This window comes from Euleptes europaea, chromosome 2 (genome assembly GCF_029931775.1).
Source record: "Euleptes europaea isolate rEulEur1 chromosome 2, rEulEur1.hap1, whole genome shotgun sequence".
Classification (NCBI taxonomy): Eukaryota; Metazoa; Chordata; class Lepidosauria; order Squamata; family Sphaerodactylidae; genus Euleptes; species Euleptes europaea.
This window is the reverse complement of record NC_079313.1, coordinates 115,751,244-115,895,422: the sequence shown is the minus strand read 5'-3', so window position 1 is coordinate 115,895,422 and position 144,179 is coordinate 115,751,244. Positions and strand designations below refer to the sequence as shown.

Here is a 144,179-nt window from a genome sequence, read left to right as displayed (position 1 = left end):
CTTTTTAACTACAGAGGCTTTTCTTTTAAACTGCTTCAAAGGCTAAAAATTACAGAAATGCCAGCTAAGATATGCAAGCTTTCCCCTGCTGGGCCTTTACAAAATCTTTTTACAGTCCGATCTTAATATAGTATTTCTTTTTTGCATTTAGCAAACCCTGTTGTCTCATACTTCTCTTTTGTTACGAGCTGAATTGATATTTGCATTATTAAACCAGCTTTTACCCTCTTGTTTCTACTTATTATTCCACTCACAGCGAACGCTGAATAATCTTTCCTTCTGCACAGCTATCTATGCTGTTGTAAATTATTCTTGCGCACAGGTTAGACAGACAATTAGCAAAAATATTTATTCAGGAAGAATGAAAGAGCTTTGCAGATAACTGGAAAGGCTCATTAGTTTCCATCTTCAAACTCTATTAGGCACATATGGTGTGGTGGTGAATGCTGTGGCTGATCTAATTAGATCCCCCTGCAGTCCACCTTTATGGTTGCTAATGGCTTATGAGCTTTGATTAAAATGCAGCTTGCTACTCAGACAGTGTACTAAGAGAAAGCGGGAGGAAAAGATTATTTCCTCAGCTGTTAAAGCACTGCTTCCATGGACCACAGGACAGCCCCATCCTATGCCACCAAATGGGCATCATTACCTGTCACAGTTTTATCCTGCCTTTTCCTCCACAGATCACAGGGCAATAAAAAGGTTTGCTTCTCCCCCATTTTGTCCCCATAATAAACCCTGTAATGAAAGTCAGGCTATGATAGAGTGACTGATCCAAAAATCACACACCAAGAAGAGGCCTGAATGCAGTTCTTTCCAGTCCCAGTTGAACAACTGACCTAGTTGGTTGGGGTGGTGGAAGTAGAAAGTACCATCAAGTCCCGGCTGAATTATGGCAACCCTGAGGGTTTTCAAGGCTAGAGACATTCAGAGGTGGTTTGCCATTTCATGCTTCTGCGTAGCAATCCTTAACTTCCTTAGTGGTCTCCCATCCAAGGATATAATCAGGGCTGACCCCATTTAGCTTCTGAGATCTGATGAGATCGCGCTAGCCTGGGCCATTCAGGTCAGGGCACCTAGTTGGTTAGAGAACCAGTAAACCTTACTGGCTCATCAAATGCCCAGGACTGCCAATTGCCACATTTATGCCAATGAGGATAATACAGCATATTTAACATCTCAGTCCAAGGAAGAGTCAATAAATAAAAAGCAATTATATATCATTCTCAAATGAATTTAAGGATCAAATTAAATGTTATATGGAAGATCCATGGCTACCCCCACCTCCCGCATATTTTTTTTAAAAAAAGTACAAAGCAACAGTGGGGAAGCAGGTATAGGGAAGAAGGCTTTAACTGTGCACCGACACCCTATTCCATTCTCCCAAACTAGAGTTTCCCACCTCCATGTGGTAGCTCAAGGTCTCCTAGGATTACAACTGATCTCCAGATGACCGAGATCAGTTCACCTGGAGAAAAGGGCCGCTTTGGAAAGTGGACTCTATGGCCTTATACCCCATTGAAGTCCCTCCCCTCCTCAAACCCTCCCCTCCTTAGGCTCTACCCAAAAATCTCCAGGTATTTCCCAACCTGGAACTTGCAACCCTATCCAAAACTGAACTGCCTCCCAGTCTGCCATACAGGCAGAATGTTTGGAGTAAAATAGCACCTCCTCTGAGAACAGTGAGGGTCCAAATCAGGAAAATGGCATGGAAGAGGGGCAAAACCTGATAGCTGCTTCGACTTTTTTTTAAAAAAACAAACACTTATACAATACACCTCACAGAAGGTCGCCCTTGTGCCTGACATGTGAAGGAATTTTATTATGACTGGAGAACTCAACTACGTGATCCCGCATTTGCAGCATGAAGCAGCCCAATCCAGACGCAGGTTTATCACTTCAGGATGGAGCTTGCAAGACCCAAGGAGGTCTGTGAATAGGGTTGCTGCAAGCTCCTGGTTGGAAAATTCCTGGAGTTTGAGTGCAGAACCAGAGGAGGGTGGAATTTTGGGAGGGGAGGGCCTTCAATAGGGTATAATGCCATGTAGTCCACCTTCCAAAGTGGCCATTTTCTCCAGGTGAACTGATCTAATAGCAGGAGATCTCCAGCCACCATCTGTGGAGTCATCAGCAGCACCTCCCACTCAGTGAATGCTTTCCTCCTCGGCTGTCTTTTTCGCCACTCGCAGGAACATTGGAGGAGTGTTGTCGACAGCTGGACAGTATGGGTCTTTGACCTTGATTTTGTTTTTAATTCAATTGGACTCCGTGAACCTTGAGAGGTGCTCTTTCGCATTGTTTGTATGCTGGTGGATTTTGTGGTTACAAAAAGTGTAGTTATTTGAGCAAATAGTGCTAACTCTTGTTTTGAATTAATATAATTTATTTGAGTAAATAATAGAAGATATTATAACAACAAATGCTTGAAACCATATGATTTATGGTGTTTCCTAATTAAGTTAATAATATATTATGTGGCAAACCACCTCTGTTAGTGTCTTGCCATGAAAACCCCCCCACCCAAAAGGGGTTGCCATAAGTCGGCTGCGACTTGACGGCACTTTACACACACAATATATTATGTAATTGAGAGACTCAGTGTTGTACGTTTACCCTATCTAGGTTGGCAATCCTATCTATGAATGGATATCCAGCATAAATGCATGTATATGTGTATCAAACAACAGTCAGGGATTAAGACAGGCTGTAGGAAAACACAAGATTCAACAACCCCCACACACCATTCCCCCTGCCTCAAATGTTCCTTTCCATGAACTGCTCTTCGAGAGACACTGTCCTTCAGTGTTACTCCTCTGAAGATGCCTGCCACAGCTGCTGGCGAAACGTCAGGAAAGAAAATACCAACACCATGGTCACACAGCCCGGATAACCTACAAGAACCGATGCTCTTCCAGGCATTGGGGGGGGGGGTGTGTGCTCAAGAAAACTGTGTGGGAGAAGAGATTATTCACCTCTCCCCTCAGAGCCCCAACCTGAATGGGTCTTACCCCATGGTTGCTGTTTAGTAATAAATAGTATATTTGTATTAGCAGCTAGTTTGACCCTCAGTAAGCATGAGGCCTAGAAAGTACAGCACAACCCCACATGCTTACATTCATTCCTTGTTAAACTTATATTTCAATAGCAGAGAGGGAATAGAAAGTCATCAGTATATACTAGCAAAAATTGAAATCTGTGACCACAAAAACGTAGCCTGAACGTTTGCATTGCTGCCGTAGGCATTGATTTGAGTGGAAAAGCAGGGCATCATTATGTCTATTTCCAAACCGTGCCACAGAAGATATGATAGTGCCACAAACGCTGCTAGGTACAGAGTGGGTGGATTTCTCTACAAACCTGGGGGAAATCGTAGGGTTGCAGAAAAATCTTAAAAAAAAAAAAAACCTGGGAAATTAAAAAAAACCAAAATAGCTGAAACAATGCCTGCAGCTTTAAGGAAAGAATACCCACTAAACTCTCAGGAAGCTGTTGGAAGTTGCTGGGCAATCACAACAATATTGCCAACACTTCTAAGCCTTGGTCTCTGCTAAGCAAAGCTGTGGAGGGAGGGGAAGTAGCAGGGTGCTGGGAGAAGGTCCCACCTCTTCCCACAACTGTCATGTTTCCTGATGGAGGAGGACTTGCTGGGAAAGGCCCAGCAATGACTACTGGAAACACTACTCACACAACTCGCCCACCACACAACACAGACAAGCCTGGCCAGGCCCAGCGCCAGCTATTGCATGATTGGGCCTGTCAACCATGCAGCCCAACCAAACTGCCATGGGTAGGGAAGGATGGAAAGCTGAAGGCATGGGGACAGATACAGGTAGGCTGGCTGGTGAGTGGGAAGGAAAGAAGAAAGCAGGAAAAAGGAGAGGCTGTGGGACTGCTGGAGAAAGGTAAGAGGAAATAGTGGGGGAGGGGATACAGGGGGAAATGAGATGCCTCCCACAAGTCCTTGTGGGTCCCACCACTTACACATTTTCTAAAAAAAGTTATACAACCGTTATGTACTCGTACGATTTTGAGAAAGTCTGTGCCTGCCCTCAGTTACCCTCTAGCGTCAGTCACTTTCTACACAATAAGTTTTTAGCTGTGCCTTCTGCCAAGGCATAGGCGGAAGGTAATTCTATCCCAGATTTCAAGTTAAAGCAAGGATTAAAGCAATCTGTAATTGTTAATGGCCCTGACCTGGATGGCCCAGGCTAGCCTGATCTCGTCAGATCTCAGAAGCTAAGCAGGGTCGGCCCTGGTTAGTATTTGGATGGGAGAGCACCAAGGAAGTCCAGGGTTGCTGTGCAGAGGAAGGCACTGGCAAACCACCTCTGTTAGTCTCTTGTCATGAAAACCCCAAAAGGGGTCGCCATAAGTCGGCTGCGACTTGATGGCACTTCACACACACACAATTGTTAATGGAATCTAGTTTAAGAGTTTGGGGTTAAGAGTTTAGAGGGCCTGTAGTTGTTGGTTTGGGGGGGAGGGTTGCCATCAAGTTGCGGCTGACTATGGTAACTCCATAGGGTTTTTGAGGCAAGAGATGTTGGAAGGTGGTTTGCCATTGCCTGCCTTTGCATCACCCAGGTCTCCTATCAAATACTAGCGAGGGTCAGGGCTGAGAGTGTGTGATCAGCAAAAGGTCACCCAGCAAGCTTCCATGGCGCGAATGGGGATTCGAACCTGGGTTTCCCAGGGTCTAGTCCAACACCTTAACCACCACACCACCCATATGTTACAGCATATTATTTTGACCTAACAATAAATCCCAACATATTCGACTACAGATGAAGCAGATGTGCCATCTGGTAAAATTTAGCCTCCATTATAATTCATAGTTTCCCAAAGAGAAAGCAGGAAGAAATATAAAGGGGATGTCTGAGATTTTTTACATTCTTGGGCCTTCTTGGTATCTAACAAGCCTTTCTGAACCTTTATGAATGGGACAGGCAGGGACAATGAACAGACAGACAAGACTGTTATGCAACTCTAGAAATAAGAATGGTGGAAGGCAAGATGCTCTGCTAGATAAGGTGGTGACCTCGCATTTCATAATTTGCAGTGACTGCGTATGGATAGTTTACAACAGGCTTGAATTTCTGCAGAAAGCTATTGCAGTGTGGCACTTGATTGAGTGTGTGTGTGTCTGGGGGAGATAGCTGGACTCAGATCCCTACTTTGACATGAAGTTAATGGGTGGAGGGGCCAGTCTCTCCGCCGGGGCCTCATCTACTTCATGGGGTTGTTGTGGAGATTAAATGGGAAGGGAGACTCATAAACACTAAGCTGATAAAAAGGCACTAGATAACACAAACTGTACCAGGCTGGTCTTTATTTACCTCCAGCCTCATCCTAGAAGATGATGAAGAAGAAGAGTTGGTTTTTATATGCTGATTTTCTCTACCACTTAAGGAAGAATCAAACTGGCTTACAATTACCTTCCTCTCCCTGCAACAGCCACCCTGTGGTAGGTGGGGCAGAGAGAGATCTAAAAGAGCTGTGACTAGCCCAAGGTCACCCAGGGGGCTTCATATGGAGGAGCAGGGAATCAAACCCAGTTCTCCAGATTAGAGTCTGCCGCTCATGTGGAGGAGCAGGGAATCAAACGCGGTTCTCCAGATCAGAGTCCACCGCTCCAAACCACCACATACGCTGGCTCTCCTAATCCTAAAGGCAAAAGGGGAGGAACACACCCAGCAGACCAGTAGATTCAGTTTACTGAAATTTGTCAGTAAACTGTCAGCTCCAAGGACCAAACAGACCTTACAAAAAGGTGCTCCTACTCAGCATGATATATGTGATTGCCCACCTCCCATTTTAAAAAAGGAGACAGTGGTCCAGCTGAGAGGTGGTTTTCTGTTCTTAACAGGCACTCTGACCCAGAATGAATGCCCTGAACACACATGAAGCTGCCTACTGAATCGAACCAGTGGTCTGGCAAGATCAGGATTGTCCAGTGTGGTGTAGTGGTTAAGAGCGGTGGTGGACTCTGTTCTGGAGAACCGGGTTTGATTCCCCACTCCTCCACATGAGCAGCAGATTCTAATCTGGTGAACTGGATTTGTTTCCCCACTCTTCCACATGAAGCCAGCTGGGTGACCTTGGGCTAGTCACAGCTCTCTTAGAGCTCTCTCAGCGCCACCAACTTCACAGGGTGTCTGTCCGTTGTGGGGAAGGGAAGGTGATTGTAAGCCGATGTCAGGCTGTTATCTCGGTTTAGATGTTTCCTTTCGTTTCTCTGCTGAACCGTCCAGACTTCAAGGACGGCTACACATACCAAAGCCTGGGAACGCCACTCCTGGGAAATAATGCTCTGTTTATGCTTTGTAATCTCCCGCCGTTCCTCTGCCTTATATTTCCAAATAACGGGCAAGACAACCCATAGCTGTCATCTTATTCTCAATGCACTGTATTGCCTATTTGACCAGTAAAGCCATCTGCTTGGAATCTGATTGTCTCTGTGGTGATTTCTGGTTCGATGGGTCAAGAGCTCACAGCCGGTTTGATTCTTCCTTAAGTGGTAGAGAAAGTCGGCATACAAAAACCAACTCTTCTTCTTCTGATTTGCAGGGCTCTCCAGGGTCTCTGGCACAGGCCTTTCACATCACCTGCGACCTGATCCTTTTAAACCGGGGATCCTTTGAAACCAAGACCTCCTTCATGCAAAGCGCATGCTCTGCCACTGAGCCACAGCAGCTCCCATTGCCTCATCCTTTGCGTTTTCCGTTCCTCCCCCGCCTTTACAAAACGGGGGGGGGGGGTGTCCGTCGGGATCGAAGTGGGATTCGAACATGAACTTGTGTGTCAAATGTCATCCTGGCAGTCCAGTGTTTTGCAAGGTTCTACATTCCAAAGAAACCCAATCGAAGGCCTCACTTTGCTTGGCCAAGAGTGAACTCCTCTCCTTCTGCACTGAAGCCAACCCTATACCCCCACTCCCCCCATATTTTCTAGTCCTGTTTACTCGGAATAAAAGCCCTCTGTCTGAAATGGTGGAGGGAGTTACTTTCGAGCAACTATATTTAGGATTTCAGCCTTACAGTCCAAACCTATGCTTGTTTACTCAGAAATTACTCAGCGGGGCTTCTTCTAAGTACGCACAGGATTGCAAACGGTGGCGCGGAGCGGTTGCACAGGCTGCCTGACGTTCAGCGGAACAAACCCCGGCGTTTGCTTCGCCCATTTGACTCCTAACTCTGCCATTTACGCACGGGAGGTTTTGCCTCGGATCTGCCGCTCTCTAGTTGCACATTTCCCCCACCCGAATTCCTAGAACGGAAAAATAAGCCCCCATGCAGGGTTTTGAGAATTCGGATGGGGGGGAAACGTGTGCACCCCGAGAGTGGCATGTCCAAGGCAAAACCTCCCGTGCATAACCAGAAAGATAATTCTATCTTTCATACCCTGCCAGAAAATATTTTTGTTAGTCTTTAAGGTGCTACTGGACTCTTGCTCTTTTCTATAACTAGAAAGGAACGTCACAAACTCTTTTTGAGGAACCCGTTTCAAAGCATCGCTCTTCCACACCAGCTCTTGCAAAGCAAGACGCGCCCTACACTGCATAGAAAGGAAACACAAATCCGCTCCGAAAGGAGGAGGATGAGCAAGCTAGGAAAGTTTTGGGGGAGTTTTTTGTTTTGTTTGTTTGTTTTAAGACGCAGAGGGAAAAGTTAACTGTGCCTTTTTTTGAGGAACCCGTTTTAAAGCATCGCTCTTCCACACCAGCTCTTGCCAAGCAAGACGCGCCCTACACTGCATAGAAAGGAAACACAAATCCGCTCCGAAAGGAGGAGGATGAGCAAGCTAGGAAAGATCTACAAAGTTTTGGGGAGTTTTTTTTTTTTTTTTTTAAGACGCAGAGGGAAAAGTGACCTGCGCCTTCCCCTCCTCCATCCGGCAACTAGCCAGACGCTCCCCTCTAACCCCCTCCCTCCGCCCCGCGCTTACCCATGGCGACGGAAGAGGCACCGGGAGTTCAACTCCCCCAAAGTGGGCTTCCCATTCCAGCAGCGCAGGCAGAAGGGAAATCCCGGAGGGCTTCTGGCGGCGCCGCCCCAAGCAAGCGGGCCGGCGCGCTCCGCATTCCGACGCCGGGCGCTTGGATCGCACACCCGGGGAGAGGCGGCTCAGCTCTCCGGCGCCGGATCGGCAACGAGCCTCCCGGATTCCTTCGTAGCCCCCCGAGAGGCAGCCGCCAATATTACATCCTTGCGAAGCGGGGGAGGGGGAGACACAAGACCCGGATCCCTGCGGAGAGCAAGGGCGAAGAGCCGGGAGTTTTCCCCCTCCGGAGCTCCGGCGCTCCAAAAAGTTCCCCCTCTTCTTTGGCAATCGGGGCTGAGCAGCGCCACGTTGCTCCGGCCCTGCCTACTGCCGGGGAGGGGAGAGAAGACCTTTCACACAAACGGGGGTTTGTCCAGCGAGCGGCGGAGATCGCGGCGCACCGGCCTTCTTTTGCTTCTGCCCGGGAGACACGAATGCTCATCCCTCCTTCAGGTCCTCTCGCTGGCCATTTATGCCTGGGAGGTTTTGCCTTGGGGTTGCCGCTTTCTAGACGCACCTTTTCCTCATCCGAATTCTCAAAACTCTGCACGGGGGCTTATTTTTCAGTTTTAAGAATTAGAATGGGGGAACTGTGCTTCTCAAGTGGCAAATCCAAGGCAAAACCTCCCGTGCATAAATGGCCACTCAGATATTGGTAATCTCATCCATTTAGGACGCTTCACCCATTAGATTTTTCTTTTAAGTCGTGCACCGAGATGTGAATTTGGGACGTGTGTTTACAAACATATCCTACATGTGCAGCCATCGGAAAATGTGGTACGCCCAGGTTTGATGTCATGTACAAAGGTAAAAGTTGCCAGTTTACAAGGAATACACCGACCTAATAGGCCCTTTTGCCTTGATCTCGCCCACCAAAATGGTTTTAATGGCTTACTGTTTTATTTTTTATTGATTTTAGTGTATAGTGCTGTTGAATTTTGTGTTTTAGATTGTTTTAACTACTTAGTTGCTTAGAGCCTGGCCTTGGCTGTGTCCAGCCCACATTTTACTAGCTTTGTTTCAAGAAACAAGAAGATAATGGGGGACTTTATCAAGGCTTTACTGAAATCAAGGTACACTACATCTACAGCATTCCCTTCATCTACCATACTTGTCACTCTTTCAAAAAAAAAAAGATATAAGATTAGTTTGGCATGACCTGTTTTTGAGAGACCCATGTTAACTGTCAGCGATCATGGCATTTCTTTCTAAGTGCTTACAGACCGTTTAATTATTTGCTCTAGTATTTTACCTGGTATTGATGTCAGGCTGACTGGGCGATAATTGTTTGGGATTTCTTTCCCGCCCTTTTTAAAGATGGGGACCACATTAGCCCTCCTCCAGTCTGCTGGAACTTCTCCTGTTCTCCATGAATTGTCAAAGATTATTGCCAGTGGTTCTGAAATCACTTCAGCCAGTTCTTTTAACACCCTTGGATGCAGTTCGTCCGCCCCCGGAGATTTGAATTCATTAAGAGTAGCCAGGTATAAGTTTAATACAATAAATAAATGTTGGGGAAATTGTTTGATGCATACAGGTAAGCACAATCAGGTGCAAACTGCAACCAGTTCAACCACTGTTAAAGGCACAGTCCCTGAATATATCTGCAAAATGAAGGAGGGAACCCCATAGTACAATACAATTGATTTGTGTAGTCCCCCCCCAAAATTCCCCAGTTTGAACTAGAGCATGTCTGCTGGATGTTTGCTGCATTGATCCTAAATGACATCAGTTATTCGGAGAGGAACACAATATGAGGGATGCTTTGCATGTTGGTGGTGGTGGAAAGTGCTGCTGAGTTGCACCCAACGTATGGTGACCCTTCATGGGGTTTTCAAGGCAAAGGATGTCTGCATAGAATCCCTGGACTTGTTTGGTGATCTCCCATCCATGAGCTGACAAAATCAGGATAGTCTGGGCCATGTTACAGAATTCCTATGCAGAACATACCCCTACAGAGAAATTAACACGGAACACCCATTATAATTAGCATGAATTATCATATGAATGATCATGGAATCATGAATTTGGTTGCACATCCCCCCTGTGCAGAAAGCATGGGACCAGTCACAAAAGCTAGAAGCAAAATCCACAAGGCTTAATTTGTGTTAGGGCTGTCCAAGACTAATCCTCAGAACCTGTTTCTGTAGAGGTGACCCCATCCATGAAATACATAACATAATGAATATTAAGAGAGTGCTTCTATAAGCATAGACAGAATGCCTAGTTCTCATTTACAACTTCAGACTAACAAATAGATCCAGAATTAGGAGCCTGGACTTTCAAACAGCTCTGAGTCCCAACACCAAGAATTAACCACTGATAGGATCATAGCATCATAGAGTTGGAAGGGACCACCAGGGTCACCTAGTCCAACCGCCTGCACAATGCAGGAAATTCACAACTACCTCCCCCACACACACCCAGTGACCCCTATTCCATGCCCAGAAGATGGCCAAGATGCCCTCCCTCTCATTATCTGCCTAATGTCATAGAAACAGATGGCCATCTAGCTTCTGCTGACTCATGTTCAGTGTTTGGTCTACTTAAGACCCCAAGATCCTTTTCGCACACACTACTGCTGAGACAAGTCTCCCCCATCCTATAATTATGCATTTGATTTTTTCTACCAAAATGCAGAACTTTACATTTGTCTTTGTTGAAGTGCATTTTATTAGTTCTAGCCCACTTCTCCAGCATGTCAAAATCATCCTGCATCTAGGCTCTGTCTTCTACTGTATTTGCTACCCCTCCCGATTTAGTATCATCTGCAAATTCAATAAGCATCCCCTCTATTCCTTCATCCAAATCATTTATAAAGATGTTGAACAATACAGGGCCCAGGACAGATCCCTGAGGAACTCCACTAGTCACCTCTCTCCAAGTGGATGAGGAACCATTAACCAGCACTCTTTAGCTTCAGTCCTTTGCAGAAGGAGAGGAGTTCCATATCAAATCCCAAGTAACCTGGTTCTGGAAAATGCTCTCTGGTTCTTGCTGAAACTCCTTAAGGTAAAAGTTCTGTAATTCTAGGGAGAATGACTTGTAAAGTGTTTTCAGTTGCAAACATGCCATGGCATATAGATGAAATGGATAGATTCAAATGGGGACCTAAGGCAGCTTACAACATTGTGTTCCTCTGTTCCCTTTTATCCACACAACAACCCTGTAAAGTAGGTTAGGCTGAGAGTGGCTGGTCCAGAGTCACCCGGCAAGCTTCCTTGACTGACCAAGGATTTGAATTTCCCAGAGCCTGGTCTGACACTCTGACCACTACACCACACTGGCTTTGATCTGTCTTGAGGTCAGTCTATATGCTATTTTTTCTATCTACACATTAACATCCCTGCATATCACTGGGGTATAGTCACATAGAGAAACATTTATTAATCAATAGGTTTCCAATTGAGTCAGTGCTTAGAAAATATGCAATTGTGGAAATTGCTTTTTGCTATCTATGGCAGTGCCCTAACCTGGATGTACCAGGCTGACTGGATCTCACCAGATCTCAGAAGCTAAGCAGCTTGGACCCTGGGTAGTATTTGGATGGGAGACCACCAAAGAAGTCCAGGGTCTCTGTCCAGAGGTCAGCAATGGCAGACCACCTCAGATAATCTCTTGCTTTGAAAACCCTACTGGGTCACCATAATTCAGCTGCAACTTGACAGCAAAACAAACAAAAACTATGACAGTGGTCTTCAGCCTTTCCAGACCCAAGACACACTTTTAACTCCCAGGTGGCAGTATGGGACTCAGTGAGCTGCAAGCTTGGGTTAGAAAACCATGGGACATCAGAGTCATGTGACAGGAAGAAGTGGCACCAGAGTTATGACCTCACCAGTGTCAAGGTAAGGAGCATGAGCACTGGACAGAAATCACAAGCCAAGCACCATGAGGAGGTGTGGTGTAGTGTAGTGTAGTAAGGAACAAGTCAAAGATCAGACATGTGAAGAAATCCTCTCCATCACTGAAAGACCTCACCCTACCATCCTGCTGTTTCTTTTAGTTCAGAGTGGCAGGCTGCATGGTGCCCTTGCTGTCTGTGTATCCACACTAGGATTTGGTCCTTCTGAAAGGCACCTCCAAAGGTGGTTATATAGGGGCTATCAATCTAGCATTTGAAGTTCTGTTACCCACCTGAGGGTTGAACACCCTTGAGCTATGACATGCTGGTTCATATGGTCTGTTTGTCCATACACATGCAAGACAGAATGCTCCCCTATGTGAGAAACATACTGTTTGACTAGCCCTATCAGAAACAAATTCCACTGGATTCTATGGCACCTACTCCCAAGAAAGTATGCATGAGATTACCATTACCTGGGAGTACATTCCATGTTAGGCTGCAATCCTAGACACATTTAGTAGTCCCTAAATCCACTGAACTCTAGGGCACTTACTGCTAAGTATATATGTGTAGGATCATGGTATTCACCAGTTTTTACTGGGCCCACTGTAGCTGCTGCTTACTGAAATTTATGTGGTGTTTTTTTTTAGGAATCTGGAACAGCCTTTTAAAATCTAAGGAACTTAAAAAGTTATTTATGTGTTTGTGCAATATAACAAAAATCCAACAGCATATATTAAAAAATGGGGCTTCCAATTTCTTTTTCCAGGCTCCTGTCTCTGTGCCTTTAACAACAGCTTGTTCTGCTGACCTTAACTGACCCGCTTATCTCCCAGCTGCGGAAAAGTCTCATCTCCTAACATCAAGCCTGTTGTAAAAGGCACAGGAGTGGGCCAGGCTGGTTTCTCTGGTCAGTTGACAATCCTGTTCAGAACTGATGACGATGGAGAATGAGGAACAAAATCATTTCCATTCTCCTCTGTGCGTTCTTGACCTGCTTTTCAAGCATGTCTACAGAGAGTCTACTGACAATTTAGGCGTCTGTTCTTGTATTTAAATGCTTAGGTCTTTTCTCTGTGTAAAGAAGGGTTTTCTTCTTAAATAAAGACTTTTTTTTTTAAAAATGGCAACTTAAAAAAACTAATTGTAAAAACTGTTTCATTAGGGGTTTAACTCAGAGCTTTTAAACACCTGGAGTTGTGACAGTAAAAGGAGTCATATATCCTTGGAGTATGTTGGGAAAGATGACTGAAGCTTGAAGACCATCTGTTCTGATCTGAAATTTGTACTACAGAGGCTGCTTTTGTTTTCTTTCAGAATCGTATCATCCAGACTGTATTTAAATGTGTTAAAAGCTGGCCAGATGTTTTGCAGAGTAAAAAAAAGGGGGGCTTCATCTCTCATTTCAATTTCAAACGGAGCATTGAAGCACATTTTGCATTCTGAATACATTTACAGAGATGTACAGATTTAGGGAGCAACAGCAAGCAGATCTCCACTTTATTCAGTGGGGTTTATTCCCAGAAAAGTGTTTTTAGGATTGCGGTCGTTTTTACATCATGATTCAGACAGAGAAGATGACCCGTAAGTAACTACCAAGAGAGTAGCTTTTCAAAAGATTTCTGGGAGGAGATCTGAAGGGGTTGGTAACCATAGCAACTGCTTTTGTGATGCTATTGCCTATTCTAATTGCTATTTATTTATTTACAACACTTGCATCCCACCTTTCCATCCTCACAAGGGCCACCAAGGTGGCTAACAATTTAAAAAGTACCTGATGAAAATAACATTTTAAAACCATGACAATCCCACCACCACATATCACTAAAACAATTAAAAACAGTTAAAATATGTATGAGACATAAAAAATAGCAATTTGCTGTTTGCGTCTCCTCCCAATGTGGTGTCATCTGCAAATTTAATGAGTAATCTCTCCACACCCTCATCCAGAAAATTTATAAAAATACTGAAAAGTACCGGGCCCAGAACCAAGCCCTATGGTTCCCCACTGGACTCCTCTCTCCATTCAGATGAAATACCATTGACAACTACTATTTGAGTGTGGTTCTGCAACCAGTTCCCTATCCACCTAACTATCTTAGAGCCCAGTCTACAGTCCTCTAGTTTACCCATCATCATGGGGAACCTTGTAAAAAGCTTTACTAAAATCCAGGTAAACAGCATTGACAGCATTCCTTCGATCCAGTAAGCTCGTCACTCGATCAAAGAATGAAACAAGGTTTATCTGACAGGACCTGTTGTGGACAAATCCATGCCAACTTCCCTTGATCACCAAGTTGTCCTTCAGATGCTCACAGATGATCCCTTTAGAATCTGCTCCAGTATCTTCCCTGGGACAGACATCAGACTGATTGGCCTGTAGTTTCCTGGGTCATCCCTCCTCCCTCTTTTGAAAACTGGGATAACATTTGCCCTCCTCCAGTCTTGTGGCACATTTCCCATCCTCCAAGAAGTCTGGAAGATGATGGACAAAGGCTCTGCAAGCTCTCTAGAAAGTTATTTGAGCGCTCTTGGGTGCATACCATCTTGCCTGGGGGATTTGTACTCATCCAGTGTAGCCAGGTGCTTCTCATCTACCTCTCTTTCCATGTCAACTAGCAGCCTGCACACCATGCTTTGCCTACTACCATCTTTAGATAAGCCTGTTCTTTTCTTCAGGGGAAAAAACCTGAGGCAAAATAGGTATTGAGTCTTTCTGCTTTCTCTCTGTCCTCTGTCAGAGTTTCTCCATTTTCACCCAACAGTGGGCTTATCGCCTCTTTTACCTTGTGTTTGCTCCTCACATATCTGAAGAAGCTTTTCTTGTTGTAGCGAGCCTCCCTGACCAGCCACAGCTCACTGTGAGCTTTGGCCTCTCTGATGCCTGACCTACAGTGCCTAGCAACCCGCAGATACTCTAGAGATATATCCTTGCCTCCATTACTTGAACATTTCCTTTTTCTCTCTTAGGTCATCATGGAGTTCTCTGTTCATCCACACTGGCTTTTTGGATCCCCTACCATGTTTCCTTCTTGTTGGAATAGTGATGGCTTGAGCTTGCAAGAGCTCATGTTTTAGAAGAGCTCACCCTTCACTTGCTTCTTTCCCTTTCAGCAGTTTGGCCCATGCAATGACTCTAACCTGCCTCTGAATTTATTAAAGTCTGCCCTACTAAAATCTAACACGTGTGGCTACAAACTTCCTTGGTCTCCAACAGCAAAAGGAATTCTAGGAGGACATGGTCACTTCCCCCTAAAGTCCCCACCACCTTCACCCCATCTACCATCTCTTTCCTGTTGGACAATATTATGCCGAGAATGGCTGAGCCCCTCATAGCTTCCTCCACCAAAGTGTTCCTAGGACTACCTCAGAGTAGCTTAACACAGCTAATATTCCATCTACCAGGCTGGATATAGACCCAGACTGTTTGATTAGTCTATATAGGAGCAGATGTCGGGATTAATGTGCTTAGTTATGCATTCACAATGACTTGATTATTTGATTTTTCACATTAAGAAATCAAAATTGCCTTGCCTGCAAAGCCCATTTTCTCTCCAGTCAAGCATCCTATGCAATCACATAGATGACTTATTTAATATAAACAGTACTTTATGTGGTTATGATCAGCTCAGTTGGTAGCATTCAACATGGTGGTTGGTCTGCGTACACACTGCTGGCGCAGGCTCATTATTTACTGGCTTGCTTAGATTAGGTATGCCTTACAAGTTGTCATGAGCGGGCAGGGCATGCATCATTTTGGTGTATGTGCTGCACACTAGATGGCATTCATCAGCTGGTGGCACTTTCCACGCTAGTGCATGTTCTCAACTTCCTGGATTCAGCTACAGTTCCCAAGGAGCAATGCAAGAGCGTTCCAAGCAGTTTGACCCAATTTAGAATACTTGATTAACATAGTTTGAGTCCAGTAGCACCTTAAAGATCAACACATTTTTCCAGAGTGTGAACTTTCCAGAATCAAAGCTCGCTCAGTCATATGTCTGACGCAGTAAGCTTTAACCCACAAAAGCCTATATCCTGGGGAAAATGTGTTGGTCTTTATGATACTACTGGACTTGAATTATTTTCTACTACTACAGACTAACTGGCTACCCACCTGAAACCTGATGAACATAAACCAGCTTTGGCTTTCAGAATGAGGAGGCCAAAAAGGTGAAAATTGGATTACCAGAGAGGGAAGCCTCACAGCTTTGGTCCCACACTCCAGCACGATAAAAACAGCCAAAGAAATTACTTCTTTTGCAAGTTCTTCCCCCATCTAGTGGGCTGCATGAATTGCAGACGAGGAAGGACACAGGAAAAGCTTGGGGGAAAGCAGCGTGAGTATAAAACACTTGCAATAAATTTAGAACAATGTTGAGTGTGCAATAAAAAGCCAAGGTGTTTTTTTTTTAACTGTACAAGAGCGCTGTGTGCAGTTTTCAGACACAGGAGTGTTCACCCATCATTGGGCTCAATGCAGAGGCTTGGTATCTCATGCAACAAAGGTGAAAAGGGTGACTGCAAAAGTCTCCTGTCGTGTGTTGTTGTGGCAAAGAAGTCTAGTCACATATGCATGAAAAGCAACCCTTTCCAAAGTTCTTTCTTCAGACAACTAACACAGGTAGAAAAGCTGGTTCCTCTTTCAAATCTGGTCACCCTAGATCAAAGTTTCTTAAATTGTGGGAGTCGCATAACTGAATGTGGGGGTCACGAAAAATTTGGCAAGGTCCTTATGAGGGGGGTCACGAAAAATTTGGCAGCAGTATAAATTTCTTTATGATTTATTATCAGTAAATGTTTGATTTGTATACCTATTTTATATACCTATGTATGTCACGTAAAGATTTCTTGGGCGAAAAGGACTCACGAGTAGAAAAAGTTTAAGAAGCCTTGCCCTAGATGACCATGAGTGCTCATATAGCTTTAAGTTTGAGATGAATGAGACCTTTTGAAGGGAGCATCCTGCAAACAGGTAAAACCAACAGCTGCCCACACCTGAGCACTCTTTGTTGTGGCCCCCACTTGACAGAATGGCCTTCCCAAAGAGAGGTCACCATGCTGCTATCATTCTGTAGTACAGAAATGGAACTGTTTAGGAGGACATTTTTTATTAGGAATTTAAGAAGTTTTAATGCTTGGGAAGCTTTTCTACACAGTTTTTATTGTATGCATTTTCATTGCAGTGTTCCTTTTTAATTTTTGTAATAAGCTTTGAGTATCCGCAAGAAAGGTAGATTATACAAGAAGTAAATAACTTAATTAAGTTGCCTTCACTGTAAAGATGAACAGTGGTAGTTGTGTGTCTTGTTGCACAGCAAGCGGAAATTCAGCAGGTTAACCCCCCCCCCACACACACACACACACTTCCCAAGAGATGCAGCAATGGGCTGAATGGCACCCAATGAGTTTTTGCCCGTCACACTGAAGGAATATTAGGTTAGCAGAGTCTATCTGGTTGGTGTGTGCTGATGAGAAACAAGTTACACAAGGAGCCTCTTTATCTTTGCAAAACTAATCCGAGTCCTTTATTGTAAGGAACTCCATTCTAGACATGATAGAGTAGAGACGGGATTCTAATGTAGTCTAACTAGCTGGGATGGAGAGAGACACAGGAGGCAGGATGTGCCCTCATGGTGCCAAGATGGAGAAGAGAGGGGAGAAAAGGTGTCAGCCAGAAGGAAGGAAGATTCCCTGAGAGTAGCAATCTACACATCAAGAAGAAGAAGAAGAGTTGGTTTTTATATGCCGACTTTCTCTACCACTTAAGGCAGAATCAAACCGGCTTACAATCACTTTCCCTTCCCCTCCCCACAATAGACACCCTGTGAGCTGGGTGGGGCTGAGAGAGCGTGACTTGCCCAAGGTCACCCAGCTGGCTTCGTGTGTAGGAGCGGGGAAACAAATCCGGTTCACCAGATTATCCTCCGCAGCTCATGTGGAGGAGTGGAGAATCAAACTCGGTTCTCCAGATCAGACTCCACTGCTCCAAACCACTGCTCTTAACCACTATACCACGCTGGCTCTCAAAGGGATAGCATCAGAGCAGTAGGAAGGAAGGATGTTCAGGGTCATAAGAGCATAAGAAAAGCCATACTGGATCAGACCAAGGTCCATCAACTCCAGCAGTCTGTTCACACAGTGGCCAACCAGATGCCTCTAAGAAGCCCACAAACAAGATGACTGCAACAGCCTAATCCTGCCTGTGTTCCACAGCACCTAATATAATAGGCATGCTCCTCTGATCCTGGAGAGATTAGGTATGCATCATGACTAGCATCCATTTTTACTAGTAACCATGGATAGCCCTATCCTTCATTAACGTGTCCACTTCCCTCTTCAAGTGTTCCAAATTGACAGCCATCATCACATCCTGGGGCAGGGAGTTCCACAATTTAACTATGTGTGTGTGAAGAAATACTTCCTTTTATGTTTTGAATAGGTCCTGACCTATCTATCTCTCTGACTCTCTACAGTCCCCCTCTGAAGTCTGAGGCTAAGAGACAGTGCAAAGGCCTTCACTTCCAAACACACACAGCCATAGAAAATAACAGGACAGAACCCGGCTTGAACAAAAGGTGGAAGGCCTATTGGTCTGAGCTCCTGGGATTCTTATTACTGGCCAGGATCCAAAAAACCATGCCACTTGATCAGTGAACACAAGGGAGGGTGGATTTTTCTCTATGACCAGCCCCCGCCCCCAGCTTCACAGCAAACAGTGCTTTCAGGACTAAAGAGTTTAAAGGGGAAAGGAAAGTCAACATTCTTTGAAGACCACATCAATTGAGCACACCTTGTACATTTTGCATTGTTGAGAAATACGATCTAGCATCACAGAATCATCTCAACATGCATTTCGGAAAGGTCCTGGTAATTAGAAAGGCAATTAACTAGCAAAGGCAACAAGGAGATGTGATTTGGAAGGAAAGGGGGGAAAGTATGATTTAATTTATCAGATATTGTAAGGAAATGCTTGGATGGGTACATCAAGATTAGTTTTAGCTGTGGGTTGGGATGACATTCCATGATAATCACTGAAAATAATAAATGGTGTTTCAGCATTTTAAAAATGTATTTTCCAAGAGATAGGAAATGTCCCTCAGCTCAGCAATAAAACAATTTTTTTTTTTTTTTTACCACAGTGTGTAATCAATTTGGGACTTATCCAGAAAGAAACAGAAACTTCAACTCTGGAAAGATTCCCATTGTTGTGAACACTAGTGGCAGGATCTCTAGTGAGAAAATACTCAGCAGAGTGTATATAGTTTTCTTTCTGGTACAACGTTGTTCTGAGACCAAATATTCTACATACAACAAAACCTCAATTAGTGGTTTCAGATGGAAATGTGCAAAAGAGCACACTTGCAGGCATATTTATTATAGTAGAAAAGAGTGTTTGGAACACTGAGAGCAGTTGAGTGTCAACTAAAGGGGAAAATGGGGAAATGAGGGGTGGAGAAATTGTCATAATCATGCCTGTAAAAACCTGATAGCTTCCTAACCCCCCTTCAAGCCAGGAACAACCCCTTTCCCCTTACCTGCAGTTACGCCACCTTTTTAGGTAGCGGAGGCCAGTGAAAAGCAATGGAGCATTCAACGGGGCTTGCAGGTAAGGGCAAGGCTTTGGCTTCGGTGAGGGGGGCCAGCCGCGCCGCCTCCAGTCAATGGCTCAGACCTCTCCCTCAGCCCATCTTTTCTCATTACTTTTTACAACCTTTTACACAAAATTAGCTAAGCCCATCATTACCTCCTCGCCAAATCTAGAAAAACACGGTGCTTGACATGTGTTCTCAATCAGTCCTATTACTTCATGATAAGAATGCAGTTGTTGGAAGACTAGAAAGCAAGCAATTTTGGTGATGTACTTATTTTTTAGTATGAATCACAGGATCCTACATGCAGATGACTTTTTAGTAGACCTCATTAGATTTTTTCGTAGCTTTATTATTAGCCCAATATCTGTAAGCAATTAAGACGAGCTTCCTCCAAAGGTCAGAGCAGAAATGTTCAGTTCACTCAAAATCTTGTGCTAGTTCTAAAACTGGTCAGCAGAGGGCTCCATACCCTTGCAACTACACAGAACAGTGGTATTTATTTGCAAACTGGGGCAAGACAATTGTCCTGAAGGAAAACATTTAATAGGGGCATAGGTATATTTACTCAGACTTCCCAAATCCATTACTTTGAGGGGCATAGGCATATTTACTCAGACTTCCCAGCTCCATTAATTTGCATTTTCATGGTGAATTTTCTCTTTCCTTTCTCTGTACAGTGTCTTTGCACAAAACTCACAAACACAGATAAACAACTATATTTGTCACAATCAAGCACAGAGAAAGGCTTGTTTATGTCACTGGAGAACCAAGTGTCAGGTATAAGTGCTATTAAAAACTTGGCATTGGGTTCTGAATTGCTGTTACAATGGAGCCAGTTACCTGGTTTCCTGTGGTAACAAGATTCTTCAATCAACCAGCTTTTTACTGTTGGCTACAAATGATTAACAAAGGCACATGATGGAATAGCAAAACATTTTAAGAGCTAGTAATTTTTGTGAGGGTAGACTTGACTGAGCCCTAACCTGGTTAGCCCGATCTCGTCAGATCTTGGAAGCTAAGCAGGGTCGGCCCTGGTTAGTACTTTAATGGGAGACCACCAAGGAAATCCAGGGTTGCTACGCAGAGGCAGGCAATGGCAAACTACCACAGTTTGTCTCTTGCCTTGAAAATCTTACAGGGTTGCCACAAGTTGGTTGCGACTTGATAGCACTTTTCACCACCAGCCTTGACTGAAATGCGACACTGATAAGGCAAACATATTTCTGCAGAATGTTGCAGCCTTGTTTAAACTGGGCCGCTAGCTGCTGAACAGCTATGCCTTAAATCAAACTTTATTTGCAAGCTAACAAGTTGGAGTAGCTGTACATTTAACAGAGAGCTGTGGGGTCAAACGTACTGCATCTCTCCCAACTCCCAGCTGTAGGTACAGAATTCTGGGTAGGGCTTGGTATGTGCACCCACACCCCCCCCCCCCCAATCAAAATAACTGATGTAGTAAAAAATTGCTACAAACCATCTTGACTATTTTTGTGGTAGTGGGGTTTCTAAAAATAACATAAATAAGAGCCCAGAGTGTGATGATTTCGGGTCTAGAGAAGTGCATTTATAACTGCAGCACAGTAGTCCACTGATATCTCATTTCTATCCACCATACCCTGCCCTTCCTTCAATGAGATATCCCTTCCCCCTTTTAAGCTCACAACAATCCCTTGAAGTAGGCTAAGCTGCGAATATGACAGTCCAAGATCTCCCTTAGCCAGTCTTATCCTCTATTGCAGAATACAATTATTGTGTGGAGACTGTTTGGGCTGTACAGCGCCTAGCACCTAACACATTCCACCCTGCTCCTAAGAATGCATAGGACTAACAGTGCAATCGTAACCCAGCTGATCCAAAAAGCATACCCCGCTGAGTCTGGTGATAGCGTAACTCAAGAATATATATTTACTCGGATGTAAATCCCACGAATGCAATCTAATGCACGCTTATTTCAAAGTAAACTTCACAGCAAACTGAAAATAAATAGCCTTCTCTTTTTTTTATAAATTTTTATTGGTTTTTATAATAAAAAAACATAAATTATAATCACATATAAAAAAACACAAAAAGAGCACTTATGCTATAGTTTTACATCATCTATTATAATATTTTAGAATAAACAGTGCCCAATTACCCACCACCCACCTTAAACTGTGTATCCCACCACCAATGAACTTCTCTGATTGTAGTTTTTTTTTTCCTCCCCTGGAAGCCCGCTCCGACGATTGCCGAACGCGGAAGTTTGTGCCATACGGTTTCCCGTACGGAACTTTCGCACAGTAGTTATGAACTTCGCGCACGCGCAGTAAAAAAAACTGGGCCGTTTTTATCTTCATCATGGCGGGACCGGGCGGTGAAGGCAGCGCGGCCGAAGCTGAGCCGGAGGCGGCTCCGGCGCCTATGGAGGGGCTACAGCTGGTTCAGCAGGGGGCCGAGGCGAGGCTTTATCGCGGCCTGTTCCTGGGCCGGCCGACAGTGATGAAGCTCCGCTTCCCCAAGCGCTACCGGCACCCAGTCCTGGAAGAACGGTTGAGCCGCAAACGGACAGCCCAGGAGGCCCGCGCGCTGTTGCGTTGCCGACGGGCAGGTGGGGGCGGGGCTTGTGCTGGGATTGGACAAGAGGGGAACCCGCTGTGTGTGTGTGTCACGTGCTCTGTCTCTCCCCTCCCCGCCCCCCCGGTCCCCTAAGCTAATGAAAGAGCTGCACGCGCATCCCTTTCTGGAGAGATGCAGGATGGAAATTAACAGGGGTCCTCGGGTGGGGGAAGAGGGTGCATTTCCACCCACTTCTGTTCGGGATTTGCAAGAATAATATTGCCTTAGGCATATGAACATTGTAACAGCGGCCCAAAAGATCTCCCGGTAGTAATTGGCATCCAGACTGCTAGGGAAGCTGGGGGAAGGAATGTCTACCTAGATACGGGCTTGCTCTCTGTGTGCTTTAAGTAAGTGGGTTAAGAGTCATGGAGTGCCAGAGTGAACTATAAACAATGATAGGAGAAACTGGATGAAACTGCAACTGTACTGAGTCGCCTTTCTGTAATACAATCAGATATGTACAGAATGTTGATGTACCGTCATAACTTGAATTTGGATAAATATCCTTTCCTCAGTACAATGGGGACTCAGAGATTTCTGCCCATTAGGGCCTCTGGGTCGCAGCTGCCAGAATAAACTGTTTTCTTGAAATAACGGTTCGGGTCTCTATTTCCCCCACGAACATCACCACTCTCAATCTGATCTTTGCACTGTGGGACCCGTATTTAGTGCGCCTGTGGTGCACTTTGCGTACCCTCAGTGTAATGCTGGTTAGACTTCAGTGGATTTAGAAGGGTGGAATTCTGCTGAGGGCTGCACTGTGCCATTTCCAACTGTACAACTCTTAAAATTGCAAAGCGCTGCCTTGTTTGCAGTGATTTGCAGTGACTTCAAGATAGCCAGGCTCTTGGTTCCATTAACAAATATTAGGGCCTCGAGAGTGCTCCAAATGTATTTCTTCCAATTGCACATTGCATTCCACAGCTTTAAAGCCTCTTGCTAAACTTTCCCCGGAGTAAAAAAAGCTCTGAGTCTGAAGATGGCTGAGCAGCTCTCTGCTAATACTAGTGTCGACCTTGGAAAATAATGCCATAGGCCTTGTATACCTATTGCCTCCCACCTGGATGTCAGCAGTACAGTGCCTCACCTGACTCCTTCCCCCACTGCTCCCCTTTCTCTATCCATACCCCCATTTCCAGAAGCCAGGATGGGTGATTGCGATTTCCATTGCACAGATGGCTGCCTTAGAGCTCTGAGACTGAATTGTGGAAGAAAGGAAGAGCTCATGCAAGGCATCCATAATGCACTCCTGTTTAACATAGGCCTGCATTCTGATGCTTTGTTCCTTTGGTCTAGAGTAGACCCTGCTTTTCAGCCATGAAAGGGCCCAAAGCAGCTCATATTAAAATCCAATGTACAGATACAACATCTGGTTAAGTCTGTAGTAATATTTTCTGGCCCATGACAATAAATAGTGGTTCCAAGTTCCAGACTCTTACCTACAGAGGAAGGGGGCAGAAGAAGTGGCAGGCTGACTTGGGGGGCTGGCTGATGGTTACAATGGTTTATGTTGATCTTCAGTTTGAGCAGCCTTTGTCTTGCACCTGGCATTAAAAGAACCAGTGACAATTTAAGTTATAAGAAGGGAAAATAGGGACTTGCATTTGTCCCCTGGAGGCAGGTTTTACTAGGTATAGGTGGTAAAATGGGTATTTTGAACTGCTATTTGTACTGACTGCACAAAAAAGCCTTATGTGATCAGCAGTCTTTCTGATAAACTGCAATTATATTTTAAACGATCAAATTACCACATGTACACAGTACAAAGCTAAGGACTAATAATAAAAAAGGACTAATAAAAAAGTGGATAGCTGCAAAACCCTAAAGCAAATGTCATGTAATACTTTTTATTATGACCAAAGTAACACAACACTTTTTTTTTTTTAGGGATTTCTGCACCTGTGGTGTACTTTGTGGATTATGTTTCCAACTGTATATATCTTGAAGATATTGTGGGATCAGTTACTGTCCGGGACCATATAATCTCTGTACAGAAATATGGAAAGGATGTTAGCAGCCTTATAATGGTAGCAGAGAAGATAGGTGAGGTTTTGGCACGAATGCACGATGAAGATCTTATACATGGAGACCTTACAACTTCCAATATGCTTTTACGACCACCACCAGAAAAACTGGAGCTGGTACTGATAGATTTTGGACTGAGTTTTATTTCTGCCCTTCCTGAGGATAAGGGAGTTGATTTGTATGTCTTGGAGAAAGCTTTTCTGAGTACCCACCCAAATACAGAGGCTCTGTTTGAAGCACTCTTGAAGAAGTACTCAGCTGTGTCTAAAAAATCAGCCCCTGTGATTAAAAAGCTGGATGAAGTACGTCTAAGAGGAAGAAAGAGATCCATGGTTGGATAAAAGAACATAGACAGCGATGACGGGGTTTCTTACTTGTACACACTTCAAAGTCTGAAAGATTTTCTATTATATCGGATAATAAACTTGTCAGGGTTGTTTTCATTGTTTGTCCAATAAAACTGCTTGTGATTCTGTGGCTAGGGAATAATCATATCCTAAACACAGCTGAAGCATTTGAAGACAGAAGCACAAATAACTCCAGCTGTGGTTTTGAGTTCTTCATCTTCTTCCTCAGCTAAATCAAACAGGGAATTCGAAACAAGCATTTCATAAGAATATAAACAGATGTCTGGCATGATTTCTTATGCAGCACAATCCAGTGGTACCAGTAGGATGGCTAAACTGGTTCATTTTCCATCTGTCAGCAATGCTGATTCAATGACCTTAAGCAGATGATGAGAGGGAGGGCATCTTGGCCATCTTTTGGGCATGGAGTAGGGGTCACTGGGGGTGTGGGGGGGAGGTAGTTGTGAATTTCCTGCATTGTGCAGGGGGTTGGACTAGATGACCCTGGTGGTCCCAATTCTATGATTCTTGTGCTGCAGAGTAGATTGTGGCCTTTAAAGAAATGTCCTTAAGAGCCCAAGTGTCCCTACATGCACTGCAATAATTGGGTTTGGGCAGGCCTGACTCTAGTAGATTAGGTTGGTAAGACACAAACCTGTGCTTTCTTTCATGGAAATAAGCCCCACTCAAGAGTCAAACATAACAGGCACAGGCTGTATGGCTGCCATGCTAAGTAAATTGCTGTAACTTTAATGTGACTTATTTCTGAGAAAATACGCCTAGGACTGTGCTGTATGTCTTAGAAGATTACTCATAAAGCTTGATTTTTTTCCTAGCAATTTCACTTCCATGCATTCTATAATGTAATGCCTTCCTTAGCTGGAAATACCTGATCATGTGGCCTCATATTTTCTGTCTAACTGTTGCATAGCACAAATCTAGTCTTTGTCCTTTCTCTTAAAACTGATAATTAAGTTTTACTCATGTTACGAGCAGATAAAGCTGCCTTATACTGAGTCAGACCCTTGGTCTATCTAGTCAGTATTTTCAAATCTGACTGGCAATTGCTCTCCAGAGTTGCAGGGAGAGGTCTTTCACATCCCCTGCTACCTAAACATATCTGGAGATGCCAAGGATTGAACCTGGGACCTTATGCAGACATTCTACCACTGAGCCTCGGCTTCCTCGCTAATGCTGTAGTAGCTGAGTTTGGATGGAAACCTAGGCAATATGTAACTGATCACTCTGGCCTACTCAGTAAATACCCATAGCTTTGAAAGAAGAAATCAGTTGTCAAATGTGCAAGGTAGAACTGATCAAGTAGCGTACTGCACTTTCAGCTGCTGGTGCTCAAGAAGATGCTTTAACCCTGCACAGTGTTTCAGAAATGTGGAACAAAATGAATATGGGTTGTTGGGTAGTTCAATTGATAAAAGTACTTTTAGTTCAAGACCCATGTTTTGCCACTGGTGTTAGCAGGGGCTGAAGCACCTCTGTGGTAATAGGTACTAGTTTCAACAGGTAAAAACCTGATCTCATTAAAGCCAGAAACAAAATCTATTCATGTTTAATGGATTAAAGCTGAAATCACATGCACATTTTCTTGGGAGTAAGTCCTCATTGATGTGAACTGTCTTTCACCTGCATGGTAAATGTGCTACAAAAATTGTCAGCAATTTTAATGTTTCCATAGTGGTGGACTGACAGATTTCCTCTGCTTTTAACAGTTCCTTGACAGGCAGAGGTTCAGCAGGTTTATCCCAATATGGGAAAATCTTCACCTACTCAGTGGTGGCAAATAAAACTGCTGGTTTAGGAGTCACACCAGGTGGTTTTGAATACAACATATGAATCTGCCATATAAATCGGACCATCAGTCCATCAAGCTCAGTACAAACTACTCAGACTGGCAGTAGCTCTCCAGGGTTTTAGGAAGAGGTCTTTCACATTATCTGTTACCTGGTCCTTTCAACTGGACATGCTGGGAATTGAATCTGGGACCTTCTGCATGCAAAGCAGATACTTTACCACTGAGCCCCTCTGTACAGACACTTTCAAAAGATTTAATTTTATTAAAACAAATTTGAAACGCTTCCATTCTAATCCAGGTTTACTCAAATCCCACTGTACTCAACAGTTTACTCCTGAGAATATATGAACTGGAGCATTTAAATACCTGTTTCCCCCAAGGATTCTTTGCTCATACATTTTAGCCTTACAACATCCTTATAAGGTAGGTTAGGATGAAAGCAAGATTGGCTACAGTGGCCCACATACTTGGAGAAAAATGTTCTGTCCTCTTAGAAGAGGCTTAATGTATGAAAATGGGCGACTTAAGTTTTTCATGGCATGGAGATTAGTAATATTCTATTAAACCTCAAGGGATAGAACATTCCCCCAGCTGATTTGCAACCCGATGATTGGTAAAGGGTCAACGAACTTTGTGGCAAAGAGCGATTTTGAACCAATCTAGATTCCCTAGTCCTACTCCCACACACTAATTGCTCTGCCACACTAGCTCATTAACATGATTTTCTCCTCTTAAATATTTTCACCTTTAAATTCAATAGGGAAATTGAACACTGGATTGTGCACAAGGATTTATGCAAAACCTACTGGCACGAGGTTAATAGTATTCAATCAACACATTTATTCCTTCTGGCCCGTTTATGCACCGGAGGTTTTGCCTTGGATTTGCTGCTCTCTAGATGCATATTTTCCCCATCTGAATTCTCAAAACTCAGCATGGGGGCTTATTTTTGAGCTTTGAGAATTGGGATGGGGGAAATGTGCATCTAGAGGGCAGCAAATCCAAGGCAAAACCTCCCATGCATAAACCGGGATCATGTTTATCCGGAAGTGAGTCCCGATTAATTCAGCGGGGTTTACTCCACCGTATATATGAGCAGGATTGCGTTTTAGGTTTGATATACTGGAAGCAAGCCCCTTGGGAGTGCACAGGGTCAGTTCCTGAGTTTATTCGCACAGGGTTACACCTACGCACCCTTACTTGAGATTAATTCGCAGTGGGTCGCCGTGTTAGTCTGTCTGCAGTAGTAGAAAAGGGCAAGAGTCCAGGAGCACCTTAAAGACTAACAAAAATATTTTCTGGTAGGGTATGAGCTCCCTACCAGAAAATATTTTTGTTAGTCTTTAAGGTGCTCCTGGATTCTTGCCCTTTTCTATTACTTGAGATTAAGCTCTATGAGCACACAATGAGATCTACTTCCAAGTAAAAGTGCCTACTTTCTTCTTGGGGTTGCTTGCATCCGAAAATCATCCGAACTGTTTGCGCTGGCGCCGTCTGTAAGCGATCGCGCATGCATGCAAAAAGCGGTCGACACGAAGAAAACGACCGTGCGCTCGCTGCCTTGCGCCCCTTGCGGGGGAAAACACTTTTATTCACGCTCTCTTGAAGCCTGCTCGTAGTTACTTCTACGATAGTCTAGCGGCAGCGCGCGGCGCTACGATGGATCAGAGTACAACGTGGCGGTGAGTTCGAGGCCGAAGCTCGGCATTAATTCCCATGCAAGCGTCCTAGCGCCCGTGGCTGCCTGTGTCGGAGGCGTATTCACTTACTTGCTAGAGAAAAGCGTTCCAGGCTTAGTGCTCGTTTCCCACGTGGGTCCCGGGTTCCACCGGCCAGGGCATAATTTTAGCTTGTGTGTGTGTTAAGTGCCGTCAAGTCGCCTCCGACTCATGGCGACCCTATGAATGAAAGTCCTCCAAAATGTCCTATCTTTGACAGCCTTGTTCAGATCTTGCAAACTGAGGGCTGTGGCTTCCTTTATTGAGTCAATCCATCTCTTGTTGGGTCTCCCTTTTTTCCTGCTGCCCTCAACTTTTCCTAGCATGACTGTCTTTTCCAGTGACATTTGTCTTCTCATAATATGGCTAAAATACAACAGCCTCAGTTTAGTCATTTTAGCTTCTAGGGTCAGTTCAGGCTTGATTTGATCTATAACCCACTGATTTGTTTTTTTGGCAGTCCACAGAATCCGTAACACTCTCCTCCAACACCACATTTCAAAGGAATCTACTTTCTTCATATCCGCTTTCTTCAATGTCCAGCTTTCACACCCATACATAGTAATAGGGAATACGATGGCATGAATTTTAGCTTACAGCGTCGCCATCGCAAGGTTGCCGACCTCCAGGTGGCGCCTGGAGATCGTCTGGTATTGCAAATGATCTCCAGTCTACATACTTCACTTGCTTATTTAATTCACAGTGGGTCGCCGTGTTAGTCTGTCTGCAGTAGTAGAAAAGGGCAAGAGTCCAGTAGCACCTTCAAGACTCACAAAAATATTTTCTGGCAGGGTATGAGCTTTCGTGAGCCACAGCTCACTTCTTCAGATGCTTATTTAAAACATTTATGCCACCTCTCTTGGAGAAAACAGCTGCTTTGGAAGGAGGATTGCATTGTACCCTACCGAGGCCCCTCCCCTCCCTAAACCCCCACTCTCTTAGGCTCCACCCTCAAGTCTCCAGGAGCAACCTTCCTGGAATGACCTCTCATCTCCAGATTACAGAGATCAGTTCTTCTGGAGAAAATGGGTGCTTTGGAGGGAGGACTCTACAGCATTTTAACTCACTGAGGTCCTTGCCCTCCCCAGGCTCCACCTCCAAATCTCCAGGTATTTCCCAACCTGGAGCTGGTTACCCTATCACCCTGCACCCCGCTGGTGACCCAGGGAGACCTGGCAACCCTACCTGGCGATCTCCTGGAAAGGAATTACCTGATCTCCAAGTGACAGAGATCAGTTTCCCTGGTGAAAAATGGCTGGTTTAGAGGGTGGATTCTATGTAGGGTTGCCAGGTCCCTCTTCGCCACCAGCGGGAGGTTTCTGGGGCGGAGCCTAAGCAGGGCAGGGTTTGGAGAGGGGAGGGCCTTCAATGCCATAGAGTCCAATTGCCAAAGGGCCATTTTCTCCAGGTGAACTGATCTCTATCGGCTGGAGATCAGTTGTCATAGCAGGAAATCTTCAGCTAGTACCTGGTGGTTGGCATCCCTAACTCTAAGGCATTTATACTCTGTTGACCTCCCTCTCCAAGCTCCACCTCAAAATATTCAGGAATTTCCCCACCAAGAATTGGCAACCCTAAACGCTCATTTTCCCCAGTCTTTATAGATTTCCCTTTTCAGTCTTTGCCTCCTGCCCCAAAGGCAGCAAGCCTGCCTCCTTTCACAATGTCACAAAGGACCTATTCTATGCTAATGTTCATACCTATCTACTAGGTTACCCAAGTTCATTTTTAAAAGCCTTGTGGCATTGTGAGAACTAACAGATAAACCAAAGCAGTGTAATTCTGCTCCATTTACTTTAGACAATGGAGTTTGTTTATTTAACTACAGGGGGACCCAAATGGGCATGCATTGTTCTTGCCTCCATTTTATCCTTATTACAATCCTGTCAGGTAGGTTAGGCTGAGAGTGTGACTAGCCCAAGGTCGCCCAACAAGCTTTCATGACAGAATGGGGGATTTGCACCTGGGTCTTCCATATCCTAGTCCGACATTCTTGCCACAATACCATTCTGGTTTACACCTAAGACCCAGGTAAGTATGCATAGGATTGCAACCTTATACACTGAACACAGTGGGGGTTACTTTTGAGTAGACATGCCTAGATTGTGCAGCAAGTCTTTAAGGTAGCACCACAAGATTTAGTGCTAGTTTTGCTGTGGCAGAGTAACACAGCTAGCACCCTGGACTGAGTTCACTAGGATTTATCCCCACCCCTCAAAGAAACAAGCATCATCATCTTATATTCTAATAGTGAAGTTGGCTAAATCTTTGGATAATGAAATCCAGTGACTGGATCTGTGAAGGCAGATCTTTCTACAAACCTGAAAAGGGCCCCAGGTTTGCAGAAAAATGTGAAACCTTAACAAAATACATTGGGGAGTTTATAAAACCGAAAATGATAAATGGAGCTCCTGTAGCTTTAAGCAACTGATTCCTTCAGTGGCGGTTGCTACGCAACCACAACATTCCAGGCTTCGGTATCTGTCAGTAAAAAGCAGGGGGAGGGCGCAAGGTACTTTCCAGGTCTCTTTTGGCCTTTGAGGGAGGACTCATTAGGCCAGGCCTGGTTAGGGTTGCCAGCTCCAGGTTGAGAAATATCTGGTGATCATGTGGTGAAGTCTGAGATGGGCAGGGTTTGGGGAAAGAAGAGGCCTCAGCGGGGTATAATGCCATAGAGTCCACCCTCTGTATTACCCATGGTTAGGTAAAGAAATTATTCCAACAGGCAAGTGTTGGGGGAAAACAAAGTACACAGTTTTATTAAACAAAACATACCCTTTTACACAGGCTAAGTAATCTTTTAACAAAAAATACCCTTTATCCAGGCTGAATCCAAAATAAGGATGGGAAGTTGTCTCCTGGGAGGCAAGCAAGCCGCTTCTTCTCTGGCAGCCGTCCAGACGCCCTCCTCCTGGCTGGCTGGCTCCTTATCTGAAGCCCTCCCCTTCTTTTAACAGAGTGAAAACTAACCTTTTTCCCCATCACCAGGTGCTCATCATTTACAGTGCTGTGTGAAAGTTAATGACCTGAGATTGCTCTCACATGGGGAAGGGCTGCATTGACCACCATCTACCTCCTCGTACAATGGTCTTCCGCAGTTTCCACTACATTCCACCCCTTGGTGATCAATAGACACTTCATTCATGTGTTCCTTTTGGCAACTCAGGGTTCAACTATTCACATTTCCAGTTACCTCTATGAATCAAGTATACCACCCCTCCCAAAATCTGAAGTTGTTCACCACAGGCACCAGTTCAGCACAGTGGCTGCTGGATTGTCCTTTCCCAGCCCAAGTCAATGTGATTAGCCATTTAAAATTAGTTGCAACTGCACACCACACTCGTTCTCCCCCCTCATACTTGGCTGAACCATCTGTGCACCAAATAGTTTCATGAGCCACTTCTGAATAAGGGGGAGCCTTTTTGACAGGCAACTCTTCCTGCAAAGCACTCACTCCTTGGGGGCCAGGGCGAACATGCTCAGATGGGGGTTGAGCTCTGCCTACCAGAGGACTGACTGAGTCACCTTCCACCCAGTTCAGGCTCATTATCACTAGCTCCTGGCCAGTCCATCTTTTGGTCTCGACCAGAGCCCAGTAGCATGCTAGCAGTGGGTCTTTAAAGGGAGAATGGTTTGACATGGCGTCTGGCAGCCTCCGCGACCAGAAGCCCAATGGCACACATTTCCCTTCCTGCCCTTTCTGCCAAAGACTCCATACAGTCACCTCTATGGTAGCAGACAGCAGCTCACATGGAAGTCCTTTTACAAAGGGACCCAGGGGCATAGCAGATACTAAAGCCGCCTTGGCCTCTGCCAGGGCTGTCTGCTGATGCTCCCCCCTGTTCCCATAGGCATCAATACACACTGTGGGGTTCCCATGGATTGAAGCCACAGCTCCTGTGAGGGGTATATGTGGGCGTGGGTCTCCAGGAATGGCTGTCTTCATTAGCCTACTCACTGGAGCCTTGCCATGCCCCTAATCTAAAGGTATAGGTACCTCCCACCCCTTTGACATATTGGGTGCAGGTGAATACCAGAAGTCCTCCTCCTCAGGTGGAGCAGTTGGTGTTACTCCTCTCACCTCGACTCCTTTGGTCTGCGGTACCTTCCCTTTCTGCTCCTGAGGAGCACATTTGTGTCGCCACAGCTGGAACAGGTCAGGTGTTGGAAGGCCATCAATCTTCTCCTTTTCCACTCCTTGCCTAAGGAGCTCAAGAAACATCTGTTTTCGGGTTATTTTTGGCCCTTTTGTTTTATCCTTGGACCTCTCTACTGCAGTTCGTGCTCTGGGCTTATTTTCCCTGGGAACATCCCCCAGCTGTCCCAGAAGGATTACCACATCCCCCACTGCTCGCCCTTGAGCAGGTCCCAGCAGGACTAATAGAGCACCATGCAAACCGGGCGGGGCTCCCCTAATTAGCCGTGCTCTCATACCTGCCGTTAGGGGCATAGGGTCAGGACCTGGGAATCCCTGGATATATATCCCAGTCTGCATTGCCATCCCCCTAAGCTGTGCTGTTGCCTCAGCAATGGTGTTCCAGGGTGGCAGATGTTCTTCCCAGTCCATGGGGGCAGGGTACCGTTGTCTGATGACCAGGCAAACCCAATCAAAGAGGGTCTGTGTTTGACTAGTAGCCCCCCTCAAATACCCATTAATGAGCACATCATTAGATAAAGCACCTAATTTCAATAGCTCCTGGGGCTCATATGCACACCTGTATAGCCTTGGTCCCAAAGCCATACCAACCAGTGGCTTAAATACTCCCCCGGCTGCTGTTTAGTATTTTTGGTGATTTCAGTCAGCTCCTGCTGGCTGAAATCCCTTACAGTGCGAGTGACCTGTGCTTGCCCTCCAAGTGGCCCTTTGGCCATGTTGGTAACCAGAGGTCTTACGTGCACTTTCTCCTCGCTACTACCTTCCCCCTCAGTCCACTCTGCCTCACTGGAATCCCCTGAACCTGAGGAACTCCAGTCTTTAGGGATGTTGAGTGCTCTGATTTTGTAGGGGTCTTTCTTCTGCTGCCGGTTCCGTTTAATCTTCGTGACACGAACAGCTATAGCCCCTGCCTGTTCCTCAGCAGCATTCCTGCCTTCTCTTGCCTTCTTCAAGGCTTCCTGCAGAATTAGTTGCTGTTCTTTTAAGGCACTTATTTCTGCAGCCTGCTCTTCCACCTGCTTCCAAGAAGCTTCCAACAACTCCCAGACCATTCTTAGTGCAGTGAGAAGTAGCCAACCCACTTTGCCACATTCCTCTACACCTGCACCTTCCCTTATTCCTATTTTTTTTAAGCATTTACTTATTGCCCTGGGTGTGGGACCTCCTGCTTTTTCCAGCTCTGTATCCCATTTGGTAGGTGGGGTTATTGAATTTAACATGTGTGCAGCTGGGGCCATGCACTGGTACAAGACCATCCTGGGACGCAGCTTTGCACATTCCATGCATTCCTTTGTCCCCATATTGCCTCTGGAATCCTGCTCACAGCGCCAATTGTATTACCCATGGTTAGGTAAAGAAATTATTCCAACAGGCAAGTGTTGGGGGAAAACAAAGTACACAGTTTTATTAAACAAAAAATATACCCTTTTACCCAGGCTAAGTAATCTTTTAACAAAAAAATACCCTTTATCCAGGCTGAATCCAAAATAAGGATGGGAAGTTGTCTCCTGGGAGGCAAGCAAGCCACTTCTTCTCTGGCAGCCGTCCAGATGCCCTCCTCCTGGCTGGCTGGCTCCTTATCTGAAGCCCTCCCCTTCTTTTAACAGAGTGAAAACTAACCTTTTTCCCCATCACCAGGTGCTCATCATTTACAGTGCTGTGTGAAAGTTAATGACCTGAGATTGCTCTCACATGGGGAAGGGCTGCATTGACCACCATCTACCTCCTCGTAGTACAATGGTCTTCCGCAGTTTCCACTACACCCTCCAAAGCAGCCATTTTCACCAGATCTCTGCTGTCTGGAGTTCAGTTGTAATTCTGGAGCAACTCCAGGACCCACCTGGAGGTTGGCAGCCCTAAGTCTGGCAGCAACCTTTGGGTGACTTGATACCACTTGACCTGGCTACTTGCTACTGTTCAACAGCAGCCACTCTATGAAAGCCCGTGTCGTGTAGCTGTTAGAGCTTCCGAGTAGGGTCGGGGAGACACAGGTTTGAATCCCCATCTTGCTGTGGAAGCTGACTGGTGATTTTGGGCTTGATACATACTTTCAGTCTAGCCTACCTCACAGAATTGTTGTGAGGAGAAAAAAGGAGGAGAATAATATAAGCTGCTTTGGTCCCCACTGTGGAGAAAAGTGGGGTATAAATTAAGTAAACAAATAATAAAGAGAGAGCAAAGGCCAAGAGGGAAGCCTTTCCCCTCCCTCCAGATACACAAGGACTGGGTGAGGGACAACCCTACATGCACAGAGGTACTCTGCTAATTAGAAAAGGTCATAGTTATATAATGTAACTATTGATATTAAATATATATCATTGTACGTGTGCATTTGGGATGGCACACAGGGCATACAGTTGCTCTTTTGGTTGATGGTAATTGCAAATGTGCCACGGAGCAAGTAGTACTGGTATATGCGATAAAGTTCCTAGACCATTAAAAATTAAATTCTTTTTCAAACTGTGAAAACCCTATTAGCAAAACGGTCTGGGAGCAAAAGCCAACAAATTCCACTGAATTATGTCTGGATGGTTGAATCTGTTGTTCTATGTCTCAGTGGAAGGGCAGGATTTTTGTTTACTTGGCGAGGCCAATGCCACTGTGTTTTATTAGACAGAATGAGTAATACAATCCTTGTGTTTCATTCGCTACATGAAATTAAACTGCTGTCCTATGAAATGGAAATGCTTCTGCTGCAACGGAAATACTTGCAAAATCCTACAGGAGTCCTGTGGCACCTTAAAAATAAACATTTCTTTTAAATTTATTTGAAACATTTGTTAGCTGCCTTTCTCCCCTGTGGAACTCAAGGCTGCATACACTATAAATAAAACTTTCTAAAAACACAATAAAAACCACAATTGTAAAATCTATAAAAGTCACAGATGAAAAACTCCAATTAGAACTGCCAGCGTGACGTCGTGGTTAAGAGCGGCGGACTCTAATCTGGAGAACCGGGTTTGATGTCCTCCATGTGAAGCCTGCTGGGTGACCTTGGGCTAGTCACAGTTCTGTCAGAACTCTCTCAGCCCCACCTACCTCACAAGGTGCCTGTTGTGGGGAGGGAAAGGAAGGTGATTGTAAGCGACTCTGAGACTCCTTAAAGGTAGAGAAAATGGGGTAAAAAACCCAACTCTTCTTCATCTTCTACTAAAAGCTAAATTGATCAAAACGCAGTCCTAAATTAAAATGTCTTCAACTGCCTCTTAAAGATCAACAATTAGAGAGCTGGGTGCACCTCCCTGGGCAAGTTGTTCTGTTTTTTTCTAGCATAATTGCAGAGCTCAGTTCCTTAAGTTCACGAGGTAGATCCTCTATTGGAAGATGCCAACAGAACATCCATCTTGGACATCTGAGGAAGTGGGCAGGGGTCCATGTAAGTTCAAGCTAGAATAAACATTTATGGTGCCGCAAAACTGCTGCAGCAGACCTGGGAGGGTTTTTGCAGAATCCTATATCAGATCTGTGAAACCAAGGTTGTCTAAATTACCATGACCAGCACACATTTCTGGAGTTGAGAGCCAAGGGGCTGTTTATTGATTCACATATCAAGATCAAACCTCATAGGACAACCAAATTGATTTCCTTTTGGTCCAGCAAATGTTTCTGCTGTTTGGTTGGTAAATAATAACAGGATAGGCTAAACAAGATGAATTCCTTTCTGATCAGGACATTCTCAGCAAGCAATAGCCCTTGGAGGTTGAAGCCAAACAGGTGATAGAGTGGATGTCAAAGAAGAAGAAGAAGAAGAGTTGGTTTGTATATGCCAACTTTCTTTACTACTTAAGGATCAAACCAGCTTACAATCACCTTCCTTTCCCTTCACCACAACAGAAACCCTGTGAGGTAGGTGGGGCAGAGAGAGTGTGACTACCCCAAGGTCACCCAACTGGCTTCATGTGGAGGAGCAGGGAAAATCCAGTTCACCAGATTAGCCTCTGCCGCTCATGTAGAGGAGTGGGGAATCAAACCCGGTTCTCCAGATCAGAGTCCACCTCTCTTAACCACTACACCACGCTGGGTCTCCAATACTCTCCATTAGTTTTAATACATACATTTTTTCCTAACAGGTAAACAGCCTTCAGTTTGCAAGATCTGAGCAAGGCTGACAAAGATAGGACATTTTGGAGGACTTTCATTCATAGGGTCGCCATGAGTCGGAAGCGACTTGACGGCACTTAACACACTCACAAACACTACCATCAGGACACAGGCTTCATCACTTGGGTGGCTGTCACTTGTTTCATGGTGACAGGCTTAAGCAGCATATCTTTTAGCATATTTTATCAAAAGTGGCTTGCAAAAGGTAAAAATTTAACAACCTTAAAATGCTTTAGCGGGGAGGCCACTCATTTTAGACAAGATTGTTTTCAAGAAATAGGGGTCAGGGATGACAGTGTGCAAGAAGTTAGCCAAGAGCTAGCCTTTCCTTTCTTGGAGAGGTATTTGGGATGAAATTCAGTGTGCTTCAACACAAGAGACTTTTGAAAGAAGGTGTTCTGCCAAAGGGCAATAGTTCTTTTCCTGTAAGGGATATGGAGCTTAAGTAGTTTACAGAAGAAAATCACACCTACAGAAGAATCGGTGCAAGATTCTTGGGGAGACCCTGGAGAATAGCAGGAGACGGACCCCCCTGGGAGTGGCTAACTGCACAGCACTGTTCCACAATTTCAGTCTGCACTGAGGTTCCAGTCTAGGGGCTACTCCTGAGACTTTATATACTATCTTAACACCCATTGATTTCATTTGGGCTTGTAATAATACATAACTGACCTTGACAGGAGTAATTTCAATCTGTCCCAAGGCAGTGTTATGTAGCAAACGTCCAATATTGATAACTGAACCCGCTTTACAGGTGTTTGGGGCAAAAATTACAGCCCAACTTATATACAGGGTCCTGTAGAAACAGAACTTGTGGAAAAGCTGACCCCGAACAGGTGAATCTTAGCCTCCAATCACAGGGGTGTCTGACTGAAACCTTCTAGGTGCCTTGGGTCAGTTCCCAAGGAAGATGAGCAACATCACGCCTCCCATCTCCTTTATACAGATGTTTCTCATGAGCTAATCAACACTGGTCTGGGAAGGAACCTTGAGAAAGCCTCTCCGGATAACACACCTGCTGTTTGTGAGAGGCACTGGCCTGAGAATGGAAAGTTACAGGCTGTGCAGCTTGAGAGAACAAAATGGATGTTAAAGAGACAAGATGGCTTTCTGTCTCGATGGGGTCCTTCATGGCTTCTGGTTCCATCATGAAAGCCAGCCCGTCGTCTTTCTTCCATGCATTGTTTGGCAGTCCCAAAAGTGTGGTGTCACCAGTCCTGCGCCTTGAGGCTGACACAAAAACAGCTTGCCGCCTCTGCTTGGTTTGCTGCCTTTAGGTTTAGACGATTCTTACACCTTTCTCAGTCCCTCCCTCTCCTTTTGCTTTGGTCACATTCTGGAGTAGGAGGCGGTACAGAAGAGACCAGGAGGCACCATATTTGGCAGCACCCATTTGAGAACAGCTCTGTCCATCACAGGAGGGTGCTTGGCCATGTAACCTTTTGTGGACCTCACGATATTTTGTGATTGGACCATGTCAGACATTTTGTGATTGGTCCTCCTACCCATGGCAGCCAATCTGCTGAGGCACCCATTGCCTGTTCTCAAAATTCCAAAGTTGCTCACCAGATCAACACTCCAAAAGATGCCCCTCCGTCCACATTGCCTGGAAGAAGATGAATCTTGTACAATGGACAATGGAATTCTTGACAATGGACAATTGTTTTCTCTTTGATCACCCTATCAAATCTCCATGCTTTAGGATAGGCTATCTATAGCAAAGCTTCTTAAACTGTGGGTCGCGACCCCATATGAGGTCGCGTAACTGAATGTGGGGGTTGCGAAAAATTTGACAACAGTAAATGATAAAATTATGTGTATACCAAATAATTGTTTAAAATAAATTTCTTTATGATTTATTATCAGTAAATGTTTGATTTGAATGTGTGTGTGTGTGTTAAGTGCCGTCAAGTCGCTTCTGACTCATGGCAACCCTATGAATGAAAGTCCTCCAAAATGTCCTATCTTTGACAGCCATGCTCAGATCTTGCAAATTGAAGGCTGTGGCTTCCTTTATTGAGTCAATCCATCTCTTGTTGGGTCTTCCTCTTTTCCTGCTGCCCTCCACTTTGATTTGAATACCTATTTTATATACCTATATACCCGGAGTTGCTAAAAAATTTCTCTGGCAAAAAGGGGTCGCGAGTGGAAAAAGTTTAAGAAGTCCTGATCTATACTGACTTGTAGGATACCTTTGATTCAGTAATTCACAGTGGGTAGCTGTGTTAGTCTGTCCGCAGTAGTAGAAAAGGGCAAAAGTCCAGTAGCACCTTAAAGATTAACAAAAATATTTTCTGGTAGGGTATGAGCTTTCGTGAGCCACAGCTCACTTCTTCAGATTCTTGATTCAGTAAATAGCAGAAACAGATTGTGGGTCAATTTTTTTTAAAGGCTGCTATATTCATTTAAAGTTTAGTATAAAGATGTCTGGGCTTGGGATAAATCAGTACCCACTGGACAAACAAATAAAATTTTAGCTCCCCTTATCTTTAATTGCTGTGTAAATTGCTGTATACATTCTCTGTAAATTTTTAGCTTAAGGATTTTTCCTTCTTGCTGTTGGCCCAAATAAATCAGTGCTGCTTTTTGCGGACATTCATGAGACAGTTCTGTCTTCACATGCTCAGGTGTACTTGAGATATCTGCCAGTGACCTTTGTTGAATGATTGCAAAATTATCAGTTGTCCATAAAGTATGACAAGTTGTTGTTTTTGGCAGAAAAACAAGCATGGAGACTTTGACATCCACAAATTGAGAAGGTCAGATTCTATATTAGATTCATTTTTTTCTGAAGCTATGAGGTTTAAAAACAGATCAGTCGGTCAATGATATTTAAACGGAAAAATAATGGGAGCAAAGAGATATTTCTTATCTTTAAGGTAATTGAGACTAGACATTAATAACAGTGGCACGTAATGTGGGAGATTGCCAGTTGTGTGTTTGGAGAATGTGATATTCATGGCCCTGTAACGTGATAAGGACAATGCATGGATTTTCCATGTGGGTACAGCTTCCATTCACACAGAATAGAATCCTACATTTTCATATGTTACATGACCATGTATATTGGGTGCATTGCTGGGAATCACTTCCTGTATGTGCTCCTGGCTGGCTCCCACATTACATGAGTGAAATGCCAGCATAACATCTGCAGAGGGCTATCATGGCTCAGGAAACACCTCAATATGATATCTTAAAGTCATTTAAAAGACCCCCCCAGGGTAATTTCTCAGTGCTTCTCAGCTATTGAACAGGGTAATTACTGGATGAGGCAAAGGCATATTTAAGCATAACCAATTACTTTTTACTTTTCAGTGGAACCTCAGGTCTCTTCAATCATCAAGCCTGACCTGATTGCAATTAATGAAAAATGCAGATTGATATGCAACATAAATGGATTCCGACCCAACACTATTAAGGTGAAATGGTACCTAAGCAACCCGCCGGTGATGGCATCATCAGGAGATTCTACAAGGGACGATGTGGCCCTTATCAAGTCTAGAGAAGATGTCACCAAGCTGACAACACAGTCCTTAGAAGCCAATGGCGGATTTTATAGTTTTTCCTCCTGCCTGACCTACACACCCACTATAAAGAATGATGGGGCAGAATTTGAATGCAGTATCCAGCACAGTACAATGAAGACCCCTAAAAGGAAGACCACAACTATTCATGTTAGTGGTAAGGGTTATACTGTATGTCAGAGTTAGCCATTTTCAGATCATGTTGCCTTTATCAAACTTGGCAATGATGTGGGTCAATTCAAACCAGGTTATGAATGGGAGTGGTGTGCTTGGGGAACCCTGGGCTTATTCTCCTCAGTGCTCTATATTATGTTGCACTCCAACTATTTGTCTCTGAAAAGGATTTCTGCTACAATTTCCTTTTCTCTTGTCAGCAAAAAGACATTCCCATGAACACATTTTTGAAACCCCAGTTCTGGTTCTCCCAGTGATCACAGAAGAGAGGATAGAAGGGCCAAAATATGTATAAATGTTGTTCTCAGCTTTCTCTCCTTATGAGGAGAAATAGCCTAACACAATTTGTCACAGTTCTACCCTCAAAAGAAGGCCTGAACTGGATACTAGCTGGCTGAAGAGATTATTTACTTCATTGCTATTCCACCCTTTCTCCAAGAGTTCAGCATAACATTATCAGCCTGTTTGTCAGGTAAGGCTGAGAGATACTGACTGACCGTCAGACAATACTGACTTTGATGGACCTAGGGTCTGATTCAGTATAAGGCAGCTTCATGTGACCGGCTCATCGTCACACAGCAAGCTTCATGGATGAGAAGGAATTAGAACCCAAGTCCAACAATGAACCACCTGGGTCCCTTTCCTAGATGAATGAAAGGATAACATCAGCAGGCAATGGAGAATAGTGGGTACGTATTGTAGGTACAGTCAGAAAATTACTTTCAAGGTCTGACTCAACATTGGTGGTGGAAAGTGCTGTCAAGTTGCAGCCAACTTATGGACAACAGACAAACAGGTGGTTTGCCATTGCCTGCCTCTGCATAGCAACCCTGGAGTTCCTTGGTGGTCTCTCAAGGAGAGCTGATCATGGTCCCTCTGCCCTTGCCTTGCCGCATTTCAATGTTTGAAGCATGTTTTGTCCCAGTCAGGATCTGATATGGGAAGTCAGCTAGTCTTAGGCCTTTTATGCAGGGACGTTTCCCCGCGGTCACCCCCTCCGACTGCTTTGGGGCTTCCTTTTGATTATGCACCCCTTTTCCTCCTGTCAGAGGTCACCTCGCTCTCCTCGCACGTTTTGTCCACATTTTCCAGATTCTGGCTAAAACAGCATCTGGAAAACATGGGCAAAACGTGCGGGGAGAGCGAGGCGACTTCTGACGGGTGAAAAAGACGTGTAATCAAAAGGAAGCCCCGGAGCAGTCGGCGGGGGTGACCACGGGGAAGTGTCCCTGCATAGAAGGCCATAGAGGGGGGGAAACCCACCACCACCCTCCTTAAGTCTCCCAGGAAGCACTTCATGCTTCTGTGTTGTCTGCAAGTGAGAACTTGAATTGCCTCTAAAACAGGGATGGTTCCTCTTATCTGCCTGCCTGAAATGTGGTAAGCAGAATCTCTTAGGGGAGGGGATGCAGTCCCTGAGAATTTCATCCCAATTTCACAGGTAAGAGAAGTGACATCCGGAGAGTCATTTCCTCTGTTTATTTTTTTTTTGGGGGGGGTGAACCATATGTCAAGTATCAATTCTGTATTCTGACTTCTTTTTGTTCCCTGCGCACCCCTACTGAATAAAGGGATTACTTTGCTTCTGCTGTAAGAATTCGTGTAATGTCTGAGAGACCTGTCTAAAATTTCACTTCTGCTCTCTGTTTGGCCGCTTGCCCAGCGAGTCATTACATCTTCATCTGGCCTCAGGCTCCTGTGCCAGGAGAGAAGCTCATTCTGATCTGTGTGGTGGAGAAATTTTACCCAAAGGACACTGCTTTAGATTGGTTTCAATTTGAAATGGGCAGCCCATTCAAGGTGTGGTACAATTTGGACCTTTCCCATGCAAAAGTGATTTTTACAGTGTGTGGCGCCAACTTGAGTTAATCATGACCACTGATGAGGAAGGAACCATTTATACCTGTCAGCTCAAACACAGCAGTTTTGGAAATGTTGAAGAGCTTTCCTATGAAATAAATCTGCAAGGTAGGACATTAGTACTGTGAAGCTACGGAGTTCATCTTTTTTCTGAGAGCCAGCGTGGTTCAGTGGTTAAGAGCGGCGAATGTTAATCTGGAGAACCAGTTTTGATTCTCCATCCCCACTCCTCCATATGAGCAGCGGACTCTAATCTGGTGAACTGGATCTGTTTCCCCACTCCTACACATGAAGCCAGCTGGGTGACCTTGGGCTAGTCACAGCTCTTAGAGCTCTCTCAGCCCCACCTACCTCACAGAGTGTCTGTTGTGGGGAGGGGAAGGGAAGGTGATTGTAAGCCGGTTTGATTCTTCCTTAAGTGGTAGAGAAGGTCGGCATATAAAAGCCAACTCTTCTTTTTCTTCTTCCCTTTCCAAGTGACCTTTGTATAGCAGGATGCATTGTACGCAGCAAGCCTCTTTAATGAGCAGTTTATACAACCAATCATACTCCTTTTTTCATCCAACCAGGGACCCCTCCAGACGCCCTCTGGATCACGACAGACCCCTCAATTCCTGTGGCAGGGAAGAGCTGAGACTGAACTGCAGAATCAATAGGTGAAAATGCATGGTCGCTTTAGCCTCCTTTATTCCCTGTTTCAGCCAGGATTCAGCCAGGATCGAACGTGTGCGTTTCACGGAACATGCATTCGATCCTGGCTGAATGCTGGCTGAAACAGGGAATAAAAGAGGCTAAAGCGACGGTGCGTTTTTGCCCAATAACCTCTCCCCTAATGTGATTAGAGTGGACTGGTTCCAAGATGGGGATCCTCTACACATTGGAATCTGTCACTCAACCTATGTCATTGGCACCAATGGCTTGTATTCCGTGTGGAATATTTTCCACCTGCACGGGGTGGAAAAGACTATTTACATGCAGGGTGGAGCACGGTGCCCTGAGACAACACACAGAAAGATCGTACACTCTGCAGATACCTGGTGAGCCCTTTATACATTCTGTCGGTAAGTTGATAAGCTCCTTGGACAAACAATGTGGCTGGAAGAAAGGCCAGAAGCAGGCCCGAAGGGAGCCTTGAAGAGAGATTTGATGAAACGATTTGAATTTGGTGGAGCGCTGGAAAAAAGTTATAAGTATTTTCTCTTTTAAAATGAGTAGAAAAAAGAAGTGTAAATTAACAAAGATAATTTGAGGAAAGGATGGCTAAATGCACCAAGACAAACAAGAAGAATTTCTCTAGATATATTATGAGCAAGAAACTGGCCAGGGAAGCAGTTGGGCTGTTAGAGGGCAAATGAATAAAAGTCTGGCTAAAGAAAGATGGGGAGATGGCAGAGAAGCTGAACGACTTCTTTGCATCTGAGTTCACTGTGGGAAATGTGGGACGTGTACCCATGCCAGAACCCCCAATTTCAGGAGTTTGATGTAGATACTTGCAGTTGATGCTTTTTGTGACATGGACATGGCTCCCCCACCCCTCAGCCTAACCTATCTCACAGGGTGGTTGTCAGGAGAAAATGGAGGCTGCTGTAAGCCTCTTTGGGTCACCATTGGGGAGAAAATTGGGGTATAAATATCTCAATTAATAAGCAGCCGACTATTATGCTTCAAGTAGCTAGCTGTAAATGGTAATGCCAGAATGGTAATTCTGTACCTTTTCTTTATAGCTTGGCTGGGAAGAGGCCGAACTGAATTCAATGAAGACAAATGAAAGTTGCAAAGAAGCCAACAGAGGTGAATTGCAGAGAAGCATCAAATGTGCTGAAGTTCAACAGCTGAGCCAGATGAAAGTCGCCAAAGTGATATGTAATATCTGCACTAACCCCTAGATGTCACTGTACACCTCCAACTGAGGAAGTGGTGGTTAAGAAGGCTCTTTCATGGTTTAGCCAGAGAATTATTTTCCTCCATCCCAGGAGTGGTTTGTATTTAGGGTTGCCAGCTCCAGGATTGGGAAATACCTGGAGATTTTGGGGGCGGAGCCTGGGGAGGGTGGGGTTTGGAGAGGGAAGGGACTTCAATGCCATAGAGTCCAATTGCCAAAGTGGCCATTTTCTCCAGGTGAACTGATCACTGTTGCCTGGAGATCAGCTATAATAGCGGGAGATCTCCAGCCACCACCTGGAGGGTGGCAACCCTATTTGTACTTCACTTGTAAGACTTGGTCTGAATTGGTATTTTGCCTTTCAAATGGCAAAATGCATGCTCTGTGCCCATTGTGAATGGCATTTGTGCATTAACTGGCTACATTTCCCTGCATGTGGGATCTAGCAACTGGGAAAACTGGACCCCTGATGGCGTCACACACACATTTGGCTATTTAAATTTGGGTACTGATGTGCAAAAGGAATTTAAAGGGTTTGGGGAGATCTTTTTATTCTTTTGTTAAATATTTATGTCTTTCATCTGAACTGAGGAAACCCTCCCTGTACAAGAACTTGGGGCGGGCCAACTTCTAAATATTAGGGTGCCTCTACAGGATGGGAGGGAACTAGGAGTAGAAAATTTTGGAGGCCTTGAGAGACACCAGGCAAGATACCACTGGAGGGGAGCCAGTGTAATACACTAGTTAGAGTTTAGTCTGGGACCTGGGGATCTGTTTAAAATCCCCATTCAAGCTCACTGGTTGGCCTTTGACCAATCACACACTCTCTGAGACTAACCCACCTCACAGGGTTGTTGTGAAGGAAAAATAGAGGACATGAGAATGATGTAAACCACCCTGAGCTCCTTGGAGGAAGGGCAGGATGAGATTGTGTGTGTGTGTGTGTGTTAAGTGCCATCAAGTCGCTTCCAAATCATGGTGACCCTATGAATCAATGTCCTCCAAAACGTCCTATCTTTAACAGTGGTTACATGTGTAGAAAGAATGCTTGATGTGTGTGTGTGTGGAGTGGCTCATAGTGCTGAGAATGAACCCTGAAACTTGAGACTAATGATCAAAAGTCTAAAACTTGAGTCTCAGGGCCACCCCCTGCAGTTACCAGAACTGGGTTTCCTTCAAGCTAAAACACCCAAATCTCCTCACTTCAAGCAAGGATGCCTTACTTGTATATATACAGCACATGATGCTACTTGCATACGTAAGAAAACATCAAAACACTTGCAGCCCTGTGACCTGACAAAGTGTGCGTGCTGGAATTTTCTCTTCTGTGCAGTTATTAGAAGTAGAGTCCTACTACAGAAAGGGTTCTGATTTATCTGAGAACAGTTCTCAGCTGTACTGAGAAATTCAAGAGTCGTTTATAATGGATCAACTTTAGGTAACAGTGACTTCAGCTGCAAATCAGCTGATTGTAAGATCATTCCAGGAATAAATGTATGAGCAGGAACAAAATGTTGAAAGCAATGGGGACGGAGGTATACTATGGAGAGAGCTGGTTTGAACTGTGTATGTTTTGGAGACGGAGCTGACCTGTTTTATAATAATAATAATAATATCTGTTATTTTCAATGGCTTGTTTACACAACTGGTGTTCCAAATGGAAAATTCCATGCAAAAATGTTTGTTTTGTGAGGATTTATTTGCTTGCACTGAAAGAGAAAAGCTTAATAATTGGCTTTAAGTTATAAAAATTCAGATTGATATTAATATCATTTCACACACACTCCTGCTTAAAATAAAATTCAGAATTCCTGATTGTGTTTTAGTTGAACTGACTTATTTCCCACAAATATGATTTATAGCTTGGATCAGCTGGTAGTCAAAACAGAGACCAAGTACTGGGATGTTAGGAAGGTTCAACAACGACACATCCTTACACTTAAGAATCTTTTCCAGCTCCTTCATGGCTGCCCTTCCCAGTCTCAATCTCCTTCTGATTTCTTGGTTGCAGTCTTCCTTTTGGTTAATGATTTAGCCAAGGAACAGAAAATCATTAACAATTTCAATTTCTTCACCGTCATCCTTGGTAATTCCTCGGTAGTCATCCTTGGTAATTCCTCAGTAGTCATTACTTATGTCTTCTTGATGTTCAGCTGTAATCCTGCTTTAACCTTCATCAAGAGTAATTGCACTTCTTTGCTATTTTTTGCCAGTAATGTGGTTCCATCTGCATATCTCAAATTGTTAATGTTCCTTCCACCAATTTTCCCTCCATCGTCATCTGATTCCAATCCAGTTTTACTTTCTCTGCTCTTAGGGGATAGTCCTGGGTTGGCTTTGTTGAATCACCCATTCAGGTTTGGGTGATATGAACTTCCCAGCTGTGGGGAGGGAGCAGAATCATGACTTCAAAGGAACAGGTTTGGAAGAGACAGAGAACTGGGAGACCAAGGTTTTGAATGCCCACTGCCATTAGGGTTGCCAGGTTCCTCTTCACCTTCAGTGGGAGGTTTTGGGGGCGGAGCCTGAGGAGGGTGGGGTTTGGGGAAGGGTGGGACTTCAATGCCATAGAGTCCAATTACCAAAGCGGTCATTTTCTCTAGGTGAACTGAACTCTATCTGCTGGAGATCAGTTATAATAGCACATCTCCTGCTACTACCTGCAGGTTGACAATCCTAATTGCCGTAGAAGCTTACTGGGTAGGATTGCTAGCCCCCAGTGGGGGCAAAGGATGCCCCACCCCCAACTTGCATTTCCCACTGCTGCTCTAAGCTCAGAAGCGACGTTACATCTTTCTTAGGAAATGGTTGACACTCTATGGTAAAACCTCTATGGGTTTCCCTGGAAGTGATGTCAGCCCTCTCTGTCACCAGTTCCTAGAGAGGCATGTCATCATTTCTGGATGGCCACTCCATGTCTCCCCACACCCAATCTCCTGCTAGTTGCCAGGCCAGGGATAAAATGGATGAGGGGAGAATGATTTTGTAAGCTGCTTTGGGTCCTCCTTGGGGAGAAAACAAGTTATAAATTCCTAAGCATATAAATAGATCTCTTTTTCTGCTAACTGTTGTGAGCCAGTGGATCTGATGCCCTTCAGCAGTGCCTCTTTGCATGTGCTTCCCTTGTCTGTCCATAACTAAAGCAAATATTTCTCTTTTCTGGTGGGAACCAATACTGCTAATGCTACCCCTTGGGTTAATAAGAAGCCTGGGAAAAAGCATTCATGCTATGAAAACCTTCAATTGCCCATTTCCTAACATTAAGCCCCTATTTCTCCAGGCTTGTTGGCAACCCTACTTCTTGTAGAGAACCAACTTGGTGTAGTGGTTAGCAGTAGTGGACTCTAATCTGGAGAACCAGGTTTGATTCTCCACTCCAGACAAAGCCTGCTGGGTGACCTTGGGCTAGTCACAGTTCTCTCTGACGTCTCTCAGCCCCACCTACCTATCAAGGTGTCTGTTGTGGGGAGTAGAAAGGAAGGCGATTGTAACCAACTCTTCTTCTTCTTCGATGTCTTGCCTGGGGGTGATTGCACTATTTTGGGACCCTGAAAGTCTGTTTCTGTTAAAACGTATGCAGTGTAGATACAATTGGATGAAATAAGTTTCCCAAGTTACTAGTTAATATCCCCATCTATGTTAGACATTTGTCCTCTGGAAGCATTTTTTTGTAAGGTGTCCTTGCCTGATTGCCTGGAAGGTGATTCTTATGTGTCACAGCTGGCCAGACAAGAGGGTTTTTACAAATCTCACTGATTTGCATGAGCAGTATTACATACCTGAATATTAACACCGTAAATTATAAGGATTACTGATACTTCTTATGGAACAATTCTGTATTTTTGTTTCAGAATGGTTACTAGTTGTTCTGAACTGCTTTGAAATCCCTGGCCGTATGAATAGTGTCGAAGGTTAAGAAGATAAACCTCTGATGTAATTACCTTTGAAAACATCAAATACACAATGCAGGCCAAAGTCCTGATCCTAAATGTATTGGCCACAGTTCAGCACAATGGGAAGCATGCTTAAGGCCACTGATATGAATGGGCTTAAGCGCTGTTTAAAATACCCATTTAGTGCCATGTGGCCAGAAAGTATCTGGATGGAGGGAATAGCTGATCCAGTCAAGTTCCTGAAGGGAGAAGGGGAGGCAGTCAGCCAGCAGGATGAAGAGAAATCCTAGCAGGGTCATAATACGGCTGGCTTTGGAGAGAGTAAACAAAGCAATTCGCAGATCAGACTCAGCCGGACACATAGCCACAGAGAGACAAGGCTAAGAATTCCAGGTTGGGTGGGGTGTAATTGAACAGAAGTATATGGAGGTCAAATCACATAACCAACAGGGCCCACCAAGAAAGGTAGGGGGTTGGGAACGCCTTGCCCCTTGTAATTTGAGCTTTGCTTCAGTGTCATCATCTAACCATATCTGATTGGTACTGATTTTATTTTCTGTCATCCTGTGATGTCAGCATGGCAGACATCATGTCAATGTCATTCTGTTGACCACAGAATTATCCTTGATTGGGTGAGATTACATAGGCAATTAACTCAGGAAGCAGTAGCAACAGAATCCAGGCGAGCAAAGGTTCCCCAAGAAGCAGCAGGTGTGGGAATCAGTGGTGGAGAACCAGGTTGAAGAAAGGGGAAATATTTGCATGGACTTTTGAAAGGGCAAAATCCACAACCTGAAAATCAACAGCTGTGAACATTTAGCATAATAGTACTTATTACTAACTTTCCCCATTGATTTCATAAGGACAAAAGTTGGTCTATCTGGAGGCTACTGAATTTGAGGGGGGGCTGTCAAGAAGCAACTTTGTAGTGGTGCCAAGTCGTGCTGTTAATTTTGGGAGAGACTGGTGCTGCTTTGTGACTAGCATTGTTTGCCCACGTGCCTACAGTACTTGCTTTCCATCTGCTCTCCCTGTATAATTGTAAAATAAAGTGAATTCACAAAAATATCTTAAGTCTGCAGGGCTCACAAGGGAGTGGACTCAATGAAGCTGCTATTGGACATTGCTCTGCTTATGGAATAGGAGCATGAGATCTTTATGATGGTAACATGAGGAGGCATTATCTCTCTTTAGGTTGAATGCATTGTTACAATCTCATTGTACCCTGATATAAGCTGATCTTCTCCTGCCGGAAAGGGTAGCAAGCGGTTGGCTGCATTCCTCCAAGACCATCTTCCACATCAGCAGATAATCTGCTGGAAGCAGAGAAGAAGACCATCTACCTTGCGAATCAGATCACTCACCATCCCTGCAGCGTTGGTACTTACTGTGTTTTTTCATGCCAACCTATATGTGCAAGTGATGCGCACCCATTTCTGACTGGTTTTTGTTCCTCTCTAGAGCAGGCATTTGGATGTGCAGAAATGTTCTATCTCTCAACTTTTGCAGAGAGCTATCAGAGCCATACATCAAGGCTCTTACTGAGTCTGGGAGACAAAAGCAAGACAGGCAGTGCAATAAAAGCATAAAACCTCATTTATGTGCCAAGGTCGACTCAGGAAGGTCACTATTTACAAACAAAGCCCCAGCCAATGAACAAATTGAAGCGCTTTCTTACCTGTCACCTCTCTTCCTGAGCCAACTGTTCTGTCATGGTGTGAGGTTGCACAAAGGACCTGGGGGGGTGGTACTTTGCACTGCTATGTAAAGCAGGGCAGGAGCAGGAGCCCCTCTTTTGAAACCACAAGACATCGGGATCACAAAACGCAGCATACAAACAAGGATAAAAGAACATGAAAGATACTGCAGACTTGGCCAACCTGAGAAATCAGCAGTAGCTGAACATGGACTGACACAAACAGGACACAGGGTCTTATTCCAAGACACTGAAAGACTGGACAATTCTACCAACTATTTTGTCAGATTGCACAGAGAAGCCATTGAAATTCATAAACATCAGCACAACTTTAACAGAAAAGAGGAGAGTTTAAGAATGAATAAGGCTTGGCTTCCTGCCCTGAAAAACCTCCAGACAAAGACAACATTCAACAATAGCCATACAGATTAGTTCTGGATTACACACATTAACAGATCACTTCAGGATACAATGGTTCCATATTAACATACCATACCCTCATTAGCACGTTATCTTGATACTTACAGGACAATACTTTTGCAGGACAATACTCAGCTCAAACCCAACCCCTTTCTGACTATATATTACTCTTCCTACACCCTTGACACTGAGAGACACTGTCCTTCAGTGTTACTACTCTGAAGATGCCTGCCACAGTTGCTGGCGAAACGTCAGGAAAGAAAATTCCAAGACCACGGTTACACAGCCCGGATAACCTACAAGAACCAATTTCCTTGGGAGAGTTTGCAATTCCAGGGACCAACCCCTTCCCAGACAAACAGTGCTAGCTGGAAGGACCTTTTGCTTGGCTTTGACGCCATCTCCTTGCCCTATACCGCTGTTTAAGAAACATTTCTTAAGTCTTGGGTTGGTTGGATGAATAGGGACCGAAACATAGTCTGTTTTGTTAGCCTGATAGGATTTCCTTCTGTTGCCCTTGGAGCGCTTTACTTTGTCAAATATCCATTAGGATTAGGATCCCCCAGCAGTAAACACGGTACTCCAGGTGTAACCTCATATCTGAAATATGAATTGGCGCCTAACTTCTCTGCTAGGTTCCATAATTCTCTGAGGTTCATTGGGGGTTGCTGGCGCTGCTTGCGATCCCCATCTCTTTCTACGTACCGGATGTGATCAGCAATGAGTCTTAGGAAGTTTTTTTGTGTGTTCCATCTTTGTAAACTCACTTTTCGATTTTATCATTGTATATTTGACTTTGATTAGCTGTTTCACTTCTCCAGTACCTGCTATTCTCTTGACGGGTAATTATCTATGAAAGAGTAAGTCTGTTTTTCTACTTAATCACCCCCCCCAATCTTTCAGACACATTGTAGGATTTAATTGGTGTCTGGAACAGGTGTTAAGATACATCGAGAATGCTGCGAAACCAAAATATAAGACCCTTTTCTTTTGCTTTCCGATATCGCCCTTGTTCTCTTTAACACAAACAAGGGGGAAGACATTCAGAGGATGATTTTCTCCACATCTTTTATGACTTTGATCTGTTCTTCAATTTGATTATAAAGCATGAGATGGGAGCTGTATCTTCTACTCTTTGCCCTATGGCCCCACGGCTGGGATTTTCTTGCTTTTTAGACGGCTAAAAGGAATAATCTCTTCTCTCTTCGTACCATCTACTTTCTCCTGGTATGGTAACTAAAAGAACAGACACTGCCTGACACTGAGATGGCTTCATGTTGCAAGATCTTTGGCATATTTTAATTGCTTTTGGAAGGCGGCAGCTGGCATAATTTCTGAATGCCTTCCATGGCCAAGGGTGCTTCCATGGGGGAAAATTTGCCATTGTGCTCTTATTGCTAATGCAGATGCAGGGACATTCACACTGGCAAAGGAGCAACCATATGTAGGAATAATCCATATTTTTCTGAGTATCCCCTTGCCACTACCACCTTATAGGCACCGGCGGATGACTCTTTGCCAGCTTTTTATGATAAAGTTTATTGTTTGTGGCCGAAGGCCATCACACTCTATCATAAAAAACATTAAAATAACATTAAAATAACATAAAATAACACTGAAATAACTTTAAAACAGTCTGACCCCCAAGAAGCTAGTAATTAAATATGTTAAATTCCCTGATTAAAAACAGCTTTAGCTCGGATTTCCTTGGCTGCTAAGGCAAAGAGTGACACTTTGTAGGAAACATCCGGATTGGCATCTGATAGGAGAAAGAGCAGCTTCTCTGAATCTGAAAAAAGATTTAGGCCCTTTAGAAATGCTCCGAGAAACTTAAATCTGGGCTCTGTGTAAAGAGGACAGAATAAGATGTAATGAATTAGGTCCTCTGGAGCGACTCCACAAATACATGGGTGAAAGGCCCATGGTGTTTGGGAGTAACATCCAGCTATCCAAGCCGTTGGCATGGTTTGAAACCAGAGGGATATAAAAGCTATTCTGAGGTTATGACTCACCAGGTATGAACAATCAGTAGTAGCTATATCCCTATAGTATTATATTTTTATTTACTTCATTTATACACTGCCTTTCTGCCCAATGGGGACCCAAAACAGCTCGCATTAGTCTCCTCTAATGTTTGCTGATCTCCAGGTACTAGCTGGAGATCTCCTGCTCTTACAACTGATCTCCAGCCGATAGAGATCAGTTCACTAGGAGAAAATGGCCACTTTGGCAAATTGGACTCTATGGCATTGAAGTCCCTCCCCTCCCCAAACCCTGCCCTCCTCAAGCTCTTCCCTAAAAACCTCCCGCCGACGGCTAAGAGGGACCTGGCAACCCTAGTCTCCTCTCCTCCATGTTATCATCACAACAGCCCTGTGAGTGAGGTACGCTAGGCTGAAAGCGTGTGACTGGACCAAGGGCACCCTACGAGCTTCCATGGAAGAATTGGGATTTGAACCTGGGTCTCCCTACACCACTTTAGCTTATAGCGATATAGTAACTAGTGGTTTAAAAAAGCTAGCAAAACCTAGGGGTGGTGGGGCGTCTGTCTATGAAGGGGTACATAGATAGAATAAAGCTGCTGATTCACACATTATGGATTACACAGGTTGGGTCCTCGCGCTGTGTCCTGTGTAACAGTCACACATGAGTGGCAGGGTATCCTCAATTCCTGCATGTGGAGTACCTGATTTGGATTGCAGCTGCTGCACATATGGAGAAAGGACTTCAGCTTCTCCCTCTGCACTATTTTCCTAATAAGAATTTGTCTAGCAGCCCCTATTTGGCTTGTAGGGTAAACCCAAAAAGTATAAACATGGATTTCTCTAGAAGGCAAAATATCACACCCCTGGGATTGCTGCAGTTTGGGAAAACAGCAAAGGGGGAAAAGGCTATGCCCCTTCTCCATGTGCCTTGCAGTTGTGACCCAAATCGGGAACTGTGCATGCGAGAATTGAGAACCTGAACTTACGTGTGGTTGTTATACAGGACGTGGGGCGGTGAACCTGGACCCAATCTGGGTGTAATGTCTGAATCGTGTACAGTGGTACTACTAAAGGCACAGCTGATCCCTTTTGGTTGATGGTGGAGCCAAGGAATAGAAAGTCTTGAACAATTTCAATTTCCTCATTGTCAACCTTAAAGTTGTGTAATTCTCCTGTAGTCATTACTTTGTTTTCTTGATGTTCAGCTGCAGTCCTGCTTTGGCACTTTCTCTTTTAACTTTCTGGTCACTAGGGGTGAGGTAGTTGTGAATTTCCTGCATTGTGCAGCGGGTTGGACTTGATGGCCCTGGTGGTCCCTTCCAACTCTATGATTCTATGATCATGGGGTTGGAACAACAGGCATCCCCTGAGCTAGCACCAAAAACATTCCAATGTATTCTGCTTGTGCTTCGCGGGGTGCTTCTACCATAATCAGTCTCCATCTATATATAATCAAATGCTGATGATAAACCAACGAAGGCTGCAAATGATTATTGCTTCTTTCCCCTGGTAAACCTATGGATCTGATGTATAGCTGGGGTTGGTTGTGGATCTGTGCTCTCAAAACCCTGGTTAATAAACAGACCAATCCAAAATATTCATTTACTAGAGCACCTCTAGCCTACATAGCATGTACAATGTCCACCCAGTGCTTTGCTGTGGAACAGTTTGTTTGCAGGTTATGTGAAGCCTTTTCTCCAAAGTGACACCCCCCCCCCCTTAAGCTTCACAAGGTTTAAGTGGCCTTCTGGTGTGGAAGATTTATCCTAAGCATCACCTTTACCCTCCTGCTGTTAAGTGTCCCGTGCAACTCCGCTATGCTCAAGTTAAAATTCTTCTTGTTAATAACGACCAGGGTCCTTTTTAATGGTTAACGTCTTAAATGAGGTCCTCACATTTGGAGCAATAATACAAACAGCCGTTTTTGAAGCAGCAGGATGATTACGGACGAGAAGATGCTCTTTGAACGGACTTCTGCACTTGGAAACCCTCATTATGGAATTTTTTTAAGACTCCAATACAAGCATGCAAGATTCTCATCTCCTTATCATCTTCTGTTTGTTCATATCATTGACAGGAGCTGTTCCGTGGTTAGCACAGAGAAGGCAGTCTTGCTCCATGGGAGTGCCTGAATCCGGCCCCTTCACTTGGCACCCCAATATGCGGCATCCTAGAAGGGGGCAGAGCCTGCAGTCAGTAAGAGCCCGTGTACTTTGCCATTCACACTTGCCTCGTTAGTGCCAGCCTATGCGTAAACTGCAGGCGCTGGTCACATTGAGTCAACATGCTAGTTATGCTCAAAACCCTTTGCAAGGTTGAGAGAAAACAGCCATCATTCAAATTGTGGGGGGGGGAGGCAAGGGGGGTTATAATGAAAGCCTCAAGCCCCACCCTCTGACTCTGCTTAGTGTAGGGATGCCAGCCTCCAGGTGGGGCCTGCGGATCCCCCGCAATTACAGCTCATCTCCAGACTACAGAGATCAGTTCCCCTGGAGAAAATGGCTGTTTCGGAGGGTGGACTCTATGGCACTGTACCCCACTGAAGTCCCTGTCCACTCCAGGCTCCATCCCCAACTCCAGCAGTTTCCCAACCTGGATCTGGTAACTCTACCCCCCATCCCCCACCGGTGACCAGGGGGGACCTGGCAACTCTAGTTTAGGGAGGGCTTGTGGCTCAATGGTAGAACATCCATTTTACATACAACCTGCCCTGGTGTTCTTTTTCAGGTGAAATTCCATTAGTGTCTTTTGAATGGTAGTTACCCAACATGAGCACCAACATTTCCATCCTCCAAGGGCTAGAGATCTTTTAATGTCCCAGAAACTTAAAAAAGAAGCCAGGTGCTCTTCTGCTGATTCAGGCCTAATATCTGTGTCACCCTCCGTAAGTCTTCCTGAACATTAATACTGCCATCCTAAGCAGAATTGCACCCTTCTAAATCCATTTAACTCAATGGGCTTAGAAGAGTTTGACTCTGTTTAGGGCAGCACTATTATTCTCCTGTCTCCCTTCTTTTGTACCTTGTCAGTAAGAATGGCATTTCCTGCTTTACGGACAATGTGGTGTAGTGGTTAGAGTGTCAGACTAGGATCTGGGAGACTCAGGCTTGAATCCTCACTGTTGCCATTGAAAGCTTGCTGGGTGACCCTGGGCCAGTCATACACTTTTGGCTTGAACTGCCTCACAGGGTTGTTGTGAGGATAAACATAGAGGAGAATGATGCAAGCCTCTTTGTGTCCCCACTGCAGAGAAGGGCAAGGTTCAAATTAAGAAAATAAATAAATTATATTGGCATCAAATTATGTAAAGCCTCATAATTGAACATGGTAAAAGCAGAAAGGGGAAAAGAAAGGTTCTCTTGGTTTATTCTTTTGTTTTTATTTTTTCCATTAAAAAAATCAGTCTGGTTGAGGCAGCTTTGAAAGGTATTTCTAGAGCTGAGCTTTAGAATGATGTGTTGTTAAGTATGGTCAGGTCCGTAAATGGTGATTATTATAAAAGCTAAGCCAGCCCCCCCTTGGCCAGTGTTTGATGAGAAAGACAACCTGGGAATTCTTTCAAGGCATTCTCAGTTTCCAAAAAGAAGAGAGGGGCCAGTGTTTTCCAGGGGCCAGAATATCAAACCGTGGGCTGGCTTCAAACTGCATCTCAGGCGCAGAACACTTGTGTGTGTTCTGCTGTTTTACAATTGCAACATCCAAGAATGGAATTTAGATTAGGGTCTAGTATCCAGGGAATCTCACATTTCATTTCCAAACAAAAAAAGTAGATTTTCTTTTGCTCCAAATGCCCCTCTTTACCAGGGGGCACATGAAAACATGAAACTGCCTTCTACTGAATCAGACCTTCGGTCCATCAAAGTCAGTATTGTGCAATATATACCTACCTGCCTAGTCCCTTTAACTCACTGGTTCCCAACCGGGGGTCCGTGGACCCCCAGGGGTCCGCGAGAACTAAATTAAGGTCCGCGAAACAAAGTTATAAACCCATAATAGATTAATATTTTCAATTAAAAGTTCTCTATTATAAAATATATTCAAATATTATTCTAAGTTTAATGTTTAACTAACAGTTATGATTAAAGTTTATTTTCAAATTCTCGGAATTTTAATTTTGAACCTTGGGGTCCCTGCACCGAACAAAAAAGTCCTAGTGGTCCCTGGTCAGAAAAAGGTTGGGAACCACTGCTTTAACTGGAGATGCCGGGGATTGAACCTGGGACCTTCTGCATGCCAAGCAGATGCTCTACCAGTGAGCCACGCCCCCTCCAATTCCTATTTTCTGATGCTCATTCCTGGTAAAGCAGGAGCCCAACTTTTCATTTTTTGGAAAACACCTTTTAAAAAATCCTATTAGTATGAGTTACTGGAGTTGTATATACCTTACTATGCCACAATATGCTGAAGTCAGCTTATGGTAAAATCAAAGAGAAAAACATCAATTCAGCCTAACAACGACAGCATAAAAAAATACAATCCTAAGTAGTTTTCCAATATGGTACCCACAAAGGGAAATCAAAATACGCAGCTGTATACTTGCCCAAATAGGTGCAACTTTAATTAAATTAGGACACCAGCATGGCGTGGTGGTTAAGAGCGGTGGTTTGGAGTGGTGGACCCTGATTCCTCCAAATGAGCGGCGGAGGCTAATCAGGTGAATTGGATTTGTTTCCCCACTCCTACACATGAAGCCAGCTGGGTGACCTTGGGCTAATCACACACTCTCAGCCCCACCTACCTCACAGGGTGTCTGTTGTGGGGAGGGGAAGGGAAGGTGATTGTAAGCCACTTTGATTCTTCCTTAAGTGGTAGAGAAAGTCGGCATATAAAAACCAACTCCTTCTCCTCCTTCTTCTTTATAATGTGTGACAGTATGTAGTGAAAAAAGTTATGTAACTTTTAGGATTTATATCTGCCACTCACACAATATTTCTTACGACTTGACCCCAGGGATCACCAATGTTTTCTTTAATGAGAGCTTCTTTTGAATGATGGAAAAAATATCCTGAGCAACTCCAGCATGTGATCAATTTTTGTTCTGGCAGAGAAACAGAATGTGGAGTAGGAACAGCATCTGAAATTAAACTAGGCAGCACACATTCCACGATCTTCTAGGGCATGCACAAACTACTCTACACTACCCCTGCAGAAAAATATACTTTGCACCAACCTCAGAAATCTTGGCTATGCCACGGCAGATCATTGTTTACAGAATAAAGCTTTTCTTAGCATGGGGGGGCAGGTAGCAAGTGTGCAGAGTCATGTCAACAGATATCTGAATCAGCAAGAAGATGAACCAAACTGGCTATATTACACAACTGTTTCCCTTGGGCAGCCTTAAGATGAGAAGCGGCCCTTGGTCTGTTTCTACAGAAACCACATATCAATTTACAGATGTAACACAATGTATTTTCTCCAGCCAGATGGTTTGATTTTTGTGTTCTTGAGGACTGGCTGCTATGCCAGGGGTACCAACGTACAGATCCGGACCCCTGAGAACTGTCATCCGGCCCGCGAGCCAGCCGACACAGCCACCTCTCCCAGTCTCAATCTGGGCTGGCGAGGCATGGCCCAACCAAGTGGCATTTATGTCATATCCGGCCCACGTAACAAATGAGTTCAACACCCCTGGGCTACATTGCGTGAACTCGAGATTTCACTGGAAAACCGTCTGTGCCAGCTGTAACATCTCCCTGTCAATTCACAACAGGCAAGCCACTGTTGAAACCCTTTTGAAATGTTCTAAGAATGAGAGCCTGTGTGATGGGTTAAAAGCGATGGACTCTCATCTGAAGAACCGGGTTCAATTCCCTTCTCCTACATATGAAGCTTGTTGGGCGACCTTGGCTAGTCACAGTTCTCTCTGAACTCTCAACTCCACCTACCACACAGGGTGTCTGTTGTGGGGAGGGGAAGGCAAGGCAATTGGAAGCCGGTTTGAGCCTCCTTAAATGTAGAGAAGATCGGGGTATAAAAACCAACTCTTCTTCTAAAGCAGGGGTCGGCAAACCGCGGCTCGCGAGCCACATGCGGCTCTTTGGCCCGTTGAGTGCGGCTCTCCGAACTTGGTTCAGAGCCCCTGCTCTCGCGCCCACTCGCGCCGGCAGCCGGGCTGCGGAGCCAGAGCGCCTGAGAGAGTGAGCTCACGAGAGAGAGCAGGCGAGCGGGCGTGCTGTCTCCCCCCCCCCCGCTGTGGAGAATGGCCCGGTCCCCCTTTCCCTTGCCCTCAATGGTTGGGAGGCTAAAGCCTCCCCTCTAGCCGCGCGATTGCTGGGCGGGCGGCTCAGCGGTTCCTGGCCCGCCCAGCCCGCCTATCAGCTGTTGGGCGGGGTGGGCTTCCTTTGGCAGCATGTCCCCAGCAGCGGCGCTGGGCCGCGGCGCCCCGTCTTCTGCGGCGCCGACTCCGTTCCCCTGTCGTCTTCTGAGCCTGCGGGACCCTGTAGGGAAGAGGCACACTTTGGAGCCAGCAGGGGCTTGTCTGGTAAGTGGAGAGTGGCGGGAAAGCCCCGGGGCGCGGAGTGGGGCCCCCGACCCGAGACACAAGTAATGGTACAACTCGGGGTCATCTGCTGAAGCTGGAGGGTGGGAGATTCAAAACTGATAAAAGGAAGTATTTCTTCACACAACGCGTGGTTAAATGGTGGGACTCCCTGCCCCAGGAGGTGGTGATGGCTGCCAACTTGGAGGGCTTTAAGAGGGGAGTGGACCTGTTCATGAAGGAGAGGGATATCTATGGCTACTAATCAAAATGGATACTAGTCATGATGCATGCCTATTCTCTCCAGGATCAAAGGAGCAGGCCTATTATATCAGGTGCTATGAAACGCAGGCAGGACAATGATGCTGCAGTGGTCTTATTTGTGGGCTTCCTGGAGGCACCTGGTTGGCCACTGTGGGAACAGACTGCTGGACTTGAAGGGCCTTGGTCTGATCCAGCACAGCCTTTTTTATGTTCTCATATGTTTACTGCGTCTGTGAATCTAGAGAAAAGTTTGCTCACATTGTTCACATTAAGTAGTAGAAAAGAGCAAGAGTCCAGGAGCACCTTAAAGACTAACAAAAATATTTTCTGGCAGGGTATGAGCTTTCGTGAGCCACAGCTCACTTCTTTTATGGTGGTAGACCAGGCCTCCAGACGAGGACTCCGGACAGGGAGGGGGAAATGGCAGGGACTTACAATTTAATTTTTATCAATAAATAAGATCACTATTAAGTATGATGTCAAGTTTTATTCAGTTTACCTATAGTTTAATTAAGACTTAAAACTTTAATTAAAGTTTATTAAGTTAATAAACAGTGTACCTACCTATATAGTTTAAGAAATTTGGCTCTCAAAAGTAATCTCAATTGTTGTACTGCTGATATTTGGCTCTTTTGACTAATGAGTTTGCCGACCCCTGTTCTAAAGCAAAGTGTGGGGTGGTAGCGTGATTACAGTGGTAAACTCTTGCCTCTCACCCCTGCATGACCACAAATGGCTTTAAAAGGAGATTAGATGGATTTATGGAGTAGAGGTCAGTTCCTGGCTACTAGCTACGGGGACTAAAGGGAACCTCCATGTTCAGAGGCAACAAACCTCACCGGAGGCAGCATCAGGGGAAGGCGTTGGCTCCCTGCTCTGTTTGGTGGCTAAAATGGAGGAAAAGAGAATGATGTAAGCAGCTTTGGGAGAAGAGGGGTATAAACAAAGTAAAGAAAAGTAAACAAAGAAAAGAAAAGCCATTGCATAATGGCTATGCAAACAAGAACAAAGGAGCAGGCGAGTGGGGGATGGAATTTCTCCTTTTGCGTTGGGACCGTGAATCAAAAGAAAGCCTGCATTTTGTTTATTGGGAATTCCACAAAAAAAGATGACTAATAATGAGGGTTATTTGTCAATATAGTTTTGCTGCAAGAATTGTAATAGCTAAAGTTTGGAAGCAAGTGAATAAACCTTCAATTCGTGACAGGAGAGAGAAATTATGGATGTATATGAGGATGGCCAAATTAGTGGATTTCCTACATGGAAACGATATGGAAGAATTTTAAAAAACTTGGGCAAAGGCCGTCACATATTGGGATAAACTGGCAAAAATGGATTTTACTACTTTAATTAGTGAGTTATAGAAACTAGTTTTAATATTGTTAAATTTTACTGTTTATAGATATCGTTAAAACTGTTTAGACACTTCTTCGGAAGTCGGGTGACGGGTCCCTTTTAGGTGGGTGGAGAGGGTTGAAGGGGCATCTTCTTGAATTTTATAATTTTGTAACCGCGACTGTACCAGTAAGTATATATAGATACTCTTTTGTTGGTTCTTATAGGTTATCCGGGCTGTGTGACCGTGATCTTGGTATTTTCTTTCCTGACGTTTCGCCAGCAGCTGTGGCCGGCATCTTCAGAGGAGTAACACTGAAGGACAGTGTCTCTCAGGGTCAAGGGTGTAGGAAGAGTAATATATAGTCAGAAAGGGGCTGGGTTTGAGCTGAATCATTGTCCTGCAAAAAGTAACAAAGGTATTTGCAGGACAATGATTCAGCCCAAACCCAACCCCTTTCTGACTATATATTACTCTTCCTTACCATATATTACTCTTCCTACACACTTGACACGGAGAGACACTGTCCTTCAGTGTTACTCCTCTGAAGATGCCTGCCACAGCTGCTGGCGAAACGTCAGGAAAGAAAATACCAAGACCACGGTCACACAGCCCGGATAACCCACAAGAACCAATGAACTTTGACCGTGAAAGCCTTCGACAATAGACTCTTTTGTATTTTCGTTTTTCAATTTTTTTTAATATTGGTATTATTGCATTTGTTTATTTAGTTTTATGTTGTAAAAATAATAAAAATTTATATTAAAAAAATAAGTCATTTTTAAAGTCGCATGTTAAAAAAGCGAGCTGCGAGCGAGCATCCGAACCGACCACGCATAAATGGCCGTGGGGAAGCCCTGCTTAGACGCACGGAAGCCGGGCGCGACCCGACGGCCCGTCTCCCCCCCCCCCCCGCGGCAAAGGCATCGCGGCGCTTTCGGTTCGCACCGCGCGCGGCTTTCCCAGTCGCCGCTTGCGTCCGCAGCCCGGTCCTTCCTCGCGCGAGACTGGCGCCTCCTCCCTTGCAAACACGACGCCCCTCGCGCGCGGCCGCTGCCTGCTGCTCCCGGTCGCGCCCCTCCGCCGGGCACGTGGCCGGACACCCCCTCCTTGACCCCCCCCCGCCGCAGGGGGGGAGGAAGGACGCGGCTCCTCCGAATGGGAGGCTGGAGGAGCAGGTGGGGAGCGGGCGGAGCCCCCCCCCGGGCCTCCTTCCCCCCCTGCCCTCCCCTCCGTCCCTCCCTCCCTCCCTCCGGATAAAGCCGCAGCCCCGGCGCTGCGGCCGATCTCTCAAGCCGGTTCCTCCTCCGGGTGATGGCAGCGCTGGGAGCCTTAGTGAAGAAAGTGTGGAGTATCCGCAGCTTCCTGGTGCTGCTCTGTGCCCCGCTGGTGCTGCTGCCCATCCTCTTCAGCCTGCCCCCCAAGGTAACCTTTCCCTCCCCCGGCAAGCAATGCCCTCGATGACCGGCTTCATCCCCCTGCTCCCTCTCCCAACCTCCCCCCCAATCTGAGAGACCCAGCCCACCAGGAACTTTTAAAAGTTCGCCTTGTTATCTTTTCCCTTTACAATGGTTCATTTTTTTCCCCCTTAGCAGCGAGCCTCCATGGTCAGAGGCAGTATATCTCTGGATGCTAGCTGCAGGGGGTGGGGTCGCAGCAGCTTTGGCCTTCCTGTCCGGCTTGTAGGTGTTCAAGGGGACGTGTGGCTGGCCACCATGGGAATCAGAATGCCGGACTGGATGAGTCTGACCCACCAGAGCTTTTCCGTTCTTATCAACCTCTGCTTTGCAGAATCTGAGGGTCAACAGGGGAAGCGTTCCTCGCCTCTGTGTTTCTGGGCTTTGAAGCGCTTCCCCGGGTGGTTTTCTGTCTGGGATCACTGTTGGGTAGTTGCCATGGAGGAGCCCTCCCAGAAAACAGTAACCCCTTTCCCATTACTCAAGAAAAACTCATCTGCCTTTCCTCAGGAGAAATGCCCACATCTCATCCCCAGCCCTCCGTTATGGACCTGTTTTTCTGCCCTTGTTCTGCTTACCCTGAGTTTCAGCTTCCCTGGTCGGGGCCTGTGGCTCCTGGCAGGGCCCACTGCTGCGGACTCCTTACCCACGCATGTTTACACACATCACTGTTCATGGTGGCCACGGCAGTGGCACTCCTAGGTGCGCCCACCACCCAGCATGGGCGGGGGGGAAGTGTGTGCAGGCAGTGTGGACAGATGTTACTTCCTTCCCCGGAGGTTTGTAAGCAGAGGCTGGATGGCCATCTGTCAGCAATGCTGATTCTATGACCGTAGGCAGATCACAAGAGGGAGGGCACCTTAGCCATCTTGTGGGCATGGAGTAGGGGGTCACTGGGGTTGTGGGGGTGGAGGCAGTTCGGAATTTCCTGCATTGTGCAGGGGGTTGGACTAGATGACCCTGGTGGTCCCTTCCAACTCTATGATTTATGATTCTAAGTTGCTTGCACATCATTCTCCTGCCTACTTGCATCTCTCCGACCACCTGAAGTAAAAGCTGTCCACACTGCCTGCACACCTTTTCACCCCTGATTTATTTTATTTTATTACATTTCTACCCCGCTCTCCCCAACCCGAAGGTTGGGCTCAGATGCTGGGTGGTGAGTGTACCTAGGAGTGCACATGGGTGTGCGGACTGAAAGAAGGGCCTGGTAGGTGGCATGGGGGCCCCTGGGTGCTCTTTGCTTGTGTGTGTGTGTTAAATGCCGTCAAGTCACTTCCGACTCATGGTGACCTGCTCTTTGCTCAGGGGCCCCCCAATACCTGGAACTGGCCATGCCTTTCTTTCTACCTTTACTATTCCTTGCTTCAGCAATTACTTGCCTGTCTGGAATCCCTACCTAGGGATTTAGAGTAGCTCTCCCCCACCCCAAGACTCCCTATGACACATTCCATGTGTGTGCCCTTGACTACTTGTTGTGCACCACACAGAATGATCCTTTGAAGATAGCCACAATATCCCCTTTAAAGCCTCTGATGGTAATTCTTGCCTCATGCTCCCACCAAGAGCGTTTGCATCCATTGCCTAGGAGGGAAGAACCAACAGCAAACCCTGCCGGGCAATGTAGTTCCTCTGCCCCTTACTTCTGAAGGGAATTTCCCCAAGAAAACTCCCTGTCAACGGCCCATGCAAGGAAATCTGTCCTTCCTCAGACTTTTCTTTCCCTCTCCCTTGCCCTCCGTTCCTTCCTTCTAGTTTTTTGTCTGATCTACATGGCATCCCCTTGAATTCTGACTCAAAAACACTTTCTTGCTTGGCCCCCTCCAAGGGTGTGTGTGTGTTAAGTGCCATAAGAACATAAGAAAGGCCCTGCTGGATCAGACCAAGGCCCATCAAGTCCAGCAGTCTGTTCACACAGTGGCCAACCAGGTGCCTCTAGGAAGCCACAAAGAAGACGAGTGCAGCACCACCATCCTGCCTGTGTTCCACCGCACCCAAAATAATAGGCATGCTCCTCTGATACTACAGAGAATAGATATGCAGCATGACTAGTATCCATTCTAAGTAATAGCCATGAATACCCCTTTCCTCCATGAATGTGCTGTCAAGGCTCTTCCGACTCATGGTGACCCTATGAATCAATGTCTTCCAAAATGTCCTATCTTTGACAGCCTTGCTCAGAGCTTGCAAATTGAGGGCTGTGGCTTCCTTTATAGAGTCAATCCATCTCTTGTTGGGTCTTCCTCTTTTCCTGCTGCCCTCAAGTTTTCCTAGCATGACAGCCTTTTCCAGTGACACTTGTCTTCTCATAATATGACAAAAATACAATAGCCTCAGTTTAGTCATTTTAGCTTCTAGGGTCAGTTCAGGCTTGATTTGATCTATAGCCCACTGATTTGTTTTTTTGGCAGTCCACAGTATCCGTAACACTCTCCTCCAACACCACATTTCAAAGGAATCTGCTTTGTTTTTATCCGCTTTCTTCAATGTCCAGCTTTCACACCCATACATAGTAATAGGGAATTCAATGGCATTAATTAACTTAATCTTGGTGGCCAGTGACACATCCTTTTCTAACTCCTTCGTGGCTGCCCTTCCCAGTCTCAATCTCCTTCTGATTTCTTGGCTGCAGTCTCCCTTTTGGTTGATGATGGCGCCAAGGAATAGAAAGTCTTGAACAATTTCAGTTTCCTTATTGTCAACCTTAAAGTTGTGTAATTCTCCTGTAGTCATTACGTTTGTCTTCTTGATGTTCAGCTGTAGTCCTGCTTTGGCACTTTCTCTTTTAACTTTCCAAGGGTACTCCTTCTGAAAATGAAGTCTCCGTAGCAGACTTTGACCCAAAACTACACATTTGGGTTTTTACCAAGCTGGGCCCAGGTTCTCCAGACCCAACTAGGTTCCCATCATCTACACAGCAGCTGTGAGGATTGGCTTTTTAAAAATGAACGAGAGCCTGAATGACCTTGGAACGCTGCTGCGGGGGGTAAGAAGGGCCCTTGCCTTGCCCCCAAGACAGCATGGGGGGTTATTTCCCTGTTTTTGCTGTTCCATGTGTAATATTCTGTGCTTCTCTATTGGAGAGCCAGATGTCCTTGTTTCATGAATATGACCCCCTCAATCCAGAGCATTATAGTTCCTTCCAAGGCTGTCCTCGATTTCTAGAGAACACTCCCTCCCTCCTGGTAGCATAGAAATCCCAGTTCTGGATTGCACCCTCTTCATCCAGCCACTCTGTTTCGAGAATTGCTCTTTCTCCCTCTCGTTCTGGTCACAAGAAATAAGTTTTCGTCTTGTTCTTGTCCACGGCTCCCCCCAGGAATGCCTTTTCTTTCTTGTCTAGGCATTGTTCTCCAAACTGGTCAGGTCGAACTAGTCAGGCCAAGCCAGTTCTCCAAACGAGTCAGGCCAATAAAAATTTCACTAGTTCTTTGTGTCTGTTCCACTGTCAGTCTGCTTCTCAGTCAGTCCTCTTTCCCTTGATGTGGCCTGCTGACAGTAGGGTGCAGAGGTTGCCTGCCTTTGAACGTGGAGGATTCCATGTTCAGGCCAGGCAGGAAAAAAAGTCAGGCAGACATTTCCTTGATGTATTTGGGGGGCGGGGGGTGATGGGGGTGAAAAAAATGTGGGACAAAATCAAAAGGTTTCGTAATTGACGTATAGTCTGAAGTAGCAGAAGCCATTCTCACCTCAGCATTCCACCCTTTTGCTCTGCTCCATGGGTTGGATCTAGGAGGAAATGTCCACTGATGAAAGGGAGGAAAGGTCACCATTTTTGCTGATTCCTCCCTCCTGCAGCAGGCCCCTGACCCCACCCCTTGGCCAGGTGACTCCAGGGGCAACATTTCATGAGGAATTTGGGGCTGTGGTGGGAGGTAGCAGGTGGAGAAATCCTGTGCCAACGGATGAGAATTCTTTTGGTCAGTGCAGACTTTGCACAGGATCCAGCCCCATGTATAGACCTAGCCTATGACCACATCCTGAGCAATTAGGCTGCAGAACAGTTGTAGACTTGGGATTTCCATCAGACACAATGGCCATTTATTCATGGAAGATTTTGCATTGGATTTGCCACTCTTTAGATGCACTTTTTTCCCTTCCATATTCTCAAAACTCAACAATAAGCCGCCATGCAGAGTTTTGAGAATTCAGATGGAGAAAATGTGCATCTATAGAGTGACACATCCAATGCAAAACCTTCCATGAATAAATGGCCAATGTCCCTCCCTCCTTTTGTTTGTTTGTTGATGAAGTGCCTGATAAAGCTTGATGAAGAGCACTCGTAAGGTTAAAAGCTGGCGCTCGGTTGGTCTGAGTAAAGATACTGTGCAACAGTTGCATTCGGACATTTCCTACTGACCTGCAATTTTCTATCACAATTCTTTGTAATTGTTCCCATATCTTGCCACTTTAGGTTGTGTTGCCTTGACAGCACTGGGATATAGTACAGGTTTTAAATCCAGATCTCTCTCTCCCCCCCCCCTCAATTTAAAGAATACATAGTGGTAAATTTATGCATATCAGTATAAGAACTGAAAATATATCAGAATTGGCATGGAGAAAAGCAACTAAAAGTGTTCTCCAAACCAGAACTGTCTGCCTTCTCTTTCTCTTTTTGCCAAGTTCCGATGGAGACTTTCAGATGAGCATTCATTAGCCCCAAAGAAGCCAGTACCTGGGCACACATAGTTTGCAGTCTCTGGCAAAATATGCCTTTTCTTGTTTTGCCTGTTGCTCCCTGATGCCATCTAAGCAGACACCCTACTAAGTGTGCCATCCTGAAAGGGGGGGGCAAAGCTCCTTAGGAGCTGGCGTGACCCCGCGCCGGTGTAAGTACCCATTTAACACGGGTTAAGGGGCCCGTACGCCAACCCGGGTGGCATCCACGCTAACCCCAGAATGCTGTGGCACGGGGCGCAGGCGAGCGTTTCAGTAGCACAAGTCCCCGCACCAGCATCCCGGGAGGCGTTCCTGGAGCAGAGCGACCTTTAGGCAGCTTCCAACCTTTTTGCCCTGGGAACATCCCCTCAAGCTGCGACGTTGCTATGCCAGGTATTTTGGTGGCGTAGCCTCGCTTTACTCAATGGGGACATTTTCGCATTTTTATTTTAAAAGTGCCCTTTATTTTCTTTGTGGCGGCCGGGAAGCTTCTGTAGAGGCGGTGTGGCTGCTCCACTCTTAGCTACTGCCTAACTGCCCCCCCTTCAGGAATGGGCTGCCTGTTCATTGAAGTCAATGGTTTTAGGGGTTTGTAACTCTGCTTAAAATGGCCCTGTTAAATCTCTTAGGACACACGGTATCTTGGAGAATCTATAATGCTGTGGACAGGCCTCACAACTGTCACACGAACTATTTATTTATTTTAAGCATTTGTGTTTTCCCACTTAGCCAGAAAGCTGCTTCCTGGGGCAGGTTACAGTAAACCATGTGCAAACATCCCATTTTGTATATTGTGATTGTTCTTGTAGATCTGCCCTGCAGGGTCTGTTCGATAATATTTTCATGCTAATCTCAATCCCATCCCAGCCTCTCAGAAGGCATGCAGTGACAACATCCCTCTTCTGTTGGTAGAATAATCGAATTGGTTCCATCTACTCAGTGTACCTCTCAAATCCTGAGTCTGATTTATTTTCCCCCCATCCATTGTTCTTATTGCTTGGTAGGGGAAAAATGCAGCGTAAATTATTATCATGTATCATTCCAATCAATTGAGCTGTTAAGATGACATTATTATTTTTATTTCCAAGATTACCGGGTATTGAAACTGTAACAAGCTTACTTGCTTACTACTTTGTCAAATCAGATTTACATCAATATTGGCGTATACATATTTAAGAAGGATATTGATGCTGATATTCAGGCAAAAGGATATTTATCTGTTTCATAATGTATGCTTTATTTTGTTTCCCCCCACATTATTCCAAGGGCTAGGAACGGTTATGATATGTATTACTCTCCTTTCATTTAATCCTCAAAATAACTCCCCTATCATTTAATCCTGAAAGGAATCTGGCCCTTCTAGATCTAAGTTGTTTCTCCCTTCATTAATTTATACACCAGCTCCGTTCATCCCATCAGTTCTTCCTTGTTGTCCCCTCCCATAGGGAGTACAGGATGGTGGAGGCCCCATTCTGAAGCTTTTTCAGTAGTAGCTTTGGAATTCTGAAACAGGCAGCTGGTCAGGGTTTTGGTTGAGTTTATTATAAAATTGTATTAGGTAATTATTGTTGGATATATGGTTCCATTGAGCTACATTATAGTTTGTGCTTTTGTGCTGACTGTGCCTTTAAAATGCTTTGAACCTACCTTGAGCCTACTTTTCCTGGGGAAGGGTGGTCTAGAAGTATTTCAAAAAAAAATAAAGAAAAAATGTTGGCTTCTGCAAATGACCCTCCCTCTGTGATACCTCTTTCCTTTTGCTTTTTGCCAGTCAAGTCACAGCTGATTTAGGGCAACCTTGTAGGGTTTTCAAGAGATGTTGGGAGGTGGTTTGCCATTGTTTGCCTTTGCGTCACGACCCTGGTATTTCTTGGAGGTCTCCCATCCAAATACTTGCCAGGGTCAAGGCTAAGAGTGTGTGACTGGCCCAAGGTCACCCAGGAATTTTCCATGGCTGAACGGGGATTCGAACCTGGGTTTCCCAGATCCTTGTCCAACACGTTAACCACGACACCACGCTGGCTCTCTTCTGTTGAAAAGAGATGGCGATTTAAAGCATATGCCTTTCTCGCAGGGCGATGATAAGCATGTTTGCTTATACGTCAGTGCCACTGATTTCATTTGCAGTGCAATCCTAAAAGGAGTTACTCCAGTCTAAGACCATTCCTATCAATAGGATTAGACTGGAGTAACTTTCCTTAGGATTGCCCTGTTAGACATAAGTGTTCACAGGCTTGGACATTTGGTTTAACTAAGAAGGGGCTGCTGGAAGGAAAATTCCCAGGAGTGCATTTTTATCTGGACTTTGTTCATCCTGTTTGGTTGTGGATTCACTTCCTCGCTGTGTTGTAAAAAAAAGAAGTTTTTTTTCTTATTTTTGTGTGTGTGTGTGTTTTTTTGACCATTTAGGCATCTGCGCTCTAGTCCACAAATGCTTATGCTTGAATAAAAACTTGTTAAAGGTGCCACAAGATTCCTGTTTATTTTATTAGTATTTAAAACACTTAATAGCTGTTTTTCTTTGTCACAGAGCTCAAGGCAGCTTAAAATAAAAATAAAATAGATTACATAAAAATACATAAAACCAAAATTTTAAATCAGAGTTTAGGACTGCTAGTAAATTAATCATATGCAGTTCTAAATAAAACCATCTTCAGCTGCCTCCTAAAAATAAAATGTGAGGAGGCCAGGCACACCTGCCTGGGGAGGTTGTTCCATCGTCATGGGGCTGCTAATGAAAAGGCCCTCTGACATGTACCCACCAAATGAACTTCTTTGATTGATGGGACAGTAAGGAGGAACTTTCCCTGTGATCTTAATTCCTGGGCAGGTAAATATGGAAGAAGACAGGTCTTCAGAGACCCCAGTCACAAGCCATGTAGGGCTTTAAAGGTCAAAACCAACACCTTGAATTGGACTCAGGAGTGGATTGGTAACCAGTGTAATTGCTGAAATGTCAAATACACGTGCTCCTGATAGCTGGTTCTGACCAACCGTCTAACCGCAGCACTCTCCACTAGCTGCAGCTTCCAAACACTCTTCAAGAGTAGCCCCAAGTAGATCACATTGCAGTAGTCCAGCCTAGATGTCACTAAAGCATAGATCACTGTGGCTAGATCTGACTGACCCAGGAACAGATGCAGTTGACACACCAGCTGAAGCTGAACAAAAACACTCCAGACCACCACAGCCACCTGGTTTTTTAAGGTGACTGCTGTGTCAGGTAGCAATCTCAAGCTGCAAACCTGGCTTTTAAGGGAGTATAACCCAATACAAGACAAGAGAGATTTGAAGTATCTGGTCTTCCTTTCTACTAACCCAGATAATCTTCGTCTTGTCAGGATTAAGTTTCAGCTTGTTCACCCTCATGCAGCCCATTGCGGACTCCAAGCACCGGTTCAGAACATCAACAGCATCCTCCAACAGACTATGGTTGTTTACGCATGGCTGTTTTGTCTTGCGATTCTCCCACCAATGTAGCAAATCTCCGTTGTCATAACACATGGTCGTCTCCCGCCTGCGGGTCCAACCTACTTCCATTACGAAACTTCTCCAGGTTTTCTCATCTCAGTTTTGTCACGAAAATAAAGAATTACAGCAATTGTGAGTGCTTGTTGGTGCGTGCTTCAGCATGCGGATCAATTCCCCTTCATACCGACATTCCCCCATTCCACTTTTCCCCTCCCGCTCCTCCTCCCATTTCCCTCCTGAGGGACCTCAGGAACATGTCCGCCATTGGCCAGAATGCCCGTACATCTCCCGAGTGCTCCTTCGTTCTAATTTTTATCTGCCCACAGGACCGCCACCAGCACAGGGGAAAAAATCGGGTCGCCTGTTAAAAATCCGATGGAAATGAGGGGGGAAGGGAGGCCAGCTGTGATGGAAACCCCTGTTGCCCTCAACCACAGGCCTGGCAGAACAGTTCAGTCTTACAGGTCCTGCAGAACTGAGTTAGATTCTGCAGGGCCCTGGTCTCGTTGAAGAGAGAATTCTACCAGGCCAGGGCCAGAACAAGAAAGCCCTGGCCCTGTTTGAGGACAGCCTGGTTGAGGATATCTACTTTGGGGCTTTACTTATGTAGATAAGACACAGGATTGTGCTGTTATTTCCCTAGTTTACAGCATCCTCAGAATAAAGGGGAGGATTGTGTTGCTTCGTTTGCTCATAGGATGGAAGAGCTTTAAAGGTTTGCTGTTCATAATTTCCTTTTTGAATATTTGTTCAGTGCTTTGTGAGCGCATATGTAATGTTTCATTTGGTTCAAAGAGTAGAACCAGAATTACATAACGTATTTAATTCCTTTTAGTGGCTTGTATCTCATTATATTAGCCTGTTACTGCACATTAGCTTGACAAACAGCTTTAATAGTTTGTAATGTCTTTTGAAGATGCTGCAGATACAAGCCTACATATCGAGCATGAGGAACAAACTGTGTGTTGTCTTCTGAAGGCAGAATATTCTCCCAGGTGCCCAGACTTTGGATTTTGCATAAATAATAGTCAAGATATCCTACATGGCAGGGATTTATGCTGAATTATTGAGCCAATTTTTTGCACAGTAGCAGGCCTGCACAATTTGTTATCTGCTGCAACACAGGGGGCAAGTATGGTGCCTCCAGAGGCTCAATAAACATCTGTTTCTTCCTTGGAAGTTCCACAAGAGATCAGGTATTGTCAAACACCTGGCAGGCCACCGTACATGTACAGACAGCTGTGACTGGCCTGATGGGTTACGTTGTACTGTAATGGGAGCCAACTGCTTAAGCCAACTTTACTTATGTATGCTGACTCAATTTGTTACATAGGTAAGCAGCAGCCCACATTTTTTGCTCTTGACAAAATATGGCAGAAAGAATGGACAGTTAACAATGTAGTCCTAAGAGTAGGATTCTGAGCAAACCTGCTGTGCAGTGGTATTCTGATCAGGGCTGTTTAGCTTGGAAAGAAGGCAGTCAAGGGGAGACATGATGGAGGTCTATAAAAATTATGCATGGTATGGAGAGTGGACAGGGAGAAGCTTTTCTCATAATACTAAAATGGGTCATCTGCTGAAGCTGGAGGGTGAGAGATTCAAAACAGATAAAAGGAAGTATTTCTTCACACAACACATAGTTAAATTGTGGAACTCTCTACCCCAGGATGTGGTGATGGCTGCCAACTTGGAAGGCTTTAAGAGGAGAGTTGACATGTTTGTGGAGGAATGGGATATTCATGACTACTAGTAAAAATGGATACTAGTCATCATGCATACCTATTCTCTCCAGGATCAGAGAAGCATGCCGAATATAGTAGGTGCTGTAGAACACAGGCAAGTGGTGCTGCTACAGTCGTCTTGTTTGTGAGCTTCCTAGAGGCACCTGGTTTGCCACTGTGTGAACAGACTGTTGGACTTGATGGACCTTGGTCTGATCCAGCAGGGCCTTTCTTAATGTTCTTATGTTTATCAAATGAGCCAGTGTAACTCCAATCTTCTGACCCATTGTCCATCATCATTCGAGGCTTCTGGTGGATGCAAGCATCCCATGCAGCGGGAAAGCACTGGTTTCACATTTATGCTTAGGGTAAAGAGCTTCTGCTGCAGTTGACCAACCTGTTTTTTCTCTCCCGGCCTTTGTGGCCGACATGGTTTTCCCCTTTCTATTTTATCTTCATATCAACTCTGTGAGGTAGCTTAGGCCGAGAGAGGGTGTCTGTCCCAAAGTCACCCAAAAAGGTTTGTGACTGGGTAGGGATTTGAACCACTGTAACCACTACCCCTCAGTGGCTTATATGGGCATTGCCCCTGTTTGTTCACTCGTGGTGGCCATTTATTGGTGCAGCAACATAGAGGACTATGGTGGAGGAATTGACGGCCACCTCTAGTTTGCACAAGATCACGCAAACAACAAGAGGAGAAAGTTAGGGAGGTTGAGTGGATCAGTTGGAGAGACTTGGCAGACTTGCTGTGCCATTCTAAGATCGCTTTCCTGGGAGAAGGCCCTATTTAATGGACTTGGGGTTGAATCCAGTGGAAGGGGTTTCTACCAGCAGAATGGGACTTTCTCACCTCTGCCATCTCAGTACAGCCCAAAGGGTTTTCTGAAGTGCTGCTCCTGGGAGACATTGGACCTCCAGGAACTGCATGAGGACTGAATCTGCACTGGAAGGAAGGATTCAGCAACAAACAAACCAAACCCTGCCTCCTATTAATGGAAATCTGCTGGCTCCAACCCCTGAGTAGACCCGCTTAGGTTTGCTGTGTTGATATTGCTGGTAGGCCAGCTGTTGAGGGGCAGGGAGCTAGAAGATCAAACACAGGTTAGGAATGATATGAATTCAGGCACTAAGTGTTTTGGCCAAATAGTGAAGATGGCAATAAAGAAACAAGAGAAGCAGGGAGTTTGTTAGGAGGAGAGTGAAAGGGAGAATGTGAAGAACGAGCTTAAAGTTGAAGAACAGAAATCATAAAGGACTGAGAATGGCAGGTTGGCATGGAGTGTTTTTCGTCGTATATGCCAGGGGATTCTCTGATTTTGCTTTAGCACAGACTGGTTGACGTCAGTTGATTTCTTGCCTTTTTATATTTGTAGCTGAATCAGCAGACTAGCTCCACTAAAAATCACTGACACCAAAGCTCTTCCTGTGGCTCATTCACACATGCAAGCTGTCAGTTAATGTGGCAGTCATCAAGGGATGCCCATGAGCCCGTGAATAACTTTCCTATGAACACATGTAGTTGGACGTCGCCAAATCAAAACCTGGTACACTTTGCACGGACCTGGGCTACCCCTTTTAAGGGGGGGAAAGCCACAGTTTGGAATGGGATCTGACTTTCCCAGGATCAGGATTGCTCCAAGAAATAAGGTTTGAATTTGATTAGGCAGTTTGAAGGTAACTGCCCCCAAAATTCAGAGGGAAGAGTGGAAATGACACCTGACATTCCAAGGTAGTCATTGATGGATTGGGTATTTTCAATCTTGAACCCATGCTGGGTGGATCATGCTGGGTGAATCAGCTTGAACCATAGCTGGAGCGGAGGTCATACTTTCCTTAACAACTGGAAGGAAATGGTTCATTGTGATGAAAACAGGGTATATGATTGTATTATGCATGCTGTGGAGCTGGGGGGGGGTATGTCAATGCCTCTGGCCTTTGTGCTGGAATGTGCTCTGGACATGGCAGCCAGATGCACTGCCTGAAACTTATGCCAAGAGATCCTCATTAACCTTTTAGGTTTTCATTGGAGGTGCCCTTAGAAACAACTAAGAGGAGATTAGGAATAAAAATTGGGGTCTAAACCGTGGAGAGGAAAGGAGCCTTACATATGAACCTGCCTGACCACTATGGCCATCTTCAGAGACCATGCTTCAGTTTCCCCCTCCTTCTGAGATTAGGTGGGTGGCAGCCCGGGAGAGGGCCTTCTCGATCATGGCACCAAAGCTTTGGAACACTCTTTCTTGGGTAATTCCTCTGTTCCCATCTGTTGCCATCTTCCACCAGTGGGTGAAGACGTCTTTGTTTTGTTTGGCATTCTCTCAATGAGCCCACCTTCCTAACCATTTTTAATTGCTTTTTTATGTTTTGTATGTATTTTCACAGTTTGTAATTGTTTTAATGACGGGTGCTTTTTGGGTGGGGTTGATTTTATCATTGTATGTTTTGGTGGCCCTTGTTAGGGCAGAAAGGCAGGATACAAATTTTGTAAATAAATAAATAATGCCTCCCCTTCAATCCCCTGCTCTCAATCCAAACTAGTGAGCTTCCCAAGGGCTTCTGTATGGCCAGTGTGAAAAATAGGATGCTGGACTAGAAGGATGTTTGGTCCAGTCCAGCATGGTTGGCTCTTATGTTCTGACTGAGTGGGGACAATCAAAGTGTGCTTCCCTGCTCTGTCACTACTACAGGCCTCTTCGATGTTAAAGTTACTATGATTTTACCACACTAAATCAGAGAGAGCTGCAGTTTCTCTCTTTGTACCTCTTGGTTGCCTGTCATAGAATTTGCACTTCCCCAAGGTAATTTTTTTGTGTGCTCTGGGTAAACAGATTTCTCGGGGTGAAAAATAAACAGCTTGGTTTTATTTTGGCTGCCGGAGTTGCTTTTTTGTTCCCAAGTGGGATTAAACTTCTGACACCGAGGGTTGTGCTCAAAGTTTGTTCTACAAAGCCACAGCCAGCAAGTAACTGCTGGGGGCGGGGGAGGTACAGGTTACATTTTTTTTTACAGCCTCTTGAAAAATGCCGAGGGGAGCAAGAAAGGCACAGTCACAGCAGGCAAAGGAACTTCATGTGGCTGGATTCCGGACGGCACGCAGAGATGAAGGGAAGCTTGTGCTCCTTGCACTTCTAAGGTTATACGAGTCTTGAGTTAGACATGGGATGCTAGAGTTTTTGTCTGCTGGTGGAGTTTTGTTCCCCAGGTCTTTTATGCATGGCTGTTTCACTCACTGTCACCCCTCCCACGTCTTTGGGTCTTTGTGTTGATTACGCATGCCATTTCTGACTGTCAGAGGTTGCCTCATTCTCCCCATGCATTTCCCCACGTTTTGCTACATTTTCAGGGACCTGTTTTATCTTCAATATGAAAACGCGGGCAAAACGTAGGGAAACGCAGGGGGAGAGTGAGGCGACCTCTGACGGTCGGAAGTGGCATGCATAATCGACACAAAGACCCCAAGATAGGTATGTCTCAGTAGGCACCAGCTGTACATTTTTAAAGTCTAATTAATTGGACTGTTACGTTTTGGGTCCTTGCAACCTAGAATTGCACTGTTGAGTCTGAGTAAATACAGTGGAATATAAATGTTTAAAACAAACAAACCCATCTCAGTAGATGCCCTCCTCTCTGTGAATGAAGGAGAATGCCCCCTTTAAGAAGGCACCTGCCAACATGGATTTGCAAGGGTGGTAGCATCAAGTTGCAACTGACTTATGGCGATCCTGTAGGGATTTTAAGGCAATAGATGAACAGAGGTGGTTTGCCATAGCGTATCTCTGTGTACTGCCTTAGTGGTCTCCCATCTTAAGTACTGACCAGGGCCAACCCTGCTAAGCTTCTGGGGACTGACAAGATTCTGCCAGCCTGGGCCATCTAGGTCAAGGCACATTTGCAAGTACTTGCATTTTAAAAGTCTTTAAAAAAACCTTTCTCCTGATTAATCAGGGACATTCTCATTAGTCAAAAGATTTTTAACCAGTGAATTAATTACTTGGCTATCATTGCAAGCATGCTGTGTTCACACAGGTGCATTTGTGAATTAAAGGAGAGGGAAACTCTTCTGTAAAAGCTTTCCTACCAAGCTGGCCAGAGGCTGTTTTTCAGATGTCCCAGCAGTTAGGCAAGAAGTTTTTTTACAATCCTGCACTAACAGCCACCAGCATTATCATAAAAGGAAAGGTACTTTTGTCTGGATTTGCTGTGCAGTTGAATATACTGATCACTCCTTAAAAGCAGCAATTCAAAGTTTCCTTACGAGGTGCGCTTTTTAAAACCTTACGCACCAGAAACACTTAGCCATGCCTCGTCTCATGTGTTTTACTGCTGCTGAAATTGCAGAAGGCTTAACTCAGGAGCCTGTGGAGCCAGCAAGACATTCTCGAGAACAGTGAATGATTGCAAGGGGAACAGGCGGTGCAGGAGGTACCCATGTTCTTGGCAGGGTGCAAGGGACACAGCTAATGAGGTGTGCAAAAGCCTTGTCACAACAGCTTCTAATGAACGTGGTGTCAGCAGTACCCAGGCTTGAAACTGGCAGTAGTTGCTGAAGGCGGGGCTTCACAGTAGGGGACTCTTAGTCATCATCCATGGCCAGGTGACCAAGGTTCTCTGTTGCAGTAATGGAGCTCCTCTAGGACACTGCACTAACTGAGATGGGGGAGATCTTGGAGACTAGGGGAGACTGGAGGCAATACGAACTACTGCTGCTGTAACATAGCTTGGCTGTTTCCTTTGCATAAGGGTTGATATCCAAGCTACATTTCTTGGCTTTTGACTGAGGTCAGGTTGCGGGCGGAGGAAGGGTGTGTAATTGAACAGAAGAAGAAGAGTTGGGTTTTATATGCCGACTTTCTCTACCACTTAAGGGAGACTCAAAACTGCTTACAAGCGCCTTCCCTTCCCCACAATAGACACCCTGGGAGATAGGTGAGGCTGAGAGAGCTCTAACAGAGCCGTAACTTGCCCAAGGTCACCCCGCTGGCTTTGTGTGTAGGAGTGGGGAATCATTTCATTTCATTAACCTTTATTGGAGGAGTGGGGAATCAAATCCAGCTCACCAGATTAGCCTTTGCTGCTCATGTGGAGGAGAGGGGAATCAAACCCGGTTCTCCAGATCAGACTCCACCACTCCAAACCACTGCTCTTAACCACTACACCATGCTGAATAGTTCTTGGCAATATTGGCCAGGGCAGATAATTCAGGCTTTCCCAGAATCACTGCAAACTCCCATACTTCCTCTTTACAGGCTCATAAATTAAGTGAGAATTTTTATTCCACTATGGATCTGTGTTAATTGCTCTGCAGAACAGACTAACCCAATTTTTTCTCTGAGTGGACCTACATCAGAAGGAATGGAAGCACTGATGTGTTCAGGAGTTTTCCTTGATTCCTTTTAGCACGTTGGGTCAGAATGCAGAGTGACTACCAGTACTCATTCCCATCTAAGCAGTGAAGTTTAGGAAGCCAGCTGAATTAGCCAATATGTCATGAACCAAAATGTATTTAAGCTCTTCCTCTGGTCATCTAAAACAGAAGCAAGAGAGGACCTTGTAAAATAAACCATATATCTTTTGGCTGTATTATACATGCAAGATCATAGACAGGCACTCCAGAGTGACTCAAAATAATTACCACTCTCTGGTTTTATGTTCATGATCACTAGTATAGATTACAATTCCACTACCCATAAACATCACAGACATGAAAAAATTGATACATTTAGCATATTTTTGTTAGACTTGTCACTTGATTAAAGAAATAAATTAGTTGAATGATGTTTAATTTATTTAACGTGGAAACATTTACATTTGAATCAACAATACTTATACAAAGCCTGCTTTTCTTTGTTTTAGGATTATGACCCCATAACAGGGGCCATTTTAGAAGAGGCATTCCCTTTTGGGAGAGAAACAGGAATGCCCCTGCTAAGATGGTACCAGCCACCCATGGATTTTATAAGTAATTATGTTTCGTAATTAGAGAACACGATTGTTACTCAGCACCATATAACGGTTAAGTCAGGATTGAATAACCAAGTAACCAATTTAGTGGGATTTGTATGTTCTTATAAAAATGATTTTATAGTAAATTTTATTGTATGATATCTGCATATCCTTATACCATGATTTTACTGTAAACTTCACTGTACGATTTCCATTTTTAATGCCAGTAAAGGCTTTTGTATTCGTAAGTAACTATATTATAAGCTTAATTTGTTAAAATGGGTGCACATTTTACTTGATTAAAACAATTTTCATCAATTAATCTATCCAATTGGTTGTCTAAATATGGAAACCATCATTTTAATTTTATTTTCAAAGTCTGACATGGTGATTTAAGATGTAGTTTGCGGTAACTCATCCATGTTAAAATTGTTTTGATTCATACACTGTAAATTATTGATTCAAGGAATCTTCTTGGGGTGAATTCTGAAAATAAAATGGAAAGCTGTTAATTTCTGGATTCATAAATACAATATTCATGTCTTATTACTTTAACTTGTAAGCTGATTCGTCCAGAGCTTGTGAGGTGTAATGGTTAGCGTAGGGTTGCCAACCTCCGGGTGGAACCTGGACATCTCCCAAAATTACAACTGCTCTTCAGATGACATAGATCAGTTCCCCTGGAGAAAATGGCTACTTTGAAGGTTGGACTCTATGGCTTTATACACTGCTGAGGAACCTTCCTTCCCCAAATCCCAACCCCCCCAGGCTCCCCCCCCCAAATCTCCCAGAATTTCCCAACCTAGAGTTAGCAACTTTAGGTTAGAGTGTTAGATTAGGAGTCGGAAGACCCTGGTTTATTCTGATTTTGTTTACAAATATTTGGACCATAATACCCCAACAACTGGTATCGCAATTGTAAAAATGTGTGCCAGAGATGAAAAACAACAGTGTGTTAATTTTCCAAAACAGTATAATGGGGCATAAAGAAAATATTTGTTTTCAAGAGGAGACAGAAACAGCCAGTGGGCGTTAGCTGGCAGTGCTGTGCCCAGAGTGGAGAGTTGTGTAAGAGTTCATCCGTGTTCTAGTGAGAAGTCTCCTTGTGCTATGGCTGAATAGCTAAACCCTCTTGACAATGTCCCTTACTTCAGACTATCATTCATACCATGCAAGTGGGGCAGGCTAAGCCTCAGAGATTGCCATGGTTTGGCAGCTAGTAAGAGGTCACTGATACACAACTACCAGTCTTCTTTCTCTTGGGATTAGGCCCCCTGAAGGAATTCGACCACCACCCTCTCCAGCCAAAAGGCCGGGCTCAGGGCAGCTCACAAAACAACCACAAATAATAAAAACAGGATAAAAAGCATTAAAACGACAAAACACCCCAATACAATCTAATAAATAAGGACAAAAATGTCCAATGGCACCAAAAAACGAATATCTGGCTGTAGCCGGGTGAGCAGATGGACAAGCCCCAAAGGAGGTATAACACAAAAAAGGGCACAATCAGCGGGGATAGGGAGGGTAAGGGAAGCCAGTATTTATAGGCAAAACTGTAGCTCACCTCAACCATAAGCCTGGCAGAATAGTTCCGTCTTGCAGGCCCTGTGGAATTATTTGAGCCGCCGCAGGGCCCTGATCTCACTGGGGAGACTCTTCCACCAGGCGGGGGCCAGGGCAGAGAAAGCCCTGGTCGAGGCCAGCCGGATACTCTTTGGGCCAGGGACCACTAGTAAGTTGTTATTACATGACCAAAGATTTCTCTGGGGAATATACCAGGACAGGAGGTTTCTGTTCTTCCAGATATCAGAAGATACGTGGCTGGAAGAGTAAGTACACAAATGGTGCAAGGAACAACCAACTCCCTGTGGACTGCAGAGAAGGAGCTGTCTTCAGGTTAATGTCTGCCTGCTCAAGTGGCAATGGTAGCTACAGTCATCACCCATTCACTGATTTTCTCTTGTGGACAGCAGAATTTCTGCTTGCATGGGCAGTGGGTATGAATGGGATTAGTAATGGCTATGACTGCCAGCCCTTGGCAACCCCCAGGTGATAGGGGGGTCCAGCACCCTGCAAGTCACTTCTGACTGCATAACCAGAAGTTATGTCACTGTGTTGTGGGTGAATCTTAGAGCGCCCACAATACAATGATGTCACTTCCAGTGATTCAGCTGGAAGTGATGTTGCACTATGTTGTGTGGCCTTCCATTTCCCCCCCACCCCCCCGGTCACCCTATTCAATGCTGGTAGGGGATAGGGTGTGCCCCACCAGCAGTGGGCAAATGACAACCCTAGCATCGGTAGATGGGTTTCCCTCTGCCAGCAAGCAGAAAGTATTCTGGCTTGCTTGACTGAGCAGCAATTTCTGTTAAGAGCCAACAGTGCTCCATGGGTGAGGAGGATGTAAGCCATAGGCAGTTGCCATCCCCAGACCCCTGCTGAAGTGACGGACTTGCCTGCTATCTGGAGCGGAGGTAGGAGAAGAACTGCTGCCTCTTGTTTCACTGCCCCGTGAGGCACTGGTTATCCCTAGCACCGACTGCTGCATTCTCAGGCTGGTGAGTAGCAGCATGAGCGCACACAAATGGTGGCAGAGGCACCAGCCACCGCACCCATTTTTTGCTGGCTGAAAGAGAGGGAGGTGGGGGTGGGGAGGTACCACATAGCATCTTGCTGTAGGACCTCCAAACATTGGGACAGGCCCTGAGAGCGGGCCAACGGTTAGGGCAGATGTCCTCAATGTTGTTGAACCTGTGGGCACTTCTGGATTTATGAGAACAGGTGGTCGGTACCACCACAAAAAGGCTGCCACGATGGAGCAAAATGGCTGCCAAGTAAGGCTGCCACCTTTGGGTTGGGAAATAATGGAGTTTTGGGGGGATGGAGCCTGAGGAGGGTAGGGTTTGGGGAGGAGAGGGACTGCAATGGGGTATAATGCCATAGAGTCCCCCTTCCAAAGGGGCCATTTTCTCCAGGTGAACTGATCCCTGTCGCCCAGAGATCAATTGTAATAGTGGGGGATTTCCAGCCACCACCTGGAGGTTAAACCCAAATATGCACTGGTATTAAATAGACAAGCTGTAGAAAGAATAATACCAAGCTCGAAATTATTCAAATTGAAACTTATATTCTAACAGTGTATAAGTGAAAAGGTGCTATACAAACATCATGTGAAACAAAAATCAAAGGAAACTTACTGCTATAAACAACATACAAAGGAACGAGTTTACATAGAGTAGCTGTATACAAACACTACAACATTTTACAAGGCAACAATGTCACAAGGTAACAAGGCAATTATGTTAGTATCAAAATCTTTTTTCTTTTCAGAGTCAATTGAATGTGTAGGATCAAAGCACAAGGTCGAAACGCTGTCCGGATGTCCCGAACGTTTTCACTGCCTACTAGGGCAGCTTCATTGGCGGTTCATTCGTTCAAATGTCAAAGCTCCTAGGATACAATAAAAACCAATCTCCAAAACGTGTATCTCATTCATATTATTTTAAAAAATATTTTAGAATGTTATGCAAAAATTAAGACAACAATACTATACCTAAGAAAGAAGGAAATCTTATATTTCAAATTTCAAATAGGTCATCTTTCTCTGCGCCTGTAAGGCTGTCCTGCCTTCAAATGCTTGGATCTAAGCTACAGGGGTAGGTAATTTATTCACTACTGTTAGAAGGTTAAGCCCAATACTAAACAGCTGTGATACTTTAGAGTAGACAATGATTTATAAAAAAACAAGATAGATCAATTTCATTGTTTAAACCAAATGGAAAATAAGATTTAAAAAGATGAATAAAGCGCATTTCTTGTCCTAGCAAGATTTTTTGTACATTATCAAGATCAAGATCCTACACGTTCAATTGACTCTGAAAAGAAAAAAGATTTTGATACTAACACAATTGCCTTGTTACCTTGTGACATTGTTGCCTTGTAAAACGTTGTAGCGTTTGTATACAGCTACTTTGTGTAAACTCGTTCCTTTGTATGTTGTTTATAGCAGTAAGTTTCCTTTGATTTTTGTTTCACATGATGTTTGTATAGCACCTTTTCACTTATACACTGTTAGAATATAAGTTTCAATTTGAATAATTTCGAGCTTGGTATTATTCTTTCTACAGCAACCACCTGGAGGTTGGCAACCCTGCTGACAATGTTGGAAATGGAGGACTGCAATGTTCCTTTTCACAAAGCGCATTTGATGCTTCAGAGGAGGCCGTGGAGCCAGCAACGTCCCTTCGTTTACCACTCTTACGGATGCCTTCCTTCTTCTGACTCCTTCCCTTTCTCCTTCTCTCCCTAACCACCATGTGGGCAATGCACGCTCTATGCATTTTTTCTCCATTATGGTTTAGATAGCAAGAACCTTTTTTGGTACTTTTCCTATCCAGTATGGAGTTCCTTCAAAACAAAGGGCTTCTATTTGTTTTCTAAAGCAACAAGCCTCATGTGGATTTTCTTCCGTAAGCATTATTCCCCTTACGCAGCACAAACTCAGCTCTAAGGTAACACAGCCATGGGGGCTGGGGCCAGTCACAAAACGTTAGGAACTTCCAAGTAGCTGTTTCAGATTGGGTGCTCCCTGCAGACACAAAGGCGATGTCTCCTGGGCCCTTCTGTGACACCTCTTGCTTCAGTGATGTGGCAGATAGGCAGGATTGGCTCTTGACTTCAGGGAAGAAGGAAATGGGTGACAGAAAATATATTGGCGAGCTACTAGGTAGTTTCACTTTCTACTTTGGAGGTTTATATGTGTGAGAGCCTCTGCTTTGTAAAGCGAAACCACAGTATTCTTATATTCTTCCTTCTCTGTCTCAATAGAAGTGTTTATATAAAGAATCTCTTGTGTAACTGAGGAAAAACCCAAGGCATTGCTATGTTCTTTACTGGCAATCATTTACATGGCTGGAAAATTAACTGAGTCACCAGATGTATATGAAAGTTCATATCTGAGAGCAAAAATGATCTGACTTTTAATCAAGTTGGATTAAAGGTAACTTTTCCAAGGTGAAGGTGCCTACCATGACCAAAATGCACTTTATAGCAAAATGAGGAATCTATGAAGGACCTGCTAAAGTCTTAGGGTTGCCAGCTCTGGGCTGGGAAATTCCCGGAGATTTTGGGGGTGGAGTCTAGAGATGGTGGGGTTTGGGGAGGGGAGGGACCTCATCAGGGTACAATACCATAGAGTCCACCTTGCAAAGCAGCCATTTTCCCTAGGAGAACTGATCTCTGTAGTCTGGAGATCAGTTGTAATACCAGGAGATCCCCAGGCCCCACCTGGAGGTTGGCAACCCTAGAACTGGAGCATGCCATGCTGACTCATTCCTCAGTACTGAGCAGCAGATATACATAAAAATATAGATCCCTTGCTTTTAAGCTTTTTGCTGTAAAAAAAAAGGAGTGGGGGAAGAGTTTCCATTGCTTTGGGGAAGTCAAAGGTGGTCAGAAAGGATGCTTTTCCCATTCCTCTGCCATTTATGTAGAAACTGGTGCACTTTGTCCTCTTCTACCACACACGGACACACAGCATGGACTTTGCTTTCCTAAAGTCTTACCGTAACAAGACAGGATGTTACACAGCTTAAATTTGTGTTTAGCAGGTAGGTCCAGTGGATGCATAGCCCCTTAGTCAAGAATTGGTAGGAGTTTGGGCTTTGATGAGGAAGGGAGACACCTTCAAGAAAGCGTTTTAATAAAAGGGGGGGAAAGAGGAAGGGAGACACCGAGAGCCTGCAGCTTCTCCGAAGTCATCTCAGGCTGAGATGAGGAGGGGTAAAAACTACACATGCTGCTCAGTAATGTGAATATTTTCCATCAGTATTCATTTTTAAAAGCAGCCATCCTCCAGGTAAAAGCTGGAGATCTCCTGCTATTTCAACTGACCTACAGCCAACAGAGATCGGTTCACCTGGAGAGAATGTTCGCTTTGGCAATTGGACTCTGTGGCATTGAAGTCCCTCTCCTCCCCCAAACCCCGCCCTCCTCAGGCTCTGCCCCCAAAACCTCCCACTGGTGGCAAATCCTAGTGGGAGGCCATATAAGGAGGTTTGGGGAGACCAGGAGATAACCCACTAGGAGATGCTGGGGAGCACAGGGGCATTTGCGCTGGAATTACTTTGACACTATGTCAGATTTGTTCATTGGTATTAAAACGAGTAAGGGAAGAATAAGAAGATAAGAATTGTAAAGGGATTTTTGTACATTCCCAAGAGCTAAACAGGGCATAATATTATCTCTTACCCTTTTCTCCTTTGGTTTTCTTTCAGGAAGGAAAATGTCTCTACGTAATTCTACTCATGGCCTTCTACTGGTGCACCGAAGCGTTGCCATTGTCTGTGACAGCTCTTCTTCCCATAATTCTCTTTCCCTTTCTGGGGGTCCTCCCCGCCAACAAAGTTTGCCCCCAATATTTTTTAGACACCAATTTCCTCTTCCTGAGCGGCTTAATCATGGCAGCAGCCATTGAAGAGTGGAATCTGCATCGCAGGATCGCTCTGAGAATCCTCATGTTCGTGGGAGTTCAGCCGGCCAGGTGACTGAGGCAGGATCTGAGTTTGTTGTTAACTGAATTGCAAAGCAGAAAGTAAGGGACTTTGTGTCCCCTGACTTTGGATATAAATATCTGTCTGTCCTGTCTTTCCTCCAAGGAGCTGAAAGCCCCATACAAGGTTTTAAACTCCTCCATTTTATCTTTGAGGGCGCAGAGTGGTAAGCTGCAGTACTGCAGTCCAAGCTCTGCTCACGACCTGAGTTCAATCCCAACGGAAGTTGGTTTCAGGTAGCCGGCTCAAGGTTGACTCAGCCTTCCATCCTTCCGAGGTTGGTAAAATGAGTACCCAGCTTGCGGGGGGTGGGAAGGGAAGATGACTGGGGAAGGCACTGGCAAACCACCCTGTAAACAAAGTCTACCTAGGAAACTTCGGGATGTGACGTCACCCCATGGGTCGGGAATGACCCGATGCTTGCACAGGGGACCTTTATCTTTTTATTTTATCTTTACAACAACTCTGTGAGGTGATTTAGGCTGAGAACATGACTGGCCCAAGTTCTTTTAGTGATGAGCAGGGATTTGAACCCAACTGACTGTGATGTTGGTCAAACACACACACTAACCCCACTGGCTTCCAAGTATTAGGAATAAGTAAATAAATCAACCATATCCCCTTAGAACTACTGTTTCGAAAATACACAATGATCAGTCAACACTGTACCTCGGTAGACTGGCAGCTGCACAGAAACTGGAAACTCTAACCGAGGTTCAGATTCAAGGTCTGCAAGAAGAAAGAAGGAGAATACTCAGAAATCATGGGCATCAAACAGCATTAAGTTGTTAGTGTAGACATGTCCTGTTCAACAGATACTGTTGTGTGTGTGTGTAATGTGTTAAGTGCCGTCAAGTCGCTTGCGACTCATGGCGACCCTATGAATCAATGCCCTCCAAAATGTCCTATCTTTGACAGCCTTGCTCAGATCTTGCTCAGACTGTTGTACACTGTTGTAAATCCCTTTACTTGGGCTTATCCCTCTGGTCTTTAAGAGATATCACATACTGGGAGCAAAAGGGCAGAACAACAGTCAGTCTGTCCCGAGGGCTGGCCTGGTGGTTAGAGAAGGGGCTGGGGAGACCCACTTCAGTTCTGCACCTTGCAATGGAACTTGCTAATTGTGGGCCATCTTTCAACACAACCTACCTATGAGATAAAATGGGAGACGGGAACACCAAACGGGCTGAAGGAAGGGTAGAATTAAAATCTAACATACAAGTAAATAATGTTACCAATGATCTACCTGATAGGGTTGTTGTTCAGTGTTTTGAGCACTCTCTTCCTAAATTACAGGCTGAGACCAGGATCCCCACTCAGAGTCTTGTCTAACAGTCACACATGACTTATAGGTTCTCCTGAATTTCTGCCTGCGTGAACCCCAATTTGGATTGTGACTGTAGCACGCATGATGAACAGGCTTCAGGCTTCCTGTTGCGCCCTTTTCCTGACCTCAAGTGGTCCTGGGGGTGTGCTATTTGGCCCACGCGTGGGTTTCCCCAGCAGGCCATATAGCACCCTATCAGGTCAGGAAAATGGTGTGGGAAGGAATGCTAAACTCCTTCTGAAGCTGGAGGGGGAAAGATTCAAAACAGATAAAAGGAAGTGTTTCTTCACACAATGCATAGTTAAATTGTGAAACTCCCTATCCCAGGATGTGGTGATGGCTGCCAACTTGGAAGTCTTTGAGAGGGGAGTGGACATGTTCATGGAGGAGAGGGGTATCCATGGCTACTAGTAAAAATGGATACTAGTCATGATGCATACCTATTCTCTCCAGAATCAGAGGAGCGTGCCTATTATATCAGGTGCTGTGGAACACAGGCAGGAGAAAGCTGCTGCAGTTGTCTTGTTTGTGGGCTTCCTAGAGGCACCTAGTTGGCCACTTTGTGAACAGACTGCTGGACTTGATGGACCTTGTTCTGATCCAGCATGGCCTTTCTTATGTTCTCCACATACACCATATCCGTGATCCAAATTGGGCACTGTATACACAGGAATTGAATAGAACCTGCAGGTCACTGGTTGAGGATCAAGACCCAATAGGTGTACTCCGTAATGTGTGAAGAGAATTTCCTAATTGAAAGAACTCCGGCTATATTCATGCTAAATCATGTTATAGGACTTGAGATAGTTTATGCCACATGACACAATGGCCTTCCTCCTCTAGCAGTTAATATGGTTTGTGTGTGTGTGTGGGGGGGGTGAGAATTAGATGAAACAAAGGAGAACACCATGAAAAAAATGTTGCGCAAATGATCCACAAAACCACAGTAGGCAATGTGCTGCCTGAGTGACATATTCCCTGTAAATCTAGGAGCCTTTCCAAATAATTGTGTTCTCCTTTTGCGTAATAGACACACAGTTGTTATTAATTATGGAAGATTCCTGATGGCAGTGCTTCTATTGTAGGAATATCACATCCCCTCCTCCTCCATTCTCAGACTGCAGTACGTGGTTATAGGGGACATATGATCTCACTCAGTATGGCCTCCGTTGGGTTTATGAGCAGTATATAGAATTTGGTTGTGTAAGTGGCATTGGATAGAATCATGGCCACGTTCACTCTCTTCCCCCTGCCCAGTTTGGCTCCATTCATATTCCCAGTACCAGCTATCTTCACCCCCTCCCAATTGCAGCACCCTTCGTCCCTCTTACCCACTTACAGCAATTCTGTGTGGAACAGAATGTGACATTTTTCACACTCCCTTTAGCCTGGGCCTTCTGGCAGACCCAAAAACAAGAAAAAAAAGTCACCATAATGTTGTAAGTGACTCTGGATTCCCGTAAAAAGCAGCATAGCTGGGGCTGCCAACTGTGGCTTGGGAAATTCTCAGAGATCGGAGGGTGGTGCCCTGGGGAGGATGGTGTTTCAGGAAGGGAGGGAAGTCAGCAGGGATGTAATTCCATGGAGTTTACCCTATGAAGCTGCCATTTCTTTCAGGGGAACCGATCTCTGTAATCTGGAGGTTGGTTGCAGTTCTGGGAAACCTCCAGGCCCTACCTGGAGGTCGGCAACCCTAAGCAGAGCATGTTTATCTTGTGCTCTGTTTCCTCCATGCACTTCTTCCATTGGCAAATAGGAGAGCCACCCATTGTCTCCAGATGGGGACAGGCCCCTTGCCCGTTGTGAGGCTTGGCAGGTGCTTGAGCACGCTGACTCGTGATGCCAGTTCAAATTCTATTTTATTGTTGTTTTTTTCAAATTATTTCTGAGTATGTGTTAGAGGGGAGGGAAGGTGGCATGATGTAGTCTGATGTTGTCAGCTCTCGGAAACAGCTTGTTAGTATGTGGAGACCACCAAAGGAAGACTGCAGAGGAAGCCAAGGGCAAACCACCTCTGCTTCTCACTAGCCTTGAAAGCCCCTTGCTGGGGTCACCATAAGTCAGTCAAGACTTGGTTGCACTTACATCCATATGTATGTTTTAGAGCTCGTGTGAACATACTACTCAAGTGTAGGAGTGCTCCTATTAAAAAGTTGCCAACATAAACAAGGACACTCCCTTTTTTGTTTTTGTTTTGGCAACAATTGTGTCTACTGTGAATCTTCTGAATGCTTGACTCTGCCTTATGCTGAGACAGACCATTGCTCTATCAAACTTAGTATTGCCCTTTCTGATTGGCAGGAGCATTCCATGGTCCCAGGTGGAAGCCTTTCACATCACTTGTTTCCTACTCCTTTTAACTGGAGGTGCTAGGAATAAACCTACAATCTTCTCCATGCCAAGCAGATGCTCTGCAATGGAGCTGCAGCCCTTCTTGTGTTCAATGAGTCATTGAAGACTCACTTCTTCAGTGGTGAAGTGTACAACTACCCAGAATTGTCTAAAAAAAGAAAAGAAAAAGTTACTGCTAGATATCTCACTACTGTATGAGGACTAGATACAGTGACTGATGGTGGGCTGGGGGGAATGCACATGTGGGACTATGTCTAGTATGGTTCAACATCAGTGTGAACCTCATTCTGAATCATAATACGCCTTCTGTTTTTGCTGCCTGCTTGGAACTGAGTGAATAGGAGGCTGTCAAGCACCGATTAGACCACAATGCATGATTAGATTCATACAAGTGGGGAGCTACAGAAACAAGAAATTGCATTTGTATTAATCTAGTGAAAAATCCCTACTTTCCCCCCTCTGGACTAGTGAAAGAGGAGAAATGTAGATACTTCAACATTGTTGGAATCTGATTAATACTGATCCCAGTTGTATAGGCTTGGACGTCTTAGGGAGTATAGCCAGAGACAGCTTTGTTCTGATTAATCATAAGGCTTTGGTATGTGACTGGGAAAAACTCCCCAAACATGGTCTTGTAAAACTTTCTTTCTTTCTTTCTTTCTTTCTTTCTTTCTTTCTTTCTTTCTTTCTTTCTTTCTTTCTTTCTTTCTTTCTTTCTTTCTTTCTTTCTTTCTTTCTTTCTTTCTTTCTTTCTTTCTCTCTTTCTTTCTCTCTTTCTCTTTCTCTCTTTCTCTTTCTCTTTCTCTTTCTCTTTCTCTTTCTCTTTCTCTTTCTCTTTCTCTTTCTCTTTCTCTTTCTCTTTCTCTTCCTCTTCCTCTTCCTCTTCCTCTTCCTTCTAGGCTCATTTTAGGAATGATGCTGACAACTTCCTTCCTGTCTATGTGGCTAAGTAACACAGCCTCAACAGCCATGATGCTACCAATCGCAACAGCAGTTCTTAAGAGTCTCTTTGGAGAGAGAGAAATATCTAGCAGGGAGAATGAGGAAAACCAAGGTAAGTCAGATAGGATCATTTCAGTGTTCACTACAAATGTTATGACATTTTAATGGCAAAATGGAAACCTACCAGTAGTTGAGATGTCGCATGGAATCCTTGTAACATCCCACTTACTAGCATGTATAGTGCTGGAACATTACTGTTGCCTAGTATTTCAACAGCAGTTTTGAGTACTCACCTTAAAAATGTCCCATTAAAATTGTTTCATTGGAATTAGTACAGAATTGGGGAGGATTTGCCCCTCCACCGCACCACAAGCCTATCGCAAGTTGAGCTTACAATTCCATCAAAGTTCAAACCTAGTGGTAGAGCATCTGCGTTGCATACAGAACATCCCAGGTTTAATCTCCAGCCTCTCCAGTTAAGAGGCTGAGCTAGCAGGTGATATGAAAGTCCTCTTCCTGAGATCGTGGAGAGCTGCTGCCAGTCAGAGTGGACAATACTGACCTTGATATACCAAGGGTCGGACTCAGTATTAGGCAGCTTCATGTGTTCACATGTATTCATGGGCTGGATACTGCCAGCATTCTTGGTTGGTGAAAAAGGGAGGCAGAGGTTCCCTTTGATCACCCAAAAAGGCTATGCTGTGGATCATTGGTCTGCATTGATAAAAGCTATGTAGGGTAGGGGCTGTAGTGAGGAAGGGAATTGGGGTTAGATTGAGCAAAAAATAACAACACTGGGTGGGACAAATATAGCAAACTGGATTGAGCAAAAATGTGTTCACATAAAGTATCTACAAGCAACAAGAATAGATGGGGTAACACATCCAACTGTACTTCGTTATGTGCACCCCATTCAAATATAGTTTCTCTGCATTTTGAATAATTGATTCTTGACTCATGCAAGAGGAATACCATATGCAAGAGGAAGTAAGCTTTGAATCTTGAAAGCTTACACCTTGGAAATTGTTTGCTGGTCTGTAAGGTATTGCTGGACTCAAATTGTGTTTGGATGGTGATATTCTAGCAGTCTAATTCTCAGCAGAGTTACATCCTCCTAAATCCATTGAAGCCAGCGGCTTAGATGGGTTTAATGGCTTAGGACTGCAGTATAAGAGAGGCATGACAATTGCTCACAATAATTTTATGGCACTAAGGAAGCGTGTTTCACCTGGGTAATTTTGGTTACATTTCAGCCTAGAAATTCTTTTTTAATTAAGCGATAAATAAATTGCTTGCCAGGCAGTAGCCTCCTTTCTTCCATCCTGAAATTAGGATGTTTCATAATTTTGTTTTGTTTCCCAATAACTCATAAGTCTGAAATCAATTTTACATTGAAATTTGGTGTCATCTGTTGCAAACTGCAGCCCTGAAGAGCTGCACGTGCAATTTAAAGCAAGATATTCTGCTTTCTTGTGACAAATAGAGGGGATGTGACAAAAGTAACACATTGGGGCAGGCTACCAAAACCAGGAATGGTTTTCTTTTCCCTGCCTTTCCTCTTTCTAAGAATGCTAAATGGGTTGGATTCAAAGTACTGGTACTGTGAATGGAGAGAGGCTTACGGAATGGGACTTCCCATTGTAGTCCCCAAACCTTTTGAGATTTTGTTCCTGGTGGGGGTGAAAAGCTACCTTGAAAGGTCAGAAGATCTTTTGAAGCAGCATTCTATTAAGTGGGCGGGGCTGCTACTGCAAGGTAACATTGATTGCACCCTTGTGAATGAGGAGAAGCGCTTTGCACATCCGTGTGGATTTTTCTGGATACAATGCCTGTACTACAAGCAACGGCTATATACCACCTTTAATGTTTTTGACAGACAGTAGTCTGTGCACAACCAAAGACTTGAATAATTTCAGTAAGTTGGAGAGCAGGGAGACTAACTTGGTTGCCAATGCATTCGTATTCTTCCTTCCAGTGTTTCCCAATTTATTACTGGGTTCATGGAAGTGAACCTCATTTGTATTGCTTCACTGAGCATTGTACTGATGAATAAGTGAAATGTAAAACACGACACTGCAAAAGTCAATGGATCAGTGAGCAGTATACGCTTTCATGCCTTTTACGGTAAGGGGAGCAACTCCATAGACTTTGACCATGATTTACTTTTCTTGTAATTTCTTAATGTGCGGAATTGGGTAAGAATAGTCAACATTCTCACAGGGGAATCTTGGTCCAAATAGCATTCATTCCAAGCAACAGGGCATTCCAATGTTTAGTGATCCCAGACACAGTTTACAGGTGATGAAACTCACCAATATACTGCATTCAAGAGAAAAAGATAATTTCATTTTTTTAAAAATACAAATGAACTCATAATGCTGCCCTATATGGAGTCAAACCGTTGGTCTAACAAGTTCAATATTGTCTACTCTGACAATGGAACTCCAGGGTTTCAAGAAGAGGGCTTTCACATCACCTACTACTTGATTCTTTTAATTGGACATGCCAGGGATTGAACTTCTGCATTCAGATGCTCTATTACCGAGCCGTAGCACTGCCACTTAAAATAATAATTAAAGAAACCCCAGATAATTCCATATGTGATTTAACTGAAGGCTGCTAAGCATATGCTGAAATGCTATAAACAGACAAAAATGGCAACTGTATCTATTCTATTCTCTGCATACTAAAATCTCACAATATTTCTGTCAAGCCTGGAAATGTAGCAGAACACTGTGTGACAAAAGAATCTCCTTTGAGGGCAAAATAAAATGCGGATACAAGTTAAAGGCACAAAAATGCCCTTAAAGTATAAAGTCACCCTTGAATTTGACAGAAAAGGGTAAGGGAGGGAGAATCAAAAGATATTGATTAATGAGGTGACCAGGGTTGAGAGACGAGCCACTAAACCATGAAGTTGGTAATGTGGAACACTGCAGTGCAGTCTCAATGCCCACAGCAGAACAAAAGCAACAAACCAGTGATGGAGCAATCCGACATTAAGAGAATCCCAGAGACAGACGGCTCATAAGTCTGCATATAGAGCCAAACAGGAACACGGGCCAAAACAACCGAATGGTTACGAAAACATCAGGATTGATCTGTGGGTTCTTGCTTTTGACATCGCAACTGTTTTGGCCCATAGGCTTGGAGCCTAAGCCTTATTTGCACTGGTGTCCCTCTTCATCGTGGAGGCAGCCCTTCACTGCATATTGCGTTCCTTGGGCACTAGGTAGTATTCAGTTCATTGAAAGACATTGGTCTTGCATGAGTAGAAGTGCAGGAACAAGCATTGCACCTCAGCAAAAGAAAAGGGCACAGCAGAAGCAGAACCAAGCCATAGTTTTGGGAACAAATATACATGAATCTGCCTATGCTGAATCAGACCATCAAAGCCAGTATTGTCTACTCAGACTGGAAGCATTTCTCCAGGGTCTCAGAAGTCTTTCACATCACCTGCTACCTGAAAACGTTTAATTGGAGATGCCAGGGACTGAACCTGGGACTTTCTGCATGCCCAGAAAATGTTCTACCACTGAGCGATGGACCCTCAAATTCCTTTGTGGTAGAGGGACTCATTCTAGTCTATAAGAAGCTGTGAAAAATTGACCAATTCACAGGCAAATGTCAAGATATCAGTCCTGGATTCATTTTTTGGATATCTAAAAATTCTGAGATACGCTAAGGACAGATGACTAAAAGTGACCCGTCAACATTTCTTGGCACATGTTTGGAAAATGAGAACATGTGTATCTATTATAAGATATTCACAGAATTATATTTCCTCATGTTTGGACCTGTATGAATGGAAACTCACAATGTCTCCTTTCACTAAGGTGTCCCCAAGTATTCAGACATTCAAAGAATTTGTTGGGGATTGTCAGCATTCACAAGGCGAGTTTATGGCTCAGTGATTAAGAATATGTACTTCAAGTGCAAAAGGCTCTACATTTACAGTGCAATCCTCTGCAGAGTTACTCCAGGCTAAGTCCACTGATTTCAGTGGGCTTAGATTGGAGTAACTCTGCAGAGGATTGCGCTTGTATTGTCAGGAAATCATAACCAGCAGGTGTTGGGAAAGACCCTACTCTGCCAGAGACCCTGGAGAACTCCTGCTAGTTTAGATACAGTATTGAGCCAGATTCATCACTAGGCTGATTATACAAGGCAGCTTCATAGCAGCCCATCTCAAAAACACTTGGCTCCCATTACCTCTGTGGTTTCTTGATTACTTGTAGTTGAATGCATGAATTGATTTAATTGTGTTTTAGGTGATACTTTAATTATTCCCAATGGCTGAGATTTAACACCATTTTAAACAAAAAATAGCAATCGCCTAATTTTATAGATATGGTCTAGCCTAGGGAGCATTTTTCTGTATTTCAAAGTTCTTTGAAATGCTTTCTCTTCCAGCTTCCCTGCAAAATAATAAACTTCACACGGTGTCAACCGAGATGCAGCTTCTCACCAATGTTGATGAGTAAGTTATCATTATTGGTTGTGTTGGAGAGTGTATTTATTTACTGTATTTATAGTCTGCCTTTCTCACTGAGACTCAAGGTGGATTATTCAAGGTCGGTGCAATAAATGGGGCAAAACATCTAAAAAGCAATGTAATAGGACTAGGATTACAACAATCTGAATCAAAGCATAAAGTATTAGACATAATACATTAAACAAGGCAGAAAATGGTATTGTGTGTGTATGTAAAGTGCTATCAAGTCGTAGCTGCCTTATAATGACTCCTGGTGGGGTTTTCTAGGCAAATGATTAAGCAGAGGTGGTTTGCCATTGCCTTCCTCTGCAGAATCTAATTTGGAGGTCTCCCTTCCAAGTACCAACCCAGCTTAGCTTCCGAGATCTGACAAGATCGGGCTATACTGTTCCACATCCCAAGAAAATGGTATTACAGAAGTAGAAAACAGAGTGAGAGCAGGATAATGCATACTGCAAACAGATAATACATACCAAACTCAGTAATACAGTTCATAGTCCTGTTCCTTTTATAAAAGTGCCTTCTCAAATCTTTCCATTAGAAAATAGCCCTATTACCTTTATAAAAATGCCCTCCTGAACAATTCTATTTTACACAGTTTATAGAAAGGCAGAAGCATGGAAACGTTCCTGACCACCTCAGGCAGGCCATTCTACAAAGGGGGGAGGCATGTACGGGCAATCAATCTTGCCTATTTGAACAGAAACTATACCACACCAGTATATGGAGGGTGAAACTGAGGCTGTTCTTTTTTAAAAAAAATATTTTAATTAATTCTTATACTGCCTTTCTGTGTCAGGTACCCATCCCATTCATTTTAAATGTATCTGCCCCAGGATGTGGTGATGGCTGCCAACTTGGAAGGCTTTGAGAGGGGAGTGGACATGTTCATGGAGGAGAGGGCTACCCATGGCCACTAGTCATGATGCACATCTATTCTCTCCAGGATCAGTGGAGCATGCCTATTACCTTGGGTGCTGTGGAACACAGGCAGGATGGTGCTGCTGCAGTCATCTTGCTTGTGGGCTTCCTAGAGGCACCTGGTTGGCCACTGTGTGAACAGACTGCTGGATTTGATGGGCCTTGGTCTGATCCAGCATGGCTTTTCATGTATTCTTATGTCTACTAAACAAAGTGGGACTTATAGACATATTTTCCAAGACAATGTTCACGAGCATTTTCACAATTGATTCTAACAATGTTTTTAAAAAACTTTGGGGTGTTTCACTTGTGTTATGCAAGACAGAAAGCAAGAACAGAGCCATTTTAAATTCAGATACATATATCTGAAGGGTGGAATTTAGGGTTGCCAACCTCCAGGTAGCAGCTGGAGATCTCCTGCTATTACAACTGATCTCCAGCAGATAGAGATCAGTTCACCTGGAGAAAATGGCCGCCTTGGCAATTGGACTCGATGACATTGAAGTCCCTCCCCTCCCCAAACCCTGCCCTCCTCAGGCTCCACCCCAAAAACTTCCTGCCAGTGGCAAAGAGGGACCTGGAAACCCTAGTGGAACTTTTCACACGTGGCACTGAAAATGCCATTCAGCCTCTCCTGAATTTGGTATCCTGTTATTAATACTTGGTAAAAAAGGAACAGAAAATGAATAGAGCCATTATATGTTTTACATTCAAACCAAACAAACTGATTTCAGCCTTGCACATGAAACACTATAGTGTCGCCCGTTTAAAATAGACATCTAAACAAAAGTCATTCATTGGGCCTGGTTTTGAATCTACCACTTTCAAACCCTGAGCAGAGTAGATTTATAGAAAATCCCTTGGTGGTATTTTTGGCAAAAACAGCACAGTGGAAGTTTTAGCTGTGAAAGCAACACCAAAGAAAGAAACAGCACCCACACAAGGGAACAACAAGTTTCAAGAATTGTGTTTTGGAATGTTTTAAAGAAATGACTTGACAGAGAAGAAGGTGACCATTGACGTTTCCTCAGACTTAAGGAAGGAAGAAGAATACAAGACTAACGTTTGGAAAGGTTTCCTTATTTCCATTCCTTACTCCGCCAGTATTGGTGGGACAGCAACACTGACTGGAACGGCACCAAACCTCCTTCTTTTGGGGCAGCTAAAGAGGTATGGGGGATGGGATGGATGCCCTGGCACTGCCAAGGCCAGGAGTTGCCAAAGTGTGACTCAGGCTCTTAACTGGTAAAAATGTGGGGCTGGGCAGTGTGGACAAAGAAGACCTTTGTAGTTAATACATTGTTGCGATTCAGTGGGAATTTGCTTTTTGCCTATTTTGCATTCTTTTGAGAGCAGAGGAAGTGACAATGACAGCCTCAGGGTGACTTGTGGATGGGGCGGGAGGGGAGACATCTCCTAGAGGACTATTGGAGGGAAGGTGGAACAGTGCTAGGTAGAGATGGAAGTACTGCTTTAGGGTGGTTTTTGGTGGAGTAGCTCTAGGGTTCTTATATGTTCAAGGCCAGGCCAACAATTCTCTCTGGCAGTTTGTAGGTTCTGCATACGATGGAGCACATGAATGAGTCTTGGGCTCTTGTGCACTCTTTTAATAGCTGTATATATGATCCAGAATACACATGTGTATGAATGTGGATAGCTGTCTATCCTTTTTTTTATGGTGTACACATTGGGTTAGATACTGTGTAAAACCTTTGCTGGCTAAAGGAATATCTGTCACTGAGGTGATTTTGCTATTTCCTCCTGCTCCCTGAAGAGTTGGACGTCTGCTGCAGGAGTGGGGAATTGACAAAAATCACCTCTTCCATCAGTAGAAATTTTTGCTGGATCCAGCTCATTGCGTATACAGGATGCGTGTGTGCATGCTCGCGCATACAAATATAAGTGACTTTCTGAATATGTAGGTCATTCATGCCAGAATATTGTGTCAGTCAACCAATAGACATTTTGGCTAACTTGGATGTTTTTTATTAGGGAGATGGTTAAAAATTCATATCTGGAATTTTTGTATACTACATTGACCTTAGTTGCATATGTAACATTTTCTCTCTCCCCACCCCCATTTATATATTAATTGGTCTTTCTTCTTCTCAAAGCTTTTTTCCAGAATGCGATGTTGTCAACTTTGGCTCTTGGTTTGTGTTTGCATTTCCCTTAATGGTGCTTTTTCTGTTTTTTGGATGGCTTTGGATCTCCTTCCTATATGGATGCATCACCTTAAGGTACCTTTTTTGTCTGACTTATTTGTGTAACTTACTTGTAATTCTAACTGTGGTCAAAGTAATTGCCCAATTCACAAACAGATTTTCTTGACCTGAAATAGTATGGTGTGGAAGGGGAGCTGTTTTGCCCATGGGACTAACCTGTAAGTACCTGGGATACACATTGGTTATTCCAATGGGCCAAGTCATATGATGGCAATTATTTCAGGTTGGGAAAATGCTACGGGAAAGAACAGCTTCCCCATGCATGCTGTGGTCCTGATCCAAATTGGAGGGGAACCTGCAACTCACTTCTCACTGGTGCACAAGCTGGGGACCTGCCTAGAGAGTGAGAGAAATCTTCATACAGTGAATACAAGAGAGATTTACTCTTGTATTTGGAAGTAGCCTATTTTTATGGAGGACATTTTATTTGTTCCCCAAAACAAACTAAGAGGCTTACTGCACCATTAATTTACTCCAAATTATTAGTGTGGTCGAACTATTTGGTTTGGCTGTGCAGTCAGATTTCCCCCACACACCTTGGCTAAATTCATCGCTGTATTTACAACTGCCTGTCTGCACTTTTCCCCGGGGAGCATCGCATAATTTATGATGTCATGGATGTGCAACAAGCTCCCCTTCCCCCCTTTTTAATTTTTTGCAAACTTCACCCTGGCAGCCTGCAGCCTGGGGACTGCATCTCCGCTCAGACTCCCTGCTGTCCCTACAAAAATGTCCACAAGCACATACAAATTGGGACAAGCAGAGTGAGAAACCGGGCAGAACTTGTACAGGGTTGAGCGAGGGAGAATGCAAGACCAAGCAAGGAGCTCTCTCCCGTTACTGCCACCTTTGTTTGAAAACTGCAGTCCCACAGTCTTCACAGAACTCATTTAATTATAATAAACACTGCACAAAGTTGCTGGTGTGTCTGCAAAGCCCCTGTCCTGGAGGAATCCCTGCTCAGAGAGCTTGCATAACTGCTCTCCAAATTTCTCAGCAACTTTTTTTTTTAGTTCACTTTAGGCACAGTTGGGTGCCTGAGGATTTTTTTTTAAAAAAGCTACACTCAAAGGGACAAAAGACTGCTCAAAGCTAGAAATCATTCCCATCTTACCTTGGGGATATTGCAACGGGAGGAAAACGGGGGCTGGGTGGGGAGAGAAGAGAGAAGAAACTGAAATAATCATTCTACTGTGGCCAGAACAAAAGCAACAAGTACAGCCTCCTCCGTAACAACAGAAACAAAAGAGACTGGCTGGAGAATGGGTCGCTTATTTGCAGGCTTTAAACACCATGCTTGACATCCTGATCCCTTTTTTAAAAAGAAGAGGAATGATCCAACATTACTCCAAGTGGATTTTTTTTTAAAAAGGCTCAGAAAATGGCCACCAGAGGGAAAGGGGAGGGGACATGGGCTACACAGTGGGTGTGGACGGCAGAGGGGCAGGGAAATAAACAGCGTCTTAAAGCTATCTGCACCTCAGGGGAAGCCGTCTGGGAAACAGAGAAAGGAAAAAGATCGCTTTATAAGCGTTTCTGGAAACCACATAGATTAAGCGACAGCGAAACGATTCCACCACCAAAGGGAGGGGGGGAGGTGCTATCATGAATCAATAAAACGTTTCAACAAACGTTTCAAACAGTGAGTGCTTTAGCCCTTTAATACAGAATAAAAAATGAAGCTCTGAATTGGAAAGAGAGGGAGCATCCTAGATTGGTGTTTCGCAGCCAGGTCTTTATTTAGGACTGCAAATGCAGGTCAAAACAAGCATGATGATTGTCGGTATGGTCACAAAACAATCATATCCTGGACTCAGTGGGTCAAATTTCTGCAACATCAAAATCACAGGAGTGAATTTGGGAATCCCTGCTGTAGACTGTTCTTCAAATATGAAGATATCATATTTAAGAAGGCATCATATACCATTAGTATTTTATTACCAAATAATAACATATATTATCTGCTGACAAACACCTATGTACTTTAGTCAGGATTTCAAAGAACATAATTTAGTTTGGCATACGGAAAAGTTCATTCATGCTTCTTGTACCTTAGAATATAGGACTTTTTCAAGGGGAATATACATTTTCTGTAAATTGCTGTCTAAGGTCTGTCATCGTGCCCCCCTTTCAATTTGGAAGAGACTTTAAATGTTTAATAAGTCCATATTTGTTTTTGGAGGCATCATGTTCAAAAATGAACAACAACAACAAGATGTGAATAAGGTGGAAACTACAACACTGGATCAAAGGCAGAACTGATATAATTTATGTATTCCATATTCTGTTCAGTAAAGAAGGAGAGATTTCAGCATAAGGACTTGGCAGATGTATAGAAACAAATGGGCTTAGACTGGAGTAACTCTAAATATGGTTGTGCTATAAGTATCCAGGACCCTGTGGCGCAGAGTGGTAAGCTGCAGTATTGCAGTCCAAACTCTGCTCATGACCTGAGTTCGATCCCAACGGAAGTTGGTTTCAGGTAGCAGGCTCAAGGTTGACTCAGCCCTTCCATCCTTCTGAGGTTGGTAAAATGAGTACCCAGCTTGCTGGGGGTAAAGGGAAGATGACTGGGGAAGGCACTGGCAAACCACCCCATAAAACAACGTCTGCCTAGTAAATGTCGGGATGTGACTTCACCCCATGGGTCAGAAATGACCCGGTGCTTGCACAGGAGACCTTTACTTTTACCTTTATAAGTATCCAAAGGATTGCAGAGGTGTTGCAGAGGTGCCTTGATCCCTGAGTTGGCTATTTGAACATATTTTTTACTTTGCTTTATCCTATTTATTTAACCAACCAATCAGTCAGTCAATCAATCACAAACGACCTTTAGGTGATGTATTTTGACATTGTCGAGGTCTACAGAGCTTCCTAATTTGCCATGATGAGGGTAGAATTCAAAGTTTTTCCCTCCTAAAATTATGTCTTGATTATACTACCACTTAACTTAATTTCTGAACTTTTGGTACCTGTGAGTATTGTACTTACTTAAGTGCATCAGGGCAAGGAGGCATCTCTGATGCGAACTCTGTGGTTCGGTAATTCACTTGCCAATGTCTTTTTTCAGGCACAATGTTCACACTGTGTTGCCTTTGTGGGTATAAAGTCTGTGGTTGTAAAATTTGGCCCAGAACGTGTTACATCGTGACAAGGATTAAACTTCAGTGATTTTGTAACACAATTTGTTAATCTATCACTGAGCAGTAACAAGGTTTTATTGCAGATCTTTTGCTAATCTGAGTATTTACAACATCCTCCCCCTTCCCCATCAACTCCTTCACTTGGAACGTTTTGTCTTAAGGCACTGCTGATGACAGACAATAGAACAAAATATTTTCTGCTTACTGCACACATGATGTAGCACTTTTCAGGGAAGATGTTGCTGTGCTGCTAAAACACATTTCTGTCATTTCCGCTGACTTTTATCAAACCTGCAAAACTAACTGGATGATTAGGTCAATCAGATATATGGTCCACTCAGTGTTTGGGTACGTGGAAAATGTAGAATATAAATGCAATTTCTCAGCTAGATAGATTGGGGGGAAGAGGAACAGTGTCAGTGGGGCATTTTTCACGGTAGATTTTGCTTCTCTTTTGCCATGGACCAATAAAAACCCGATTTAAATGTTTTTTTCATGGCGGCGATTTATCCCTGTCAATTATCTGTAGTTTTGGTTTTTCATGGGAACAAAGCTCGCTGTATTTTACAACAGTTTGGTCTGTCCCTTTTGCAGGAGGCCTCCCCTTCCAACAAGCTCATTGTTTATGCCTGCCCCCAATTCCGCCCCAACTCCGCCCAGCAGATTACCTTGTGCGGTTCACCAGCCTCAGTGGAAAAAACAATCACCAGTCCCTCTGGTCTCCTCCATTTTTCTTCCACCCTCGCTCTGTTCTGCTTTTGGAAAAGTCAGATTCCAAATTTGGGGGGGGGGGGCAAGGCAGCGCTTTCCTCAAAGCTTCCCTCTATTTTCTATAGGTGTGGAACCCATTGCCCTTTAATGAAAGACAGGATTGGGGGGGGGGCAGGAATTGCATCCATGTGCCAAGAGGTGTGCCTTGGATCCAAGGTGTGCCTTGGATTTGCCGCTCTCTAGATGCACATTTTCCCAATCCTAATTCTCAAAACTCTTCTTGGGGGCTGATTGTTGAGTTTTGAGAATTTGGATGGGGAAAGGGTGCATCTAGAGAGCAGCAAATCCAAGGAAAAACCTCCAGTGCATAAATGGCCACTGCAAACCTCTTGCATTAAAGCCAGTGCATTGTGAGAGAGAGGAGGGCTCCTGGCTTGTGCGCCGGCCTCAGTCCAGCCAGTGTGCATGGTGGGGGGGGGGGAGAGGAAAGAAGGCCCCTGGCTTGCGTGCTGGCCATGATCCGGCCCCAGTGCATTGTGAGAGAAAGGAGGGCTCCTGGCTTGTGTGCCGGCCCTGATTCAGCCAGTGTGCATGGCGGAGGGGGGAGAGGAAAGAAGGCCCCTGGCTTGCGCGCTGGCCATGATCCGCCCCAGTGCATCGTGAGAGAGAGGAGGGCTCCTGGCTTGTGCGCCGGCCCCAATTCAGCCAGTGTGCATGGCGGGGGGGGGGAGAGGAAAGAAGGCCCCTGGCTTGCGTGCTGGCCATGATCTGGCCACAGTGCATCGAGAGCTCAGTGCATCTTGTCTGAGCTCTCAGGGTGCACATTTTCCCCATCCGATTTCTCAAAAATCCCCCCTCCCTGCTGGGGAAGAGGGGCATGGTGATTGTGGGGGGAGGAAACGTGGAACAGAGGAAAGAAGTCCCCTGGCTTGTGCGCCGGCCATGATCTGGCCACAGTGCATCGAAAGAGAGGAGGGAGACCCAGAGCAGGCTGGCCACCCCTCTTCAGAAGAGTGAAGGGAGGGAGTTTTGCCTTCGGTTTTCTGCTCTCAGGATGCACATTTTTCCCATCCGATTTCTCAAAAATCACCCCTCCCCTCTGGGGTAGAGGGGCCAACAGCCCTTTCCCTTGAACATCCCCCCCACGGGTCCAGCTGCCCTAGACCGAGCTGCCACCACCACCACCCCAGCACGCGAGGAGCACATGGCGTGGCCCCGCCGGTCTCCCCCTGGAGCCGTCCGTCCGACGTCCCCCTGGGCTTGGAGGTGTGGGCCCAGCTCCAAGGCCCATCCCGGGCGAGGGGCGGGGAAGGCGTGCCACCTGCCCACCCGCCAGGGACGGAGGGAGAGAAGTGCCAGGACTCTAGGCAGGCAGGCAGAAAAAGGGGCGGTATTCTTGTCCGAGCGCGAAACTCCCCCAGCCAATCACCGTTCTTGGGGGAGGAGAAAGGAGACATCACGGGAGGGACAGCGGAACCGAAGCAAACATTTTTTCATGGGCATCTGAGCAACAAAACACACTTCTACTGGAAAGTACAGCTCAGAAGTGGTTTGGTTTGCCGCTGACATAACGCGGCTTTTATACCTCTATCAGGGAAAAGCCGGATCTGCAGTGAATAACCAAAATTTGACTCCGACGCAAATCAGCATCGGAACAGCAGCAAATCTCCGTGAAAAATTCCCCAGTAAGTGAGGAGAGATGCACATTAGAACAGCTCAAAACGGTCTTATGCTGTGACAGAACATTGCTGCACATTAGCCCCGCACTAGAAGCTGCTTTCGAAGGCACTGCGTCTTTCCCCAGGTTGACACTTCAGATCCTTTTATCTGGAGACGAGGAGGGATTTAACCAGGGACCTTGCTCAGTCTGTGTCTTTGAGCTATACCCTCTCCTCTGAACTTTTGGAATAAGTATATCAGTGGTCTTATTTTTAGCTAAACATGGTGGCTCTTCAAAGAGTAAACAGCAGCCATGTAAACAATACCCGATCTGGACTGAGGTGGTGACACAGAGAATGGGGATTTTCCTTGGATTTAACCCTTTTCCTGCACTGTTTTACTGCTGCTATTTGGGAAAATGTACAAAGGGCAAATTTATCTTCTGGGGGAGATTTGCATTAGGAAAATGGCATGGAGGTCAAATTGAAATTTCCCTTCTCCCACACTGTGGCCATATCTGAATTGGAGCTGCTAATCCTGTTGAGGCTGGCCCTTTCTGAAGCGATACACCTTTGCTTGGGCTGTACCACAAGACTGCAGGTGGGAGCTTACATGATTGAATGTTCACACACACACTCTCACACACACACCAGGTGGGGAAAATTACCGTGCACAGCATATTAGGAAGGAAACTGGGCTAGAAGCCATCTCGCTGACATTTCGTTTTCTATGAGGAGAAAGGGTTTGTTTGTTTGCTTGTTTTCAGTATGGAGAAGAATTCAATCATCTGAACTCTGCAGTCCAAAAAGACACAAGTCAGACATAGGTGTGCCTCTTCAGTGAAAGCCATGCCTCGGCATACTGTGATGATTTGAAGTGAGTTAGAAAATAACCAATCCAAAGCTGCCAACTCTAAACCTGGTGAACTCAGGTCAAACTGCATGTGACCACAGCCAGACCCAAGGCTGACCCAACCATGTATGAAGTGTGCAGTGTGTATGTGTTAAGTGCCATCAAGTCGCTTCCGACTCATGGCGACCCTATGAATGAAAGTCCTCCAAAATGTCCTATCTTTGACAGTCCTGCTCAGACAGTCCTGCAAATTGAAGGCCGTGGCTTCCTTTATTGAGTCATTCCATCTCTTGTTGGGTCTTCCTCTTTTCCTGCTGCCCTCAACTTTTCCTAGCATGACTGTCTTTCCCAGTGACTTTTGTCACTCATAACATGACCAAAATACGACAGCCTCAGTTTAGTCATTTTAGCTTCTAGGGTCAGTTCAGGCTTGATTTGCTCTATAACCCACTGATTTGTTTTTTTGGCAGTCCACGGAATCCGTAACACTCTCCTCCAACACCACATTTCAAAGAAGTGTGCGGTAGGCATTATATTTTTAGAGCAAAAAGGACACTGGGTGACAGAAAATGAACCCCTGCCTGCCATTTACATCCCTACAGCAAGGGAACGAGGTCAAGGATTGTGTGGTTACCCACTCCACTCAGCATGGTGGGTGTCGTCCCCCCCAGAGTCCTGTCCGAGGGGGAGCCTGGGAGCCGTCTGTTCAGTGTAGAACCGAAAGCTTGGGCCCGCTCCCCCGGAAGGTATTCCGGCCCAGCCCCAATGCACCAAACCCCCTTGTGTGAGGGGGGAGATGGTGGTGGGGGATCTGAGGCTCCTGCTGCCCCCACTGGCTGCCAGGCTCAGGTGCAGGAAGTGGCATTGCCCGGGTGGCTCCCAGGCACGGGTGAAGGGAAGGAAGGGAAGGAGTTTGGGGGAACAGTCCCCTGTTAACCTGTCAGTGCGTGGTCACCCCTTTGGGTCCTGGCTGAGGAGATGGAGTACTTGTTGGGGTACTCAGAGAGGTCTGCTACAGAGTGTGCACTTCTCTCTCCCTGTTGGGTGCAAAGTGCTCGCCCAGTGGTGCTGAATGCTTTCTCTGTGCTTTTCCTGCCACCAGGTGCCTCAGTGTTCACTCTAAGTCTGCAGGGCAGGGAGCTGTCAGACAGTATCCTGTGCCACGTTCTCTACCTCATGAGTTGTGGGCCGTCCTGGCTGGGGTTTTTGTAGGGCTGGGGTGGGTGGGTGGGCTGTGATTGGGTGCTGGGGAGGCGGCTTGGCTGCTCCAAGGGAGGGAGGTGATTGATTGTGCCCAGAGTCGGCATCCAGAACTACTTGGGGCCTTATTGCTTTTATTCGGTATTTTAATAATAGATATTAGTTGGGGGCAAGAATGAGAAATAGTTTATCTTGAGCACAGATACGAATTGAAATGATTTGTTATATTCCCCCTTTCCTTCTTTTCCCTTTTGTACCCTTTAAAAATAATATATATATATATATATATATTTTAAAAAGGATTGCACTGTAAAAAAATAAAAACTTGACTCAATAGAAGAGATCATTTTTAGCAACTGGAGAACATTGATCAAAGACAAATATTTGCACGTGTTCACTCAGCTAGTCCATCACTGAGCAGGGATTTGAATTCAGGTCCTCTAGACAAAATTCCAATATGCTATGCACTGGAGTACAATATCTATCAGCTTTCTTATGGTTTCAAATTTAAACAGATGAGATAAAATTTGATGCATCTGTATATAAAATGCAATGTGTATTTGCCTTGGGGCCATGCAGTCAAGGGAGATAAGGTTTAACCCTGTAGCCTATTAGCATTTTAATGGATGTCCTTTTCTTGAGATTAAAAACTTTTTAAAGCATCACTGGGTAAGAAAAACTAAATGCTAATATTTTTGCAAACATATTCACCCCCCTTTTTAAAAAGTCTGCCAAAATACTTTTCATATTTATTACAGCATCCCAAGCAAAATGTAGACTGTATGTCTGATGGACTCATTGAGTTTTGCAGGCTTAATGGAAGGCTAGGGAGTGTCAGAAGTGTATGTTAATGGCATGACACTATTAGCACGAAAAGTGTTGGGATGGATTTATCTTTCTTATGCACCCATGCAAAGTGGAAAGAAAAATGCATAGGACAGCAGCAAAAGTCAAAGCACCTCGGAGTCTTGTGTTGCCTACCTAAGAGGTTTAGCCTGACTAAAATGAACAGAAACACATTAGCATTTCAGTCTTTACTGCCTCAGAATTCTTTATTTTATCATTCCGTAGTGCTTCACATAAAGTAAATGAACCAGACAATTTGTGATTATGCTTGAGCGATGAATTCCCTTTTTCTCACATCTTCCTGAATGAGGCATCTATTACTACGGAGGATGCATGTAGATGATAAATTATTGCAGTTCTGATAAATTTGGCCTGATTTATGTTTATATTGATTTTTGTAAATAGAAACTTTGATAGTTGCAAAAAGGCTTCTTCCCTGGTAGTGGAAAATGGGGTATCTTTTGCATAGGTATAAAGAGACAGAATTTGTCCTTGTGAACGTGGGTGGAAGAGGGTGAGTAACAGGACGTGAAACTCCCATGGCTTCTTGAACTCCTAAGCTGAGGGAGTTGGAACAAAAACTTCTGTGGTTGTTCGCATATCATATGAAGATGTCTCATACTGAGTCAGAGCATTGGTCTAGTTCAGAATTGTTTATTCGGACTGGCAGTGGCTCTCCTGATGTGCTTTGAGGGTTCAGTCTGGCATTTCCAGCAATTTTTTTCCTCAGGCACACTGAGGACAGATTTGGATCAGGATGGTAGCATTCGGTGAAGATTTTTTTAAAGGCCTCCCCCCCCTGCACTGTTCCCCTGACTTCTTCTGGGCTCATTCAACTGCTGATTAATAAAATGGAATTGAAGCAGCAACGTGCCTCATTATATCTTTCTTCCTCTGCTATAGCTTTTTGCATTTGAAGTTTTATGCTGTCCTCAAAATGGGAGTGGCAGATGATTCTCGTGTGTAAGCTAGGTGTGCCTGTTATGGGGGATCTTCTTTAACACCAAAAATTCTCTTGGGGAGGGAGGGGGACATGGTTGTTCAGAGAAAGTTTGTTTTTGTCGTGCTTGGTAAAATATGTCATTTGCCAGGAAATCAGTCCTCAAAAGCTTCATTTGTATAGCAGGCACAACAAAATCTTAACAGTGTTTTACGCTTTGCTATAGCTGTCAAGGGGAGTAAAGAATTGTATATTTGATTAAAGTCCCTCCTAAAATGAATGGTCCTTAACCTTTTCCCTACAAATGCACTGATAAGATAACAGAACTATCCACAACACCTTAAACTTTTCCACAAGGAGCTTTTCTATGGAGTAATAGGGACGTATCATCATGTACTTAGAACACGAGAACTAAGAAGGTTGTTGTTGTTGTTTTTCTTCCCATGTTGGTAGGAGAACAAAGAAATCAGACATCAGAGCTGATGCAGAAGCCAAAGCCAAATCCGTAATAAGAGACGAATATCAGAAGTTGGGTCCAATAAAGTAAGTCACAAATAAAACAATACCAGAATCAAACCAGAGGTGAAAAAAATCAGTGGAAGAGACAGCAGTGTTACCACGAGACGGTTGTGCATAGTAGTGTATCAGCACGGTGTAGTGGTTGGAGTGTTGGACAAGTATCTGGTTTTGGATCCTTACTCTTCCATGGAGTTTGCTGAGTGACCCTGAACCAATCACTGTCTTTAAGCCTTACCTACCTCATAGGGTTCTGAGGATAAAGTGGAGGAAGGGAAAACGATGTATACCACCCTGAGCTCCTTGGATGAAGGGTGGGATAAAAATAGTCTAAATAAGTCAGCATAAGAAGACAAGTAAACATGAGAGTTTCCAGCTTGGGTTAGACTTGTCATCCATCTAGCTTTAAATTCAACTGCAAGTGGCCAGCCAAGTGCCACAAGAAAAAGCCCAAGTAAGTCATGTTCATGATGACAAAATCCAATTTTCTTGTTCCCATCACAGGCAACCAGTCCTTGGCTAGTTTCATTAGTAGCTATTTCAAAGTCAGAGGCCAGTATGGGGTAAGAGGCAGTATAGCTCAGTGGACAGCGTGCTGCGTTCAGGTGGAGAAAACCCAGTCTTCGTATTCTTTGCTCAGACATAAAGCTCTCTGAGTCACCTGGAGTGAGTCATGAACCAAAAATCAGAAAGCATGTTATAGAGACCCAGTGGAGTGCTTGAGTGTTGGAACCGATCCTCACTGAGAGGGCCAATTCATATGTCTTCCCTGGACCTTTTCAGACAAATGTATTGTGGGAGTTCTCTGCTTTGAAAAATTCCCAGGCATGCACAGACCTGTTTTGGATCAGGACCACAGCATGCAGGGAGGCTTCTTTTCCCTCATGCTGTTTTCCCAATCTCAAACTGCTTCTGGGGAACCGCTGTTTGCCCTGATGGGAGCTATAGGTGTACTGATGGACTACACATTACTTTCCACAACTGAATAAATAGTAGCTTTTGGGCAGCTTCAGGTCAGGAAAACCATGGGGTGGGGGGAGAGGTATGTGTGTGTGCGTGAGGAAAGTGTGAATTTGCCCTCAGCCATGAAGCTGATTGAGCCCATCACTATGTTTCAGCAAGGTTGTTGTTGGGATAAAATGGCGGAGCTCTCAGGACAAAAGGCAGGATAAAAATGGGACCTATAACTTATAAACATGATGGTCGCTATTCTGTCAAGCTCTAAGTGTGATAAAAAATCAGAACCCAGAATAGTTCTCCCCTCCTCTATTTTCTCCTCACAAAAACAACCTTGTGAGGTAAGTTAGACTGAGAAAGGGTGTGACCGGCCCAGTGAGTCATCCAGCGAGTTTCCATGGCTGAGTAGGGATTCAAACCGATGTCTCCCAGATCCTAATTTGACGTTCTAATCACCACATCATGTTGGCAACAGGACCGTTGCTAGTTTTATTCTTGTAAAGAAGAGTAAACTACTACTCTTGCATACACCGTAGCAGTGAGAGCAAAATCTATACTTGCTTTGGTTCATTCTCTTACAGGGATCTTAAGGGATATATATGTATGTAGTGCTTGTATCAGCAATGTATTGGGCTTTCCTTAGTCATGTTCCTAGGAGTAGTATGCCCATCATAGTGTCTTTACCTTGTTTTCCCCACAGTGAAGCCAGCTGGGTGACCTTGGGCTAGTCACAGCTCTCTCAGAGCTCTCTCAGCCCCACCTACCTCACAGGGTGTCTGTTGTGGGGAGGGGAAGGGAAGGAGATTGTAAGCCGGTTTGAGTCTCTCTTAAGTGGTAGAGAAGGTTGGCATATAAAAACCAACCTTCTTCGATCAGAAGTTAGCCTGACTAAAGGGAAAATGTCCTCCTTGTGATGAGGAGGTAGGAAAAAATTGGCAGGTGTGGGACGGATTAATCACATCTCCCCCTCCAAACTGATTTACTTTTCACAAGCATTTTGACTTTCAATTCACATTAAAGTGGCTTGAGGAAGCCTATCTCCAGTATGCCTCCAAAGTGGATTTCAAATTGCGCATCAACTTGAATCATCCCAGCTGAGCATGTGTTGGTTAATTACACCTTCTAAATTACTTAACCAAGGAACTGACTAATTCTCTAATTAGCCAGCCCGCTGAGTTTTGAATATTTTTAGTAAAATGTTCACGAATGATCCCACAGACAAATGATGCACTGCTGAAGACTTCATAAATTATTGTTGACATAATGCACTACAGAGAGAAAATAGAGCTCTGCTCAGGTTGCACAAAAGTAATTAAGAGGGTTTGGTTTAATACATTTCTCAGTGGAGAGTATTCCTTTTGCTTTAACATTTTGTCAGAGGCAACTGGTGCTAATGACTTCTTAAAATGTTAAGAGAGAAAGAAATTAAAAGTTATTGAATCTTTTTAATATTTGAGAAAGCACACCCATACACAGACAAACCCTGGAGCTGGTTCAGATGTTTGGCACTTGTCTTTTGAATATTGCATGGGCTGTTTGGTGAAAGGAGATGAGAAGCGGGACTTGTGTTCAGAGCTACCGAGCGGTTTTTCTGGGTCGTTTTGCAGCAGTGCCTGCACTGATAGAGATGGTTTAACTTGATGGAGAGGGTTTAGCTGCCTTGATGGAGAGGGTTTAACTTTTCAGCTGGTGTACCAGGTTCCTGGTCCCCCTACTGCATATCCCAATACTCACACTCCGCAGCTGCAGGTGTGACTCCACAATGAAAAATGCTTGTCACAGTCACAGGACTCATCTCATTGAGTCTGACACCAGTTTGAGGTCAGAGTATCTAATTATTAATTTGAATGTTTCTTGAGCAGTCACTTGTTCTGCCAGCATTAAATGAGGAAATTAGCCTTCTCCCTTCACCAGCATTCTGCATAGTGTCATCGTAAGAATCAAAGGCAAAAGAGCCTATGCTAAGAGAACTGAAAGTCCGTTAAACCAGCCACTGCCAATTTGATTAGCAGCTCCAGGTTTCTTCTGCCCGGTGTCAGCATCTCTGCTGCCCTTAAATCTAATGTTTTGTTATTTGGGTCCTAGAATTTGCTAGCTATAGAAAGCCTGGAAGAATAAAGTATAACTGAATGAGTTCCAATGTAAGTGCTCACTTACAAGATTGCATTCTTTTCCCATCCCGTCCCCCAAACTTCTGCCCCACAAGTGTATTAGCTATTATGAATTTCTTTTGCTCTAAAAAAAGGGAAAGAAACAGAGACACAATGCCACTAGTCATTGTATCTTAAAACCTCCCACAAAATCTCACATTTTTATTTCATTTGTTATAAAAATTAATCAAGTTGTATATAGTCATCCTCATTGTTTTGGTTGTATGGCTGATCCAAGTATTTCACGCTCATGATCGTTGAGATATTGGAATGTATAACTACACAAATTCCCTCTCTGATCTTCAGTACTAGATGCGTTGTTGACCCATGGGTTATAATTTATTCACAAGCTGGAAGCCTGCTAAAAGCCATGTTATGGAGGGTTCCATCCAGTGAATCTAGTTGTACTTGTAAGACAGTTTAGGAAACAAAACATCTGATGAACAACTCATTGCATTTCCTTCCCATGCAGGTTTGCAGAGCAGGCAGTTTTTGTTCTCTTCTGCTTATTTGCCATCCTGCTGTTCTCCAGAGACCCGAAATTTATCACAGGCTGGGCAAGCTTGTTCACACCAGGGTAAGATACTTCTTTCCTGCTATAGGGAATTTCTTTCAGGCTTGTATGTTTACACCTAGGGCGCTTTCATAATACATGCCGAATAATGCACTTTCAATCCGCTTTCAATCCACTTTGCAGCTGGATTTATTTATTTATTTGCAGCTGTATGAAATGGCAAAATCCACTTGCAAACAATCATTAAAGTGAATTGAAAGTGCATTATTCAGGATGTGTGAAAGCGCCCATAGTTTCCTTCATAGTGTCGTCCAGCTTGAATGGATTAAATAAACTAAATGTTCATACATCTCTTGAAAAAGCCAATCTAATTTTTTATTGGTCACAGAAAGGTGACAGTTTGATGTGAATAATAAGAATGTCTTCCCAAGTGGAATATTTGTCATAGTGACTTTGTAATGAGAGATTCTCTCCCGCATCCTATTAGAGAATCTGTACTAAACAATTTTAAAGGCTTTGCCCATAGAAAACTGTTTCGCAGCAGACTTCTCCAGGTGCTTTACAACCTTTAACTCTGATAACTCCAAAGGGTAGGGGGTAGAGTTCGGTTCTCTGAACTATTAACCAGGAAACCAGACATAACACCTGTAGAAACATTTACCTTTTTATTAAGAAAAGAAAAATATTCTTTCTTTGAGCAAGACGGGGGAAAATACAGGCATGAAAATGTTAGTCACACAAATACTATGATGATAAGTGCTAAAATTATCAAAGTTCCTAGCATTCCTTAATCATATTATAGCAAGTAATAGTTTTTAAAAGCAAATCAGGTTTCAACTTTTGGGGTTTATCAAAAAGCCCAGGTTATCCAAGAAATCTCACCTATTCTTCTTCTGAGACTTCCAGCCAGGGAAATCTGATTTGCTTGTCACAGGAGTGCATATTTATAGAAATATATCAATCTTATCTTTCTTTAAATCTTATCTATTATAATCATGTCACCATGTCTAGATAACTGGTTGGTTCATAACTAAATATGAGATAATCAACATAAGTGCAAATAAGCCAATCAGCATATGCATATGTATTTACATCTGATATAGCAAGATGAGAAGGACAAACTCAACTCCTACCTCTATTAAAAAGCAATTAATATAACTTTTTTTCTGTAACTGTTTCAATTAACTGTCCATGATGAGAGTCGCTATAAGCAACAGAGTTAATTGACAGTTGAAAAATGCTTGAATTCTCAGTTAACTTGCATATTTCACACAAAAAGAGAAGTGATACCATTGCTACAACTACAACTTCAGAATCTTGGTTTTGGGAATACTATCTATAAATATAGTTAAGGCCAAATTACACAGTTTTGGAACTTCTTGTCTTCCTTCCCGATCAAATGGATCAAGTATGTAAAAAATAACAAAACAGTTGAATTAATGGCTAATGAGAAGGTTATGTGTTTCTGCTGAATGAAGACCAAAGATTGTCTAATGAACTCATCCTGTAGGTGTCTCAGTTTGTTGCAAAGAGATAATAATTCCTAACCAAACTCTGCAGTCAGCTCAAGGGTTCTCCCATACTATGGTTGCCAACCTCCAGGTACTAGCTGGAGATTTCCTGCTATGACAACTGATCTCCAGCTGATAGAGATCAGTTCACCTGGAGAAAATGGCCCCTTTGGCAATTGGGCTCTATGGCATTGAAGTCCCTCCCCTCCCAAACCCCGACCTCCTCAGGCTCCGCCCCAAAAAACACGAGGTATTTCCCAACCTGGAGCTGGCAAACTTATGCCAGACCCTTTGTCCTAGGCAGACATAACTTTCTGATCTTTTAACAAAGGGAGATGGCTGCATTGGGCCTATACCATCAATCAAGCTATCAGTAATCAAACAAATTGCAGGAGATAAGTCTTTATAAGAGATAAGGATTTCATGTTCTCTTTAATTTTCATTTAGGTCTATAGCTAGTTTTTGCATTGGAATAGTAGCCCATTCTGAGCCTGTAATTCACAAGGGAGAAACAGAGAAATAAACCATGGGTGTTACTGACATTTGATTCAAAATCTTCTTTGACAGATCCTGATTACCTTCCACCCCTTATACTGAGAATAATGATGGCCTTTTCTGCTTTTAACATGTTTATTCCTCCTTTTTTGTTAGTTTTGTCACAGATGCTGTTACTGGAGTAACAATAGTGACAATATTGTTCTTCTTCCCTTCAAAAAGGCCATCCCTTAAATGGTGGTTTGACTTGAAAGGTAAGCAGCTGTTCTGCCAACACCAAGACTCTGTTCTTGTCTTCTGGGTTTTCTGTAGAAATTACCATCAAGCTAGTTTCCAATGAATAGTATGCAAGAAGCAGCAGCTGTCACTGTGTGTGTGTGTGTGTGTGTGTGTGTGTGTGTGTGTGTGTGTATATGGGAGGAGTAGGGTTGCCAACCTCCAGGAACTAGCTGGAGATCTTCTGCTATTACAACTGATCTCCAGCTGATAGAGATTAGTTCACCTGGAGAAAATACCACTTTGGCAATTGGACTCTGTGGCATTGAAGTCCCTCCCCTCTCCAAACCCCACCCTCCTCAGGCTCTGCCCCAAAACCATGCCACTGGTGGTGAAGAGGGACCTGGCAACACTAGGGAGGAGTCACCTGCCTTTAATTGCCCAACTTGTCATTTTGGAGTTCAGAATTAAAGGGAGATAATTAGAAGAAGAAGAGTTGGTTTTTATATGCCGACTTTCTCTCCCTTTTCATAGAATCATAGAGTTGGAAGGGACCACCAGGGCCATCAAGTCCAACCCCCTGCACAATGCAGGAAATTCACAACTACCTGTTAAGAAGAATCAAACCAGCTTACAGTCACCTTCCCTTCCTCTCCCCACATGAGACACCTTGTGAGGTAGGTGGGACTGAGAGAGTTCAGAGAGAACTGTGACTGGCCCAAGGTCACCGAGCTGGCTTCATGTGGAGGAGTGGGAAAATCAACCTGGTTCACCAGATTAGAGTCAACAGCTCTTAATCACTACACCACACTGGCTCTTAGGATGTATTTCCACTTTCCTGGAAGTAAGCCCCACTGAATAAAATGTGACTTTCTTCCAAGTAGACCTGCTTAGGATTGCTCCCTTAGTCTGCTGATGTCATAATACCTCTTAACCACACACTGAGGGTGTGTTCTGTTCCTAAGGCTATGGTTCCTTTTTGGGGTGCTCTCTTCCCTGTTAAATGTCATTGTTTTCCCCAAAACATGCTGTATCACATTCCCCTCCCTCTCCATCCTGGGTCAGTTAAGATTTCAGGAGAAGAACCTGGACAGACTTGCTCAGAAACATCTGAAACAGTGTTATAGAGAGATTGTGGAAGATCGCATTTGGAAGATAATATGACTTGACTTTCGAATTCCCCACTCAATAAAAGGGTGCTGTAGAGGCCATATGAGGTTCCAAGGTCGGTCAGAAGGAAGTGTTTGCAACTCATGGCTCCAGAGCCAAATGAGGAACCAAAAGTTTAGGGACAGTGGAGGGATTGGTGGGATGTTAGAATAACCAGTATATGAAGGGAATGGCAGAAAAGGATTTTTATGGGACTTAAGGGCTTCTTAGTGATTCTTTAGAGAAGGAAAAATGGTGGAGGCAAACAGTTGCCAGTAACCCCAGTGTGAAGTATGTGCAGATTTATCTCAGTGCGCTAAAACAATCATGCAGGGCACTTCTGTGTATCTTTATCCCTATTGTAAAAGATCGTGTATGCCACTTCCTAATAAAGGATTTATGACAACCAGTGTTTGCAGAAATGTTTTGGATTTTCAGTCAACATCATTTATAAGTAATGTTAAACTGTATATTTTCAGTTGTGCAAATGGACTTGATAATAGTGGCTCTGTGTTGATCCGTTCATCCGAATGTTGATGAAGTTTGGTTCTTTAATTATAAAAGGTTGCTGACCCCAAGGCACAAGATGCAGCAACCTTGCTGAAGCTAAACAAGTCCGGGTCTTGTCAGTGCCCGGATAGATATGTGAATCTCACACTTGCTACCTTGAGTTTCGTGATAAAGTCATTATCAATATTTGTTGTATTATGAATACGACAAGGAAATAAATAAAAGTTGTAATTAGAAGGAACAGCTCCATTATTGGTTTTCCATCTCTTGCTTAGTCTTTCCCTACTACCAAGGACCCCCTGCGTAATACGGTCTCTAGCACTGCGAAAATAAAACCCATTTATGACTATTTATGCATGGATCTGGATATGTCTTTGACGTAAAACTCAAAATTAATGTCATAATGACGTAAAACTGCAAAATTAATGTCATAATTAACTTAGATCCTCAGCGTCATAAATGAAACAAAAAAATGCCCATTAGACCCATTAGATGTGACCAGACAGATGTTGAGGAATGTCTGTGTACATTGCATTGAAAATACAAATTTACATGTTTTATTTATTTATTCATGAAGGTCTCGTTCAAGAGGTCTAGTGCACTCTGCCATCAGTATTCCAGGCCAGGTGGCAAATGTCACTTGTCTAATGGATCTCCATGTTTGGGGCCAGGAAGGAGTTTCCCCTAGTTCAAATTTGCTGACGCCATCATGGAGTAGTGGTTATTGTGGTGGGCTGGAATTTGAAAGACCTGGATTAAAATCTCCCCTTTAACATGAAACTCACTGGGTGACCTTTACTCAATGAGTAATTAAATTGTGCAATTCACTTCCAGTGGACATAGTGATGACCACAAGCAACAAGGGCTTTAAAAGTGGTTAAACAGATTCATGGAGGATGGATCCATTAGTGGCTACCAGTCATGGTGACTAACAACATTAAGAGGCAACTTAGAGGAAAGGCCTTGGCCTCTATACCTTGTTCGTTGGCCCTTCAAGGCATATAGTTGGGCACTTTGTTAAACAAATTGTTGGACTAGATGGGCCACTGGCTTGATTCAGCAGGGCTTTTCTTGTGATCTTTGGGCCACTTACACATTCTCAGCCTGAACTATCTCACAAGATTGGTGTGAGGATAAAATGAGGAAGGAATAATGTGGTATGCCACTCAGCACTTCTTAGAGGAAGGGCAGGATAAAAATGTGCTTTTTTTGCCATCAAGTCACAGCTGACATGGCAACTCTGTAAGGTTTTCAAGGCAAGAGACTTTTGGAGGTGGTTTGCTGTTGCTTGCCTCTGCGTCATACTCCTGGTATTCCTTGGAGGTCTCCCATCCAAATACTAGCCAGAGTCAGGGCTGAGAATGTGTGACTGGCCCAAGGTCACCCAGCAAGCTTCCATGGCATGAGTGGGGATTTTAGCCTGGGTTTCCCAGGTCATAGTCCAACACCTTAACCACTACACCATGCTGGCTCTCTAAAAATGTGCTAGATAGGTAAAATAAATGGGGAATTTATTTTCTGCCTCAGCAGCATGTATGACCACTTGCTTGGAGTCAATTAGGCTTGGCTGTTTGCTTAATTGTCTCTGGTATGGTGAAAATTGCACACCCAATTTTTCCCATAACACAGTCTTATTCTTCAAAACTGGTTCCATAGAAAGCATCTGGGTTTGGTTTGGACTGTGAACACAGGCACTTGCTTATCTGTCTTCATTGGTGTCAGAAAACAATCGACAAACCAGAACAGTACAATACACTGTGATAAAAAACCATAGTAGCAATTATTGATTATGCCAAAGATTGATCAAATAACAGATGTCTACAAGAATTACAAAATGTGGCCAAATAGTAAATAGCCAAAATATTAACAACAGTGTTGACAGTAGTAAGACAAAATATCTGCAGTAGTAGGAACAGGAATCTGGGTGTAATCCCATTTTGAAAATCTTCATCAGCCGGAGTTTAATTCTTGATAGATTGAAGGAGTATCCTACGACGTAAGAAGAAAGCTCTATCAGTCTAACCGCTAATGAAGATTTGATGACAGGCAGGAGCACAAGAGTGGTAATCTGCAGTACTGCAGTCAAAAGCTCTGCTCACGACCTGAGTTCAATCCTGACGGAAGTCAGTTTCAGGTAGCCGGCTCAAGGTTGACTCAGCCTTCCATCCTTCTAAGATCAGTAAAATGAGTACCCAGCTTGCTGGGGGTAAAATGTAGATGATTGGGGAAGGCACTGGCAAACCACCCTGTAAACATAGTCTGCCTAGGAAACGTCAGGATGTGGCATCACCCCATGGGTCAGGAATGACCCGGTGCTTGCACAGGGGGCTACCTTTAGCTTTTTAATGCTGACTGTGCTGGCAAGAAATGCTCTCCTACTGCAATTCTGGTGTTCATTTGTAATATGGTGCTGTTAGTGTGCTTGTTGTGCCCCATCCTAGGCATTTACGCACAGCAGTTTTCAGAGTATCTTCCTATTCACATCAGCTCCTATACTTATGTCATAGCCATACTCTTCACAGATTATGTCAGAGAGAAAACACCTTTGGCTAGATGCCTGAAGACACATCTCCAATGTGTGTGTGTGTGTGTGTGTGTGTGTGTGTGTGTGTGTAAGTGCCACGAAGTCACAGCTGACTTATAATGACTCCTGGTGGGGTTTTCAACACAAGTGATTAAGCAGAGGTGGTCTGCCATTGCCTTCTTCCAAGTACTGACCCAGCTTAGTTTCCAGGATCTGATGAGATCAGGCTATACTATACTATTCCACTTTAAAAAACCATCCATAAAATTTCGTCTTGTGACATAAGCAAGTTGTGCATTCATTTTTTTAACCTTTTAAAGTTACTACTGTGTGTGTAAAGTTCTGTCAAGTCACAGCTGACTTATGGCGACCCCTTTTGGGGTTTTCATGTCAAGAGTCTAACAGGTGGTTTGCCAGTGCCTTCCTCTGCACAGCAACCCTGGTATTTTTTAGTGGTCTCCCATCCAAATACTAACCAGGGCCAACCCTGCTTAGCTTCTGAGATCTGACGGGATCAGGCTAGCCTGGGCCATTCATGTCAGGGCAAAGTTACTACTACCCAACTGTTTTGCTTGATGACCCCAAGTTCTGGAATTCCAAGACAGGGAGATCATTTCTCTCCACTCCCTCTCATCACAGGATTTTGTAAACCTTTACCATGTATTTCATTAATCATCATTTTTCAAACTGAACAACCCCCAAACCACAAGCACTGGTATGTTACCCAGATATATGACTTTAAGTTGATATGAAATGCTGCATATGGAAACTAATGTGGAGTTGCATTAAGGCAAACTGTGGTGTGCCTTTATTGGAAGGCAGCTTCAAGCTCACATGCTCAGCCCCTTCCCAACTCCTCTCTTGCATGCAGCTCAGAGAATAAAGAGTTGTGCATTCCCTGTGACATCCAGACCTTACAAAATAACAAACAGTGGTTTGTTCCCTGGCCTGCAAACCAAGTTTCCAAGCCAGCCTTGGGCCATGGTTTGGACTCCTGGTTTAGAAGCACGGGGAGAGGGAGAATTGCAGGTTATCGTCTCTAATTGGAAGAGTATTGCTGGAAATCACAATCACAATGGGAAGATGGAAGGGACTTCACAGAGTCTTTGGCTCAGATCCAAAATGATGCTAACTGCTATCTGTTTCTTTTCTGTGTCATTAACTTGTTCGTGTAGCACCAAACACTGAAAACAAACCCTTGCTATCATGGAGAAAAGCTGAAGAGAGCGTACCTTGGAATATAATTTTGTTGCTTGGAGGAGGTTTTGCTATGGCCAAAGGGTGTGAGGTATGCTTGTCTAATATCACTGGTTTTCTAGGTACTGATTTTTCATGGAAATGTTGCACTTACACTTCAAGAGCGTGAGCCGTGGAGTGGTTAAAATGTCATACTGTCACTGAGGAGACCCTTATTCAAATCCCTGCACTGCCCTGAAATTCACTGGGTGACCATAGACCAGTTACTCTCTGACAGCCTAACCTACCTCAAAGGAGTGTTTTGAGGATAATATGGGGGGCATATAGGTAATGATAGGAAGAAAGCTGATAGGAAGAAAGTAGATTCCTTTGAAATGTGGTGTTGGAGGAGAGTGTTATAGATACCGTGGATTGACAAAAAACCAATCAGTGGGTTCTAGATCAAATCAAGCCTGAACTGTCTCTAGAAGCTAAAATGACTAAACTGAGGCTATCGTATTTTGGTCACATTATGAGAAAACAGGAGTCACTGGAAAAGAGAGTCATGCTAGGAAAAGTTGAAGGCAGCAGGAAAAGAGGAAGACCCAACAAGAGATGGATAGACTCTTTAAAGGAAGCCACAGCCCTCAGTTTGCAAGATCTGAGGAAGGCTGTTAAGGATAGGATGTTTTGGAGGACATTGATTCATAGGGTTGCCATGAGTCAGAAGCAATCCAGATCTTCACAAAAACATGTACAAACAAAGAGGAAAGTCACTTCATAGGGATTTTGCAGGGCCATGCAAGTGGACCTAAATTTGAAGTAGCACCATGGTCTTGGAGGGTAGTGTCCCATGCCTCAGACAGATGACCAAAATAACCCAGTGTGAGCTCTCTTACCCTGCGAGGGCCTAGTCACCTGTGTCATCCTGCCAGTGGTAAGGAAGGTTTTGCCCAATATGTCAGGTGTGATTGAATTTATTTAGTGCATTTTATCCTGCCTTTCCTCCAAGGAACTCAGGGTAGTATACATTGTTCTCCCCTCCTCCATTTTTAGTCTTACAGCAGCTCTGGCAGGTAAGTTAGGCTGAAAGAGAGTATTTGGCCCATGGCCACCCAGCAAGTGTGCATGGAAGAGTCTCCGAGATTCTAGTCTGATATCATTAACCACTAGAAGAAGAAGAGTTTATTTTTATACCCTGCTTTTCTCTACTTTTAGGAGTCTCAAAGCAGCATACAAATCACCTTCCCTTCCCCTCCCCACAACAGACACCTTGTGAGGCAGGTGGGGCTGAGAGTTCGGAGAGATTCATGCGGAGAAAGGGGGTTACCGCACTTTGTATTCCCAGCGATTTATTAAGAAGTTTGAAAATGTTGTAAAAAACATCACTTTAAAAGGGTTTTTGGATACCGTGGCTTATAAATGGTTGGAAGACGTCTTCACAGCTAAAGGGGCCAAACAAAGGGCGAACAGTATTTTTTATAACGTGTTCAAACTCTTAATACATCGCTGGGAAAACATAGAAAGTGCAAACAGTATTTTTTATAACATTTTCAGACTCTTAATACATTGCTGGGAATACAAGTGCGGTAACAGCCACAAACTCAGTTCTCCAGATTAGAGTCCACCTCTCTTAACCATTACACCATGTTGGGTCACTACTCCATGCTGGTGTGAACTAGAAAGCGGGCTAAAATGGTCACTTGTATTCTGCCCCCTCCCACCAAGTCCCTAGGTATGAAATTATTTGATCATAACAGGAGTTGCACTGGTTCTGATCAAAGATCCATCTGCTCTAGCACCCTGTTTCCCACAGAGGCCAACCAGATGCCCTGGAAGATCCACATGGAGGACATGGAGGCCAAAGGCTCATTTCCCCTCAGCAACTGGCATTCACAGATAGTCTGCCTCTGAACGCTGAGGTCCCATTTAGCCTCTGTGCCTTCGTATAATCTCCTGTTGTAGCCAATTTGCGCCTGTCATTTGTCATTTTCGCAAGCGGAGCTGAGAGAGTCACCAAAGGCCCAGTCAAGTCAACTCTTATGGAAACGTCTGGATTTTTCTCCCCTGCTGTAGGAGTCAGGCTTGTCCATTTGGATCGGAGGCCGCCTGGGCCCTCTGGAGCATCTCCCTCCACCCCTGGCTGTTATTCTCATCACTGCAGTGATTGCCTTATTCACGGAATTTGCTAGTAACACGGCCACGATTATAATCTTCCTTCCTGTTCTGGCAGAACTGGTAAGAGATGCTTGCAAATCTCCCAGCTGCATAGCAGTTGCATCAACGTACGCCTTTCTCACACGTGAGGATTAAACCAGCTCAGACATAAAGCCTGGAGTGGCCCACATGATTTCCCTTCTGGCGTTGCTTAATATATGTATTAACAGCATGGACACATGCCGTAGTCTCTCAGCAGAAGAGATGGCTTTAGCTGCAAAGCTGAAAATGCCATAAAATTGACTTCTGGGCTGCTTCCACCCGGAGGTGATTCTCCATGTTGCTCTCATTGCTGCTTCACATGCAGAAGCATTCACAGTGGCAACAGAGCATCCACTTGGTAGTTTCCCCCTTCCTGTCCTTGTCTCAGTCCACAGTGGCTGCCACAACCCCCACCCCCCCACCAGAAGGTTTGTTCAGTCTTTTAAAAAATCCCCCCCCCCAAATGCACCAATTCAGGTTTAGGAAGGATCGCAACAAAGCTGGGGGAAACGCAAAAACAGATCAAGGAGAGGAAAACATCATGTGCTGTGGGGTGGGGCTGTGGCTCAGTTGTAGAGTCTCTGCTTGGCATGCAGAAGGTCCCAGGTTCAATTCCCAGCATCTCCAGTTAAAGTAGGTGAGGTGAATGACCTCTGCCTGAGACCCTGGAGAGCCGCTACCAGTCTGAGTAGGCAATACTGACTTTGATAGACCAAGGGTCTGATTCAGTATAAGGCAGCTTCATGTGTTCATGTGGATGCTCCCCAAAACAGCACTTCTGTATGGAAGCCGAGGCAGAGGAAAACCTTCATGTGGGAATAGCCCTGAATTCATTTAAATAGTATGTTTGGGCTTCCTTTGTGTTTAACTAACCATTCTAGGCATCAAGGAAAAGAGGAATCCTAGTACTTGTTGCCAGAATGCAGTGCATAATTGAAAACAAGCCAAGTCATCCATCTGTGCAGTGATTTCCCCTGCTCATTGCCAAGGAAAGGTCTCTGCTAGTGCCAGGTCCCAAATATTGATGCTGGACTCCTGACAGTTTTCATTTGCTTTGACACTCATCCCTGCTTTGGACCATAGCAGCATGTGTACCAGGCAAACTGTGCTATCTGCCCCCCCCCCAACTCACACCATTCCTATCTTGTCTCTAGGCAATGTGTGCAGATAGATACAGGGAACACTCTTTCCAGTCCATGTTCTGCAGGGGTAGCATTGAACGCTACACATGCCACACAATAGCAACTGATGCCGCAACTGCTTTGTATGCTCTCACTATGCCTGGCTGCCAACGTCCATATCCTTGTGGGAGGACAATAGAGGCCTACATCAAGGGTGTCAAACATAAGGCCAGTGAGCTGAATCCATCCCCTTGAGAGCTCTTATCCAGCCAGCCGAGGCAGCCGCTCTCCAACTCTGAGTCTGGGCTGGCAAGCCAACTGTGGGTTCGCCAGCCACCTCCCCCCCCCCCCCACAATCTGGGCTGGCAAGGCCTGGCCTGACCTGACCAAGTGTCATTTATGTCATATCTGGCCCTTGTAACAAATGAGTTCGACATCCCTGGCCTACTTTGGCCTTTTATGCATGGGTTGTTTCTGTTGGATATGCTGTTCTCTCGGTGCACAATATTTGCAGTCGAATTCTCAAATCGCTCTGCACAGGGGCTCCCCCACCCCCCGCCGAATAAATTCCTAGAGTACTTGGGATTACTCAGAGTAAATTTCTGCTTGCACAGTGAAAATACGGAGTGTCTGAACCAAGGGGGGAGTGATCACTGTTGTCATCGTTGGTACACAGCTTGCCACCCCCTTTTTTTGCTCCAGCGATAGATTGATTTTGTGATAGATCACTGGTGGGAAAAAGACCCCACCTGAAAATACTGCTTTGTAATTGGCTGTAGTGGTTTTTTATATATGTCACCATCCCCGCGGTAGGATTCTTTCATTTTAACTGAGCCAAGTAGCTCCCTATCTGGGGTGGTGGTGGTTGAAGAGGACGTTAAATGGAGACTGGAGAAATAAGCAGCTGCATAGGTTGTTTTGTTATTATTATTTCAGCGTTATATCACAAGACCTGTACTTGCACCCCCCCTCCCCAAAAAAAGGCTTTCATGCCTATCCTAAAGAGGATGCATATAAGGGGAGGGCAGCAAATCAGCCCGGCTCTGTTGGATTGGGCCCAAGTCTGAAACTGACACACTCGCTATGAAACTGACCGTTTGTGATTATTTTAGTGTTCTCTTGCTAGTCCTGTGCTCGCAAACAACAACAACAAAAACCCTGTTCGATCTGGCTGAGGTCTGAAACTGACCAACAGCCACTGTGAAACTGGCCAAATAAGAAACCTCATAGTATTCCAGCATGCTCTTGCTAGTCCGGCACTCGCAAACAAACAAAAAGATGGCTTTGAGGGGAGGGGTTGGATGAGAGGGGAAGACAAGTGGGAGGGAGAAACGAAAATGGGTGTGGGGAGAAAAACCCAAATTGATAAGTATGCACATGACCAGTTTGGGATTGAATCAAACTTTAAAGTCGGGCTAAAACTGCATCTAATGGTTGGAGAAAACGTGCATAATGAAAACAAAGCCACAGAGTAGTCAGGGGGTGACGGCAGCATAAACAGCCCATGCATAAAAGGCTATTGCTGCTGAAGGCCAGCACAGCCTACGAAAAGTCTGTCAGCTGGCACAGGAGATAGTTGGTGGCTGATGAATTCGGGCATTTTTGTGTTCCTCGAGAATTAGCAATGAGCCTAATCATTAAGCCTCTGAAGCAAGTTCCAAAGATAGCATGACTAGAAGATCCTAAATGACTAGAAGTGGGGATAAAAACCCAAGGAGGTAATTCTGAATGGGGGGAGGCAGAGAAGGGCAAATGGGAGCAAGGTAAATGGGAGTGGGAATAGTCAAGCAGATTATGGCAGATGAGGGGTTTACATGACTTAGATGAGTTTAGCAGGATCCCAAGCCAGTAAGGGTCTCGGTGAATCTGTAACTAACAAAGCTGGGCAAAGTACACTATTCCAACCTTCTGCACTACTCAGCTAGTTGGGGCTTCATTCTCTGAGAGTGGACAACCATAATCCTAGCCTAGGGGAAGGGGAAGAATGGGGATGAGCAGCAGTTGTATTAGAGGTCGGAGTTCATGATCCAAGAGTTAGGGACCATTTAGGGGAGGGGCCATGGCTCAGTGGTAGAACTCGGGATGAAGAAGGTCCCAGGTTCAAACCCTGGCATCTCCAGTTGAAAGACCTCTGCCTGAGATCCTGGAGAGCTGCTGCCAGTCTGAGTAGACAGTACTGACCTTGATGGAACAATGGTCTGATTCTGTATAAGGTAGCTTCATGTTTGTTCATTTGTCTGTTTCCCTGTTCCTTTCTTGCCAAAATACATAGCAAGAGCGGAAGGAAATCTGATTGTGTGCTTTCTGGAGAAATGAACCCAATGAACAGGATAAGTAGCAGACTCCGTCTAGGATGTTAGAATAAGATCCTCTAATGGAAGCACACAGAATTAACTAATAACACCAGTACTGCTTTGCTAGTATTTTCAAGACTTTTATCAGGTGACTACAATCCAGCTTTTAAATATCAGTTTACCAATTTCCCAACTTTTGCTTTGTTCTTTTAAGGCCATTCATCTGAAAGTGAATCCCCTCTACTTAATGATTCCAGGAACAATAGGATGCTCGTTCGCCTTCATGCTTCCTGTTGCAACACCCCCAAATTCAATTGCTTTTGCTTCTGGGCACTTACTGGTCAAAGATATGGTAAGTTATTTTATATTCTATTGGTATCACAGACTGTGGTAGGTAGGGTTGCCAACCTCCAGGTATTGATGTGTGCTGTTACTGGGCTGAGCAAGGAAGAGTAATTGTAACAAGCACACAAGCCACAAAATTCTGTGATTTAAAGCTGAGTATATTCAAGGTAATGATGCTAAAGTAACATATGTAACTTAAACATGCATAATTGCATCAATATGTAAGCACCAAGCAGTACACAAATTCTCTACAACAATATAACAAGACAGGAAAACAGTATCCAAAAGCCAAGCTGGAAAGCTTCTAAGAGCGGGGTTGAAAAAAGTCCTGCAATAGCAATGAGGAGCATGTGCACTGTAGGTGGCAAAAGGATGAGGCAGGTTGCGATCCTGCGTCTTGGCTGGAGCCTTGATAAGTATAGTTATACACAGCAATACTTGTGCAGACAAAAGTAGAGAAATGGTGAAAACCATCCTTACACCCCACAACTGGGGTGTCCAAGGCTGCAACGAGGCCTGGAATGTATGAGCCTTGGATAGGATCAGTAATGTTGGTCTGTATGCAAGTGAAATGACAAGCACCGGTTATACTTGTTTCGTATCCTTCTTCAGAAACATGTATCAGTGAGTAAGTGGGAACTAAATTTTCATTTATTAAGGCTCAGTAGGGATAAATGTAGCTTATGAATGTGTGGACTGATGAGGGAAAGTTAATTCTCGAATGTGTTGGCAGCCTCTATATTCAAAGAACTGAATTCCAGCAGTGAAGTGCCGGTAAATGCAGACTCACCTTTGGCTCCTGCCAGACTTCATTAGCTCTCAGGTTCCTGAGACTTGAGGATATTCAACCAACTGTTGCCTTGTTTTTAAAGAGATGACAAGCAAGAATTTACCGATCCGGCCCAATTAAATTCCTCCAGTGGGACATTATCAAAAAATTGCAAAAGAAGATAATTCTTCTCTCATATCTTTACTGAAAGTGCAGATTGCATTTATTCGCTCATGGATTAAACTCCCACACTGTTGCCAGACTTTGACACAAACTGAAATTCCCATATTGGGCATCCTCGATCTGGAAGACATTATTTGATATACCATACTTAAGGCAATTGCACAGATGTTTTATTTTGAAAGATGCAAAGAAGGCAGTCGAAGCAATTAGAAAAGGATAGGCAAAAAGGGTAGGTAAAAAGTGTATTTTTATAAATTGGCAGACTTATTTGATTTATATAGATATCTAAGGAGGTAGGTTGACAGCATCATAGGGACCAGCCGATTCCTACAAAGTTGGACCAAGATGGCTTAAGGAGTGACCTTCAGTATCCACAACATATCTTGCATCTCCTTAGAAAGGCTTGTCTCATATTTTGCCTGAAAACAGTGCAATCCTAAGCAGAGTTACACCCTTCTAAGCCCATTGACTTTAGTGGATTTAGAAGGATGTAATTCTGTTTAGGATTGTCCTGCAAGTCAACCTAAACTCAGAATTGCTCAGTGTTTGTATTGATTACCAACCCATACTCTCACCCAAAGATGGATGGTGTTGAGAATTGTCTCTTGAAATGTATTGGCACCTCACTGCAATGTTGGTGACATTCTCTCAAAGCAACTGCAGGGTCTATTTTGTGCGATTGTTAGTCTTGCACTGATTTAGCTTGGAATTGGCTGCTATGCCAAGTTTATGCCCAGCACCTCTCGTTTGTTTTTTCTTAATGAGTGAACGCATTAACGGGAAATCAGACAAAGTGATTCCTGAGGCATCTTCCTCAAAGGAATGCAAGAAATTGTGGGAGAAAACAGCAGCACAAGTTTTAGCACATTGTCGTAAGCTGCCCTGAGCCCAACCTGGTATAAACTGAATAAAATAAATAAAATAAACATTTGATGGTGGCCCTAAGGAAGTTCCTGCAGACTTCTTGGACTTAATGGAGCGCATAGCTGAGATGTGCCTTTATTTATTTATTTATTTATTTATCTGTTTATCTGTTTATTTATCTGTTTATTTATTACAGTGTTTATACCCCACCTTTCCTCTTGGTTCAAGGTGGCTTACAATAATAATTAAAACACCCCCAGCTAAAATCAAAGATAAAATTGCAAGCCCTCGATGCCTTCCTCTCCCCCTTATGGAAGCACGATTTGTATAAACTGGTCCCTTCACATGATGGTCATGTATATTGCCACTGTTGTGTTACAAATCATGATGGCTACATGTAGACATCCCACCCAGAAGTGTTGCTGGCAGAGGGTAGCATTGTCCAGCAGTCGGTTTGTAGCTGGCCCATGCTATCTAGAGGCATACGGGGGTGGGGTACTGTCAAATACCAAGTGGCCAAAAGTTAAGGGGAAATGTTCCACTGCTTACTACTTGATACTTCTCTATCTTTTTGGGAGGAGGGTATTCTGTACTTCCTCTAACTTGGTTCACACTCACAAGAACACATGAAGCTGGCTTATACTGAGTCAGGCCATTGGTCTATCAATGTCAGTGTTGTCTACTTAGACTGGTAGTGGCTCTCCTGGGTCTCAGGCAGAGGTCTTTCACATCACCTCCTACCTTATCCTTTTAACTGGAGATGCTGGGGATTGAACATGGGACCTTTGTCATTCAAAGCAGATGCTCTACCACTGAGCCATGGCCCATCCCTTAAATTCTCTATACTCTGTAAATCAAAAGCAATTCATTTCTTTGTGTTTTTTTCTCTTACAGGCAAAGGCTGGTGTGCTTATGAATTTGATGGGAGTTTTACTTCTCAGCCTGGCTATCAACACTTGGGCCAAGAGCATCTTCCAGCTAGGCATATTCCCCGCCTGGGCCAATATACATATGGAAAATACCACCACCTCCCTCCTGGAAGATGTTCAGAACATCACTTTGAACTCACTCAGTAGATCATGAACCAAGCAACTTTGAAAGGGAGCTACTGCCTTCAGATTTGGGCACTGAAATCAGTCAACATCAAGTACATGATCTCTTTCATCTCATTTCTCTGTGGTGGTGGCTACCTAGCTGCATCTGCCACTGTTTAGAATAAAGAAGCCTGAAGAACAGACTTTGTTAATCAGATGATCAAGCCTTGCCCAAGGTGATGGCTGAGAGTTCAGGGTTTTTAAAGATCCTGAGATAAGGCAGCAAATTGGGGGAAACCGACATGCAGCAAATGGGAATGTAATAATTTGGAAAATAAGGCATATTTTCCCCTCCCTTGTTCCTTTCGGGTTTGCACAGGCCCCTTGCAAATGACAGAACAGCCTCACGAGGCAGAACAAAACAGTAGTTATATTAAGAATGATAGGGAACAACTCGGAGAGTGCAGCTGTCATACAGCTCATTTGGTTGAAAAATTGTAGGAGTGCCTAAACTGTAATTTGATGTTGGGAACAGACCAGAGTTTAAATGAACAAGAGTCTAACTGTGGCACTTTAAAAACCAAAAAGATTTTAAGATGAAATTGAAGCCTTTGGCATTATAAACCAGAGTTTGTTCATTATGAGAATATGCTTGGTTTGTTTTTGTGCTCATGCATTTCTCTCCCCTCCCCCAACCAAGATTGAAAACTTCCTGGTTTAGGAAGTCTCTAATTTGTTGTGACATCTTAATTTGGGCATTTCCACACATTGAAGAATTTCTTTGCCAACAAACTGGGATTTTAAACCAGTGTTAAACCATAGTTTAGAAGTCTTCAATCTTGGATCTGTTCATGAGGGGAAAGGAGAAGGGATTGTGTGAACCTCAGCACAAAGGTTGTTCACGCACCCCTATTGGCCAAAGGGTTCAGTGCTGAGTCTGCTGAATGACTGAAGGCTTTCAAGATGCTCATCATCTGCCTTTCTTTTCATCTACGGTATGGTTACAAGATCTGAGCATTAGAAGAATTAGAAGAAGAAGAAGAGTTGGTTTTTATATGCCGACTTTCTCTACCACTTAAGGGAGGCTCAAACCGGCTTACAATCATTTTCCTTTCCCCTCCCCACAACAGGCACCCTGTGAGGTAGGCGGGGCTGAGAGAGCTCTTAATAGAACTGTAACTTGCCCAAGGTCACCCAGCTGGCTTCATGTGTAGGAGTGGGGAAACAAATCCAGTTCACCAGATTAGCCTCCACCGCTCATGTGGAGGAGTGGGGAATCAAACCTGGTTCCCCAGGTCAGAGTCCACCTCTCCAAACCACCGCTCTTAGCCACTACACCAGGGGTGGGGAACCTTTTTCCTGCCAAGGGCCATTTGCACATTTATGACATCATTCAGGGGCCATACCAGGTGTAGATCTCCCGGTGGGGGGGGAGAGGTGAGGGTTGCCAGGTCTCCAGCCACCACCTGGAGGTTGGCAACCCCAGGGGAGGCCACACAGAGAAGGCCTGCGGGGTGCCCCCACTCCCCCCTCTCAGGCGGAAGGGCAGCCAGCAGTGGGCCCGAGCAAACGAGGTGCCAGGGAGGCGCAGCCCACAGTTGATCGGTAAGGGAGGAAGGAAAACAGAAAGAGGAAAAGGGAGGGAGGGAGAAAGGGAGAGAAAGGGAGAAAGAAATGGAGAGAGAGGGAGAAAGAAAAGGACGGAGGGAGACAAAGAAAAGGACGGAGGGAGACAGAGACAGAAAAAGAGGGAGAGAAAGGAGAAAGAGTGACAGAAAAAGAGGAAGAAAAGAGAGAAAAGCCTTCCCCCCCCACACACACACACCCGCTGGCCCCACGCGACCGGGCCCTAGCCTCCCCTGCCCACACACACCTGGCGGCGCACAGAGCCCCGCGCGACCGGGCCCCAGTCTCCATGCCCTCTCCTCCCCAGAGTCCACAAAAGGGCCCCCCCGAAGCCCAATTGGCTCCTGCATGCATGCTTTGCCGCCAGGAGCCGCCAGCCTCTTTCCCCTTCCCTCTCGCTGCTCAACAGCCGACAGTCGGCGAGAGGAGGTCCAAAGGGCGCCGCAGCGCTGCTGTAAGCCGTGGTGCCAGGAACACCCTCTGGGAGGGCCGGCCTGCGCCCCACCTCTGCAGCAGGGTCCCAGAGCTCCCGAGGGCCACAAAAAATGTTCTCGGGGGCCGCATATGGCCCCCGGGCCTGAGGTTCCCCACCCCTGCACTACACCATGCTGGCTCTCACATTAGGGGGGTGTCCTCACAAGTGCTCCTGCCTCATTTCTTTTCATATTTGTGCCTTCTGTCCCAGGACTGATTTTGTGCACACACACATTTTCCACTCCCAGAATTCCATGCCTGTGTTTTAAATGTGTGTTTTCTTTAATAAGCCCTAAATGTTTGCAATTGCACCTGAATAGTTACACACTGACAGTGGCGGACTGGGTCTAAAAATATTGGTTGCCAGGAGACAAAGGGGCCCCACCCACAACTATAAGGCTATAATTTAATTTTTATTAATTTTTATTTTTAACATATTGTCTAATGTTTAAGGGGCCCCACTTCATCAGGGGCCCAGTAGGGCCCACTTGCCATTGGGCAAGCTGACACAATGGTCAGTCTGCCACTGCACACTGACTTAAACCCCCCCCCCCCCCCACACACACACATACTAACAAAGTATTGTCGAAGGCTTTCACGGTCAGAGTTCATTCATTCTTGTAGGTTATCCGGGCTGTGTGACCGTGGTCTTGGTATTTTCTTTCCTGACATTTCACCAGCAGCTGTGGCCGGCATCTTCAGAGGAGTAACTCTTCAGTGTTACTCCTCTGAAGATGCCTGCCACAGCTGCTGGCGAAACGTCAGGAAAGAAAATACCAAGACCACGGTCACACAGCCCGGATAACCTACAAGAACCAATACTAACGAAGACTTGCAGGCATGCCAAGTTAAAGGCTTGTAGCGAGAGAAGGAACCTTGAGACAGAATTGTGGAGCAGCTACATGTGTAGTTTCTGCTAGGAGATAAAATTAGCCACGTGTCTAGGTGAAGGTGTACATAGGTATAATGATGCAACTTCATTAAGAAAAACAAATTAGTAAAGAAAAATCTCCTGTAGAAAAGGAGGAGGGTGCCCTGGAGGAGGAACAACACAAACTTTCAATCCAGAAGAAAATGTGTACCTGTGGTGTGAGAAATCTAGGAAATAGAGTATAAACAGTGCCCTAACAAGAACAACAATGTGGATTCTTCTCATGTGAATGTCAGCAGCAGAGTGAAAAATTGTCAGCCCAGATGCACTCTTAGTATGCATATTATTGACAGTCATTTACTGGGAAAGTGCCAATTAACATAATATCCAATAGGTAGATGTAATTCTGGATGTTGTCATGCTGATCCCAGCAACAGTACCTTGCAGCCTGGCAAACTACCCACAATGCTCCTCTGTCCAATGGTATGCACTTGTCACACCAGAAGGACATAATTGGCTTGTAATGTTTGGTGTTGGCCAGGTTATGAGGATGAGGCCCAAGAGGAAGAGGACTTCTGATGCCAGAATGTGGAAATAGGTGTGCCAGGAGACTGTATTCTTAATGTTTTGCAAGTGATTATGTCATGCAACATGAAGACGGTTGCTTCAGGAGCATTAATTACTCGGAGTGGCATTTGGGGTTTCCTCTGTTGCTACACAGTTAAGAAATACAGGAATAAGCCTGGGTGTTTCTGATCATTTGCTTTGCACTTCTCAACTCTGAGATTGGCCTTTGAGATAGGGGTCGGTCGGTCTCTCACTCACTCACTCACACACACACACACATTCAACTCAGCAAATAACTCACTTCGGACAGAAGACAGATCTAGCATTTTGACAGTGCTAGATTTGAATTCAGTAGTAACTTAGAGATCAACAAGATCTTCAGGGTAATCACTTTCCAAGAGTCAAAGCTTCCCTCGTCAGATACATTTTAATAGTGGTCAACTATTAGCTTTTTCAAGAACAGTGTCACTCCAGCTTCATAATTTGCCTTGTTTTAAAGTGGTGCCTGTATGTTTTGTTGTCTATACATTCATCCTTTATCTTATAAAAGACAGCGCGAAGCGAAGAAGAACGGTACACTCCTTCTATCTGGGATGGTCGTCCTCTTCCACCGAGCGCACAGCTTCGGGAGGGTCGCACATGGAGCTGTGAGGGAGGTAGGGGACACCCGCCTAGCCAGCCAGATCAGCCGTATCAACCCTAGCGATCAATGGGGTGACAGATGTCGCAGCCAGATCACCCTCAGTGCAAAGACAGTGACCTAACTGCTCCAGGGTGGGAGAAATCCATTGGTGACTGCAGGTGCTAGCCAGCAGGGGACTTTCGTACTCTTTTTTTACGGGGGGTGGGCAAAGCTCAAACTGAAAAATGCTGAAAACATAGAAACAGTTTTTGGAAGGCCGCTCCAGGATAGACAAAAAGTATGTTATATTGAGCATAGTGAGCACACTTTCAAACCATACCTGTGTGTGTAAAGTGCCGTCAAGTCGCAGCCGACTTATGGCGACCCCTTTTTTGGGGTTGGGTGGGTTTCATGGCAGGAGACTAACAGGTGGTTTGCCAGTGCCTTCCTCTGCACAGTGACCCTGGTATTCCTTGGTGTCCCATCCAAATATTAACCAGGGCTGACCCTGCTTAGCTTCTGAGATCTGACGAGATCAGGCTAGCCTGGGCCATCCAGGTCAGGGCAAACCATACCTATTGCTCTAAAAATATTGCACTCATAGCATTAGACCAGTCCTGGCACCCTCAGCCAGAGTTGACATGAAGATAATGGTGATGTTCTTCAGAGCGTTATCGTGAGGGTGAGTGCTATAAAAGGGATAAATAACTTTACTCGATTCCTCATGCTTATTGGAGAATTGTAGACAGGCAGTGCCAAATTACATCCTCATATAACTGGTCATAACTATGCAAACTTAATGAATGCAGTTTTAAGACTAATTTGCACAGTTGAGAGCTGCTGACTGAACAAACACTTTGCAAAGGACTATTTTGTGTTGGATATTAAGGGGGGGTCAACTCTTTGATCACTTTTTAAAATATAAAATTGATTATTTGGGTACTTTCAATGAAAGTCTTTGTAAATGGACATTGATTCTAATCACACCTTGTAATCAAGGTACGTTATGTATGTGCAATGTTAAAGAATGGATTTATTTAAATGGAATGACCGATGCCCTTTGGGAAGATGCGGCACCAGGAGTTGGGCTATTGTGGGGGGAGGGGGGTGGGGAGGCTTCAGAGTGAATTTGTGTTGTGGTGAACATGAAGCAAATGAATGCAGTGGCTTTGCCATTCATTTTAACTGTTATGAAATGTTCAGAATAATATTGAGCCCAACCTGTTGAAGAAATTACTTAATGTTAATCTAGGGTTGCCAACCTCCAGATAATAGCTGGAGATCTCCTGTTATTACAACTGATCTCCAGCCAATAGAGATCATCGGTTCACCTGAAGAAAATGGCTGCTTTGGCAATTGGCGTCTATGGCATTAAAGTCCCCCCCCTCCCCAAACCCCACCCTCCTCAGGCTCCACCCCAAAAACCTCCCACCGGTGGTGAAGAGGGACCTGGCAACCCTATGTTAACCTGTTTTATTTTCAAATCATTTGGGATCTGTTCCTAAGGCAAACTGGGTGAATTAGACACACACCTCTCTCTCTCAACATCGTTGCTACTGCTGTGAAAATTGCATCACGAATATGAAGTCAAGATAAAACAACCAAAACATTGTCGGCTCAGTCAGATCACTCTTGAGGCCCGTGATTTCGAAAACTGGAAATAAAATGCATTCATTAGACTGTTGCACTGATACATTTTTGTGAGTCACGGGAAAATGCTGGTGCATCCACCCCTGTCCTGCACATGATCCTGTGAAGCCCAAGTGGAGTTCTTCTTCAGGCTTCCTCCCACAAAACAAAACGACAGTCAGATTCATGGAAATGGCAGGAAACAAAGAAATGCAACCCCTGCCCTTTGGTAAACCATAGGCTGCAATCCTGTGTCAACAAATCTGGGCATCGTTCTATTGAGCAGCTAGATAAAACATGTCTAGAATCAGGCAATTAGTTGATCATGCCATCGACACCCTTAAGAGTTAAGGGTCCACTGGGATGGGGATGAGGCCCACTGGGATGGCATTAGCCCAAGGGATATTGTTGCAAGGCAGCTTAAGCCAGTCAGCATGCCCCATACACAGATGGCACATCTGGAAACCATCTCAGCTTTTTGCATTGTCAGCGGGTGGCAACAGCAGCCATGTTTAACTCCTGAATAGAATTGTCCCCTTTTTTCAGTTTCTGAAGGTGGTGGTTCTTCAGTTATACACAACCCATAATTGCCAAAGTCCCTGGTAGTATTAGAATGTTTGAAGAGAAAGATATATCCAGAGCAGGTATTTGAAATGCTATGATTATCTCTCTAAGCATCAGACTTTTGTTAATATCAAAATCCACTAATTATCATAAGGCTATGATTCAGCACACATACCTCCTACTTAATGGATCTGATGTATTTGTACAAATCCTAGGTGTGACTTTGGATGATCATAGGGATGTAATTGTAATTTGGTGCGTCAACAATATGTAATTGTTTTCATCCCCAAAGCATTCCCTGACCTGGATGGCCCAGTCTAGCCTGATTTTTTCAGTTTTTGGAAGCTAAGCAGGGTTGGCCCTGGCTAGTATTTGGAAGGAAGTCCAGGGTCGCTATGCAAAGGCAGGCAATGGCAAACCACCTCTGAACGTCTCTTGTCTTGATGGCACATTCCACCACCAACAAAGCATGCAGAGAAGAATTATGGCCTGGTTTAATATAGCACCCACTACTACCACTATGCATTTTACCATTGCAAACACAGTAACCATTGGTAACTACAAAATGCTAAACTACCCTTCAAACAGGTCACAAGATCAGATTCCACCCTTTCCTTTTCTGCAAAAGATCTCTGTATCACAGGATAAACTCCATGAGCTGCCTTGAACTAAGAAGAAAGGTGAGATATAAACGTTTTGAACAAACAAATTAAATAAAACTATTGCTTTGTTGTTGTTCCAGATTGAGCAAACACTCAGGGTTCTGCAAATGGTTAAAACTATGAAGCCACATGGAGGCACCTGTGTCAGGATAAAAGGTTCTGGGCAGCACATGATGTTAGATCTCTGAAAACAAACAGAAGTTGCAGAATGAAAATGATTGGTCCAGCCTGTTTTGACTTGCGTTGTGTTGTACTAGTGACATGTTTGCAATGTGAAATGTGCAGGTAGTCACATCTGAGCATTTCAAGGGTCACTGCTTACACACATATGTGCTATCAAGTGCTATCAAGCCTCAGATGACTTATGATGACCTCCCCCATAGGGTTTTCAAGGCAAATGATTAAGCAGAGGTGGTTTGCCATTGCCTTCCTTGGCAAAGTCCTCCTTGGTGGTCTCCCATCCAAGTACTGGGCCTGTTTAGCTTCCGAGATCTAACAAGATTGGGCTATACAATACCATTCCATATCCCCACATACCTGTATAGTACAGTTAAATATGCTTAAATAGTGATGGTTAAAATAACCCTGTAAAAGGATCCAAAGTTCCTGGTCCTCCAGCCCTGGGAAAATTAATGAGGCAGTTGGGTCTATGCAGACTGTGTCATTAATGTCACAAAGAAGTGTCAGGCCAATCATTCATTTTTTTTAAATCAAATGTCTCCTCCAAATAACCATCCAAAGTTCCCTTTTACAAAGTACCATTCAGACTACTTTTCCCCTTACTTGTTTGCTGGATTACAACCATAATAACTTTTCTGTGCATTAAAACAAACTGGGAAAATGGAAATATGTGGGAAATATGCTTCGTGCTAAATTTATTCCTTTAAATCCCGTAAATATGGAAAATGCTATATTAAAATATTTTAAATAAAGATGTAGCATATACTTTGGGTCTAACACAGTGGGGGTTCCTGTGGGGTGATGGCAAAGCCCCAAAGGCATAGCCGTTACCTATGCGTGGAGAGTATTTCTTTTAGATGAGACTGCAGAATCCTTCACAAAGTTCAAGGAGATTGTGGTATGCAAGGGTCTCTTGGAAGCAGAAAATGTGAAAGCCATTGATTCAACATCTGAAGGATACACATGTGATATGCTCCAGCTATTTTCACATATTGTCTCCTCCAACACCACATTTCAAATGAATCAGCTTTCTTCCTGTCAACTTTCTTTATTATCCAACTTTCACACCCATACATAGTAATGGGGAATACTGTGGTATATATTATCATGATCTTGGTTGCCAGAGACACATCCTTACACTTTTCTTTTCTAGCTCCTTCCTGGTTGCCCTTCTCAATCTCCTTCTGATTTCTTGGCTGCAGTAGCCCTTTTGGTTGATGATGGAGCCAAGGAATGGAAAATCTTGAACAGTTTCAATTTCTTCATTGTTAATTTTAAAGTTGTGTAATTCCCCAGTAGTCATTACTTTGGTCCTTTGATGTTCAGCCGTCATCCTTCTTTGGCATTTTCTGCTTTAACCTTCATCAGTAGTTGTTTCAAGTCTGCATATCTCTAATTGTTAAATTTTCACTTCACCTTCATCTAACTCTAATCCCGATTTCCTTATGATATATTCTGCATATAGGTTGAAGAAAGAGGGAGATAAAATGCATCCTTGTCCAGCTCTTAACAGTAGGCCAGGGGTCTCAAAACTGTGGCTCCAGAGCCGCATGCGGCTCTTTAGCCCGTTGAGTGCGGCTCTCCGAACTTGGTTCGGAGCCCCTGCTCTTGCGCCCGCTCAACTGTTGGGCGGTGCGGGCTTCCTTTGGTAGACCTGGCCTCCGGCTGAGTCCTGTTGGGAGGCGATGTCTACCCACTGGCTTTCTTGGCGGTAGACCTGGACTCCGAGGAGGGGAAAAAGTCCCCCTTCAGAGGCCAGGTCTACCCATTGGCTTCTATGGGCCTCCGGATGCCAGGTCGATTGCCAAGAAAGCCAATGGGTAGACCTGGCCTCCCAATGGGACTCAGCTGGAGGCCAGGTCTACCAATAGGCTTTTATGGCGGTAGACCAGGCCTCCAGACGAGGACTCCGGACGGGGAGGGGAAAATGGCAGGGACTTACAATTTAATTTTTATCAATAAATAAGATCACTATTAAGTATGATATCAAGTTTTATTCAGTGTACCTATAGTTTAATTAAGACTTAAAACTTTAATTAAAGTTTATTAAGTTAATAAACAGTGTACCTACCTATATAGTTTAAGTTTAAGAAATTTGGCTCTCAAAAGAAATCTCAATCGTTGTACTGTTGATATTTGGCTCTTTTGACTAATGAGTTTGCCGACCCCTGCAGTAGGCCACTCTTGTCCAGAGAATAGGTTGCTCATCAAAACAATCAGCTGTTGTGACACACTCGTTTCTTTTAAACCCAACCATAACTTTTGATGATCCAAAACAGTCAAAAGCTTTGCTGTTATCTATGAAGCACAAACTGGTTTTCTTCTGACATAACTCCAGTAACTGAGATAAATTTACAATATGATCTCTAGTGCCTCTTCTGAGCTTAGTAGCCAGGTCATATTCAACAAGGAACATGGTAGTGGAATTGGGGCATCTGGCCACCAGGAGGCAGAATGGCTTCACACTGGTAGAAATAAGCTGTTTGTAATAAACGTTTTTATTCAAATATATCAGAGATTCAAGGAAGTTGACACTTTGGGTTAAATCATCAAAATTGCCTCTCTCTCTCTCTCTCTCTCTCTCTCTCTCTCTCTCTCTCTCTCTCTCTCTCTCTCTCTCTCTCTCTTCCCTCCCCTCCCTCCCTCCCTCTCCCTCCCTCCCTTCCTCTCTGCAACAGCCCCCAGGGAACCCTTCACATTTCCAAAAAAGGCCAGTATGCAAACCTCTGCATTACTCATCTACTAGGCACTGGCAAACTACCCCGCAAACAAAGTCTGCCTTGGAAACGTCGGGATGTGACGTCACCCCATGGGTCAGGAATGACCTGGTGCTTGCACAGGGGATCTTTACCCTTTTATTGCGAAGAAATAATTCCAGTCAGCCACCGTGCACTGAATAAATCTATTCCAGATTGATGACTGTCACGTGCAAGGGACATCTTCTCAAACTATAGCCTGGGGAACAGTAATCTAGGGAGATGGGTCCAATGGCTCACGACAAAGTCGAGGGTTATGGCTCAGTGAAAGAGCATCTGCTTGGTGTGCAGAAGGTCTCACGTTCAATCTCCAGCGAAAGGGATCAGGTGATGCGAAACTCCTCTACCTGAGACTCTGGAAGCCACTGCCAGTCACAGTAGACAATCCTGACCTAGATAGTTTACTGCAGTGACTAAGGATAAGGCAGCTTCATGTAGTCAAAGGAATAACCCCAATTTACCGGTGTTGTAACCTTGAGGCACTTGGAAGCTTCTAGGGTAACACTAATTAACTCTGGTACAACCTTCTCAAAATACCATGGCTCTGATCTTGAGATCTTTGAGCATAGCAGGTGCTAGAACATTTCTGTCAGCAGGGGTGGGGGGGAGAAGAAGAAGAAGGAGGAGGAGGAGGAGTTGGTTTTTATATGCCAACTTTCTCTACCACTTAAGGGAGACTCAACCCGGCTTACAATCACCTTCCCCTCCCCATAGCAGACACCCCTGTGAGGTGAGTGGGACTGAGAGAGCTGTGACTAGCCCAAGGTCACCCAGCTGGCTTCGTGTGTAGGAGAGGGGAAACAAATCCAGTTCACCAGAGTAGCCTCCGCCACCCATGTGGAGGAGTGGGGAATCAAACCCAGTTCTCCAGATCAGAATCCACCACTCCAAACCACCGCTCTTAACCACTACACCACGCTGGCTCTCCACCACTCTCCACCACGCTGGAGGTAGTGCCAGGGCAGTGCCAGCACAGCTCTTTAATTCAGGCAGAAAACTCAATTGCATATATACTTTTCAATGTGTAAATTGCAGGTGATGTGCATATCAGGATACCCTGTCAGCATCCATGTGCCGCAAATTTCACAGTGAACTTTCTCATGCATAGGAAAAATCACATGGAGGATGAGGGGCTGGCTCACATGTGTATATCAGCCTTTAAAAGATCTTAAAAATTTGAGTGCCACTTGCAGTCTTGTAGCAATATGTTCCACAGGTTGAAGAAGCGAACACACACAAACACATGAAAATACCTTTTACTGAGTTAGGGCATTGCTATGCCATACTGGCAGTGGCTCTCTAGGCATTCGGGTCAAGAACTTTCTCATCACTGACATTGAGATGTCAGAGACTGAACCTGGAACTTTCTGCATGTGAAGCAGATGCTGTACCACTGACCATAGCCTTACCTCATGTGTAAAAAAAGGGTTTTCCGTAGTTCTGGGCAGAGCCCATGCTATAGCGTCATCAGTTAAAAGATCCACGTGATCTTGTCAGAAGCTAAGCAGGGTCGGACCTATTTAGCATTTGGGTGGGAGGCCACCCAGGAAGTCTAGGGTTGCTGTGCAAAGCCAGGAAATGGCGAACCACCTCGCTGCATCTCTTGCCTTGAAATCCCCCACGGGGTCACCATAAATCAGCTGTGACTTGACGGTACTTTCCACCACTAGCAGGTTCTGAGAAAGGCTTTTCTCTACCTGAAACCCTGAAGCTTACTGCTAGCCAGAATAGACAAAACTGAGCTAAATGGACCAAGAAGACAGCTCCAGATGTTCATAAATCACCTGAAAAATCCATGTCCTGATCCCAAATTAAGCCGGGTGGGGGGGGGGATGCTAAGGCTCTTACAGGAATGCTGAGGCTCCTTGCGCCCTCCCCCCCCTTGTACATGTGGTAAGTTTGTGGCTAACATACAGGACTGGCCTAAAACATATGAATGCAAAACATATAAACTTGAAAATACAGTAAACAGCTTTTGACTTACTGGTGGATAATGGGGAAAGTTGGGAGGGTTTGATGTTAAAAATTTATAAGCAATGCAGTGCTTGACCTCCGTAACTTTCTAGGGAATAATTTCTAGACTACACGAGAAAGATGATGATAACTCCTATTCCAGATATTGTGTGGGGAAAAACTGGCTTTGCTTATTATCCAGTAAGGAAGATGCTCCTTTCAGCCCTATCGCCCCTTTCATTCCAGGGGTGCCACTGAAAATGTGGTCCTTGTCACATTCCGCCTCCACTCTGCTTTCCTTTGCCTGGGAAAGGGCAAGCAACAAAGAGGCAGGCTGGTGTCGAAGGAGTTTCAGAGGAATGAGCTCTCATCAAAATGTCACAGCAGGGCAGAGTGTGCGAGCAAATTAAATGGTAATTTATTAACAAAAAAACCCCTACATATTTAATAAAAGTCTATTGGCTCACTGAATGATCTCTAATTAGCCTCTAAGAACTGCATGAAACAGCAGCATGTTAATTTGAAATTGGAATAGGATACATGCTTGATAGAATTGGCTCTGCAGGGACAGAAAACTCAGGAAGGAATGTTCTTTCTGGGTTCTTGTTCAGTTCTGCTAATGGAGTACCCTTCTGTTAAGTCTTTAAAGGTAAAGGTAAAGGTCACCTGTGCAAGCGCCGGGTCATTCCTGACCCATGGGGTGACATCACATCCTGACGTTTACTAGGCAGACGTTGTTTACCAGTGCCTTCCCCAGTCATCTACACTTTACCCCCAGCAAGCTGGGTACTCATTTTACCGACCTCGGAAGGATGGAAGGCTGAGTCAACCTTGAGCCGGCTGCCTGAAATCGACTTCCGTTGGGATCGGACTCAGGTCGTGAGCAGAGCTTGGACTGCAGTACTGCATCTTACCACTCTGCGCCACAGGGCTCCTTCTGTTAAGTCTTACAGGGATGCTAAGGCTCCTTGCGCCCTCTTTCCCTTTGTACATGAGGTTAATTTGTGGCTAACATACAGGACTGGCCTAAAACATATGAATGTAAAACATATAAACTTGAAAGCTCATACCCTGCCAGAAAATATTTTTGTTAGTCTTTAAGGTGCTACTGGACTTTTGCTCTTTTCTACTAATATAAACTTGAGAATACAGTAAACAGCTTTTCATTTACAGCTGGCTAATGTGGAAAGTTGGGAGGGTTTAGTGTTAAAAATTTATAAACAATGCAGTGCTTGACCTCTGTAACTTTCTAGGTAATCATTTCTAGACAACATGAGAAAGAAGATGATAACTCCTATTCCGGATATTGTGTGGCACACATTTTTAACTAAGGGACCAGCATCATGTCTCTATATAACTTCTGAATGAGAATTGGGATAAATAACTGTATTGGTGGTATCTTATACCAGATAAATAAAAGTAACAAAACAACCCCCACAATAATAGTAATAACAACAGCAGCAGCATCAGTAACATCTCCTTCTCCTCCACTGCTTTGCCTACCTGTACCTTCACTGCAGGGGGTGGTGGAGGTGAGAGAAGAAGAGCTGGTTTTTATATACCGACTTTCTCTACTACTCAAGGAAGAATCAAACCAGCTTACAAACACCTTCCCTTCCCCTCCCCACAACAGACACCCTGTAAGGTAGGTGGGGCTGAGGGGGTGTGACTAGCCCAAGGTCACCCAGCTAGCTTCATGTGGAGGAATGGGGAAACCAACCCAGTTCACCAGATTAGCCTCCTCTGCTCATGTGGAGGAGTGGGGAATCCAACCCAGTTCTCCAGATCAGAGTCCACCGCTCCAAACCACCACTCTTAACCACTACACCATGCTGGCTTGTGGCTACACCATGAGCAGTGTTGGCTACTGCCATGGCTGCCTTGTCATCTTCCTCCCTGGTGGGGAGCTGCAACTCCTGGACCTCCCCCTCCTCCTCCACACAGTGGTGGGGGCGAGGCGTGACTGTCTTTCTCCCCCACCCACCTATATCATCGCCAAGGGGTGGTGGCAGTGCGACACCTGCTATGGCAGCCTCATCATCTTCCTCTCTAGTCAGGGTGAGCCATGACTCTTGCACCTCCCCGCCCAGCAGTAGGCTGACAGAGGAGCATTGCTCTGTAGTTTTTGTTGGGCAGAATTTAAATCCCCCTCTTTTTTATTGTTTTTGGTAAATCTGGGTGGGGGGTCCCCCAAGTTTGCAGGAAAATCTGTTTTCTTTCTCCATGGCCCCAATCCGCAGATTTAAGTATCTGCAGATGGGTCCAGAGGTGACTGTTAGAGTACACAATCAGAGACCCACAGGGAACTTGTGGGAGCATCCATCCCATCCCCCCCTTTGCTTCCTCCCTTCTCTCACTTTCTGTCTCTCTGTTTTTCTCTGTTCCCCACCACATCACTATTTCTCTTGTTCTGCCTCCTCACAACACCCAGCCACTCTTTCTAGCCCCTCTTCCCCCATTCATCCAGCTGCTTCGTCCCTGGTGAAGGCAGCAATTCTCCTGCCTACCTGCCCCTCCGTTTCACCCCCATCAACAGTGGCTGTGGGGGAGACTCCCCCAGCTGGCTACCTCGCCACCTGGAGCCATATAGAATCATAGAATCATAGAGTTGGAAGGGACCATCAGGGTCATCTAGTCCAACCCCCTGCACAATGCAGGAAATTCACAACTACCTCCCTCCCACACCCCCAGTGACCTCTACTCCATGCCCAGAAGATGGCCAAGATGCCCTTCCTCTCATCTGCTTAGAATCAGCATTGCTGACAGATGGCCATCTAACCTCTTCTTAAAAACCTCCAGGGAAGGAGAGCTCACCACCTCCCACAGAAGCATGTTCCACTGAGGAACCGCCATAACTGTTAGAAAATTCCTCCTAATATCTAGACAGAAACTCTTTTGATTTAATTTCAAGCCGTTGGTTCTGGTCCGACCTTCTGGGGCAACAGAAAACAACTCGGCACCATCCTCTAAATGACAGCCCTTCAAGTATTTGAAGATGATTATCATATCCCCTCTCAATCTTCTCCTCTTCAGGTTAAACATACCCAGCTCCTTCAACCTTTCCTCACAGGACTTGGTCTCCAGACCCCCTCACCATCTTTGTTGCCCTCCTCTGGACATGTTCCAGTTTGTCTACATCAGTGATGGCGAACCTTTTAGAGACCGAGTGCCAAAACTGCAACCAAAAACCCACTTATTTATCGCCGAGTGCCAATGCGGCAATGTAACCTGAATACCACCCCCAGAGGGGGCCCAGAGGGAGAGGCTAGGGTTGCCAAGTTCCTCTTCGCCATGAGTGGGAGGTTTTTGGGGTGGCGCCTGAGGAGGGCGGGGTTTGGGGAAGGACTTCAGTGCCATAGAGTCCAATTGCCAAAGTGGCAATTTTTTCCAGGGGAACTGATCTCTATTGGTTGGAGATCACCTGTAATAGCAGATCTCCAGCTAGTACCTGGAGATTGGCAACTAGTTCCTTAGTGTTTTCTCTCTACATATCAAGACAAATGGAAAGGTGTTTGGAGGATAGCTTGTGGGCACTGGAGGATAGCTTGTGGAATAGGACTGCACGCCCCTCCGCCCGCACAGACCCAGAAGGCGCCGGAGAAGCCGCTGGAGGGAAAGAAGGAAGGAAGGAAGGAAAGAAGGGAAGGGAGGGGGAAAGGGAAGGAAGGGAGGGAGAGAGAGAAAGAAAGAAAAAGAGAGAGAAAGGGAGAAAGAAATGGAGCAAGGGAGAGAAAGAAAAGGACAGAGGGAGACAGAAAAAGAAAGAGGCCATTTATGCATGGGAGGTTTTGCCTTGGATTTGCCACTCGGTGGGGCGCGGCGGCAGGCTTGTGAGAGGCGAGCAGGGTGGGGCAGAGGGCGCCTCCTTCGCACCCACTTACCAGCCATGCCCTCCGCCCGACAGGCCCAGAGGGCGCCGGAGAAGCCACTGGCCATGCCGAGTGTGAGCGCTCGGCTTCTGTTCCCCACTCTCCCACCCGCCTGGCTGGCCGCGCACGCTCCAGCGGCGGCAATGGCGGCAGCTTCTGTGGGAGAGTCCTGGGGCCACCGCCAATGATGTCGGAGGTTCCCCATCCCTGGGCTACAGCCTCCCCCATCCGGGGTGGGGCAGAGCCGGAAAGGCCAGCGGCTTGGAGGAACCGTGCGTGCCGGCAGAAAGGGCTATGCGTGCCGGAAGTGGCACCCGTGCCATAGGTTCGCCAACACGGGTCTACATCCTTCTTAAACTGTGGTGCCCAACACAATACTCTATAAACCGCAGCAAAGTTGGGGAAGGCTGGCTGGAGCCTGACAATGGCTGCCTCACTGCTAGGAGCTGCACTGACTGTGGCAAAGATGATGGGGGCTGCCTAGAGCCCAGTGTGGGGGGGCGCTATGTTGTCTGTGATTGTGCAGACAACCCTCTTGTTTTTGTGTGTGTGTGTGAAGTTCCGTCAAGTCGTTTCCGACTCATGGCGACCCTATGAATCAATGTCCTCCAAAGTGTCCTACCCTCTTGTTTGGGGGGCGGGGGCTTAAACCCCCAATGTATTTTTAATGTTTTCATGTTTGGCTGCAAACCTGGGGGCTCCCCCCAAGTTTCCAGAACTATCTGTTTTCTGTCAGGGTGGTCCTGATTGATTGATTTAAGAATCTTTAGATAGGGCTACACTTTGCTATTAGAATATATGATGATATATTAGAGACGTACCCTGGAGAAACCTACTTTATAGCTGGTGTGCTTTCCCTTTAATACAAAGATTTTGGGGGAAACAATCAAATTACTAATTACCATTAAACCCACACAATACTTTGCTTTGATCTAATTTAGAGAGGTCTTTACAACTGAAATGCAATAATAATTTATTAACAGCTGCCAACGTTCTAATGACATTTTTTTCATCAGTCTAATCCGACAAGTTTGAAGCAATAGTTAATTAAGATTTGGAAACTGTAGAAAGGGCAAAACATATTAAAATGTGTACTGAGAAATAAACGGAAAGTACAAAAAGACATTTCAGCAACCATTTTACGAACACTCAATACAATATTAATATTATTTCACATAGGTCATTTTCTTTTTTTATAAATATAGCCTTTCACTTCAGTTCACTGGAATGAGCTTTACTCTTTATCTAGTCACAGGCTGAATTTCAGTGATGTCACAGAATGTTCATGGATGTTCTATTTTTTTTAGGATTAGCCAACAACCCATTTGGTTTTCCTCTAGTATCACTACAATTGAAGACTTTTTAATTCCCCACTCCAGAAACAATCACCCAAAAGACAACAGAAATGCCCTTTAAAAAAGAAAGCACATAAGATAGATAAATGGACAGAATGTTTCTCCTGAAAAAATGATGAAATTGGCTTTCTTGTGCAATATGAAGCTACCCACAACTTTCCGTTGAAAGCAGATGTGGAAGTTTCTTTTTTTAAACCATGGAACTATTAAAATGACATGTATCCCCACCCTCCTCCACCCACACAAAACAACCCACGAACAATTCTATGTATTTATATTCCAGCTGCTTGTTTTACAGAAGGATGGAGATTCCACTAACTTGCAATAGCAGAAATCTCTTTTTCAGTCCAAAGGAGGATGTCAAAATGAAGGCTGGTAGTAGCCTGGCACATACTTTGCTTTTTGAGCAGTGTTCAACTCAGTTCAGCAGAAACTGTATTCTGATGTGCTAAAAATATTTAAAAACATTAAAATAGCACAATGGCATTTCCTAGGGTTGATATCTGTAACCACATACCAGACGCATTTCGGCCTATTGGGCCTCATCAGTGGTCAATGAAAACCCATGTTAAGCCTGCACACATTTACAGAAATAAATACATATACAAACAGTTTAAATCAAACCAGGCATGTGTATAGGTTGTCTGAAAAGATAGAATAATAATGGGTTAGTTTCTATCTATTAAAGAGCCCATTATGTAAGTCTTGAAAGAGATGTTTGAAAAATACTTACAAAATCTATTACCAATTACTCAAACATCTGGTCAGATTGGTTCTAGTTGTAATACTGTAAAACATATTTAAACAGATTGGAAACCTCAGTTCATTATTAATCTAACTTGAATAATTACTTTCCTATACATATTAAATTGGTATATTAAATATACCAATGTATAAACACATACCTGATTTGTATATGTCTCTCAAAGATAGATTGTACTAAAGTGACCATAATTTGATAACTCATCTTGTCTACAGGCAGCCCATTCCTAAAGGGGGGGGGGATGCCCATAAGGGCCAGTGTGACCTTTATGCCGGCATCCATGCCATTTGTGCCATGCAAACTAGCATGGACACCAGCCTAGGGTGACTTACACTGGCACCCCCAGGACCGCAGCAGCAGAGCAGTTCTCAGATGCTGGCGCAGCCTCTCACTGGCATTTCTCCAGTGTCTCTCTCCATGCCAGCGTGCATTCCAGGGGTATGACTGGGGGCAGAGCTGCCTCTAGGCAGCTTTCTAATCCCTTTCGGGCTTAAAATGTACCATTTTGCCAGCATCCAGATACGCCTGCAAAATTCATGGTGCCGCCTCGAGGAACTCTATGGAGAGTTCCATGGGGCTTTTAAGAAGAAAAAA

General features: G+C 44.6%; 3 protein-coding genes across 3 annotated transcripts in view; 2 read left to right on the top strand and 1 right to left on the bottom strand.

The window, feature by feature from the left end:
- The window catches only part of SLC2A10 (solute carrier family 2 member 10), an 18,183-nt gene extending 10,180 nt beyond the window's left edge, over positions 1-8,003 (bottom strand). The window contains exon 1 of the mRNA XM_056844654.1: positions 7,945-8,003. Coding sequence (XP_056700632.1) covers positions 7,945-7,948 — 4 coding nt within the window. The 5' untranslated portion in view covers positions 7,949-8,003. The remainder of the gene's footprint in view (positions 1-7,944) is intronic.
- Positions 8,004-21,816: 13,813 nt separating this feature from the next.
- On the top strand, positions 21,817-24,496 carry TP53RK (TP53 regulating kinase). Its single transcript, XM_056844601.1, has 2 exons — positions 21,817-22,066; positions 23,965-24,496. The coding sequence occupies exons 1-2, from the start codon at positions 21,817-21,819 to the stop codon at positions 24,441-24,443; spliced, it is 729 nt and encodes a 242-aa protein (XP_056700579.1). The 3' UTR covers positions 24,444-24,496.
- A 36,564-nt stretch (positions 24,497-61,060) lies between these two features.
- Positions 61,061-125,743, top strand: SLC13A3 (solute carrier family 13 member 3). Its single transcript, XM_056845016.1, has 13 exons — positions 61,061-61,171; positions 83,279-83,544; positions 88,133-88,287; positions 92,589-92,655; positions 94,579-94,761; positions 95,706-95,831; positions 105,621-105,710; positions 109,263-109,367; positions 111,467-111,564; positions 116,885-116,997; positions 118,962-119,123; positions 122,714-122,851; positions 125,555-125,743. Exons 1-13 carry the CDS (start codon positions 61,061-61,063, stop codon positions 125,741-125,743), a joined length of 1,803 nt encoding a protein of 600 aa, XP_056700994.1.
- Positions 125,744-144,179: the final 18,436 nt, after the last annotated feature.

Bases quoted from the DNA above. Each gene is read 5' to 3' on its own strand.
- TP53RK (XM_056844601.1), top strand. From the start codon at position 21,817: ATGGCGGGACCGGGCGGTGAAGGCAGCGCGGCCGAAGCTGAGCCGGAG. The intron at 22,067-23,964 runs GTGGGGGCGGGG...TTTTTTTTTTAG, and splicing joins GTTGCGTTGCCGACGGGCAG to GGATTTCTGCACCTGTGGTG.
- SLC13A3 (XM_056845016.1), top strand. From the start codon at position 61,061: ATGGCAGCGCTGGGAGCCTTAGTGAAGAAAGTGTGGAGTATCCGCAGC. The intron at 94,762-95,705 runs GTATGGGGGATG...TTCTTCTCAAAG, and splicing joins CTTTTGGGGCAGCTAAAGAG to CTTTTTTCCAGAATGCGATG. The intron at 122,852-125,554 runs GTAAGTTATTTT...TTTCTCTTACAG, and splicing joins ACTTACTGGTCAAAGATATG to GCAAAGGCTGGTGTGCTTAT.